Source organism: Nelumbo nucifera, chromosome 1, assembly GCF_055504915.1.
Source record: "Nelumbo nucifera cultivar China Antique chromosome 1, China Antique-T2T, whole genome shotgun sequence".
Classification (NCBI taxonomy): Eukaryota; Viridiplantae; Streptophyta; class Magnoliopsida; order Proteales; family Nelumbonaceae; genus Nelumbo; species Nelumbo nucifera.
The window spans coordinates 170,942,054-171,056,721 of NC_142649.1; the positions used below are offsets into that span (position 1 = coordinate 170,942,054).

At 39.6% G+C, this 114,668-nt stretch overlaps 1 protein-coding gene and 1 long non-coding RNA gene across 3 annotated transcripts; both read right to left on the minus strand.

The window, feature by feature from the left end:
- Positions 1-5,869: 5,869 nt before the first annotated feature.
- On the minus strand, positions 5,870-21,575 carry LOC148804152 (uncharacterized). Its single transcript, XR_016080635.1, has 3 exons — positions 21,454-21,575; positions 6,070-6,154; positions 5,870-5,987 (listed from the first exon to the last, which is right to left on the minus strand). It is a non-coding gene; the product is annotated as an uncharacterized LOC148804152 (long non-coding RNA).
- Positions 21,576-21,580: 5 nt separating this feature from the next.
- LOC104596495 (long chain acyl-CoA synthetase 6, peroxisomal-like) lies at positions 21,581-87,203 on the minus strand. 2 transcript variants are annotated; one of them, XR_016080634.1, is made up of 23 exons: positions 86,920-87,203; positions 77,533-77,593; positions 77,369-77,446; positions 77,194-77,265; positions 77,026-77,107; positions 76,737-76,842; positions 76,566-76,642; positions 67,005-67,049; positions 66,799-66,885; positions 51,363-51,452; positions 51,165-51,244; positions 50,995-51,088; positions 47,235-47,323; positions 47,044-47,132; positions 40,270-40,399; positions 40,047-40,165; positions 34,353-34,476; positions 34,176-34,262; positions 32,705-32,808; positions 32,531-32,616; positions 22,358-22,600; positions 22,154-22,240; positions 21,581-22,064 (listed from the first exon to the last, which is right to left on the minus strand). XR_016080634.1 is itself a non-coding variant. In XM_010257682.3 (23 exons), exons 1-23 carry the CDS (start codon positions 87,032-87,034, stop codon positions 21,966-21,968), a joined length of 2,088 nt encoding a protein of 695 aa, XP_010255984.1. In that variant the 5' UTR covers positions 87,035-87,203; the 3' UTR covers positions 21,581-21,965. The 2 variants fall into 2 exon arrangements, 1 of the variants encoding a protein (XP_010255984.1); XM_010257682.3 differs by having other exon boundaries at positions 22,358-22,444.
- Between the last annotated feature and the right edge of the window lie 27,465 nt (positions 87,204-114,668).

The following is a 114,668-nucleotide window of genomic DNA, read 5'->3' on the forward strand; positions in this document are numbered from 1 at the left end:
ACACAGGCAGCTGGCATCGCTTGTAGGGGGTTTGGGCGCGTGATGCCTCTGAAGCAACCGACCTTCTACTGTTTCATCCCTTTGTTTATGGTTCATAGCGTTCAGCTCTCGCAAGGCCTCTCCTTTGCTCTATCCACTATCAAATCCGTATAGACCAAGGGGTTTTCATTGTTGCCATTTCATCCCTTTGCTTTCTTTGCCATCAACTCGACGGCGCTCATTGCTGCCAATGTTATCAATTATCAAAGGAGTTTTTAGGTGTAAAAATGATAGGGATGGAAGTGTTGACATCGCCTACAGAACCACCGAATTCAGACCAAATTATGATCTTGAGGCCTAAGCTGATGGCACAGGTTTTGGGGTGTTGGTGGCACCACTCTCGGGGGAGGAGTGGAGAAACCGTCTCACCTGGGGGTTTGGGTGCGTGACATGGAATTCCGGTTGGGATGGGGATCTTAGTGACGACGATAGACACGGAACTGGGAAAGAGTTGCCAACGTTTGAGGAAAGATGGATGGGATTTAACGCGGTAAAATTGATATTTCATCATTTCCGTTAGAATTTAAAGATGATGACAATAATAAAAAATAGGAAGGGTGGTGCAAGATAATAGTTAAATATTAAGGGTATAGTTTATTAATTAACTAAACAATAGGGATAATTTAAGAAATTTGTCTTTTTTTTTTCTTTCCTGGAGGTAGTTGTTTAATGTTTATGCCTTGTGGTGTGCTTTACTCTATAATCAGGCAATCAGCTCAACTAGCCTTTGCTTTTTGGTAGGTAACTTTGGTTGATAAAGGGTGTACTTCTCTGTTTTCTCCCTTAATATTGTGCATAACTAAGCCCATTAATTCCTTACATACATTGGATGTCTTCTTGTTTGTCACTGTGTCTCGCATTGTGTCCTTATTTGGTTAATTTTTTTGGACCAAGGGTTAGCCCCTTATCCATTCTCTTGGTTGTCAAAATATTTGCTTAAGCTAGGACGAGGCTAGTACTTCCTATTTGGTGAGGTGAGGTTAGGGAGTTGGGACTTAGGAGGGTTCTGAGTACTGAGCATGGGCCGTGTGTGAGTCTATCAAATTTAGAGCAAGTTGGCATCTTTAGGCCAATTAGGCTACGACCCCTAAACCCCTCTTACTAGAGGAACAAAAGAAGCCCAATAGCTCTGGATTTTGGTGGCAAATTGAACTTGGGCATCAAATGGCAAATCTCTTGATGATGATAGTTCAATCAAAGTGGAGGAGGAGCAAGAGTGAATTGCATTCTATCCAGATTCTATACCTTCTGGTGGGTGATGGGTCATTAAAATATGATTAAAAGTAAATCAAAATGTGGACAATTATCTTCATTGGATCCTCTCCTGTGTCGTACGTATTCCCCACCAACAAACTAATATATAGCTTCAGCTTACGACAAACAAATGAAATCTTGTTCCTCATGTCATGTATGCACATCTTCATTAATTTGTTAATTTGGGCCCTTTTATTAATTATTTTTTTTATAACCTCTCCTGCTCAAGATCCATGAACAAAGGATCTTCAGCTACTTTAATTTCCAGTTGCTTCCCAAACACATGCAGACAGCTAGCTAGAAAGAGCTGATTTCAAGATCAAGGTGGCATTCATTCATAGAGCAGAACAACCCAAGAAACCTAAGTTTGGTTTTCTTCTGTAGTTCTGCTAGTCAATGCAGACATAATAACAACCTCTAACGCCATGAAAGGTGACCTCTCATAGTTCATTTCATACCTTTTATCAACCCAAAATATGCACAGTAGATAACAAATGAAGTTGCATCACCCACCCTGTATCAGCAAGGGAAAAAGGAAGGCGTCCGTTCAGACCAGACAGCAACAATTATAAAAGAACAACCGTCCTTATTAACTGTAATTTTCAATTTTTCATTTCAACAACAGACCGTGTGACCAGAAAACTGTCACAAGAGGTTGCTGTACAGGCTGAAACTTGTCTTTTAGGGTTGATATGGCAAACATGTGGAGCCCCTTTTTAAGGCCCCACCAAAGCCAAAACTTGGGGTAGAAACTAGAAAGTTTTCTAGGGAACAGGGTTACCACTTTGCATGGTTGCTTTCTATTTTTTAATATATTGTACTGCAGTAATATTGACTTATTTATTTTAAATAAGAATTAAGAAAGCTCTTAGCCTCTGGTTCGGAGTGTGTGGCTCTCCAATGGACCACGTTCTCTTCTGGGTTGATCTGGTTCGTCAGTCGGTGACCACCTGGGACCCAGACAAGAAGGAGAAGCGGTCAAATACCAGGATGAGCTACTGGTAAATACGGTTGAGTGGGACCTAACCAGAACCAAGCTTGTTTTATGTGCTGAGTACAACACAGAAAACAAAATACAGAAAGGAAGGAAGAAGAAAAATCACACACGGCTCACTGTGGTTTCTAAATTCTAATTAAAGGGATTAGAGATGAGCTTAAATCAGGGTTTTGCTTCTTTTCATGAATTATAAATGTAATTGTAACAAATAAATATTGACTGGTCCAGAGTAAAAGTACCAAAGTCCCAAGCCACTATGGTAAGAACCCTACAACCTACCCTAGAGAAATCCCTAATCTTTAGTTTGTTTATGTTAAAATTTGTAAAAGCCTAGAGTAGGATCTCCTTTTCTTTTGTAGGCTTTCTCCACTGTTTAGGGTCACTCTCAATTTTTTGTAGGACGGCTTTGTTTTCTTTCGCTAAAGCAGATTCAAAGCCATTGCTCCTACGCCAAGTTGAAAAAGTCAGAAGCTTTTCTAAGTGGGATTGAAATAATTTCAGAATAAAACTTGGTAATATGATGTCTAAGCAATTGATTGTGAAGTTATATATGAACAGAGAGAGAGAAAGAGAGAGATTGTGACTTGTTAGCTAGGGTAACAAATGAGAGAGAGTGTTGTGTTGGTGACGTGAACTGAAGGTGGGCCGGGAGCTAGGGGGATCAAGTGTTTGGTGGGCCATTCTAGAACCAATTTGATTAGTACCCACGAAATGGGTAGAACCCACTTGATTAATATTCACGTTATGTTCTAGTAAGTCTAAGAATCATCTCCATTTCTACCCAAGCATGGAGGTTCCTTTACCCTTTTATGATCATCAACACACAGTATTTGCACTATCAAGTTTGCTTAAGCTTTTGGGCATAGAAACAAGAAACTCAGAGGTTTAATTTAGGTAAAACGCGTGGAAATATCAAATCATTTCAGACGGAGGAGGCCCCATTAAATGTTGATCAATTAAGTTCATTACGTATAATCAGTATTTACTCTAACATTTCGTACCACCATTAGTTGCCCCGACATCTAATCACTCCAAGATCTCTCTTTATCTCTCTCCCCCTTGCACGTGCAGTATAGCATGTGCCATCCTTTACTGTTAGAAGAGACAAGAAGCCCTTGTCAATCTTAATAGCGAAAAGAACTTTGCCAAGTGAGGCAATACTGTGCAACTCAATGAAGCTTCCGAGCAGTTGCCAACTCCATTAATGGCCAAACTTGGCCTAGATACCTCAGTAACTATGCCAGGAAACCTGCAGGCCAGCTGCTACATACCACATATAAGAGAATCCAAGTACCCTTTTGTTATTAATAGAATATGTAATAAATAAACCCCAGATCGATCTCTCTCTCTCTCTCCTTCAGCATCTTTCCAGTCTTAATTTTTTTATTAGTCACTTTGACCCTCCTTAATTTTTGTTCACCTTCTCTTCCTTCACGGGAACACAGGAATGAAATTGTAGAGATGAATAATTGAAACTATATGAAATAATATCATCAATACAATTTCAATAACCATGTATGGTTGTAGCCCCTAAATTTGGAAACAGCAACTTCATCTCTCTCTAAATACCCTAATTAACAAAAATTAGGATGCATGAAGCAGTAACCTCCTTCCTGATTCACTGAGAATAATCTTGTTGGAATGGTGGACTTTGGCAAGTTTTCTTTTCTTGGAAAGATAAAACCTGGGAGACTAAGAAGGACTCTCACTTGGAGTCTAAAGATTGAGAATTGGATGTGGGGAGTCTTCTATATTATGGAGTCTCATTGTGAGAGATGTTCTATGGGCAACAGTTCTCATAGAGTTTGAGTTTGGGCATGAATAATTAATTCTGGTCACTTCTTTGGCTTTAGGATATGAAACCTTCTATGAAAAAAATCCTATCACAAGAGAGTTCTCAAAAAGCCAAAGAGAAGAAACAAGGCTTCTAATTCACAAAGAATGAAATCATTCATCCAACAGTGATCTGGGATTTATTTGCCCATCCCAATCCCATTCTCTTCTAAACATTTTGGTTACAGTTTTACCCACCAAGAAATACCAAGTTAACAGTGATAAGTTGTTAATATTGATTCTCAGTAGTACGATCTGACATCCAAATAAATACCATATTAAATTTTGGTATTTATTACATTCTTCTATGTGCCTTAACACGTATATCAACTTATCAAGCAATTAGAGCTTCAACTTTCTGATTCTGACCGATATGTTGTACCAAAATAAAACCTTTCTAATTATGTTTGTATGTATTTAGGTAGGTATTAATATTATGTAGTAGAAAAAGTTTAATTAATTGTTCATATATATAAATTGAATGTGTGAACAATGATTACTCCAATTAGCCCATGTTGTTTCCTTTTTTACTTTAAAGCTTATAACCTCTAAAAAGAAATGCTCTGATCTGATATACTTTGCCCAATTTCTTGTCAAAGTATAAAATCAAATGTGACAAAGACAATGGCAGTTTCCCATCCAATCATGCTTAATTGCAGAAGGTGTAACAGCTTATGAACCCACCACGTGTACAGACAGTGTGATACAGAAAAAAGTTAGCTAAGCAACCAAGCAATTAAGCAAACATTTCTGTGTTCCTTTCATTCAGGCCCCAGCACGTTGTGCTCATTAATGTATCAAGATAAAGCATAGTTTCTCTAATCTTGGGATTTGGTGGTGACTGGGTTTTTAGTTTCTTTCTCTTAAAGGGTCCCCAGCTCTAAAGACCAACTTCCTACTGCTTTCCTCTGTGGCTCGGTCCATGTTAAGCTTTGATTCTTGGAGTCAAAATATGTCTGAGTGATGTTTTATGACTAACCTCTTTTCTTCTCTGATCTTCTTCTCTTATATGTAGTTTATGATAAAAAAATTAATACTAACAAAATATGAATAAAAGATCTGACCCACTTAGACCTGGATGCAGCAAACACGACGCCAGATCATGCACACGTGTGGCTCTCTCTCTCTCTCTCTGGTGTTTGTGTTTGTTGTGTGTTTCTGTGAATAGATTATGGTGAGATCCTGTCGCCTTTACTTCTAGATTTAACTCCATCATTTCTCTCTTGTCTTCTTCCCAGTACACAATTACTACGAAGCTGTGTATGTCCACCACTACATTTATTTTATGGCCTCCTTCCTTGCAGGATCCCAACCTTTTTATACATACATGCCGCTATAGAAACCCCATTGTGCACTAAACCAATCATGATTCATGAGTCATGACCACCCAACTTTCTCTTTCTCTGTGACCCCAATGCCCAATGGCCCATACCCAAGCATTAATCTTGGTCTTATCATCAACAGAACAATACAATCTAAGGAATTCTTCACATTCTATCAACCTGGTTGGACTCAGGCAGAGCCTGTTTTGGAATTATATATATATCAGGAAAAAACTCGACCAGATGGTCCATTTATATTTATTTATATGTGTCTGTTCTGAAAATGTCAACCCAAAATTGATGAATAACAAGAATAAAGTTACCAGGTTCTTATATAGAGAGGTCCAGGTTTGGGCCAGCAACTGGGTGGGCCTGGTCTACATCAGCATCAGCAGCCCATCTATGACATATACATACCATACCAGGTACTTAAAAAAGCCTGAGCCAAACAACTTGTCCCCAAAAGATGGAAGATATGTAAGCATATATAATTTGCTGGAAGCCGGTGCTGGGAATATCTTGCTACATGTGAAGCCTTCAACCTTGTAGACAAAACATGAGATCATTATAGTCTATAAAGCAAGTGGGATTTGTATATAATTACAGTACTCTACAGAGTGAGACCTCTCTCTCTCCAAGGCTTCATTCACAGATCAGTATATTTTCCTTTCTGGACGCCGTGAACTATGTCCAAGTGGGTAGATAGATTCTACATGTTTGACCCATTTAGCATTTATTAGAGAGAGAAAATTGGGAGTCTAAACATTACTTTAAAAATATTAAATAGAAATCTATTTTAAGTATTGTCATAGAGAGACTGGGTTAAGAGGTCTAGGAGATTAATGAACATGGGATGATGTCTGGATGTCCATGGACCATCCTTTAATTTGCTTGCATGTTTGACCTTTTTAATGCCTTTGCAGTAGGAGAACTGCAACTTGCGGAGGGTTAGGCTGAATCCAACCCCCACCCCACCAAAAAAAAAGGGTTGGTTGAAGTTGGGGTTAAGGTTAGGATTGAGGTCGGAGCAACCCTATCCAATTTGAAGCATCTCCTCCCAACAAAAAACCATTCTTACATGATCTGTGTCCGAACATCTAACCATAAGATCGAGACCGGCCCTCTTATGAAATGTGTGGATAGATCACATTGGAATGTGTTGAAAGGATTTTTTTTTGTTGGGAGGAGATGAGGATACAATCCAATAAATTTTCATATATACGTATGGAAAAATCTTTGGTGCAGTAAAGTCATGATACCAAAATGCTTTGACCAATCAAAATTTCCTACGAATTTTGATAAATTTCACTTGATTGGTTACCACTTTTATGATACTTATATATGTAATAGACATACAATTATGCATCTAATGTATAGATACAAAAGCTTTATTCGTATCAACCAATTTTTATTTTGAAGGGCTTTACCAAAACAAAGAGTCGGTGGAAATTTTCTATGTATCATATGTAAAGTCCTCCCAAAGCATCACATCTGAAGCTAACCTACTCTGTTAATCTTATCTCTGAAAAATAGGAACATTTTTAACAAAAAAAAATATAAAAATTGGGTCAACCCAAATCAAACCCATGTTGGGAATTTAACAACTTGGGTTGAAATAAGATTGACCTCAACTCCACCTAACCTGGCCCAGCTTGAACCCCGAATCAATAGAGCCGTCAATGTAGTGATTCTACCCAATAGAATTAAACCGGCTAAACCAATTATACAGGTTTTGGTTCTGAGTTGTGTATATTGATTATAATAAAATTGGGATGGTTTTTGGCTTTTTTGCTCTTCCAAACCATTTGAGATCCAAACCAAATATGCGGTTAATAATATACAAAAGTCTCCTGCTTTTTTTTTTTAATTCTTTTAATATTTATGTTTAAAAGGATAAGTTTCATAAGCAGTATATAAGATAATTTTGACTCAAAACACAGAGTTTATCAAACAATTTACTGTTTCTGTCATCTTTATTAAGGCTGTATTATGAGAAATGAAATTTCAAGTTGTTGTATCACTATAGATGTCAAGTATAAATGGATCTAATGGGTATCCTCCTGATTAATAATTAGTTCGATTCTGGATATATTTTATACAACTGATTAATAAGATTGGCCTACCCTGTTCCAAATCAGGCCCGACCCATTGACAGTAGCCACCCGTGGCTGTGTTTAGCCCACTTAGCAAAAGTATTTCATTTGCATTGGTTGCAAGAGTATGAGAATACAAATGAGTTAGAGGGTGCCTACTGTGCAAATTGCAAAATATGACGAAATTTAGGATTCGCAGTACCCCTCCCAAGATCTTAGATTGCATGATTGCCCTTGTTTGCATTTGCATTGTAGATGAAGTAAAATAAAATCCAAAACATTTGTACTAGTGTAAATGAAATTTTGTTTGTCATTATTACAAATAGTGAACCAGATAATTTTTAGTGTCAAAATTCAATGGCCTGTATAGCCCTCTTCACGTGAGACGTTGGTTCATACATCCATACTTTCAGCACTGTTATTGTCCTATGCAGTATGGACTATGAATTTTATATATTCTCTTTAATTACCTAATTTTTATTCATAAAAAATCTCATTTTTATGTTACAAATATATTCAGGACCAACACGTGAACCAACCAATGTTTTAATCTTTGCCAGTGTTTTCGAACCGTCACGGTCAATGCCAGGTGACCATTTTGCCTGCTGGGTCATCAGTGAAGGCCACGTGCTATATTGGTAGAGTACGTGAAATAATCATGATTAAATTTTAGCACAAAAGAACTAGGATTTTGATTTTTTATGGGTACTCGGATGGTTTTTGATTTATTTGCTTACATCCTGATCTCACCCATCTTTAACCCCCAAAAGTCTCAGCTATCTATTTCTTTGAAGGTCACACGTAGGGGTGTCCATAAAAAACCGAAAAATTGAACCAAACTGAGAAAACCGAATCATAAAATGTGATTAATGGGATTTTTGAAAAACTGAAGGACCGGTTCGGTTTTCGATTAACTTACAAAAAACCGACAGTTAACCGAACCGACTGATATGTATATTTATATATATTTTTAATATATGTCACATATTTTTTATATATTATATATAAATATATATATTTATAATGATCTATTTATTAATATATTATATATTTATAATATATTATATATCATTTATTATTTATTATATAATATTATACATATATTTGTATAATATATATTATAAATATAAAAAAAACAAAAAACCAAGGAACCGAAATTGATGAACCGGTTAACTGGTGGTACCGGTTCGATTTCAGTTTAAAGAATTGAAAAAACCGATACTACCAGTTTGATTTACAAAAAAAATTGTCATGATTTGATTAACCGAACCATGGACACCCTCACACCTATCTAATTTTAATGTTTCACTTTTTTTCGCTAGAAAATATTAGATACAACATTGGACGAAGCAGAATTGCGGAACAAGATTAATGCCAGTGTAATTGAATGTATGTGAGCAGTGCAAATTGTTAAGACGACATATAAAAATTGTCAAAAAGTAATTGCAATTATTTGACGCATGCCAACAGTCAAATCTTTTGAGACAATCACGACCCCACCCCGTCATAAGTCCCTAGTGTCGATATTTGAAGCTTGATTATACCATTTACATGAACACTCCAAATCAATATTTTGGGTCTTGTCATCTTGATGCAATATGGAGAAAAATCATCACATGAAAATTAGGAAAATGGGAAAACTTGTCATCCTTGTCATAAACATTGCGTTTGAATGCGGTCTAAATTCCAGTTCAGTGTACTTTTACACTTCGGTCCAGTTTTGTGAACGTTTGGATAGGGTGTAAAAGTACACCAAAACTAAGATCAATGTAAATTCTATTATCAAAACCTTTTTACTTCGATTATCGATGTATAAAATACATCAATTTTTTCGATGTAAAACTCAATCGAAGCGACGACACTTTCTTCTTCTTCTTCTTCTCCTCTCTCTCTCTCTCTCTCTCACTATTGAGTTTCTTTCACCAGCACCCTTCACCATCGTCGAGCTTCTTTCTATCATTGTTTCCGACTCTATGCAACCCCCTTATCTCTCTCTCTCTTCCAATTGCGTTGGCGTTTCCAACCATGCGATCCCCCCTCTCTCTCTCCATTCTCTATTTTCTCTTCCGACTCCGTGCGACCCCATTCTCTTCTACTCTCTTTTTGCACTGACATGTCTGGCCGTTTTCCTTTTACATCAATGTACTTTTGTATTTTCACCACATCCAAACACAACCTTAGGAACAATTATATAAACATAAAAACTAAAAATGAAAACTACTTAATCATCATCTATTAGTATAGTGCATGGGTTGAACAGGACCAATATGTGTGCATAGGTAACTTTATATTTTCCGCTTACCATGAAAAGTCAGAACTTAGAAAATTTTAAACATTATAGTATAGCTAAAGAAGAAGGTTTTGGATAAAAAACCTTTCTTGTTCTTTTATCATTTCCTTTCAACAGCACGAGCCATGCAATGTGAGACGACGGTTGGACAGATTCTTTAAAAGAAAAAAGCATGCAAACATAGAGCTTGACATCCAACCGCACATCGAGAACCCTTTCACTTTCAAGAGATCCTGACTCTGGTAATGTAAGCCCGACCTAGGTGTTGGTTCGAGTGGTTAAGTGTTTGTGGGCCTAGTTTATTTTTTATGTTTAAGTTTCTTAGTTTATTATGGGCCTTTAGTTATTGGGCCTAATCCTGTTTTAACTTTCTTTATTATGCCTAGGTGTCCCATCACTAATTAAGGGCATTTTAGTCATTTTGTGTAATATATTATTGTGAATATATAAGTTAGCTTCTAGGACTGGCAGAGACTACTATTGCCGCCCATTCTAAGACCTGTTCTCCTCTCTTCTTCTTCCTCATCTACTGCTGTTCTTCAGTTAACATGGTATCAGAGCACCATTCGGCTTAACTGGTTACAACTTGCTTTCTTTCTCTTATTTTTTTCTTCTCCTATAATCTCTTATTTCTGCTATAATGAAGAAACCCTAGGACTGTCAGTAGACAACAACAAGGCCTGCATCTAGGGTTTCTCTTGGCTATAGGGCCTAAGGGGGGTTTTTTCTCAGAAGTTTATGCTTTATTAGTGGTTCTGCAACAGTGAGTAGCCATTCGGCTACTAGAGAGATCTGTGTAGAATAGATCTAGGTGGAAGGACCGAGTAGACAATCCTAGTTCGTGTTTGGGTGATTGCATAGACCGTAGGTGTGGTCACAATCCAAGTTCAGCCTCCAGAAGGGTTGCTGGTTTCAGTCCAGAAGGGGTGCTGGTTCAGTCCAGAAGGGGTGCTGGTTTCAGTACAGAGGTGGTGTTGTTCACAATCCAGAATTTTCTCAGCCACATGTGGTGTTGTCTTTTAGCCTAGAAGTGCTTTAGTGCAGTCATAGAGGGTGTTTCTTCAGCCTTGTAACAGTTCTTGTAAGTCTGAAATCTAGTTCCTTATGTTGAGATTTCAACTATGGTTTCTGTAAGAGAAGGAATATGACTTCCATATCAGGTGAAGTGTCTTCTAAAGACAATAGGACTGGTGGGAGGTCTTCAAACCTAGAAAACCCAAATCTGCATAGCTTGTAGATCACCAGTGTGTTGTTAGATGAATACAACTTCAGAGAATGGTCTGTTTCGGCCAAGCTTTTCATTACTTCCCAGGAATTTATGGGTTATTTAGATGGACAGAAAAAGGAACCTGAAGAGGATGTTATGGACACACCACCGGGCAGCGCACTACGGTGCAATCATAGGCAATAGCACGCACAGCGGGCCGCCCAGCAGCACGCACCACCCGGCAGCGCCGCACAGCAACTCGGCAGCGCGCCGCACGCACCGCCTGGCAGCGCAGCACGCATCGCTCGGCAGCGCGCACAGCAACATGCACCGCCGGCAGCGCGCCGCACGCACCGCACGGCAGCACGCACCGCCGGCAGAGCGCCGCACGCACCGCGCACACGCCCGGCACCATGAGCCGCGCGCACGCACTACTCGGCAGCGGCACCGCGCGCACGCACCACGCGGCGGCGGCACCATGAGCCGCGCGCACGCACTACTCGGCAGCGGCACCGCGCGCACGCACCACGCGGCGGCAGCACCATGAGCCGCGCGCAGGCACCTGGCAGTAGCAGCAGAGCAGGGCCCACACGACAGCTCATTGGGGTGGGCCCACCCTTATCTGGACACGTCAAGAGAACTCGCCGTTAGCCTTATCCCTTATCCTCATACCTTATCTTATCCTTGTCTTATCTTTATCTTTATCTTCAGTAAGAGTGAGTTACCATTAGGAGTAGGTAATTAGGAGTTTGAGTTCAAATTGGAGTTTGAGTTTAATTAGGAATTCACTTCTGTAATCTCCTATTTAAGGAGCTACGAATTGAAATAAAGGCATTCAGTTTTCATAGTCAAGAAAGAGAGTGAGGAGAGTTTGGGTGATCTCTTGGACAAATCACCCACGCGATTGCCACCATAGGGTTTGTACGCAAGGGCAAGGGCAAGGGAAGACAGGAGTCTCTCCCGGTGGACCGACCCGTGACGAGATCCTACGCACGGGACCATAACAATTTGGTATCAGAGCCAAACGTCATGGGCGATATGGAGCAGTTGTCTTCCAAGGTCCACGAACTGGAACACCAACTTGCAGAGACCAGCATGGAGGTACGGGAGGTCAAGGATGATGTTCGGGAGCTTCGACACTTGCTGGAGACATTCTTAGCCAATAGGGAAAGAAACTCAGAAGGAACCGCCACCAACAACAGCTGCAGACCGGATGGGGCAGAAACGCCTGGCGAACATCAGACGGCCACCCCGACTGTTGCTGTTATCCCCAAATACAGTCGGCTAGAATTTCCGTCCTACAACGGCGCGGGAGACCCACTGGGATGGTTGCACCGCTGCGAACAGTTCTTCCGCAACCAACGCATCGATGACAGAGACAAGGTCAGCCTGGCCGCGTTCCACCTGACCGAAGAAGCACAGCTCTGGTTCTACCGAGTGGAGCAGGAGGAACCAGGCCTTAGCTGGGGGCAGTTCAAGTCATACTGCCTCCTTTGGTTCGGACCCCCACTAACAAACAACCCCTTGAGGGAACTCATTAATCTCAAGCAGACCGGTACCGTAGCAGAGTATCAGCGGCAGTTCCAGACCCTTCTCGCCAGGGCCTCGTCAGTACACCCAGACCAGCAGGTGGATATGTTCACAGCTGGTCTAGCCGAATCCCTGAGAGTTGATGTAGAGATGCAGAGCCCGCCTAACCTGGTCACGGCAATGAATTTGGCTCGGGCCTTCGAGCGCAAACTACAGATTAGTCGAGGGCCATTCAGCATGGGATGCCTAGCAGCGGCTTGGACAAACCCAAAACCTACTGGAGGAGGGTCTTCACTGGCAGACAACAGGGAACCACTCGGAATGGCTCCATATCCAGCAGCCAACCCAGAACAGAAGCCACAGACGAGCACCGATTCCAGATCAGCATCCAGTGTGGGGAGTAGCGGCGGTACACCCCCTATTAAGCACTTGTCCAGGGTAGAGATGGCAGAACACAGAGCAAGGGGGAAATGTTTTAATTGCGATGAACTCTACTCAGCAGGGCACAGGTGCAAGAGACTTTTCTGCCTCCTAGTGAAACAAGAGGAAGATGAGGATGAACCCCCTCCATGGGAACCCGATCCAGGAGGGCAAAGCCATCCAGGATTCCTTTTAGGGTGTCTTCGACACCCAATTCGAGCTTGAGGACAAGCTCGTAGTCCGGGAGGGGTATGATGTTATGGACACACCACCGGGCAGCGCACTGCAGTGCAATCATAGGCAATAGCATGCATAGCGGGCCGCCCAGCAGCATGCACCGCCCGACAGTGCCACACAGCAACCCGGCAGCGCGTCGCACGCACCGCCTGGCAGCGCGCACAGCAGCACGCACCGCCGGCAGCGCACAGCAGCACGCACCGCCGGCAATGCGCCGCACGACAGCATGCACCGCCGGCAGCGCGCCGCATGGCAGCACGCACCGCGCACACGCCCGGCACCGCACGACAGCGGCACCCTGAGCCGTGCGCACGCATTACGCGGCAACGGCACAATGAGCCGCGCGCACGCACCCGACAGTAGCAACAGAGCGGGGCCCACACGACAGCTCATAGGGGTGGGTCCACCCTTATCTGGACACGTCAAGAGAACTCGCCGCCAGCCTTATCCCTTATCCTCATACCTTATCTTATCCTTGTCTTATCTTTATCTTTATCTTCAGTAAGAGTGAGTTACCATTAGGAGTAGGTAATTAGGAGTTTGAGTTCAAATTGGAGTTTGAGTTTAATTAGGAATTCCCTTCTGTAATCTCCTATTTAAGGAGCTACGAATTGAAATAAAGGCATTCAGTTTTCACAGTCAAGAAAGAGAGTGAGGAGAGTTCGGGTGATCTCTTGGACAAATCACCCATTAGGAGAGTTCGGGTGATCTCTTGGACAAATCACCCACGCGATTGCCTCCATAGGGTCTGTATGCAAGGGCAAGGGCAAGGGAAGACAGGAGTCTCTCCCTGTGGACCAACCCGTGACGAGATCCTACGCACGGGACCATAACAGAGGATGATGCTGAATACTCAATTTGGCATAAGGAAAATGCTACTATTATGTCCTGGCTACTTGCCTCAATGACTCAATGAGTGGCTAGGACTGTTCAGCACTTCCCTACTGCCTCTAAGATTTGAGAGAAGGTGTCTAAAACCTATGGACAAAGAAAGAACAATGCAAGAATTTTTAGGCTAACCCAAGATATTATTGCATTGAGACAAGGAGATATGTTTGTCGCAACCTACTTTGCAACTCTAGAAGGACTATGGGAAGAACTTGGCCATCATCTTATACTTGATTGGGAAATTACAAGAGATAAAGAGAGGCATGTGTCAGCACCCGATTTTTGCTCAGCCCGTTGCTTGAACCTCTAATTCACCCAAACACCCGATCAGACCCTTCCGACCTCTCCAAAACACCCAAAAACCCAGAAAACCCAAATTTCACCCCGAGAACCCTCAAATCCACCGTTAAATCTGCCCGATACCTATCCGATGGCCCCGATCGACCCTCACTTACACCTCAACCATTAGATCAGGCACAACCATTAGACCCAAAACATACCAAAACACCTACCCATGAAATTTGAACTCAAGATTCCTTCGTTTGCCTGTCCATCAAACAAAGATTCCATTTCGACCATTCATGTACCCACAACCCATATCCACTTGATCCAAACACATCTAAACCAATCAAGTCTTTCCAATCACACCAGAATACCAAAAAACCCTACCCGAAGAATTTTCACCCAAAACTGCCTTTATTTTCCCCTTCATCGAACATAGATTCCATTCCGAAACTCCAGATTAGTCGAATCAAGCCCTTTCTAGATCTGCCTGATCCGGGCCTATTCGGGCCAATCTGTCCCCGCCAATCAACCCAGAATGTCCAAAGTCCCCACCCTACAAAATTTCAGTAAAAAATTTTCTCGTTAACCCTTCAATCCAAAAAGATTCCATTTCGTCCAATCCTGTTAACCAACGTGTCAAAACCCTTCTCAACCATCAGACCCATCTCAGCCCTCCATTCTTGACCCAGAACCACCCATCATTGACCCAAGAGTCCAGTTCTATCTCTAGACCCGGTTCAACCCAACCTGTTGAAAATTACCAAAACCCCCTTTGTTTTCTTCAAAATTACGAAATGGCCCCTGTCCTAATATAAAAGCAAAATGACGCCTCATTTAACCTAGAGAGGAAACAAAGAGGTTAAGGAGGGAGAGACTATTCATCGTCTCCTCCACTCGAACTAGCGGCGAGAGCAGGCAAGAGAACCCTCTTTGTCGTGCGTTTTTGCTCGGCACCCTCCCTTCTTTCCTCTCATTTCTTCGTCTTCCCTCTCTTTCCTCTTTTCCCCTTCTTCTGCATCGACCATTAGACCCAACCATAGTACACTTGCGTTTGAACAAAGCACCTGCAACGTCAATCTCAACTTAGCCAGACAACCCAAGTTTCACTAAAATCTGGAAGTAGATCATTCTTCGCCCCATCGAGGTATCTAACTTCACCGACTAAGTTTTGGAAGCAAGCGCGAGTAGGTAATCTTCCCTCAACTTGTTCTCGCTACTCTCGTGCTTTCATTTTCATATTCTGGCTTCTTATCTATGCATGGTCGAAGAATGAGGGAAAGGAGAAGCCGATTCTCTGTTGGTTCTACTTTAGTTCAGTTCCTCTGTTAATTCCTTGCTCATGATAGTCTTTTTCTATTTCCAATAGTTTCTAATAGTCTTTTCTTTATTTTTGATAATTTCTTCTCTCATCTGTTTTGATAGTTTTTGTTAGCTATTCGCTCCTCTGTTAGTCTTCGTGTTATGTTGAATTACTTTGATGTTATATTAAGTTTAAATCTCAGTGTTAGATGGTTACTCCACTTTTGTGTTCATCTTTCCTTTTCCTTACTTTCTTTTTATTTTCTTTTGTTTTCTTTTATTTTTCTAGCACATTTATCGAATCTCTGTTATCTTCTTATCTTTACATTTTCGCCATTATTTTGCTGCGTGCTTAACCATTGCCTTTCTGATGCATTTTCCAGGTTGCATAGTAGCAGGTTTAATTGATCGGTTATTTGTTTCTTCTTTAGATAGTTTCTAGTTGTGCATTCTCTTCAGTGGCTTTCATATAATGCAAAAAAGATTATCAAGTAGCAAGTTATTCGCATGACTATTTTTAGTTTTCTCATCTTCATACCAATCATCTTTTCGTGTTCATTTCTTTCACGTTCTTCTTCTTATATTTCTGATTTTTATTTTGATGTTGTGTCGATTAGTTATCTTTTATATTATTTCAGTCCTGGTCGAAGGATTTTCTTCCAATTAATTTCGTTAGTTGGAATAATAGTTAATATGCAACTTCTCTAGAATTGATTAGCTGTGTTTTTCTGGTCTTTCGGTTTATTCTCTTTAATATGGTTTGTTCCTGACTGATTCAGATTAGTTAGATATTCTATCCCTGTTTTTTGCTTTCTTGTCATGGGACACCATGTGGGACCCACCTATTGGACTTGGGAGAGGGGTGCCTAACCCCTTCCATCTCCCATCCGAGCCTTACCTAGATTGGTTGGACCGGTGCCTTGGGCTTTGGAGTCACTATTAAAACAAAATGTTTTAGAAAATCATTTCCTCGGAGGTCCCATCACCTCCATCTCCTAACTTGATGGGTGGCGACTCCATATCTACCCAGGTAGCAAGTGAGCCCGGTTTTCCGATGCTCACAACATGATAAAAAAATTGAAGAAGGTATAGCTTTTAACTTTTCGGCTGGCCTATATCCGATGTATGAAAGCATAAGATCCCAAATTTTGGGAAGGGATGAAATTCCAGATTTACATCATGTTTACTACCTTGTAAGGAATGAAGAGGTTAGAAGGAAAGAAATGCAAGTTGACACCCAAGTACAACCTGTTGAGCATTCAGCCTTGATTTCTTCAACCCAAAAAGGGGGCAAACATTCAGACAAGAGACATCTTAAGTGCTCTCATTGTGGAGGTGATAGACATTTGAAAGAGACTTGCTGGATTCTTTATCCTCATCTGAAACCAACTGCTTTAAGGAAAGACAAGAAGCCTTAGAGGAGTCAAACAACAAGCGGGAACGTTGTCATAAGCAACAATAGTGAGACCCCAAAGAACACATCTACAGTTGCACCTCCTCCTATGGGACAGACTACTAATTCTCGCACATCTGGGTCATTTGATTTCACTACTGATGAGGTAAAAGTCCTTATCTGGGCCATGGCTCATCTAAGGAACAATTCCCTTGCTTCCACCTCTCTTGCCAGATCAGGTATTGTCTCTGCTCACAGTGTAACTTGTCCTATAGAGTCTAATTCGTAGATTATTGATTCCGGTGCTACTGACCACATGACACTAGACCTGGCAATTAGGTTGGGTGGGTCGAGTTCAGGTTGGGTCAAGGTACTTCGGGTTGATTTTGGGTTGGGTTGTCAAATGCTAGAACCTGACCCTAAATATTCGGGTTAGGGTTGACCCATGGTTCAATTCGGGTCATCCCCAAAAACAATTGAAATTTAAAAAATAAAGAGAAATTACATGAAAAATGTAAAAATTAAAAGAATTAACCTTAAAATTCCAAATATAAAATAAAAAACTTGAACATTTAACAATTTAAAGAGTAAACAATAAAAAATACAGACTAAATAGAAAAAATTAAAGAGTGGAAACTTCTAACAATGCATAAATAATCCCAATTAGACGTGACAATCGGGTCAGCAGGTTGACCCATGACCTAACCCAAATTTTTTCGGGTTGGGTCGAGTTGGGTCATTTTCACATATGGGTAGCTAAATATGAGACCCTAACCTTGTTTTTTCGGGTTGTGTTGGGTCAGGTTTGCGGGTTGGGTCAACTTTTTGCCAAGTCTACATGGCACACATGTCTTCTTTATTTTCTTCTTATCACTGATGTCTGGCCAACATAAGATGAGAGTTGCTGATGGTTCATTCTCCACCATCTCTGAGAAAGGGGAGGTTGACCTAAGCAAGGATCTCTCTCTTAAACCTGTTCTACATGTTCCCAATATTGCTTCCAACCTCTTACCTGTTTCTAAGCTTACCAAGAATTTAAAATGTAGCATAACTTTCTTTCCTACTTATTGTCTTTCAGGACAAATTGATGAAGAGAACGATTGGGAGCGGTCATGAGTCTGGAGGTCTCTACTATTTTGATGCAGACATTAGTTTAGCCTTACAATCATCTACTATCAGTGGTCGGGATAACGAGGAGTCAGTAACTAGGTTACATTTGTGGCATGCTAGACTAGGTCATTTACCTTTTTTTGTCAATGCAATGATTGTTTCCTGAGTTGTTCAAGTGTGTTTTGAGTCAGAGTTTGGTTTGCGAAGTGTGTCATTTTTCAAAACAAAAAACTCTTTATCCAATTTCTAGTAATGAAATTCAAGTTTCTTTTGATTTGGTTCATTCTGATATTTGGGGCCCTTCACCTATTATTTCTATAGATGGCTTATGTTACTTTATCAGTTGTATTGATCACTATTCACGATTCACCTGGATCGACTTGTTAAAAGGACGTAATAAAGTGCCACGGATAACTATGGCATTTTGTAAAATGATTGAAAAATCAATTTGGCAAGAAAATTAAGCAATTCCGTTCAGATAATGTTGCTGAATACTTTGAAAGCTCCTTGAATTTGTTCATGAGAATGCAAGCATGCTACATCAGTCATCTTGTGCTAGTACCCCCCAACAGAATGAGATTGCTGAGCTCAAGAACAGACATTTATTGGAGACAACTCGAGCCTTACTATTTCAACACAAGGTTCTCAAGCACTATTGGTCTCAAGTAGTCCTTACAACATCGTATCTAATAAATCGGATGCCATCTAGGGTGTTGGGTTTGAGAGCTCCTTTCTCTATTCTTTGTCCTAACCTTCTAGATTTTCCCCTTTCTCCTAGGGTCTTTGGCTGTGTGTGTTTCATCCATGTCAAAGATCCTAAGAAGATTAAGTTGGATCCAAGGGCTGCTAAAGGGGTCTTTCTAGGGTACTCTCTTACACAAAAAGGCTATAAGTGCTATGATTTAGTTACCAAGAAAAAATATGTCACCAAGGATGTGGTGTTTTTCGAGTCTTAGTCCTATTTTCAATCTTTTAGGAATCCTCTTCAAGGGGAGACTAGTGGGATGGAAGAGGATTCTTCTTCTCCATCTTTTTTTGTGCCTCTTTCAGCCTCGGGTCTTCCATCTTTTCCTCTTGATCCTCCTGTTTTTACCAGCTCAGCTGAATCTAGTAAGACTCCCATTGACCTTGTTACTGCTCCTGACCACCCAGTTGATTCCAGTAGGACTCCCACTAAACTAGCTACTACTCCTGATGTTGAGGGTGTGACTGATAACACTAACAGGCAGCAAAGAGATATAAGAATTTCCTACAGAAGAATAAAAAAAGATCCTCCAACTTATGGCAACAACCAATCGGACTCAGATTAATCTTTCAATGAATCCAGGTAATTCTATCACTCATACTTCTGATTTTGATCTTCCCATTGCTCTTTGTAAGCATACTCGTTCTTGTACTACCCGACACCCCATTGCTGAATATGTTTCTTATTCATGTCTATCTCATCGTTATTATTCCTTTGTGTATGCTCTTTCTTCTGTTCATGTCCCTACTAAGTACTCAGAGGCAATGTTTGACCCAAGATGGAGAGAGGCTATGAGTGAAGAAATGAAAGCCTTAATGAAGGCCAAGACATAGGAATTAGTGGATTTATAAGAAGGGAAGAGTATTGTGGAATGTAAGTGGGTGTTCACTTTGAAGCATAGGGAGGATGGGTCATTTGAAAGATATAAGGCCAGGTTAGTGGCGAAGGGGTTTTACTCAGAAGGAAGGGATTGGTTACAATGAGACCTTTGCCCCAGTTGCAAAGCTCAACACAATCCGGGTTTTATTGTCATTAGCTACAAACTTCTCATGGGAGCTACATCAACTGGACGTGAAGAACGCTTTCCTAAATGGTGATTTACATGATGAGGTATTCATGAAACCTCCACTCGATTATGATTTTGATGGAAAAGTATATAGACTAAGGAAAGCATTATATGGCCTCAAGCAATCCCCTCGAGCTTGGTTTGAAAGGCTCTGTGGAGCTATGATGAAAGTAGGATACGATCAGAGTAGTGTAGATCATACCTTGTTCATAAGGAAACAAGATAGCAAACTTACAACACTTATTGTTTATGTGGATGATATGGTGATTACCAGAAATGATCCAAGAGAGATAAAAAGATTGGAGGAATTCTTGGCATCTGAAATTTGAGGTCAAAGATTTAGGCCATCTAAGATACTTTCTTGGAATTGAGGTTGCAAGGTCATAAGAGGGCATTTATATATGACGAAGGAAGTATGTCCTTGATCTCCTAGAAGAGACAAGTTTGATAAGGTGTAGACGTGTAGATACTCCAATAGAGCAGAATTATTGTCTATAGGAATTGGTTGGAGAGGACTACCATGATAAAGAAAGATACCAAAAGCTGGTAGGAAAATTGATATATCTATCTCTTACTCGACCTGATATTGCTTATGCGGTGCATGTTGTCAGTCAATTCATGCACTCTCCTAAGTTTCCTCGTATGAAAGTAGTGGAAAGAATACTCAGGTATTTAAAGACATGCCCGGGAAAAGGAATTTTGTTCAAAAGGCACAATAAAATTGAAATTAAAGCGTATACCAATGCAGATTGGGTTGGTTCTATTGGAGATAGCAAGTTTACTTTTGGATATTGCACATTTGTTGGAGGGAATTTGGTTACATGATGAAGTAAAATGCAAAATGTGATTGCTAGATCAAGTGCAGAAGCTGAATATCGGGCTATGGCTCATGGTGTTGTCAAACTGTTGTGGCTTAGGACCCTTTTTGGTGAACTTGCGACAAAGGTTGAGTATCCTCTCAAGTTGTATTGTGAAAACAATGATGCTATCAACATTGCAAATAATCCAGTGCAACATGATAGGACTATGCATATTGGGATTGACTGACACTTTGTTAGAGAGAGAATTGTCTCGGATGAACTTTACATTCCTTATACTCCTGAGATGTAAGTTGCAGATGTTTTGACTAAAGGACTATCTTCAATAAAGTTCTTAGACTTACTTGGCAAGCTAAACATGACTAGTATCCATGCTTAGCTTGAGGGGGAGCGTTGGTTCGAGTGGTTAAGTGTTTGTGGGCCTAGTTTATCTTTTATGTTTAAGTTTCTTAGTTTATTATGGGCCTTTAGCTATTGGGCCTAATCCTGTTTTATCTTTATTTATTATGCCTAGGTGTCCCATCACTAATTAGGAGCATTCTAGTCCTTCTATGTAATCTATTATTGTGAATATATAAGTTAGCTTCTAGGGCTGGCAAAGACTACTATTGCCGCCCATTCTCAGACCTGTTCTCCCCTCTTCTTCTTCCACATCTACTGCTGTTTTCCAGTTAGCACTAGGGATGAACACCACACGATTGATCCACAATCACAGAAATAAGAGTGACATTTTCGAATTTTGATGGCTGGAGAGTAGAGATACAAACTAAGATTAAATTTATGGTAGATCATTATTTCAAATGGCAAACATATACAAGTGCACCTCCGCACTCTAATGGCATCATTCAATATCAAATTATGTTGGAATTAGATCATAAATACAATCCATTTGAATGCAACTAATAAATCAATCAAATTTAAGTTATGTCGAGAAAATTGATACATTTTAATTGTATCGTGTAACTTGCAACACCCTTGCTTACGGGGGTTTGATATCTTATTAAGAGCAGAAGGACACCTTGATGCACCTTTTTTCCCACCTCTTGCGGTTTTATTACTCAAGTGGAAGTGAACCAAAGTCCCTCTACTGAGAAGCACGACTCTTATTATTTGTTTCTACATTTCTTACACGCTTTAGTTCACAACATTTTCTGGGAATCTGGATCAGATGCAGAAAGTTGGGCATACATGTCTGATATCGCTGTTGCAAAGTAAGCCTTCGCTTGAGGTCTCTTAATCTGGAAGAGATAAATGAACAGAACACCATGAGACCATTTCATTCTAAATATATTTCATTTCTTTCACACTTGACTGAAGCTAGACTTGCCTTGAATGTTGGAGTGAGAAGGCCATTCTCCACAGTGAACGGTTCAACAACTAAAGTTACAGCTTTTGCAAATTCAAAACCCCTCAACTGCACAATGGAAGATGGTAAAGTGACAAACTTAGAGTCAAATAAATAAAATGCAATAAAATAATATAGGTGTCAATGCAACTTTAAAGTCTAAAAGGATATTTGTCAAAATGTCACCTGAGCTTCCCTTCCAACGGCATCCATGTCAGTCAGGACAGCTGCCTTTGTTCTTGGATCATTACAAAGTTGCCCTAGATCTTCATACTAACATGAACCCAGGATGGACTGTACAGTCAGATTTCCTTATTTGTCCAAAAAGCACTATTTTTCACTTAACAAACTGGTGCATATGTTTATAATAACACCTTGGAACATAATCAAACGAGCTGATTGTTTGGTCTTTTGTATCTTTTCATACAACTGTCCATAGAATAGATCTCACACAAAGCTATAATTGGCATTGGCAGTGGATACACAAATGTGGAGAACATATTAAATTGGCACTAATCAAGCTAAGACACTGAAGTTTAATTTCATTTTGTCAATGTGCACAACATTTGCTTAACAACTGGGCAACTGATGGCACAATTTTCAGAAATGAATTACACATGTAATATTTCCCTCTAACAGAATGTCAATACGAGGCAGTTTAATCCTAATGCGCTCGAAATCAAACATACGGCTCTTTAAAAATAAGCTTCAAATAAAACATCTTATATGACAAGAAATTCAAGAAACTACAAAGCTCAATAGAGCAGCAAATGAAGAATGAAAATAAGAAGCTGCAAGAAAAGTTTACCGGGAAGCACATCATGTTTAGAATAAGTTACAGAAAAAAGTTACAATCTCTAGGAGGCAATACAAGAAAAAAAAAACAAAGATGATGCCCTTCTACCTAGCATTTATGTTTTTTAGATCATCCTCACCTAAGCCTTGTTCAATCTATAATGGGTTTGGCTACATGAATCCTACTTTGCCATTCCATTCTGTTTGGTGCCATATCCCTTGTAAAATCATGGGTGCCTAAATCATCTCGTATTACTTCCACCCAAGTCCTTTTTTCCCCCTAGCTCTTCTAGCTCCTTCAAGTAACAGATCACTTTTTCTAACAGGTGCTATAGATAGTCTTCTGTGCATGTGGCCAAACCATCTCAACCTACTTTCACTTATTTTATCACCTATTGGAGCCACTCTTAGGATCCTTCATATGACTTCTATTCTAATCCTGTCCTCCTAGATTTACCACTCATCCATCTAAGCATTCACATTTCTGCCACTCATTTTTTGGACATATTGTTCCTTGACTGCCCAACACTCTGTTCCATACAATATAGCTGGCCTTACAACTTTCATTTATGCTTTTAGATAAATATTAAAAATGCAGCCTCTTTAATGGCAAGAAAAAAACACAAGCTAAAGGGAAACTTCTAAGGTCCACAACCTTTATTCAGTTCAAAGTCACCAATCACATTCCATGTGATGGGACACCCAAGACGCTATTAGGAGACACCAAAAAAGAAAAAAAAAAAATTCTTGTCCAGCAGTTCTCATATGGTATGACAATGGTTCAGTCACCTAGGAAATGACGTGGAAAAACAATTTTATATGTATAGATCTTATTTTTCATTTATTTATTGTATTTCTGAAGCAATGATATTTTGGTTTTTATGGATATGGCATTAAATAGAACGGAATGGTGAAAAAGGATTCATGTAGCCGACTCCATAGATGATGAATTCATGATTGCAAGTCATTAGAAATTTTAATGACTTGTTTGAGTTCACTTTTCTCAATGATTAATATGTTGATGTCATTACAAGTCATTAGAAATCTTAATGAGTGAAAAAAGTATTAGTCTTAATATGTTGTTTTGGGGCAAGAAAACTTGGCTGTATGGAAACAACAGCCTGGGCTGTTTTGAAGCTTCCCACACTTGACGCGTTACCCCACTTAGTTCTTTATTTGTCCTTTTAATTAAAAGAATATAGATTCCAATTATTGTATGGAATTATTATGTTAATATATTTCATAGGGAGAACAAATTCAATTTTCCAGACTGCAGACTGTTAAAAAACATTTTTTTTAATTGTTAGGAAAAATCTATGCTACCAGAAAGACATGATACCTGAAGGGGTTTGACCAGTCAAATCCCCACCCCCCAGAATTTGATAAAGAACCACCTGATTGGTTGCCACTTTTAGGGGTGCTCACGGTTCGGTTAACTGAACTGTGGCCTATTTTTTAAACCGAACCAGGGTTACCGGTTTTCCAAAAACCGGTAACCGAAACCGAACTGAAATCAATCAGTTAACCAGTTGACCGGTTGGATTAACCGTTGGTTTTTCGGCTTTTTATATTTACAATATATTAATAAAAATATATAAATATATATCATATATTACAAATATATATATTTATATATTTATATATAATGCATATTTATTAATTTATAATATATAGAAAATATATAATATGCATAAATATATAGAAATATATGTATACTGGTCGGTTAGTTAACCAATTTTCTATGTTGGTTAACCAAAACCGAACCGGTACCTTCTATTTTTTAAAAATACTGAACCACCCGGTTCAACTAACTGAATTTTTTATTTGGTTTTGGTCGAACTTTTGGTTTGGTTCAGTTTTTCGGTTTTTCTTGCTCACCCCTAGCCACTTTTATGATACCAGTTGATTGGTTACAACTTTTTCCAATATCATAGTTGAATCCTTTTTGTTACCTATATGATGGAATTGTGGGTCATACCAAGGTTTCAGACAAAAATGAAATAAGGTCATTTTCTAAAGCATCTATTAACCTTTTTTCTCTTTTAATAATTGTCACTTTTATCTATTAGTGTCGACTGTATAGGGGTAGTTTGGTCTTTTTATTTATGTTTGGTGTGAGGTGTAATATTTAAGTGATGTGTCCGATACTTAAGTAGGGGCATAACATACTTTTTGTTTTATATTAGAAAACTAAAAATATAACCTGGCTGACTAGAGAGAGAAGACTTTTCTCTCTTGTTCGAACCGCTTTCTTCTTCTCCTCTCCTCTCTTCTCTTCTTCTCTGTTCTATCTCCTATAACTTTCTTCTACTGCCATTTCTAACTGAATACTAATGCAGATCTGAACTTTATCATGGTATTAGAGCCACTGTGACAAATTCAGATCTGCCCAGAATTCTTTTCCAACATCATTCAGCCTAGGGTTTTTCAAGCTTTCTTCATCATCTGTTGGAGATAAGAAAGGGCTGAAAAGGAGTGGTCGCCCTTTCCTTTTGGAGGTTTTCATGCCTCCGGTCTGTGGTTTAGTGGGTGTTTGTGGTGGTTTGTAGGAAACCCTCTAATCGATGGACGGAGAGGGCTGTTTCAGGTGGTTCAATGGACAGTCGAGTGCAGGTTGTTTTTTGTTGATCAAATAGGTGGGCTGTATGGGTGTTTCAATGTGAATCGAGTGGTTGGTGAGTTTCAAATAGGTGGGCTGTATGGAGTGTATTCGGGTAGCTTTGTGGTACTGAGAGTGAGGAATATCAGTGACTGTTATTGCTGAAAACTGTGACAGTAGGTGTCTTCAGCAATAATCTATCACTAGTGTGCAGTGTGGTGAAAAGTGAATTAGGTGTGTGATATACAGGTGAGAAAAAAAAATTCAGATATGGGAGACAGTACTGAACACAAGTCTAGCATTATGGTTCCCTCCGATTACCTGAATGTTCAGATGACGTCTATCAATTTGAATGGGGAGAATTATGTGCCTTGGGCGGAATCTGTAGAGGTCTTGCTTAGGGCTAAGAAGAAAGTAAAGCATATAAGAGGAAAAAAACCTCCAGCTGATTCTCAGGAATATAGTGATTGGGAACAAGAAGATGCGCAGATTATGGCCTGGTTATGGAATAGTATGGAACCCAAGACCAGTGTTAATTTTATGTTCTTAGATACAGTTAAGGAGATTTGGAACCATGCCAAGAAGCTGTACTCTGGACAAGACAATACCACTTGTATCAGCTTTAACAAGAGTACTTTAATCTGCAATAGGGTAATCAAAGTCTTGAGGAATACTATGCTAGCATGAGGAATCTTTGTAATGAGTTGAATGTGTACCACCCCCTCACATCTGATGTTAAGATTCGGTGACAACAGAGAGAGAAACTCGATGTAACCAGATTTTTAGTAGTACTGAAATATGAATATGAGTCAGTGAGAGAATAGATACTAGGTGGGTCAGCTCTTCCTTCTCTAGAAGAGGTGTTTGCTGGACTTTGGAGGATTTTTAGTAGGTCTGCCTTTGCAATGACAAGAGGGGGGGGGGGGTCGTGGAGTTAGAGGTGGAGCTCGGGGAGCTTAGCCTGGTCGTAATGGTGGTGGTGGACCCATGTATGGTCGTATTGGTGGTAGTGGACCCATGTATAGTCGTGGTGCTGGATGTATTGGAGGTCGAGATTTAGGAAGAGCTCGTGGTAGAGGACGTAAGAATGGTCTGAAGTGTACACATTGTGGAATGGAAGGGCACACCAACTTTTGTTATGATCTACATGATCCACCTTCAACTTGGGAAAATCATGTAGTAGCCGGTGATAGTAGTTCAAGACAGGATATTTAACAAGATGATCAGATGCCTTCTACATATACGGATGTCTCAAGGAAGGAGATGATGAGTGTTCCATGTGATGAGTATGAGCGGTTTATCCAGGCCACGTCTCAACAGAATACAACTACCCACGCACATTCAGGTATGGCTTGTCTGGCATCCAAACCCTCCCATTGGATTATTGACTCTGGAGCTTTCGATCATATGACTGGGACTCCGGGTGTGTTCTCCTCCCTTTCTCAATGCTCCACATCACACTCTGTTACCCTTGCTAATGGTTCCACAACTTCTATTTGTGGTGTTGGTAATGTTGACATAGACCCATTATCCTTGTCCCCAGTTTTATATGTTTCCAAATTTCCTTTTAATCTTATGTCTGTTAGTAATCTAACCAAGTCTCTTAATTGCTCTATCACCTTTTCATTCTTCTTGTGCTTTTGAGGATCTCGAGACGAGGATGAAGATTGGTGGAGGGCATGAAGCTAGTGGACCGTATTATCTTGATGGTGGAGGTGGTTCGTCAACAGCTCTTCAAACATCTCTTTCTCCTCTTTAGTGGCACTACAGACTTGGTCATCCATCGCTTAAAGCACTTAAATCACTTGTTCCATTGTTGAGTCGTCTTTCTGTTTTGGATTGTGAGTCATGTCAGTTGGGGAAACATCACTATGTTCCCTTTAATCGTATGTTGAGTCCTTTTTCTTTAGTTCATTCAAATATTTGTGGTCCAAACAAAATAGTATCATACAATGGTTACAAATAATTTGTTATTTTTGTTGATGATTATTCAAAGATGACGTGGATTTATCTTATAAAAGAAAGGAGTAAATTGTGTTCCATTTTCCAAAAATTTTATGCTAAAATCCACAACCAATTCGATGTACACATTAAGATTCTTCATTCTGATACTGGCCAAGAATACATTTATACACCATTTTAGGAGTATTTAGAACAACATGGCATTATCCATTAGACCTCATATACCTACACCCCACAACAAAATGGGGTGGTTGAGAGAAATAACCATCATCTTTTGGAAACTGCTCAATCCCTTTTGCACCATATGAATGTACCTAAACGTTTTTGAGTGATGCTATGCTTACACCTTGCTTCCTCATTAAACGGATGCCTATGCCCATCCTTGAAGGCCATTCTCCTTTCACAACTTTGTTTCCTACCTTGTCTCCATTTCCTATTACACCCGGGGTTTTTGGATGTGTCTGTTTTGTCCATAATCTTGGACCTAGAATGGACAAATTAGATGCACGATCCACTAAATGTATCTTCCTTGGCTATTTGCGGACCCAAAAAGGGTATAAGTGCTATAACCCAAATTCTCGACATTCCTTTCTATGTCCCGGTGTTACTTTCTTTGAGTTTATTCTATTTTTTTTTGGGTCAAGTGATGTCTCTTCTTCTCCACCGCCTCTTCCAGTTTCCATTGAGGACCCCATTCCACTTGTTCCAGTTGTGACCAAGTCTTCGCCTCCAGTGCAACTTCCTGTTGGTCGGCCACCCATTCAACAAGTGTATATGCATTGACAACATGTACCAGTTCCTCCTCCAACTTCTTCACTGTAGACAGATCTGGCAGTTGTTCCCACACCAGCCCCACCCCTATTTCTGACCTTGATCTTCCTATTGCCTTGCGGAAAGGAAAACACAATTGCACACTTCATCCCATTTCAAATTTCTATATCTCACCTTTCTGCTTCCCATCCCTAGTTTGTTTCTATGTTATCTTCTATTTCTGTTCCTATGGATGTCCAAGAAGCCCTTGCCTCTCCAGGGTGGCTCCATGTAATGGAAGAAGAACTCTCAGCTTTGGCTCATAATCATACATGGGACCTCACCACGCTCCCCCTAGTAAGCATGTTGTAGGTTGTAAGTGGGTATACATTGTTAAGTATTTATCTGATGGTAGTGTAGAGTGGTTGAAAGCTCGACTAGTTGCCAAAGGATATTCCAAAATGTATGGTATTGACTACATCAAGACCTTCTCTCCATAGTTGTCAAGGCGACACCTAGGCAACTAGGCGCTTTTCAAGGAGTGCCTCACCCAAACGCCAAGAAAAAATGTATTAGGCACATGCTGTGGGGACTGAAACACATTTATAATATAAAATATTTATTAAATAAAAAAATATATAAAATATATAATATTTTATTGGTTGGTTTTAGTTTTTATAATAGGACATGTTGCATGTTATCATGTTTTTTTTATGAGGAAAGTATAAACAAAATAATCTCAAGGGTTTCACTTTGACAAAAGAATCGAATGACGAAGAGGAGAGAACAACAGCCCTCCATTGTTCTAACACAATCCTCTGAGTCAAGGTGAGTTAACCAGTTTCCTCCTTCGTTTTATTCTCTCTTTCCACTGGTTTAAAACAGTGGTTACGCCCTATTGTCCTCCTCTTCCATTTTGTGGACTAAAACCATTCTTCTTTCCTAGTTTAAAACAGGGGCTCCGCCCCCTTTTGTTCTTAAATTTCTTGTGTGTTTTCAACTCTTTTTCCCTCATTATTGGTGACTGAAATTCTTCGTATTCTTCTTTTATTTTAGTATTTTTTTTTCACTAGCTTTTATGGGTCTAGAATAGGGGCTCCACCCCCTTCTTTTGTTCTTAGCTTCTTGCATTTTTCAGCCCTTTTTTGTTCTCATCATTGGTGTCTGAAACAGAGGTAGAGCCCCTTCTTTTCTTCTTCATATTTTTTTCTTTTAATATTTTTTCACCTTCTTTTCTGGGTCTAGAATAGGGGCTCTGCCCCTTACTTTTATTCTTCATTTTCTTCTTTTATTTTAGTAATTGTTCTCATCAAGCAACATTGCAAGAAACACAAGCACAAAAGTAAGTGCAGAATACATAAAACCAAAAAAACTAGTTCAGAAGGGGTAGAAATTCATCACCTAGGTGAGGGCCAGGTGGCTGCCTAGGTGCCTGGGCACCCCATGGTCGCCTAGCCTTGCCTTGGTGCCTTGAAAACTATGCTTCTCTCCTGTTGCTAAAATTGGTTCAGTTCGTTTTTGATATCTCTAGCTGCTATGCATGATTGGCCTTGGTTTCAGCTTGATATCAAGAATGACTTTTTACATGGTGATCTCCTTGAGGAGATCTATATGGAGCAACCACTGAGGTTTATTGCTCAAGGGGAGGATGGTAGTAAGGTGTGTAGACTAAAGAAGTCCATTTATGGACTTAAACAGTCCCCCCCATACATGGTTTGGTAGATTTAGTAAAATGATAAAGAAGTTTGGTATGAAACAATGTCAGGTTGATCACTCAGTATTCAACTATGATTCACATGTTGGGACGATTTTATTAGTAGTATATGTAGATGACATTGTTATTACCGGTAGAGACAGGTTTGGAATTAAAAGGTTGAAGACCTTTCTGCAGGAGCACTTCCAAACAAAGGACCTTGGAAAATTAAAATATTTCTTGGGGATAGAAGTAGCAAGGTATTAACCTATGTCAGAGGAAGTATGTTCTTGATTTATTGGAGGAGACGAGATTATTAGGTGTCAAACCGGTTGAAACACCTCTGGAACCAAATACCAAGCTGAGTAGTGATGTGGGTAAGGAGTTCGAGCATCCTGGAAGGTACAGAAGGTTGGTGGGTAAGCTAAACTACCTAACTATTACTCGACCAGATATTTCATTTAAAGTTAGTGTGGCAAGTCAGTTTATGCAAAATCCTTGGATTCCACATTAGGGTGCAGTTCTAAGGATTGTATGATATTTGAAGGGAGCTCCTAGTCGTGGTTTGTAATACAAGAGTGGAGGAAATCTTGAAAGAGAGGGATACACTGATGCTGATTGGGCTGGTTTTGTATCTGAAAAGAGATACTCTACAGGTTATTGTACCTTTCTTGGGGGTAATTTGGTGAAATGGAACAGTATGAAGCAAACAGTGGTGGCAAGTAGTGTAGAAGCTGAACACAGAGCTATGGCACATACAACTTGTGAACTAGTGTGGTTGAGAAATCTTCTACAAGAGATGGGGTACTCGATTGACACTCCTATGAAGCTTTACTGTGACAACCAAACTGCAGTTCACATCTCTTCTAATCCAGTTTTTCATGAGAGAACAAAACATATAGAAGTTGATTATCACTTTGTGAGAGACAAGGTGCTTAGTGGAGTGATAGATATTGCATATGTTAACACAGGAAGTCAATGGGCAGACTTGTTCACCAAAGGGTTGAGTTGAGGAAGAGTGGACTGCATATGTAACAAGCTGGGACTATATAATATATACTCACCATCTTGAGGGGGAGTGTTAGTGTCAACTGTATAGGGTTAGTTTAGTCTTTTTATTTATGTTTGGTGTGAGGTGTAATGTTTAAGATAAGTGATGTGTCCCATACTTAAGTAGGGGCATAATAGAATTTTTGTTTTATATTAGAAAACTATAAACATGACCTGGCCGACTAGAGAGAGAAGACTTTTCTCTCTTGTTCGAACCAGTTTCTTCTTCACCTCTCCTCTCTTCTCTTCTCTCTTCTATCTTCTCTAACCTTCTTCTACTGCTATTTCTAACTGAATATTAGTGCAGATCTGAAGTTTATCATTATCTATATGATGGAATTGTGGGTCATACACTCATACCAAGGTTTTAGACAGAAATGAAATAAGATTATTTTCTAAAAAACATCTATTAATCTTTTTCTTCTTTTTTTAAATTAAATTTGTTTTAATAATTGAACACCATGATGGGGTTTGGAGATTTTCCTTCCAGCACTAATTATAGATTCTGAATAAATGAAATGTGGAGATTTTGGTGCTCATACATGTATGATACTCACAACATCTAGAAGTCGTGGTTCCAACAGAATCCCAAGTCATTTATGGTTTGGACCCTTAGGCTGTATTTGGTTGCAGTGCAAATTTGTTTGCACTAGTACAAATGCATGGGAGTACAAATCATTTGCACTGCCATGGTTTTGCATTAGTGCAAATTTATTTGCATTGCAACCAAACACAGCCTTGACATTTTGATCTTTGTTTTCTGATTGGCCTTGATTAAGATTGCTAGTGGAAGATAAATTTGGCATGAGGACTAACGCAAGTATGACACCAACTTTCTTAACCCTCCATTCTTATCTCTCTTCCACTCAAAGAAAACCCAGTCTAGTCAATTTTCCCCAATCTAGAAAACCCTAAAGTTCATGAAAGGAAGTCATAACTGTGTTCCACTAAACCTACCTAGCATCCTATTTTGGTTTTCAGTTTCCAATATAGCCTTAACTTCGGCTACCTAATTAAACTTGTTCCTGCATAATTACCAAAATTTTAAGCCTAAATATGACCTAATATCATTCTCAACTGCCACATATGTTTACACTCTATAAAAAGGTCATTACCAAATGTCGGTCCTATCTATCTGGGGTATTGGGAGGGATAGACTGGATATGGTCCTAACATTTCCACTCTATCTGAACCCTAAATTTCACCACTTTCCCCAACATCCCTCCTCAGCCATGTCACCATGTGCATAGAATCTCTAGATAGCTGAGGCACAATAAGATTCTAAAGCTCAATGGTAATGGTGCTATACTTATGGATCTCTCCATTTTCTTCTTGATGCTGCAAAGGATTATGCCAGACATACACAATTAGTTGTCATAAAACTTTTTCTGAGGCAACAAAGATAGCCCTTTTTCATCATTTGTACTGTGCAAATATATGATACAATTAAAAGATGTTCCATTTGAGCTGATTCTTGTTACCATTATTGCATTATTACTCTTCAACCCACCTTGATGCCTTCAGCTGCAGCCCAAACCTTCAATGTATCTTGGTCCACCGAGACAATTGCTACTAAGCAAGATTTCAAGCTGTCACCTATCGCAATGAAACCAATTAATTTAAACAGAAAAAACAAGACCAATTAGCAGTTGATGAAGAAAACATAGAATCTCAAATCCCTTACCATATACAAAACATTGGGAGACAAATTTGCATTTTGCATATACGTTCTCAACCTTCTCTGGTGATATATACTCCCCTTGTGCCAACTTAAATATGTTTTTTTTCCTACCAGAATTTCAAAGTTGATAAAAGTGGAGGATAGTAGGTATGAAACATAGTCAAGTGGAGTGATAATACTTACTTAAGAAAAGTTAGGAGGAAGGAAATAAATTATCTAATTGCTGATTTATCATGGAAAATCTGAAAATCAAGAAATGGTCAAATTTTTAACTGTGTTTTGTCTAATCCAACTAAAACCACTGATGATGCTTCCAAGGATTCTCAGAAGATGATGTTTATTCTGAAACAAGAATCACAGAACTCTGGCAAGGAGAATAAAAAGGTGCCTATTGAGCCTTATGGGAGTTAAAAATCAAGGTTAGCACCAATGATAGATACAGAGGAAAGGGGTTGGCAACTTTTGGGATAGTGGAAAGAGGGTGCAATGGAAACTTCCTTGTAAAAGTTGGTCATAGTCTAGGAAGCGTTTGTTTAGAAACATGGAAAGTGACAGTAGAATTGTAGTGCGTAGTCTTTCAAAATTTCCCTTTGATGGTAGAAAGGGAATCCCTTTCATTCTCGTAGGTATTCTGCACTTAGTTAAAGGTAACAGTGAGCTTTAACTATGTTGAAAGACAATCCAAATGCAACTGCTCATTTTTTCTTTGGGGTAGTTATCTTGGGGTTTGTGTCAGTGTTAAATGCGTTTCTGTGGTTTTGTTGCCTTCTGCTTTTTTCCTAATTAATGAATTTACTTTATCAAAAAATAAAAAAAAATAAAGATAGCATTAATGGTATGAAAAGCTTATCATCATCAGCTCTTAAATCATTTCTTCTAGCCCTTTCAACTTGCAACAGAACTCTTCTTATGGGTGCTATTGATGGTCGGTCTTCCATGCGTGCAACCAAACCATCTTAGTCTACTTTCTCTCATTTTATCACCTATTGGAGCTACTTCTAGGTTCCTTCAAATAACTTCATTTATGATCCTATCCTTTCTAGTTTTTCCACTCATCCATCTCAGTATACATATTTCTGCCACACTCATTTCTGGACATGATGTATCTTCACTGCCCAACATTTATGGTCATGGATCCTATAAATCCCATAGACACCACAATTTGTTATTTTGTTATCTAAATGTCCTTTAATATATTGATAAACTAAATAAAAAAAAATCAAATATCCTCTAATGAAGAGCAGATGCATAACACCGGTGTCAAGAAGACACCACCAAGAGTTGTGAAGATCTTTAGCTGGCAATTTTATTAGCAAATACCAGTCTCTCGATTATTAGATGTAAAACCATAATTGTATAGGAAGAGTTATATAAATGTTCCATTACATGTCAAATTCATAAACTCAAACCTAAAAATGATGGTATGTGGCATGCATTCCTTTGAGGACTAAAAGAAAAGAAACTTTGATCTCACCTATCAATGATCTTTAAGCGTCCTCCAGGCAACCACAACCCTATGTCTCCTGTATGCAGCCAGCCATCTTCATCAATTACCTCTCTCCTGCCCAATGGTAGTAAATTGTCAGGTAGATCTGGTTTTGAAAAATTTTATAGCACACTCAATAAACTGAAAACTCTATGGAGTAAATACGTTTGCACTTCATCTTTATAGTAGCCTTGGAATACAATGGGACCCCTGACACAGATTTCACCACGAGGATAGGGCTGATCCTCAGATGTGTAATTCATTTCAGGAACATCCATAAGCTTTATCTCTGAAACAGGGAAAAGGAAAAGAAGTCCAGCTCAGAGGAAGAGAAAGATATCATAGCAAATAACATTACAGTCAACAATAATCAACTGGGTCAATTTTTTTTGTTGATTAATAACAGATAAATTCATTCATTAAGGAGCTGAAAAACCCCAGAATACATTAGATAGGCCCCAAAGGAATATGGAACCAAGTACAAAGCTGAAGCTAAACAAAAATAAAAACTGACAGGTTATAGACTATAGCCCAGCCATGGACAACTCCACTCTAGATGAACCTTTGAAACCCCTGCTCTAGCCAATGTGTCAGCCAACGAATTGGCACTTCTAGGTATCCAGTTGAATGAGGAGTTCAAGGGGTCCCCTAGGGGAAGTGCTTGTCTTACTAAAGGCCTCATCCTCCAACGAATTTCTTCTCTAATCTTCAGCCAAGATATAACTATTTGGCAATCAACTGGGCCAAATCTTAGATCTCCAAGGAAACAAAGTTAATTTTTCCAGGATGACCGACATACTTTAATACAAATTGATTTGGTTTTCATATTACAATCACCTGTCCCACCAAGATACATCAGAATCATTTAAGGTACCAGGGTTGAGGTCTAAATCCAAACTATCACCAGGTTTGACTTTACCCATCTCCTTCAGTACAGAAGGACTAAATGAGTTTTTCTATTGTAACAGGGAAAAAAGCATTAAATAAAAGAGAAGGATTACAACCAATAAACAAAGAGCCAGAATATAAAACACCACACTTCAACAATCAAGAATACAACAAGACCAAGAACCCCATTCAGTCCCTAATTCCCTATAACTCAAACCCAGTGTAGACCACAAGCTTGATCCAAGTGCTTCCCTAATAGTGTCTTTAAATTCAGGATACGCAATTACCTATTCTGCAATCAAAAAACCAATTCTAGAAATCAATTTGTCTCTTGGCTCATAGCAGGTAAAAAATTTTGCCTTTTGGCTGAACTTTATCTTCTTTTTCTGAAGATAAATAAAAAAAGAAAATTTATTAAGAAAAGAGGAAGCAGGATATAAATGCAGGTGATGAACCAATCACCAAAGAAGCAAAAAATCACTCTGAACCTTCCAACCCTCCAACTCCCAAAAAACAAGAAAAAATCCTTCACAAGGGAGTCATCCAAACAAAAGAAGAGCAAGAAGAATAAAACAGCCCAGCGTCCCCAACCAAAATTTGTTTCCTCTGTTCTGAACAGGGCAATTTCCTCTTTCACTTCCCTGAAGACTCTTCCAGCAAACTCCTCACCTCCAATAAATGGAATGCCCAAAATTTTACTTACCTGAAGGTCCTGAACTCTGTTTCCACCACCTTATCTAAATCAGCCTTCCTCTGTACCTTGAATGTTCTGTCCACTTCCACCTCCTCAAAATCACTCTGTTCTCCCTCAGCACCCCCTTCTTCTTCTTCCAATTGTTCCATCAAGTTTCTCTTTTATCCCTCAACACCCTCTTTCTCTTCTTCCACCTATACTAACCTACTCTTCTTTTTTCTGTGGTACACTTGAGAATTCGATTCCACCCTCCCTCCTAACTCAATCTCTCTGCTTTCTCCACCCTCACAACCCTTGCTTTCCCCTCCTCCTCCGTTATTGCCTTGGTTTGCTTTCCCCCACCCACCTTTCATAATCCTTTCCTCCCACCCTCCCTACTAACTCAATCTCTCTACTACTCTTTTGCTTTTATTTTCTTTTCTCTCCCAACACCATTCTAAACTCCTTGCCAGCTAGCTCCTCTCCTCTCCCTCCCACAACCTTTGTCCCCTCTATTTCAACCAAATTAGTGCAAAGTATCTTTTTCACAGCAACTCTGACTTGCATCTTTGTCCCCCTCCTCACTTCTCCTCACACCTACATCTTTGTTGAGTCCCTCTACCATTTGAACAGAAACAATGAACTCCACGATTCTTCCTAGTAGGGCTGTTCACAAATAAATCCAAAGCAACCAACCTGGCCCGACCCAACCCGAGTCGGTCGGTTTTTCTTCACTACTGGTTGGTTTCGGGTTGCAAAGATGAGTAAACCGATAATTCGGTTCAGTTTCGGTTTTCATGTGTGAAAACCGAAATCGAACCGAGTTATTTGAAAAAATATATATTCTGAAAAAATATCTGTTAAATATAGATATTTTAGTTTTAAATAATAAATATATATCTGAAAAAAATATATTCTGAAATATATCAGATATATATATTTCCAGAAAATATATTCTGAAATACTATATAAAATATTAGCACTTTGACTTCATGTGCATTGTGCAAACTTGGAGTTGGTTGAAACCCAAACTGACTCAAAGCAACCAGGTCGGTTTTACTTAATAGAGGGTTGGTTTCGGTTTAATCTATAGGTAACCCGACCAGGTCGGGTCAGTTGAAAAAACACTAGTAAACCGATCCAACCCGACCCGTGAACAGCCCTACTTCCTAGCACCTCCTTCCCTTTCTTTACTCCCTATTTTGGTGCAGGATCTTTGTGATTCAGCACTATTCTTGCAACCAACTTAGATCCAGATGTGTAGCACAAACAAAGAACTAACAGAGAGAGAAGAGAAGAGATGGAAATAAGATTAGAACCCTAGGCAATAACACCAAATCTGTAGAGAAACTTTATTGTTCAGCAGAAAAACTGTTTTCAAATGAGCCATACAAGCTTAATAAAAAGAAGCTTTCAAAGGAAGAATACTTTCAAAAATAATACTGATGTAATAATTATTTAATAGAGCAATTTCATATCAAATTAGCAACTAAAGAAGGTCAAATTTTAAATAATAAAAGTTAAGATAGAGCAAGTAAAAAAGAAAATAATAAGGGTGGAGACATAGTTTTTCTTAATGTAAGAGAGAGATAATAGAAAAAAACTAAAAAAAGAAATTCTTTATATTTCTATCTATTCTCTCTCTCTCCCTTTTCAAAACCCTTGAATCTTTTAAATTTCAGTAGTAAAACGATTGAAAAAAGTATAAATGATATCTATAGGTATATAATAAAATGTATTAACACGCATATTAGTGAGATGTAGCAATATGAATGGTATTATAATAAAGTGCCCACCTTGTCATTTTTATCACCAAGGTAGTGTGCCTAGTTGCCCAAACGAGCACCTTGTTGCTATAAACAAGGAGTTCAGGAGAGGTGTCCAGCCAAGGACACCTAGGTGAAACCTTGACAACTTTGGTCTCAATAATATACAAAATAACAAGTATACCCCTTAGTAAATATATTAATTCATATCTAAGGTGACAAATGGAAGACAGACTTCTCTAGCATACATTCGAGGGGTTGCAAACTTGAAGGATTACAAACCGATTAGCCTAATCTCAAATAAGCTAATTTCTAAAGTGTTAGCTAATTGTCTGTGCAAGGCCCTTCAGCACACTATTTCTGTCACAAGGTGCATTCTTGGATGGATGCCAAATTCTATAGGGAGATTTGATTGCTAATGAATGTATGGACTCTCAGCTCCGAGAAGGGATCTTCTAGGACTGCTGTGCAAAGTGGACGTGGACAAAGTATACGACCATGTCCAGTAGGAGTTTGTTGATTATCTTCTATTTTGGATGTGTTTTGGTCATTTGATGCGAGATGGTGTAGTGGATGAAATCCTGTTTGTTTGACAGGGGCTGAGACAGGGTGATCCCGTCTCCTTTCCGTTTTATTATTGTGGTGGAAGCATTCAGTAGGTGGGTGATTGGGTTGCGGAGGATGGAAATCGGGTTGAGTGCTGATGGTCCTTGCATTCAAACCAACATCCCACCCATTAGTAGACAGCCCTCTACTCTCTTTTCCAAAATCTTATTATATATCCAGCCTTTCTCAGGTTGCATGCTTGGGCATCTTACCATGCTACATCATTATAGGTTGAAAGCATGGTTTCAAATGTCGCAACATTTCGCTAATGTCGCTCGACATATGTCGATGTCGAGGCTCACCAACATGAAAATGGATGGTAATATAAAAATTACATTATTTCGGTTGACATTTCCTATAATTCGAAAATGTTGACCAAATCGGTCCAAATAACCAAAAAAAAGACAGTTTTTCCTATTATGTCGACAGGATGCCAACTAATGTACATTAATAATATAACATATTAGTATATTATATTAATATAATATAGTATATTAATATAAATTATTCCATTAATAATCTCTAATTAATATTTCAAATGAAATATTTATAAAAAATAATTAACAAAAAACAAAAATAAAAGAATAAATTAATTACTTTATAATATAAAACATAAAATATTTTTCAGGTAATAAAATATTAACTAGTTAGTATTTTTAAAATATTTATTAAAATCAGAAAATATTTATTAAATTTTATAATAAACCATATTCTAAATTTAATATAAAAATCAGAATAAATTTATTAAATTTTATACTAAATCATAATTTATTATAAATTTAGTATTAAAATCATAATAAATTCATTAAGTTTTATAAGAAATCAGAATTTATCATAATATTAATACTACAAAAAGGAGAATCAGTTTATTAAATTTATAATAAAACATAATGTATTATAACTTTAATATTTAAAAAATCAGAATAAATGTATTTCTATTTACTAGTGTGAAATAAATATATTAGAATTTATAAGAAATCAAAATTAAAAATAAGAAAAGAAAATATTGGATAACCTTGTAAAAACATCAAAGTGCATAATAAATCAGTAAATCGTCATTTACTAATTTGTTATTGCTCTTAGTTTCTTAGCTTTATATAATGGTTGGGAATAAGATAATAGTCTAGAAATATGCATTAATGCTTCTTTTATCATTTTACAAAATAGCATTGAATATTTCCACATATTTCATAATATTTCCACAATGTCTCTAATTTTTACAATATTTCCCCTCGGCATTTCCGACATATGTCCTATATTTTGGTAAGTGACATTTCCATCGACATCGACATTTTAAACCTTGATTGAAAGGAATACATGTAACTTTTGAAAGCAAGGAACATCATAATATGCATCTCTTAATAGACCCCATCAATGTAAGAATTTCCAATTAGTATTGACAAATGGAGAATTTAAAAGGGTTACTATGGATGAAAGCAAGCAAGGGTGGTAAACTATTGAGGGTTACTCCCTAGTCCCTAAGAAGACAGCAAAGGACTGCTGCATGGATGGTGCCAAAGGCAGGTAAACGAAAGTCAAACTTAGATGAGTGCTATTTTGGAAACCAATAAGTGTCAAGTATTAAAGTTGTTAACAACCATGGCGGAAAAGTTCTGCTTAGCTTCTAAGAACTCCCTGGAGATGGAATTTCACTCAAAGAAGAAACTTAGACCCAATGAAGGTTAAAATTAGCCTTAAATTCAGACTGGGAAAACTTCATACAAGGGGATTGAAAAGTGATCGTGAACTGGATGTTATCAAGGGAAGCTTAGAGCATTAGCCAACAATCTGAACTGCTCGTTCAGGTAGGTTACCAAAGCAGCAAACAATCTTCCAACTACAGGGAAAAAAAACAGTAGTCTAGTAAAGTCCTTTGCATCATGCATATCACTAATTTCTATTAAAATCCAAAAGCCAATAACATACCACAGGCAGGATTAGGAGAACCAACATGACCTGACAAGTTGTCACCCACATCCATTGAGCTTATAACACATGAAGTTTCAGTCATTCCATATCCTTCCATTACTAGACAACCAAAGCATCTGTAAAATATGAACTTATGAAGTTATTTTAATGAAATAAAGAGTCAAAAAAAAAAAGATGAAAAACAGCTTTACCACATATGACTTGTGAAATAACAACTTACACCCTCAAGAAGTCCATGACATCCGGAGATAAAGGTGAGGCACCTGAACCCATAAACCGGACTCGCCCTCCAAGTTTTGCCTTTATTTTATTGAATACTAATCCGTCCCATATGGGTGATGTATTTCTACCTGAAATAATCAAATGCAAGTATTTAGAATTTTGGCAACATATATGAAAAATATGGAATACAAATTGGGTAAAATTACTAAACTATCCAAAGCCACTAACCAAGCAAACGCTTCCACCCTTGGTGGAATAGGGTTTCCCCAAATTCCATTCACCCCTGAGACAATAGTTTTCAAGGCGACACCTAGGCACCCGCCTAGGCGACAAGGCGCCTTTGGAGGCTCGCCTCGCCCAGTCGCCAAGCAGTTTTGTATACTATCTTATAAAATACTTTTATATTGTTACTTTTTTGAGATTATAATTATAAAATAGACATTATTAAACAAAAATAATCATTTTGCGTGTTTATAAACTAATTTCTTTTTATTATTTTCTTATTTGTCAGGGTTTAATCAACACAAGCGTCACTAACTTCTGTATTGAACCCTCAAAGACTTCAGAATCTAAACCAATAAGGGAAAAACATAAAATTTTGTCTAGTCGACACATTTCTTCCTCCACTTCTTCTTCTTCCTATAACAAAAATAAGGGTTCAGTCCCCATATTTTTTTTAATTTTCTTTTCTTTCTTTTTTTCTTCTCATAAATATGTTGATTTTCTAGACTTAAAACATGAAGTTCATAATTTTCTTATGAAAATTATGGATAGTTATTAAGGAAATATGGCTATGGAACCTAGGAAACTACCCTAGGATATGTATTTTTTACTTGAAAAAATCCATCGCCTAGGCAACTAGGCAACAAGGTGCCCCCCTGTCGCCTAGCCTCACCTCGGTGCCTTGAAAACTATGTCTAAGACATCTCCACTTGATCTTGAGAGGGACTGATAAAAGGATTTAACTGAAAATAAATCATTTCTTGATTCTTCCCACCATCTTGAATCTTCCCTTTCCACTTGAGGTTCCATTGATTGTAATTTTTAGAAGACCTACGCACTCATGAACTTCCCAATCAAATAGAGCTCTTCTAAATTTTGGACATCAAACTACTCTGCCTCGATTGATCCCAAATTTCTCTGCAACGGAGCTATTCTTCATACCCAAACTGTATAGCCGAGGGTAAAGATCACAGAGCTTCCCAATACCCAACCAATCATCTTCCCAGAACTTAATTGTCGATCCATCACCAACTCTGAAGGAAACAAGATTGAAAAAAGCTGCATAGAAACTCATAATCCCTTTCCACACAATTACCCCATAAGACGTCTTCACTTCCTTAAGGTCCCATCTGAAGCCAATAACCCCATATTTGCAGGCCAGCACCCTTCTCCAAAGAGCCTCCCTCTTCAAACCAAATCTCCATAACCACTTGCCTAATAGAGCTTTATTGAAAACCTTCAATTTCCTTATTCCCAAACCCCCCTCCCTTTTTTCCTTGCACACTTTGTCCCATTTGACTAAGTGAAATTTCTTCTCCAAACCTTTAACTCCCCATAAGAACTCCTACAGATTTTTAATTGAATTTATCACACTAGATGGAGCTTTTAAAAGCGAAAGGTAGTAGACCGGGAGGTTGGAAAGGACACTCTTAATAAGAGCAATCCTTCCACCAAGAGAAAGGTACCTCCACTTCCATCCTGCTAGCTTTTGATCAATCCTGTCAAGAACCGGTTGCCAAGTAGATGGTGCAGAAGCTTTTACCCCTATAGGAAGACCCAAGTAAAGGGGAACTCCCCCACCAAACAACCCAAAGCTGAAGCACAGCTCTCCAATAAATCATCCGATATATTACCCACCCCAATCATCACACTCTTCTTCAGATTGATCATTTGACCCGCCAACAATTCATAAAACTTGAGGCGAGTAATGTATCATCCGCAAACTAAAGGCGAGTAATGAGGATTGGGGACTCCATGTCTTGTTGCTGTGAACCCTTCCAACATCCCAGTTCCTACTCCTTTTATTAAATAAGAAGCTTAGAATTTCCGCAACTAAGACAAACAACAGTGGGGACAACGGATCTCCCTTCCTCAAACCCCTGTTAGCTTGGAAGAAAGGGGCAGATATTCCATTAACAAGAACTGAAAAAGAAACTGAAGAAAAGCATGCAAACATCCAACTCCACCTCCCCCCAAAACCCAATCTTGCCAATATATCTTCTAAAAAGCCCCAATCCACATGATCATAAGCCTTCTTAATATCAAGTTTGCAAAGCTCTTGAGCTTTGTAGAGGTGTTGGGGTGTGAGATTAGAAGTTGGCCCATTACCTACCTTGGCCTACCTTTGGGGGGGAACCCAAGGACAGAAGGATTCTGGAAGTCAGTGGTTGAAAGGTTTGCAATGAAGCTGGCTACTTGGAAGAGAACTTATTTATCTTTAGGGAGAAGGATTATATTGATTAGGGCCACTTTAGCAAATCTACCCATCTACTTTCTTTCTACCTTTCGTATCCTGGCAAGGATTGTGAAACATCTAGAAAAGTTCATGAGGGATTTGCTTTGGGAACCGGGGGAGGAAAAAAAGGATCACTTAGTCAAGTGGGAACAGGTTAGTAAGCCAAAAGAGCAAGGGGGTCTAGGGAAACATTGCCCTAAGGAACACCGCATTGTTGGGTAAATGGTTGTGGAGATTTCCCTTTGAAAGAGATAGTTTGTGGCACAAAGTAATTGCAATAATTCATGGTCTAGATTGCAATGGTTGGGATGCTAAATTGGCTCATCACTCCACTTCAGCCTCTCCTTGGAAAGCTATTCACGAAGTCTACCCTACATTCTCTAGTTCCATCTGTTTTGATGTGGGAAAGGGGAATAGAATCTGTTTCTGGGAAGACCTTAGGGTTGAGGAATCACCACTTAAAGAACAATTCCCTGACCTTTATACCATTTCCGACTTCAAGAATGAAACCATTTCTAATTTGGGTGTGGCTTCCCATTCAGGTATCATCTAGAACCTTGGTTTCAGAAGTGGCCTTAGGGATAGAGAGTGTATCTTCTTGACTGATCTCCTTGGAACCTTGCAATCAGCTAAGACCCCAATTTGGAGGATTCTAGATTCTGGGTAATCTCCCCAGATGGACTCTTCTCTTGCTCCTCTTTTTTCAGTCATCTTGCTTCTACTAGGCCCCAAGGGGTGACTCTCCCAATGAAAGAAATTTGGAGCAAACCTACCCCACCAAAAATCCAACCTTTCTGTTGGACCCTTTTACTTGGTAAGGTAAATACTTGCGACTTGTTGCAGAAAAGGAGGCCTTCGACTTGCCTCTCTCCTCATATGTGTTTTCTTTGTAGGAATGAATAGTGGAGAGTCCCTCTCCCACTTATTGATCTCCTGCCCATTTATACGTCGTGTTTAGGAATTTTTCTGTTCTCTCTTTGGTTGCAGATGGGGCCCTCCCCCAGAGGTGACAGACATTTTCGATCCTAATTTCTTGAGGCAACCTAAGAAGAGAGGGAGAATTATGTGGAAAGTAACCAAAGTGGCTATTTCTTGGGGAGTACGGGAGGAAAGAAATAACAGAACTTTTGCTGGAAAATCTAGAACCTTGGAAGAGGTCATTGACAGCATAAAACTGAGGGTTGCATTGTGGATAAAAACCTTGGACAGTTTTCAAGTTTTCTTTGTAATTGACATCCAAAGGGCATGGAAAGAGCACAGTCCTCTAGGGGTAAGGAAACTCTAAGAGTTGAGTGGAAACCACCAGAGATAAACAAAGTGAAATTGAATTTTGATGGAAGCTCTATGGGCAACCCGGGAGTGGAAAGAATAGGAGCAACCAGAAATGAAGAATGCAAGATATTGGCTCTATATTCAGGGTGCCAATTGGTATTACAAACTCAACTAAGGCTGAGTTATTAGCATTACTACAGGGCCTCCGATTGGCAAAGCAATTGGGTATTCATCAGGTGGAAGTGGAGGGGGACTCAAAAGTTGTAATCTCTTGGGCAAAATGTAATAGACATGTCCCATGGACCCTCAAGCATATCTTCAGAGAAGTGGAGAGGTTAGTAAAGGATATAAATGCTGATTTTAGGTGGATCAGGAGGAGTGCAAATAGGTTAGCAGATACCTTAGCCAAACAAGGGGCTACAAGGCAACAACTATATTGGGCCTCGTTGTAACCAGTGTTTTAAAAGGCGTGGGAGGCGTACGCCTGCCTCCAGGCGAGGCGCTCCCAAAACGCCCTGAGGCGTATGCCAGAGACACTGATACCTCTACGGCGTACGCCTCAGGTGCAAGCGCTTTTTTCATGAGGCGTGCTAGAGGTGTACGCCTCTTGCACCTCATGCACACCTGATATGAAAATACAGGAAAAAAAAGAGAAAAGAAAAAAAAAGGAAAGGAAAGGAGAAGAAAAGAAAGGGAAAGAAAAGGAAAGGAAAGAGACGAAGAAAGGGAAGGGAAGGGAAGAAAAGATAAGAGGAAAGAAAATGGTTTGCCCCCTACCCCTTTGGTTGGGGGGCTCCGCTTCCGCGAGCGAGCTTCACTTCGACAAGACCCCCCCTTGGAACTACTGTTATACATCTTTATCCTTCTTAATATAAAAGATTTTTATTAAAAAATAAAGAAAAAAATGAGATCCTCCCTTCCTCTTCATCCTCTTCCTAACCCCCCTCCTCTTAAGAAGGCTTACGCCTCCTTATGTTCGGGAGGCTTACGCCTCATGCCTCTGGGTAGTGGAACGCCTCGCGTCATGCCTTTGTGTTTTAAAACATTGGTTGTAGTAATCATTGGGGATGACTATTGGGTCATCAGTCTGTAATTAACTCCACATAGTTTAATTAATGAAACAATCTTTTTGCTGATCAAAAAAAAAATCATCACCCCATCAAGGATTTGCTTGCCTTCCACAAAATCCATTTGGGTTGGACCCACCACCCCATGCAAGACCAGTCTTGGCCTTCTAGATAGAACTTTAGAATAAAACCATCCATAGAATGGCCACTCCAGTGCATCTCGTAAGTACCTTTCCCCTTCATTTAGGGAAATCAGGAAAGGGCAAAAAAAAAGATGTGGCTCACATAATTGGATGAACCTACCTATAACCAAAGGAGCTAGAAACCAACCCTAAATACAAGAAGTGAAACTATAGGAGATTAGCAGATAGAAAGTAGTTTCCTCATTTGCATCACACATAAAACACATGCGCACCAATTAGGTGTCCTTTTCACAGATTCTCACAAGTATAGAATTTCGGGAAGACCTCTGAACAAAATTCCTCACCCAAGCCAAATATATCTAAATGTAAACGTGATAATAGAGGAAGAAGGTAAAACAAGAGCTTCCACAAAGGAGCCAGAGTCCAAATTCTGGAGCCAAATTTGGAAGGACCCAAGAAAACTCGTTCTAAAGACTATAAAAGCACAGCTACCTGTTCAAGTACAAAGTCCCTCACCCCTCTCCTCAACACAAGATCACAAGAGAAACCACCATTGGAAAATGAGACAAAACAGGAAATGGATTTGAAGAGGGAGTAAACCCAGGGGAACTGATCTCTAAGAGGCCTATCACCCCACTATTAATCCTCCCAAAATCTCTACTGCCATCTAATGCATCATCAACAACAAACTCATGAAATGAAGGCAGAACAAAGGAAATGGTTTTCCAAGGAAAAGCAAGTGTGGCTTTGTGAACCAATCTAGCATCCCATCCTTCAACCATCCCACCATGAATGTTGCCAATGTCCTTGTGCCACAAACTATTCCCCTCAAATGGATATCTCCATAACCGCTGTACAAGCAGAGTCAAGTTTTCTGGTACCATTCTCCCCAAAAAAAATCCCTTATTAACTTTTCATCCGTTTGCTATTGACCTCGGAATTCTAAAAACTGACAAAAAGTATATGCATTGGTAGGTCAAGGTTGATTCAGCTAGAGTAATTCTGCCTCCTAAAGAAATGAAGTTCCTTTTTAAAACAGACAATTTTTTTTGTTACCCTCTTCCACCACCGGATTACAAAAAATGTTGGCTCTAGGATTACTTCCCAAGGGAAGACCTAAGTATTTCAAGGAAAGAACCTCCTAACGTCCTCTTCTTCATCCTCCTCCATGTTAATGCTGGTCACACAACTCTTGTCAAAATTAATTTTTTTATTTGAAATCAACTCAAAGCACTTGAGCAAGAATTATAGGTTCCTAGCTCCACCCACCCCCATTGTCCTTACAAAACAGTACAATGTCATTAACAAGCATAAATGAGTCATATCTAAATTGGTGAATGCATAGAACCATGTAACCATAGAATTTAGAGACTACTTATTTTTGGCCTAGATGATCCATTATATAAAGCCCATCTATTGGTGAGCCAAAATGCTAAAAACATGGGACATTTAGCAAGAGAGGTCACACCCTAGTTAGAGTGTTGTATCTCCATGCCCAAGTCCCTTAATTAGTAAATCTGACAATTGGGGCCCACAGGATCCTCTTAGCAACCAAATAATCTCAGATAGTGTTACCTAGAAAGTCTTTTCTGGATTCAACTTTCTTGCATTTTCTTGGCAACCAAATGAAGCCCCAGTCTTCCTAATAGATGTGTTTCTTGCTTGACTCACTTATAATATTCCAAAATCCAAATGTACATATTTCTTGTTTAAAGAATGTAGGTGCTATAGGTTATACATTGTTCATAGTATTGACACCCAGGGACAAAAAAAAAGACAGTCAAAAGTTCCTTGCTTTCTTGTAAAATGCATCTAGTTGTCAATTCGTTTACCACTCATTATTGCTTGTTTCTTGGCATCATATGCAGCATTGAACAGCCTCTCCCTTAGAACACCAGATGTCTTTACAGCATTTATAATACTGCAGTTTTAAGATAGCAATTGCAGACTAAGTCAAAAATGAATGCCCTTACAAATTGTAGGCATAGAGAAAATTCAATTTAACTATTGAACATTAGTTTACCCAGCATAGATTCTATTATATAGTCGAGGGACACTGCAGAATATAGTTGGTCTTAAAGCAGCCATATCGTCCATCAATTTTAAATTGTCCTGCAAACAAAAGGCAACATTCAGCATACGAGTATTTAATGAAGAATTAGTAAGCTTTTCTTTGTCAATGTCTACAAAAATTTTGGACTTGGATCACATCATAGTACCTAGAGGCAGACCAAAAGGACATCGGTCAAAATAATAAGAAATGATTTACGTGCTCATAATTTAGTAATGGATATAGCATTAAACAGAACAGAATGGTGAAATGGGATTCATGTAGCCAACCCAATATAGTTGGGATAAGGATTAGATGATGATGATGATGATGATGATCACCTCATAGTAGCTGTACAGACAAATTATTAGATTAATCCAGAATCAATGGTAACTTATATTAAAGAATGAAAATATATGTTCAAGAATAACAATAAAAAACTATATGTTGAAGAATTTAAAAAAAAAAGTTAAAGGATCTATTTATCAAAAGAAGAATCTAGAATCGTTAGACTGGTTTAACAATTATAAGAGTCAATGCCCATAATGCTAAATTGCTATATATCTTAATTGTATAGAATAGAAGGAATCATACTTTCATATAATATCTTAATTGAATTATATATAATGATCAATAAATTCAGTTTAATTCTACATCTACACGTGGAAAATCCTAACAACAATTTAATTGATTCCATAGATATTTAGACTATAATTGATGAACAACCAAGACCAATATTAGTCTTTTATTAGTGCTGAATATAAATCGAATTGGGGCATGGCCAAGCAGTAATGCAACAGGTTTTGGTCCTGGTATATATATTTCCTTTTCTTAACACTACCAGTGTGAGTTTATCTTACACTGCTGGTCCTAAGCCCGGATAAAGGAGGGCTGTGTCAAGTTGGCAACTAACACTAAAACTTCTGCCAAACCCTCATGATTATGGATCCTGATTTGTCTTTTTGTGCTCATGCTAGGGCATTTTGCATAAATGGTGTGCTGCACCCTAACTCGAGTGTAGTGTCAAGTGCGCAAGTGTTTGCTAGGATGGTCCCCGTAAGTGACCCCCCATGGCAACGCCCGGATGTGGTGTCACATAGGCAAGGGTTACCACATCATTCTGGATGGGGGCGGGTAAATAAACTAGTCCAGAAAACACGACTTCGTTTAGCCACTTAGAATGTAGGAACATTAACAGGAAAAACTATGATATTAGTAGACACTATGAGGAGGAAAAGGGTTAATATTGCATGCCTACAAGAAACTAAATGGAAGGGTAAAAATCTAAAGAAATTGATGGCTACAAATTATGCTATATGGGAGAGATGAACAATGGAAATTATGTAGCGATAATAATAGACAAGAATTTAAAAAAATGAAATTGTAAATGTTAAAAGAATTGGGGATAGAAGAATTTTAATTGGACTTGTTTCAGAGGAGGAAGTCATTAACATAATTAGTGTCTATGCACCTCAAGTAGCTTTAGAAGAAAACATTGAAAGAAAATTTTGGGAAAACTCTAAAGGATTAGTCCAAGAAATTCCAAACAAAGAGAAGAATTTTATAGGAGACTTAAATGACATAGGGAAAAGAAGTGTAAGATATGGTATAGTACATGGAGGATTTGGATTTAGGGAGAGGAATGAATCAGGACATAGAATATTAGATTTTGCAATAGCTTATGACAGAGAAATTTTAAACAGTTTTTTCCGAAAGAAGGATAAACACTTAATAACATTTACAAGTGGATTAAACATATGTTAAATAATTTTTTCCTTATTAGGAGAACAGAACGAATGATGTGTAAAGATTACAAAGTTATTCCATGAAAAAACTTAATAACACAAAATTGATTAGTGGTGGTAGATATGTGCATTAGGAAATGGAAGAGAAATAGGGAAGAAAATAGGTGTAGGTGGAAAAACCTAAAAGAAGAAAACGCTAGCTCAATTTAGAAACAAGTTGATAATAAAAGGGAATTTAAATTTAGATGGAAAGATTAACGATATTTGGCTTGAAATGGCAAAAAACATCAAGAAAGTAGCAAAGGATAAAAATACTAAAAAACTTGGTGGTGCGATGAAGAGGTCAAAATATAATTAGATTAAAATGAACATGTTACAAAAAATGGCAAAAGGCTAAAAATGCAGAAAATTGGGGAAAATATAAAATCATAAGAAATGAAGTTTAAAAGAAAGTGAATGAAGCTAAATGTAGAGCTTATTATGAGCTTGACCATAAATAAAACACTAAAGAGGGAGAAAAAGGAATATATAAACTAGCAAAGCTGAGAAAAAGGAAAGGCAGAGATTTAAACCATGTTAGGTGCATTAAAGATGATCAAAGAGTGTTGGTAAAAGATGAGGAAATCAAACAAAGATGGAAAAGCATTTTAATAAAATAGTAAAAGAAAAGATGATGCATGAAGATTGGAGAAAGAATAGTATGGTGCCTATATTTAAGAATAAAGATGATATACAAAGTTGTAATAACCATCGAAGGATTAAACTCATTAGCCACACTATAGAACTTTGGGAGAGAATAATTGAACAAAGATTGTGACTTGGAACAAGTGTATCAGAAAACCAATTTGGCTTTATGCCAAGAAGATCAACCATGGAAGCCATATTTCTTTTGAGGCAATTGATGAGAAAGAAGAAGAAAGATCTTAATATGGTGTTCATTGATCCAAAAAAGGCTTATGATAGAGTTCCTAGAGAAATAATATGGTGGGTTTTGGAAAAGAAAGTGGTCCAAATTAGGTATACAGACCTAATTAAGGATATGTCTAAAGGGGCAACAACCAAGGTTTAGCATTTAGCCCTTATCTATTTGCACTGATCATAGATGAATTGACTATTCCATGATGCATGTTGTTTGCGGACCTCTATATATATGGATACACTAGGAACATTCCAGATACAAACCGACTAGAAATAATTCATTTCCAATTCCTAGACCAAGCGACATTCCCTCCTGACATAGTATTACTTAGAAAATCTCATTCTCTGCTTCCTATACTTAGAAACCTTTCTTTATGGTCAAGACATGTTTTTATGCTTCACATGAACCTAACATTTTCTAATCCCAATGATGCCAATACCAATAGTGAAAGTTCATTTTAAATTTTGAGTGCAAAGTGCATTGGACCTCCATGTTAATCAAGGGTATATTCTGATTAAGTTAAAGCTCTCGGCATCCAATCTGAATTGCTTGTTCAGGTGGATTTCAAGGTTGGAAAATAGCTTGGTTGACAGTTTTGCGAGGATGGATGTGAACAAAAATTCCTTAGAATGGGGAATGCCAGGCTCAATGATAACTTACAATTTTAGATATTCAGTTTTTATGCCTGTCATGTCAGGCAATGACTAACCCAAACTTCTCTCTACTTCTAAAAAGTCATTTGGAAAGTAGTGTTGTATTTCACACTTATTTATACTTAATAAAGTCGATTCTTGTTACTGATAAGAAAAAAACAATTATGTTCCTCAAGAACCATAAAAGAAGATAGATTTTCAGCATACCCAAGTATCAGATAGTCTAAACATCACTCTGGATGCTGAAAATGTGCATTAGCATAGAAGTTCTTAAAAACATTTTTTTTATTGTACTAAAAACATTTTCTATTGTTCTTAAATCAAACCATGTAACAAAAATAACCAATTATATGCAAAAATCATGTCAAAAAACTAACACAATTGCTGCTAGCGTGAAACTAAGTTGAGACACAAACCCCCTGGTAAAAACCAACTGCACCTCCATGGTATGCTACCATAACTTGGTTAGCCCGTTCATAAATGTGTGCCAAAGGAAGATAAGATATGTAACTGTCAAATGCAACAAATAACTTCAGTAAAAGGATGTGCACAGAATAAAAAATAAAAACAAAAAATAAAAACTCACACATCTGAGGAGTAGAATTTGATGGTATGGCAGGAACCAGCAATATTTGCAATCAAGTTTCCATGAGTTAATACAGCTCCCTTCTCATAGGAACAAAACCATAATCTGTAGTTAATATAAGGAACCAAAATATTACTGGATAAACACTTTAGGTTACAAGTTAAAGAACTCAGTCAACAGGAAACCAAAATATGATACCTTTGGTGTCCCAGTTGTACCACTAGTGTAGCAGATGGTTGCAATATCTTCAGGATTTGGAGGGCAAAAAGGATGAGGACTACTGCGGCCCTACATTACATCCATTTATATCATCCAAAAGCAATTAATCTTATAAGAGCTAAAAAAATTGTTTACAATGTACAAATCAAGATTGTAGACATACATTAGCTTTAAAACCATGATCAGAAGGAGATACAGTGAAATAGCTTTGTCCAATAAAACAAGTTGACCATATTCAATAAATCCAATAGAGATGAAAAACCCTTTCATTGAAGTAAAACAGATGAACACAAAATTTAACAAATTGTAATAAAAGATTTCTCCAAAAAAACATGCATAGAAGTTAAAGACCATTAGATCTACACAATTCACAAGCATTTAATTCAACAATGTGCAAGAGCAGCATCTGAAAGGGATCAACTTCTAAAATCCATTCATTGGAAATGAATGCAATTGTCCAAAAATAAAACCCTTTCCAGGGGCATATTTGTAATTTGGTATCTTATTTCCAGCAACCAGTATAAATAGTAATTGGAGCCATAACAGCCCCCACAATTTGGTGTTTTCTCCCACAATCCTCCTTTCTTCTTCCTTCATTCTCCTTCATAACTCTGCTACTTTTCTTTCTGTTTTACTACATTACAACACAAGTTTGTATGAGAGCAGAGTTACCTACTCGTTTCCCTATGTGGGATGCATGTACATTATTACGATCGGCAGTGTGCATAGAGAATTGAAGAGGCTGATCACTTCTAATGATGTAGCCTGCTTGTTATGAGGATTTTAGGAATTCAATTCTGTTTGATGCCTAGAAGTGATTCCTAGAGTGTGTTGCCCAAAAAACAAGAAAATCTGAGATTTCGGACCTTATTTTGATTGGATGCTAAAGAGTGGATGTGGAATTGGCAATGAGGTGTTAATCAACCAATTTTATATTCTACTTGAGATCGACAACCCTTTCAGAGGTTTCTGAGGTGTCAGGTGAGAGCACCCCTATTTCTCCCTGCCTATACTGGTGTCAGGGTTGGTTGAACCTAGGGGTGGCAATTTTTAAACCCAACCCACTAACCCGCCCAACCTACCCATCAATTCACAGGTTGGGTTGTATTTATTTAGTCCCAGGTCATTGACGTGTTGGTTAAGCAAATAAAGGGACAATTAATAGTTTGGGCGGGTTGGGTTATGGTTATCCAATGGGTAACTCGTTATTTCGAAGCCCCCCCCCCCGGTCTTTGGTTCATTGTCTTTTGTGGAATGAACTCCAGAAACCATTTGAATTAAGAAGGATTATTAATCTCTGCTATGATTTCAACTAAATCTCCAATTGTTTAAGCTTTCTTATCTCGTAGAAGTGAGAACAATTCAGATTTCAGAATCATTCCATATTTATCTTAACAACTAAAAAAATTCAAGAAACCACAGGTTCTGTGACTTGATCCCTCAATGCATCTCTGATTTGAAGGAGCAGAGCTTTCAGAAACAATAGCAAACCACACTTCCATTTCAATCTTGTCTTGACTTGAAAAGTTTTTATGTCCGGATTGAAATCTCATTTACAACTGTTTGATCTCGAGTTCTCGACAATAGAATCTCTGTTACAGTTTAGAACAAGTAGAGGTGTTGTATGCCAGATATACTAGAAGTCCTCTTTATGTGGATACAGTGGATTAATCATTTTCATTCCAGAACGAAAAGCAATGAAGATCTAAAATTTGTCCAAACAAATTGTAAAGATCCATGGAGAAATCATGGATTGGTTGTGGTGGCTGTTATTTTCTCTTGTTCTCTTCTTTCTTTGCTGAATTCTTCAGAGAGTTCAGATCTCAAATACAAGTCTTGCGAAATGAAGAAGGTACTTCTCTCTCTAATGAAAATTTTATTGTATTTTCTTTTTGAACAATTTGTTTTCATGATTATTCCATTTTTGTCTAGCTGTATCAGACTGGTTGAATTGCCAATTTTGTCTTCAATAGTTTCTGTAGATTAAGAAGCCTTTAATGGTGGCTATCATTTCCCTCAAAATAAGAGAAAACTCTTCACTTTCTGGTTAGAGATTCATGCTTGCTTGAATTGAAGGTCTGTTCTTTTAAAAATATCAGAACGCTCTTGATTCTGCAATTTATAAGATGACTAGATAGAGTAAAAAATCAAACTCAAATTTGTGTTATGTGATTTATGTACGTCTAGGATTAATGGGTCAGGTGGGTCAGGTTGGGTCAAGGTGGGTTTGGGTTGGACCAACCCATTTAATTTTGTCTAAATGGGTCATTAACCAGTTGACAGATTAGGCAGGTCGGGTTAAAGACCAACCCAAACCCAATACGACACTTATGGATCTACAAGTTCTCCCAGGGAGAACCCCAAAATACTAGTGACCACTGTATACAGAAGCAATTATTTGGAGTAGATGAAGGTCATTGGAACTGGGAAGCTGGGATACACTACATGAGATACTGCAGAATGAACTGCCACAAATCCACTTCATGCTAGGTAGGGACGAAAGAACTATGTGGTCATGGCCATGGGTGGTGATTTGATGTAGCCACTGATTAGCAGAAATTGTTTATGGACCAAGACATTAAAGGATATTTGAGATAGTGCTGCTAAGACGTATTCCAAGGCATTGAATGTGGCAAAAACCTACCAACTCAAGAGTGAGATCACCAATTTTGTGTTAGTTAATTGCAGAGAGGCTTGTGTTGGTTAATGGGGTGGTGAAGGATTTTTTTCAGGCAAGCAGAGGCCTGAGGCAAGGGGATCCCTTATCCCCTTTCCTCTTAGTGGTGGTGGATGTTTTTAGCATACTCATTTCCAAGGTGGATAAGGGGAGATTAGGGGTTGGAAGATTGGTGGCAATAATATTGTAGTCGCACACCTCTAGTGTGCGGATGATATCATAATCTTTTGTGAAGGGAGTGAACAAGGGTCAATAGGGCATTTGAAGAGTTTGGTAAAGAAATTTGAAGCTATCTCGAATCTCAAAGTTAATTTTGAAAACAGTTGCATTGCGAGGATGAATTTGGAGTTTAGAGAACTAGAGGCTATTGCAGAGAGGCTTGAGTGTTCCATATCTAGTTGGTCTTTGCCCTATTTGGGGCTTCCTTTAGGAGCCAATCCCAAAGAGAGTAGTTTTTGGACTCCAATGTTAGAAAGGTATGCAAAAAGAAAGCAATTTGGAAGAAGAATCACATATCTTTAGGTGGGAGAATTACTCTGATTAGATCAGCTCTAGCAAACTTGCCATTATACTATTTGTCATTGTTCAGGATTCCACAAGAGGCTAGGAAGATTGAGAAGGTAATGAGGGATTTCCTAATAGGAAACAGGGGAGGAGAAAAAAGATCACTTGTTGAGATGGGAAATAGAGACTAAAGATCTTAAAGGAGGGAGGCTTAGCTCTAGGTAATGTAAATAAAAAGAACTTGGGTCTGTTTGGTTCATGGACATGATTGAAATTGGAATTAGAATCAAAATCCCCAAGAATCGGAATCGGAATCACCTATTCCTGACACTTGTTTGGTTCAATTAGGAATAAAATCGGATTCCGATTGTTGTTGTTTGGTTCATTTGGAATTGGAAATGGAATCAAGTGAAAATTTTCAGTTTTATATTAGTTCATTCATTATTTTATTAATATTTATGAATATATAATTACTATTTTATTAGTACTTTATTATTATTATTTTATTAGTATTTAATAATTATCTTAGCATTTATCATTAATTTATGAATATTTTATTAATGCATTAGTATCTTATATATATATATATATTAAAAGGATGTGGGTGCTCTCTGCACTCAGGAAATGGAACCTACTCGTGCGAGTAGATCCCACGTGCGAGCACCCATTTCTAGTAATTAATTACTAATTAATTATTAATTAATAACAATAATTACTAATTACTTACTAACTAATAACAATAATTATCTTATCCTATATACATATATTAATACGAAAGGGGTGCTTTCCCCTTTCAACACGTTCCCTTTGTTTCAGACGTTTCCTTTAGTCCCTGGTTGCAACACATGTCCTTTGTTTCAGATTTCATCAAGACTGACACGTTCCCTTTGTTTCAGATTTCATTTTCTTTCATTTTCCTTTAGTCCCCAGTTGCAACACATGTCCTTTGTTTCAGATTTCATCAAAACCATCACTATATCCCTTCTCTTTCCCCCCCCCTATCCTCTCTCCCTCTCTTTCTCAAAACACTCCATCTCTCTCTCTCTGATAGGTGAGTTCCATTTCTGGTATGCCAGCGACCATCTCTCTCTCTCTCTCTCTCTCTCTTTTTGGTATGCATGGCAGCTGATCAGAAGATCAGAATGGTTTTTATTTTTTGTCATGGTTTGTATTTGAGTGTTGTTGGGTTTTGTTTTTGTTAATTTAGGGGTTTTGTATTTCCACTTTTATCCTAATCTGTTCAGCGGGAATAGCTTGACTGACTGGTTTTTCTTTGTTTTTTCTTGTTTTGTTTCTAAGATTAGGCATCAGTGGTAGTGGGAATAGCTTCGATAGAAGCCATTGGAAGGACGCCAGTGGTAGTGAGAATAGCTTCGATGGAAGCCAGTGGAACATCGAGACCATCACTATATCCCCTCTCTTTCCCCCCCTCTTTTCTCCCTATCCTCTCTCCCTCTCTTTCTCGAAACACTCCATCTCTCTCTCTCTCTCTCTCTGATAGGTGAGTTCCATTTCTGGTATGGCAGCGACCATCACTCTATCCCCTCTCTTCCCCCCCCCCTCTCTCTCTCTCTCTCTCTCATAGGTGAGTTCCATCTCTGGTATGGCAGCGACCATCACTCTATCCCCTATTCCCCTCTCTCTCTCTCTCTCTCTCTCTTAGAGGTGGGTTCCATTTTTGGTATGCATGGCAGCTGATCAGAATATCAAGATGGTTTTTATTTTTTGTCATGGTTTGTATTTGAGTGTTGTTGGGTTTTGTTTTTGTTAATTTAGGGGTTTTGTATTTCGTTTTTTTCCTAATTTGTTCAGTGGGAATAGCTTGATTGACTGATCTTTCTTTGTTTTTTCTTGTTTTGTTTTTAAGATTGGACGTCAACGGTAGTGGGAATAGCTTCGATAGAAGCCACTAGAAGGACGCCTGTGGTAGTGAGAATAGCTCCGATAGAAGCCACTGGAAGGACGCCAGTGGACACCTTTCATGTGCCTGCATTTATTCTTCTTAAGCACATTCCCAAGCCCTAATCCTCCTTCCTCTTTGCTTCTACCCACAACCTCTCAACTGATTAAGTGGTCTTTTTTACCTTCTCCCGGTTCCCAAAGAAAATCTCTCATTAATTTTTCCAGTTTCTTCACATCCCTAGATGGTATCCTAAAGACAGAGAGGTAGTAAGTAGGTAGGTTCACAAGGGTAGCTCTTATCAAGGTGATCCTCCCACCCAAAGATATGTAATTTTTCTTCCACACAGCTAATCTCTTTTCAAGCTTCTCTATAACTAGGGTCCAGAACCTACTCTCACTAGGGTTTGCCCCTAACGGCAGCCCTAAATAGGACAATGTCCAAGTAGAAATGGAGCATTGAAGACAATTTGCAATAGCCTCAACCTCCTCAAAGTCCAGATTGGCTCCATCAATGCAGCTCTTTTCTAAATTGATTTTCAAATTGGACACTCCTTCAAAGGCTTTAATCAATTCTTTCAAGTTTCCCACCTTCTCACTAAAACCACCACCACCACAGAAGATCATCAAGTCATCCACAAACTGCAAATGAGTTACTGGAATTTGGTTTGTGCCTATTCTCCATCCCTTTATCACATCTTCCCTATCAGCCATTGTGATAATTCGATTGAACACATCAGCTACCAAGGTAAAGAGAAAAGGTGAAAGTGGATCCCCTTGTCTAATACCCCTAATAGCTGGAAAAAAATCCCTTACCACCCCATTTACTAAGATGGAGTAGTAACAAGAGCTGACACAACCAAGCATCCAACCACACCATCTTTCCCTGAACCCACACTTCCTCAAAACCTCTACTAGGAACTGCCAATCCACCAAATCATAGGCTTTCTCAAGATCGAGCTTACATACAAAGCCTCTTTGCTTAGACCTCTTCATCTCCTCCACACCTTCATTGGCAACTATGATCTGATAAATTATCTGTCATCCTTGGATGAATGCCCCTTGGGCCTAACTAATAATGGAGGGAAGGATTTCTTTAATCCTCAAAGACAACACATTTGCTAAGATTTTATAGATACTCACCAAACTAATTGGATTGTTGTCTTTACGATAGATGGCATCAGATTTCTTTGGAATTAGAGCCAAGAAAGTAGCATTAATGCCTTGGCTGACTATATGCTTATCTGCAAACTCATTAAAAACCTCACAAAGATCATTTTTTATCACATCCCAACAATCTTGGTAAAAGGCCATTGTAAAACCATCTAGGCCTGGAGCTTTGGATCTATCCATTAAGAACACCGCCTTCCTAATCTCTTCTTCCTCAAAGATTCTTTCCAGCCACCTAACTTGATCTTCATCCAGACTTGGCCAATCTATCCCTTCCAATTCCAACCTTTCATCCAAGGGTCCTCTATTAATCGATTTAAAGTGATCCACAAACCTCCTAGCAATATCATCCTGATTAGTGAAAACCTCCCCCTACCTCCAGCTTAGACACAAAGTTCTTTCTCCTCCTCCCATTTGCCACATCATGAAAAAACTTTGTATTTCCATCACCTTCCTTGATCCACCTATGCCTCGATTTCTGCCTCCAACTTATTTCTTCTCTCAATAAGACCTCTTCCAAGTCCTTCTTCAATTATTTCCTCATGTCTCTATCACCTTCTCCAATCTAGCTTGAGCTTCTCTTTCATCCAGCTCTTCTATCCTAGAGATTAGATTCACTTTTTGCTCCTTAATTCTTCCAAAGTGATCCCTATTCCATTCTTTTTTTTTGGATCTCAGTCTCTGCAATTTCTTATGAAATCTTACCCCTTTCCATTTTATCCCCCTTAATTCCTCATTCCACCATAATTTAACTTTATTCACAAAGTTCGGGTGGGTTAGCCACATGTTCTCAAACCTAAACGGCCTAGGTCCATCTATAAGATCTTTGACACCTATTCTTATAGGACAGTGATCTGAGGTTACCCTAGGCAAAGCTCTAGACACCAAGTTTCCCCAATAGTTCTCCCAATCAACATTAAAAACAAAACCTGTCCAACTTCGACCACAAGGGAGTTTCCTGTAGGTTAGACCAAGTAAATCCATCTTGTAACAATGGAATCTCCTTTAACTCACAATCAGCATATGCTAGTTGTGATGGTTTGTTGGGAGTTATTAGTTTCTTCAAAAAAACGTATTACATTGAAGTTCCCTCCCAAACACCATGGACCTTTCCATAGACCCTAAATTGCATACAACTCCTTCCACATGTCATTCCTTTCTCTATAGTTATTAGGACGATAGATATTGGCTAACACCCAAGTGAAGTCATCCTCTACATTCTTGAATTTGATGGAAACTGAGAACCTCCCTATTAACTCCTCCACTGCTTCTACTACATCCTCCTTCCATAATGTGACAATCCCTCTCGAGGCTCTCCAAGAAGGGGCTGAGGTCCACCTTACTCCTGTTGACCTCCACACACTCCTCACCCATCTTCTGTCCAACTTCAACAACTTTGTTTCTTGTAACATAACAGTGGCAAACCTTTCTTTCTAATTAAATCCTTTATCACCCTCCTTTTCCTTGCACTCCCTAATCCCCTAACATTCCAGCTAACTATTCTCATAGGCACAAATCATGCAAACATCTTCAGTCATAAATAGGGGTGAGCACTACTCGGTTAAAACCGAAAAACTGAACTGAAAATTTCGGTTTCGGTTTTTCAGTTCAGTTTCTGGTTAAATTGGTTCGGTTAATTCGGTTTTAGAATTAGAATTTCGGTTAACCAAATTAACCAAACTTTTTATTATTATATGTAATATATAATAGATTATATATTTATGTATTAATATATAATATACTGAAATTTGATTTCATAATATACTTTATAATATATAATATATATATTATATGTTATAATATATATAATAGAGTATATATTGTTAAAATTTGGTTTTACTCAAAATAACCGAAAATTCTGGTTTCGGTTATTCTAAATTTCGGTTTCGGTGCGGCTTTTATTTTTTTAGTTCGGTTTTTTAAATTTCGGTTTATTCGATTCAGTTTTTAACTGAATAAACCAAATGCTCACCCCTAGTCATAAACCAGCACTCCTTACTTCATACCCTTTCTCCTATTACCTCTACCACTAAACTCTATCTTCCCTTCGATGTCACCAATTAATCTTTCCACTTCAAAACGTTTCTTCTTTTCCTTATTCCTTTTTGCCTCACTCTTTTTATTATAAGTTTTCACCTGTCCTTTCCTTTCAGCCCTCTCTTCGGCCTGACCTTCCTCACCAATAGCTTCCAAAACTGAAGTCTGAAGTCCTCCTTTATCATAATCAACCCTTTGCTTTCCCCTATCCATCACCATTTCACTGAACCCATCCACATATCCTTCCCTTTCTTTGACATTCTCAAACTCTGTACAAATCAGTCCCCAAATTTTTATCTACCTCCCCACTCTTCCCTTGCCCAACTCTTCCACCTCCAATCCTACCCTTGTTGTACCTTCTGGGTGGGATGCTAGTACCTTTGTTTCAGGCATAATACACTGGTTAGTAACCAAAAACAAATTGACATCCGTACCTAGTTGGATAGGGATAGCACAAGGAACTGGTGTCGTTTCCTTACAGGGAGACTTTTGTGGAGTAGACATGGTAGAGCAAGCACCACTGTCTAGCCTACCCTCTTGAAAACCCAATCCCAGCACTCCCCTTCCTAGTTCACCCTTATCCATACTCACAAGAGAGAACTATTCTCTTATAATTAATCCTGTACGCCCTGAGACTTTTTGTTGGCTCCTTCATTATGGGATAGTGGAATCTGTCCAGCAAACGCAGCACCTCCTACCCTTTGTTCTTCCTTGGGAAAAACTACAGTAGCCTCTTCTTCTTCTAAGTACAACACCTCCGTATTCAGGCTCCTTATTTCAATCGGATTTTGTTTAGCTTGCAAATCGAGGCTACCCAAACTCGAGGCTCCATCTGACTCATAGTCATCGTCACTACTGCTTTCATCTCCAAGCCAAACTGCAGAATCTAGCCGCCTCTCTTAGTTGGGATCCACTGAAAAGAGCTACTAGAATACACACTCTGCCCTGCTTTCTGAACTCGAGGAGGAAGATAGACGATTAGAATTGTCTATAAACTATTCCCTGCCAACTTCAGTCACGTGCTCTTAACCTTATCATTAATAGCTATGGGCTTAAAATTGGGCCCAAGAGAACTTAGATTTCCTCTCACCCTTGGCCCAGGAGAAATAACAATGTCCATGGGTTCAGTGCTCTTAACCAACCCCACAATACTACTTAGCCCACCAACTCGACCCACCTCAACTTCCGGTTCAACCACCCTGTTTCTTACTTCAACTTGCTTTTTAACACTTGTCACCTCTTTACTCCCCTCTTCAACATTAAAGTTTTTCGTGGCAGTGTTCCCAGCCACCTGTGCAAAAGTTCTGCTATGCGTTAGAGGGGTTTCTTGTGTTTTAAGCCTTTGACTTTCCATATGCCCCAAGTCTTTTTGGCTCCCCCAGGCCCATTTTAGTATAATTTCCAGTCTTTTTTGAACCCTCCAATCTACTTCTTCCATATACAGCTTCTTCCTCAAACTCCTCACCTCCCTCCATTCTAGCTTCCTTCCACAAGCCTGCTTCAATGGAGGAAGCCAGCCAGACTGAAACGAAAACACCCTCCACTCTTATTTCCACATTCCTTGGTATATCTTCAAGCCTCACTCCGCTCAGGAGAGTTGCCACAGAATGGAGGTCTCCCCAGTAAGCACCATCCAGTCTCCCTCCACACATCAGTGCAATGACATCTGCTACTTCTTGCTTCCAAAGATGGAAAGGCAATCCGATTATCCGTACCAGAACCCCATCTTCAATAAAGAAATTTTTGGCATTAAAGAGAGGATTCCATTTGAAGATTGTAATAGTTCCTAGATCAATCTGAAAATTAACTGCTGAGAAGTCTACTCTGTTCTCCCCAAAATCAACTAGAGGTTTACATTTATCAAAGGGAGTTACAATAAACTCATTCTCCAGCTTCATATTCAAGATCAAGTAATCTGCAACTCTCCTCCAGTCAACGGATTGCAACCCTACCCCTATTATAGGGATGGCAATTTTCCCCATCCTCGGCGGGGACCTGACTTCGCTGATCCAATGGAGGCGGAGCTGGGACAAGGACAGGGATTAATAAGAATCCCCGATCGGGGTCGGGGTCAAGGATGGGGATTGAGGTTCCCACCCCTCCCTGACCCCGATTATGTATATATATATTTATTATATTATTTATATTATATTATATATATATATTGTTATGTTATTTATATTATATATATCAAAACATATTTAAAATATTTATTTATTTTAAGTAAATTTATTTTTCAAAAAATACTGTTATATATAAAAAATTTCGGGGATAAAGGTCCCCGCGGGGAACCCATCCCCGTCTAGGATTGGGAATGGAGGACAAAATTTATCCTCGACGGGGATCGGGGACGGGGACAGGGGTTACTTTTATAATCGAGGACAGGGATGGGGGTTATGATCCCCGCCCTGTTGCCATTCCTACTCTATTATGAACTTACTAATCCATTTTTCCTTCTTTAAATGTTCCATCACCCTGCACTGTCCATTGGCTTTTGCTACAATCACTGGCTCTTGCTCCATGTTTCCAGACACATTGGCTTTTGATACACCCCTTCTTCCCTCCCTGGACTCCCCTTTGTTACTTTTACTCCATGGAGCAAAAATTCCTCAAGCACACTACTCACTTCCCTCCAACCTTGACTCTGTCTTCCTGCTGGGAAAAAACCAGCTGTTTCTTTCCTCCACCAAAAAACTCAGCCAGAGCTATGTAGCAACCCTTTGCATTCTTTCTGCTTTCAACTATATATTTCTTACCTTCATTAGCTGCAATCTCTTGCCTGTTGTTTTGCTTACCTTTCAATCTTGCCCCTTCCACAAACTTCTGCAGCCACTCCAATACTTCTATCCTAGTCAACAGAACCATAGCCCTCCTTGCTTCCCATATCTTCAGACTCAGCTTTCCTCTACCTTTCTCTTCCTCAAACAAGAACTCCTTAGCTTCAACTTTCAGATTTCTTCTCCACTGACCTGCCTCCACAAAGCTTTCCTCCATTTCTTTTCCTCAGCCTTTCCCTACTAAGGAAGTGGGTGTTGGCCTACTCCTACCAAAATTAGAGCCTTTTGTTAGGAAGTGTACCATTGGAAGATCAACACCATGGGCACGCTACAAAAAAGAAGACCCTTCTTTTTCTTTTCCCCAAATCGGTGCACCCTATGTAAATACAATGAAGAAAATTGTTACCACTTACTAATATCCAACCCCTTTGTTGCATATTTATGGGATTGGTTTTTCTCTTTTAATGGTTGCAGGTGGTCTTTGCCAACGAAGGTAGATAAGATTTTTGACCCTTCGACCTTTGTTTGGCCTAAAAGGAGGGAAAGGATTATGTGGAGAAGTGCTAGAGCAGTGATAATATGGACTCTCTGGGAAGAAAGAAATAACAGAATTTTCTAAGGAAAGGAGATCTGCATAGAAGCAGTAAGAGAATTGGTAAGGGTGATGCATTGGCTTAGGACCATTGATTCTTTTTCGTCTTGGTCCTTTGATGATATTTGGAGAAATTGGGGGTAGTGACTAGAAGTTCTTCCAAAAAAGAAAAAGGAAAAGAAAAGATTATGGAAACCCACAGTTGTAGACTTCGTGAAATTAAATTTTGATGGGAGCAGTCAAGGCAACCTGGGCCCTTCAGGTATAGGGGGTGTTAAGAAATAAAGAAGGGATTATCATTGCACTTTCTTCCGGTCCTGTGGGAGTGGGGGATTCCATCAAGGCGGAATTGCTTGAGGCTATGAGAGGACTACAAATTGGAAGTAAGATGGGCCTAACAAATGTAGAAATTGAATGGGACTCAAAACTGGTGATAGGATGGCTGAAGGATCCAGAGTCTATAATATGGTGTCTTAGGGACAAGATGAAAAGGTTTAAATGGATAACCAGAAACATGAACTTGAAAACTTCTTGGGTTAGGACTCATCAGAAAAAGAATATTTCTTGGATTAAGAGAACAGCTAATGCTATGGCAGATGGGTTAGCTAAACAAGGGGTTAATAGGAACAATTTGTATTGGGCCCAGTTGTAATTGTTTTGATACTTTTTTTTATAAAATTTGTGTGAGAGTTAACACCTCATGCCTCTCTATGGGATGCCTGTAATACTAATTCTCTTTGATTTTTAATAAATACTTGTTTACTTATCAACAAAAAAGAGTGAGGTCAACAATCTCACACAGGGGGAGAGATCATTCTCCTTGTATTTATCTACATTAAATCTCTTTGGCAATAGATTGATCACCCAGAGACTGTAGAATGGCAGAGTCCTAGGGATGCTATCACCTACAAGAAGCTGGTGAAGCAAAGCTGAGTATTTGAATTCTAGCTGGATTAAAACAAGAGTATGACATTACCATGCAACATATTCTTGATAGAGATGAAATCACTCTACCTCAGGCTTATTCCATCATGCATAGTGAAGAATACAGAAGTATGATGTTACAACTTACAAGTGTCATCTCCTAGTTATATGGCCCATGTTTCTATTAAGCCCAAGACTCCAATTATGCCAGTAAATCGTGGGGGTGAGGATACAAAGGAAGTTGTTTATGAGCATTGTAAGAAACCAAAACACACTAAAGAGACATGCTGGAAATTGTATCCTAATTTGAAGCCTTCGAGGCTCATAAATCCCAAGATTCCAATACGAACTTGGTAGCTACTAGAGATGAGTCAAGGACTTCATTTGCTCCCACATCGATATTAGGGTCATTGATGCTTCCTTCCCCAAAGATTACTGTTGTTGCCAAAGTAGAGTTTGAGAAGTACATGAGCTAGCTAAAGTGCTAAAGAGTGCAATGGGGAATATGGATCCAAGAACATGTCCATCAGTAATTGCTTACACAAGTAGACATGCAATTACAACATTGCTTCCATTTCAAGTAAGGATGGCATTCCATGGATTATAGATACTAGAGATTTTGATAATATGCCCAATGTGCCATTACTTTTTCACTCAGAAATTATGTTCTAGTAAAGACGAAGTGTCTAACAGTTCCCTTGCCACTATTTCTGGGAAAGGGAACATTAAAGTTGTTTTTTAACCCTTTCTTCAGTTCTTCTATGCAAGTTGAAATCAAATTTATTATCTGTTAATAGCCTCGCAAAAAATCTTAGTTGTTCTTTGTTCAATAACACTTTTCCCAATTACTGAGTTTTCCAGGATCTAGAATCTAAAAGGACAATTGGAAGTAACCATGAGGTGAACAAATGGGATATGATTTCTAGATATACCACCTAGAGATGGAGTCAGCCTAATCAGTTTTCTACTTTTGAGTCAATTTCTTTGGAGCATGGTTCAAAGTATCAATAGACCCTGATACACCAGAAGGGGTGTATCAACACTTTGAACCTTGCACTTCTTTTTTTTAGTTTTTTTTTTTAATTTCACAAGTCTTTTTTTATGTTATCAAATTATTTAAAAAAAATAGCCTTTAAAAATAACTTGAAATAAGTGCATCAGTACCCCAAAGATACAAGACGATATATGCCTGACATGGGGCATATCATATTGATACTTTGAACCTAGCTTGTTTTGGTAAAGCTGCATTCATTAAAACAGAAACAACAAGAGCAACAAACACCAATACAAACACAGAAAACCAAAGGAGGCTACAAAAAACTACAGCAAAGGAAAAACAAAGGAAAGAAACTAATCCTAAGAGGGGCCAGAAGCCCAATCATCCATTACAGTATCCGAAAACCACAAAGGGAAACAGTCATCCATTGCTAAAGCCAAGCTAAGACCACGCCTAGCCAACTTGTGAGCAGCAGTGTTAGCCTCATGAGGAGCCCAAGAGAAAATAATAGACCTACCTCTGCATAGAGCTTTAATGTCTTTCAACAAAAACAGAATATCTTGATGACACACATCCAGAGCTGAGTTTAGGCAGCTCACTAAATAAAGATTATCTAATTCAACCAAAACGATCACTGGGTTCTTAGACAACACCATTTTTAAAGCTTCAAAAAGGGTTGCGGATGCTTTGGCATGTTCAATTGGGAAATTTGTCTATTCATTTGTTGAGTCAACTATTTCCTAATTTATTCAGGTTATTGAAACTGTCTAGTCTACATTGTAATATATGAATAGTTATTCCCTAATTTATTCAGGTTGGTAAAACTGTATGCATTGTGACACGTGAATAGGTAGAACCTACTCCTTAGACCGGAGAAACCTTGGCTGTTTGGGAGCTTCCTGCACATGGCACATTACCCCACTCGGTTCCATGTCTTTTTGGCTAAAAGAATATTGGTTACCCCACACGAAGATCCAAAACAGCCCAGGCTGTTTTTTTCAAACAGCCAAAGCCCCCCCCCCCCCCCCCCACTAGAGCTGCTATGTTACCCTGCTATTACATTTTTTACTTTGAAAATCTTTTATACTGCCACAACATTTAACCATCACTTCATAAGTATATTGCCAAAATGATGTAGGAATAGCTCAATTCGAGTCCTTAGAGAATGTTGAATGGTCTTCTTTGATCAGAAATTTATGGTTGTTGATGGTTGTAATGGCTTCTTAAAGGAACAAGAAAGAAAATAGGGATAGAAAGAAGAAAGAAAATACACGGAATCACTCACGGGGTGCCTAGAATCACTCTAGGGTATGGGAATCACTCATCATAATTAGCATAAGCTGAACAAACTCAATAAGCTTCATTGCTCTTTGTATAAAACGCCCATACATATTTATAGACTCTAAACTCATAATAATCCTAGGAGTCAAACTGTTAGACTCGATAATCCTAGTAGGACTCAAACTAAGCTGGCATATCCTATTTCAATTCAAAGAAGACTCAATAACTCTAATCCTACTTAACTCTGAAATTTTAAACATAAACAAACTATAAATATCAAACCCTATTATTGGACCCTATTGAAAAATTGTAAAATGGCAAAAATATCCCTGGGGTCCAAAATTACAGAAATACATAGAATTTCACAAAATTCCAATTTTGACTCTTCAGCTCCTGCACCACAAAATTACAGAGAACATGGAATTACCTGAAAAAGTAAGCTTGAATATGATACAACTCTATACCCTGATATTACATTTTTTTACTTTGAAAATCTTTTATACTGCCACAACATTTAACATCACTTCATAAGTGTGTTGCCAAAATCATGCAATTACCTGAAAAAGTAAGTTTGAATATGATACAACTTTGACTCCTGTTTTTGATGGAAGTGATGGCATTTGTCCATCTAAACCCCCAACAATCTGTGACAAAGAGAAAGCATGTGAAAACCAACAAAACTGCAAAATCTGCATGAGGCTTTCTTTTAGCTTGTTCAAAATTCAATGAAATACAAGGGGAAATGATCAAGTGAACTCCATACCACCATTAAACGAACTGATGGGATCTCAGACAAGAAACTCAGCAACTGCAAGTTCCCAATCAGAACATAAGAAATGTTGCAGAAGCACAGTTTGAACAAATAATGCATGAATGTCAGACAAAAAAAAAGAAATGAGACATGGAAATAAGTAATTAGTAAAGCCGTATGAACTACTTTGGCGGGTTAGAGTTTCTGAAACAACAAAATACCAACATCAAAAATTAAAAAAAAAAGTCAAGATAATTCTAAATTCTAATCAAATTTTCTTCCCAGCATATGAGAATATTCACTTACTACCCCAAAGGAAATATTAAAAGACATCCCAACAACAGCAATCAAAAATGAAACAGAAATGGAGTATGAACAAAAAAGAGTATAATCCTGTTATTCTGTCTCACCCCAAAAACTACAAGGAGAAAAACATATAATGTAAATAGAAGACTTGGAATTTTCTTTGTAATCCCAACAACAGCAAGGAAAGAGTAGTTTGGGCATCAGCAGACTTGAAATTTTCTTTGTAATTCTGAGTTTCTGACTGTATTCTAATGTAAATAGAAGACCCTGATTGTACTCTTATCTTTGTAATTCTGAGTTTCTGACTGTATTCTAATGTAAATAGAAGACCCTGATTGTACTCTTATCTTTTCCTCTTGTTCAGATTTTAAGCAATAGGTCATCATCATCACGCATGCATGCATGCCTTGTCCCAACTATACGGGGACATAATCCTGTTTCGCAAATCAATTCTATTTAAAAACATATCCACTGTGAAATTATTATTGCTTAAATCATTTCTTACTACTTCTACCCATGTCCTTATTGGTCTACCCCTACTACTTCTACCCATCACTTTTTCCAACTGGAGCTATTACTGGTCTTTTATGCATGTGACCAAACCATCCTAACCTACTCTCTCTCATTTTATCACTTATAGGAGCTACTCCTAAGTTTCTACAAATGGATTCATTCTTGATCCTATCCTTTCTAGTTTTTCAACTCATCCATCTTAGCATTCGCATTTTGTTAGATAGTTGTATGCCCTTAGCTTCAATCAGAAATATATACATTATGAATTTATTGTAAATGAATAAAGTACACATTTGATTCATGTTCCTGTGGTGTGTTTCCATGTAATACCCTTAAACTGGACACTTAATGAGACTTGTGTTAGTTTAGAATGTTCATAGCCATTGGGTAAGTCTGGGGAGATTTATCCTGCCAAGGATGACACTGGTGTGCTGCCAACTGTTGGGGTGGCTTGTCTCAGCTACCAAGGTGAGACCCGAAGCACATGCAGTGTAGGATTAATAGAACCTTTGAACCAGACCAGATTTCCAGTATTGCCCTGGGCCTTGGAGATAGATGGGCAAAACTGGAAAGTTACACCTGACCCCTAGACTCGATTATGATACTACACTAGGTGTCGGATTGGGCTGTCTTTGATGTACCAATCAGTGAGATCCTTAGCGGGGGTCAAAACCTGGGTATGTTGGGACAGTTCGAGAATTCATCCGAGTGGGTGATCATAGTGACAGGATCAGCCCCTTTGTCGGACAAAGGTAATGATCGGGGATGCACTCTCTCTGATGGAAACTAAGACTGCCGGCAGCCGATTTCAATTGTTGAGATTTTGTTTTGCAAAATATATATAAAGATATATATATATATGTTATGGTTTCGAAATGATTTGCAAAATGTTTTAATTCCCGGGATCCATGTAAGCAGAGAGTGCAACACTGTTCCTTGCAGTCGAGGGAGAGGTCCTCCCTTGTCGGGCAGTGTTTGATCATTATGGGCTGAGAGGTTAAGTGTAAGACCATTAAGGATAATACCTGATGGGCTAATCTTGCATCTGCCCACAGTCCCTGGGTGTTACAAGGTGGCTTGGCCCAGGGACCACTTAGGGTAAGTGTTGGGCCCATAGAGCCCATAAGATGGGTTTCAGGGGGTGCACTGTCCATAAACAGTGTATTCGGCCAGACCTTGTAACTAAGGTTGGGCTGAACCCATGTGGCTGATGTGTAGATCAATGTTTGGGTCCCACGCCATACAAGGAAGCCCAACTGGGCAGCAATTTGGAAGGCTAAGTGAGTACATAACCTTAAATGGGCCTTTAGCCCATTTCGAACTGGGCTGATTTGATCAGTCAATTAAAGGGGGCGGATTCTGAGATGGATCAGCTGATAGGATTGGGCCTAGACCCTATCCACTTAGAGAGTCCAAGATCTAGATGAGGTTTAGATCTGGAAGCCTTCTAATTAGATTAGGAGATGGAAGATCTGATCTGCAGATAAGATAAGGGTTCTCCCTTATCACTTAAAGGGACTTCTAATCCAAATATAATTTGGATCAGCAGCTCCTAATAGGATTAGGAGCTGATCCCTTTAAATCTATAAAAGGAGGAGGGGGCGGCAGCCTTTAGACATGCAACCTAAGACTCTTGTCTTCAGAGCTGAAATCACAGAAGAGAGATTTCTGCAACCTCTGCAAAATCTCTCTTGCCGCCTCCTTCCTGCCGCCATTACCTTCAGTTCGATCTCCACTTCTTGGGAGAAATCAAGATCTGATCTTGATACCAATCTTTTAGGAAAAAATTGATTGGAGCTGTACTCACAAGCCATCCAGTTGATTCTTGCAAAGGGTCAAGTTCTTTTGGAAGAACATTGTTGATTCTGCTCCATCCTGCACTGCGCCATCTTCAGTGGGAGCAGTCTTTGGATCCTTCCTTGGGCGTGAACACCTCCATTGGGAGATACTAATTCTCTGTATCAGGTACATCCTCCCTCCTACTCCTTTTGGTTCAGATCTAGTTTGGTTCATGGTTCAAGATTGATCCTTAAAAAATATATTTTCTAAAATAGGGAATTCGATTCCCTGCAAAGATGGGAGAAATTTTTGAAATTCGCCCAGTCCTTTCCGCTAGACTTGGGCGTCCATGTGATGGATATCCCATCCCTTCACATTTCTGCCACACTCATTTTCTAAACATGTTGTTTCTTGACATTTTGGGCAATAGGTTGATGAATTGAAATTTACTACTGCTGCTTATCAACACAAGAAGAAGAAGAAGAAGAAGAAAAAGAAATCCCACACACAAATGAGGAAGGAAAACTAAATGGTCGTTTCCAAGTTGAAAAATAGGTCCCATTCAGAGTGATATAGATTGAATGCTGTTTTAGCAGGAAATTAGGTGGTTTGTTTCCAGGAAAGTAGCAGGTTCAAGTAGGAAGGTGGCCATTTCATGCTATAAGACATGGAAGTTAGGTTTTGTACCTAGTTCATCCCTCCCAAGTCCCAACAGATGCAACCGGAATTGGGTAATGGCTTTTTTTTTCATTTCAAGTGCCCATGAATGATCTAAACAATAGACCCTACATTCGGGAAAAAGATGAGGGAAGATTTTTTTTAGAAAGCCAGTGAGGGAAGATGATGAGGGAGATAAATTTATGTGAAGATTTTAGAAGGAATTTTCATACTCAGCAAATAACCTAGCAAGGATAGGATTAACAAGAACGAGTTGGAATGGGGAATGCTAGGGCTAGGTTTAAATCTGTTATTGTCTATATGCATATCTTACAGTATGATCGGTTCAGTCATTGGCTGCTTAGCTCTTCCTGCATTGCTTTTCCAAGATAAATGGAAAGTAGAGTTATTATTTTTTTTTGAACTTTTTAATCTATGAAATTCACTGTTACTGATAAAAAAATTATCACAAGGCAGCCATAAGGCCAATAATATTATGATTGTCTATGCATATCTTACAATATGATTGGTTCAGTCATTGGCTTCTTAGTTCTTCTTGCATTGCTTTTCCAAGATAAATGGAAAGTAGGGTAATTATTTTATTTGAACTTTTTAATCTATGAAATTCACTGTTACTGCTAAAAAAATAATCAAAAGGCAGACATAAGGCCAATAATACTATATGGCAAAGGCAGGCTGTCGGCCAGGAAAAAATTGCACTGTAGCTAGAATTTAGTTGTTTAGAGTGATGAAACCGAGAAAAAAACAGATAGAATCAGAATCAAGCACGTTATTGGATAGTAATGGTGTCTCTCCAATAAGTAACTAGATGAAGGAATGCATAAGAAACCCATTAGATAAAGCTTCAGTGGATTAAGAGAAGTGCAAATTCCTTTGTGGATGCACTTGCTAAACAAGGGGTGGGAGGAGCCAGTCTTTTTTGGGCAATTTTGTAATATGCATTTTGTTCTTGGGGAGGGTTAAGAGAATTTACCCCTCCCATTGCTCTTTTGTATCTGCTTGTTTTTTTAATAAAAGTTCAATTATTTATCAAAATAATATAGAACAAATGATATTGTATAAGTCAAATGTTAGGGATGATCATTGGCTGGGCCAGAATGAGTTTAGAACCTATACTAAGGGGCATATCCCAGGACCAGGCCAGCCCCTACCCCAGGGCTTAAAATATAAGCCCAGGTCTAGCGCCTGGGATAGGATTCCAGGCCTACAATTTTAAATATACTATGTTCGAAATATAATATATTAAAACATACCTTATGCTTCATTTATTACATGTCATCATCGTCATCATCATATAAGCCTTCTCCCAACTATATGAGCTCGTCTACATGAATCCTGTTTCACAATTCCATTCTGTTCAGTGTCTTATCCATTTTTAAATTATGGCCACTTAAATCATTTCTTATTACTTTCACCCGAGTTCATTTCAGTTTGCCCCTAGCTCTTCTAGCCTCTTCAGCTTGTAATAGATCACTTTCTGAACCAGTGCTGTAGATGGTCTTCTATGCATGTGACCAAACCATTTCAATCTACTTTTTCTCATTTTATCGCCTATTGGATCTACTCCTATATTCCTTCATATGACTTCCTTTCTAACCCTGCCCTTTCTAGCTTTACCACTCATCCAACTAAGCATTTGTATTTCTGCGACATTTGTTTTTGGACATGTTGTTTCTTGATTACCCAATACTTTGCTCCAAACAACATAGCAGGCCTTACAATTGTTTATAGAATTGTCTTTATAGCCAAAGTGACAGTCACCTTATTTTATCAGCAATAAAGGAATTCATTCATTAAATAATTAAAAGAGTTACAACAAGAGGTTGTGAAAACAACAAAAAGAGCATAGACACTACAATCTCACCCCACCACCCTTTTTACATTTGAACTCAAACATTTTTTTTCTAGTAACCCCTTGTTTATCCAACCAGTTTGCAGACCTTTGTACCCATCGATTTGTATCTGCAATTCTGCATGTCTTTTGAGAACCATTAAACTGTCTTAATTCATTCCTGTAATTCCACACCACATTCTTTTCATTCATTAACCAGCCAACTACCTTCAAATCACATTCAATCATCAACCTCTCTCAACTCCCATTTCTTTATCTCTCTGCACCCTAAATACTACAGCTAAAACTTCTGCCCTTACTGAATCACCTTCTCCTATTGGACTTAAATACATTACACATATGGTTCATTCTCATCCTTTACATCACTTCCCCAATTGCAGAAGGTCCAGGATTATCCATACTGCTGCCATCAAAGTTTAGCTTCAACTTCAAGCACACTCTGTTTGAAGGTGTCCAATCCTCTTTTATTTTTGGTTTTTTAGAAGAAGACCCTGCTACAGACCCCCCCCCCCCCAACTTTTAATAATGTCATCCATAGTGAAGTAAAAGAAAAGCTCCAATGTCTTCACCCATTATGTTACTCTTAAAGTGATGGTTTTGATTAATGCCTCCCTACTTCTCTCTTTCTCCTCAAAAACTCATGCATTCCTCTCTTCCCAAAGTGTCCAAATCACTGCTATCCTTGTGCATTTTCACATGATTCTATCACTTCTTTTTGAGTATCCCATCATAGACATGTCAAACAACATGTCCAAGCTAACAGAGGGTTCAACTTCAACCTGCACCCAAAAAGAGCAAAAAACCATTCCCAAATACAGCAAATAAATAGACAGGAAATTATGCGGGGGTAAGCAATTTCACCATTATACATTATACACCAGCTAGGGGACAAAAACCAATGTGGTCTTTTTCTTTGCAACATATTACAAGTATTGATGCTTCCATGGAAAACTTCCCAACAAAAAGCACCGACTTTTGGGGGAATAGGAACACACAACACTTCATAAAAAAAGGACAAAGGGAATGGCCACTAAAGAATTAAAGAAGGATTTACAAGAGAAACCACCATCAGGATTAGGAAACTAGGAAACCACAAATGGCCATCCCCAACAAAATCATCAAGGATGACCCCATCCAACAAGTTTAAAAGGTTAGACACAGGGAAATTTCAGAATCTATAAGATTCCTACTCATGCCCACGCTCCAATTCAACCCAGAGGATGAAGAAAACAAATCTTTCAATGAGACTCTCCAAACCAAATATCTTCCCAAAATTTAATATTATTACCAGAGGACAAGCCATACTTAATATGGTTGAGAAATGAAGGTAGAATACCATGTATGGCTTCCCAGGGTAAAGCAAGGGTAGTTTTGTGCAACAAACAAGCATCCCAACCATAGTTTTCAAGGCGCCAAGACGAGGCTGGGTGTTAGGGGGGCGCCTTGTCGCCTAGTTGCCTAGGCGAGCGCCTAGGCAATGGATTTTTTTACATAGAAAATATAGATCCCAGGGTAGTTCCCTAGGTACCATAGCCATATTTCCTTAATAATTAATCATAATTTTCATAAGAAAGTATAGAGTTCATGTTAAAGTATAGAAAATGTGTTGATTAGACAAAAGTTTAAGTTCTTCCTTACTTATTGGTTCAGGTTTTAAAGTCTTTGAGGGTTCAATACAGCATTTAGCAATGTTTGTATTGATTAAATCCTAACAAATAAGAAAATAATAAAAACAAATTACTATATGAACACACAAAATGAATATTTTAGTTTAATAGTGCCTATTTTATAATTATAAAGTCAAAAAATAAAGAATAAAAAAGTATTTTACAATACATAGTACAAAACTGCTTGGCGATTAGGCAAGGCGAGCCTCAAAGGGTGCCTTGTCGCCTAGGCGTCGCTTTGACAACTATGATCCCAACCATTCTCTAATAGCCCATGAATGCTAGTCACGAGTCATGACCTTGTCCCAAAGCTTTTCAACCACTTATCCAAAAGAGAGAGATTTTTCTTACTCACGTTACCTATTCCCAAGCCACCCTCCTTCCTTCTACTCACTTTTTACCATCTAATCAATTGGCCTTTCTTCCCCTCCCCCAGTTGGCCAGTTCCCAAAGAAAATTCCTCATTATCTTATCAATTCTTCTCACTATCACCTGATGATGTAGGACCAGCTCAGTTCTAGTCCTTAGAGAATGTCGAATGGTCTCTTGGATCAGAATTTTATGGCTGTTGATGGCTGTAATGGCTTCTTAAAGGAATAAGAGAGAAAATATGGAGAGAAATAAGAGAGAAAATACTTGGAATCACTCACAGGGTGCCTAGAATCACTCTAGGGCATGGGAATCACTCACCATAGCTAGCATAAGCTGAAGAAAACTCAATAAACTTCATTGCCTTTGTGTAAAACGTCCATACATATTTATAGACTTTAAACTCATAACAATCCTAGAAGTCAAACTGTTAGACTCAAAATAGTCTTAGGAGTCAAATTGTTAGACTCGATAATCCTAGTAGGACTCAAACTAAACTGTCATATCCTATTTCAATTCAAAGAAGACTCAATAACTCTAATCCTACTTATGCAATGACTGAAATTTTAAATATAAACAAACTATAACTAGACAAATTAAACCCTATCATTGGACCCTACTGAAAAATTATATAATAGCAAAAATACCCTTGGTGTTTAATAATAATTCAGTCCAAATCCCAAGTACAATCACTATGTCATATCAGGACCTGTCGTAAGGCCTTCTTCTTTCTAGAATAAGTCTTCAAGGGTGTCGATCGATTCCTATCACCTGAGGCATCCTAAACACAAGCATGCAATGCACAAGGAGACTTGCTAGGGTGGACTTAATCAAAGTTAACCTACCCCCAAGCGAAATGTAGTTTCTCTTCCATATAGTTAATTGTCTTTCTATCCTTTCTACCACTGGAGCCCAAAAGCTAGTAGTTTTCGGGTTGGTTGGCACCTAAAGGTAAGCCTAGATACTTCAATGGCCAGTCACCACACTCACAACCTAAAACCACCACCATAGACCCCAACTTTCTTCTTCAAAATGCATACCTACTATCATACTCTTACCCCAATTGGCCTTCAAGTTAGACATTCTTTAAAACAATCTCACCACTAACTTCAAATTCTCAATTCTCAAATCATTGTTTATACTCCCCATAACAAAAAACTATTATATCGTTTGCAAATGGTAAATGGGTTACTACACCCTATCTCTTCCCACATTCCACACCTTAATCAATTGCATTCTATCAGCTACTAAAATCAGTCTATTCAACACATTTGCAACCAAAGTAAAAAGAACAAGGGATAAAGGATTACCTTGCCCAAGTCCCCTCACTGCCCCAAAAAAGTCCCTTATGATTCCATAAACCATGGTTTAAAATGTCCCTAATTCCCCTAATATTTCCAAAACACATTTCCATTTCCATGGATAGCAACACAAAATTTTACCAGAATTGACATATTCCTCAATGACCTCCATGGTTGATCTCCCTAGCTTAAACCAAAATTGATTTTCTAAAACATTTGGTTGTTGTAACCTTTGCTCAATTGTTCTCTCCTAAAGTTTCATAGTATAGCTCATGAATTTAATTCCACGATAATTTATAATTATTACAACTTTGTGTATCACCCTTGTTTTTAAACATAGGTATCATAGTGCTCTTTTTATATAACATATATTACATGCATCATTTTATAATATTTATATATTATAAATACATAATACATGTATGTATATTAACATGTATATTCAAGGCAGGGCCCTAGGCCCAGCCCACAAATTCTTAGGCCCAATGTGGGCCCAATCCAGAAAATTTGTCAACCAAGCCATACCAAGCCAGAAAAGGCTCTAGAAGAGCAAAGGGATGCAATAAGACATGGATTGAAGTAATAAAAAGGACTTGACAGCTTGCAATTTGAAAAATATATAACACTTCATAGAGTAAGATGGCAGGATTAAGATGTAGTTAACAAACTGAAAGAACTTAGTTAACTTGAGAATAAATTTCAGCATAATTTAGATCTCTATAACCTAAAGAACCATACATAGATTGAAGTAAAGAAAAGGACTTGACAACTTGAAATTTGAATAATATATAACCCTTCATAGAGTAGGATGACAGAATCAAGATGTAGCTGACAAACTGATAGAGCTTAGTTGAGTTGAATAAGTTGTGGATAAAGTTCAGTAATTTCAGCATAATTCAGATATCTATAACCTAAAGAACCATACATAGATCTGAAAACCAAGTAAGGAAATAACTATATAATTAATTATTTAAATCTATCCACAATTGAATGCATTTGTAAATAAATTATATCAGGTTAAACATAGTTCTCTCCTGTGCAGCTGTGCTTATAAAACCTCCCCCTAGATAGTAAAGGACAATTTGAAAGAAGCCAGGAACAAACTCACAATGTTCAACGTCTGGGGGACACAAAATATCACTTGTACAGAAGAATGATTTACAATGTATTTGACAGCATCTGGACCTGTAGAGGGGAAAAACACACAAAAAAAATTACAAGCCCATGGGCAAAGTAGGAAGGGATCCATTTAAAGCTCATTCTGTTGTCAAGAACCAACCAAGAGTGTCATATAAAGGAACTGATATGTAAGAATATGCTGAACAAGCATGATCAACAATGAGCCACTCCGGTCTGTTGATAAAATATAGTCCAATGCAAGAACCCTGCACACAAAATCATAAAGTACAAAAGGGAAAATCAGGTTTTATAATGGAAATGTAGCCCCATGGATACTAGTTTTAGATATGCAACCAGGCATTCATAACATGGAAAAGATCAGGAAGAAACAAACAAATTCATAAAACAAAGTAAAAAATGCTCATAAGATCATCCAACCATAAACTCACTTTTGGTATTCCATGGTATATTAGGCCAGAACCTATTGCCGCTCGAGCAGTACCTGCCTCTCCATATGTCATCCATTTGTACCTTTGAGTGCAAAGGATACATCCAAATGAATAAAAGAACATCAATGAGAATTTGATTTGTAATTTTAATGTTATAAAACAACTTACTCTCCAACTGTTCCATCCACCCGAACTCGTGTACCCAAATATTTGTAATCTTGGAATGTCTCAACTGCATGCCTAATTTCAAATATTAGAGGAAACACATTTAAGTCTTTTAATTGAGAAAACCAAGAGTTCGGAGACTCCAATTTAATTGAGGAAGAACAGAAGTGATGCTCACACAAAGTTGTCGTGCAAAGTTCCAATTTCAGGATGATCTGGAAATCTACTAACAAGCTTCAAAGGAGATTGTGCAGATCTGCCATCCAAGACTGATATCATAAACAACTCTTGAGAAACTAATTAAAAGGCATTTGAAGGGGGAAAAAACAGAGGCCAACCTACCTGTACACATTCCACTTTCCTGTTTGCAATTTTTCTGGAAGTACAACACTATAGCCCTGCCCTGTTCAAGATTTTAAGCCAAAATGCACATAAACATAGAAACAGGGGATAGGAACAATAAAAATCATGAAGAATTGCAATCTCCTAGTAAGACTGAACCAAATTGGCCCGTCATTAAGGACAAGTGTTTCTCAAAAAGATAAGTGTTTCTTAATTAAGCAAAGATAAGTGTTTCTTAATTAAGCAAATAGGATCCCCTAGAACAACAATTCAAAGAAACCAAAAGGAATGCCAAAGAAGCAGAGTATGACAAATTCCATAGGTTATGTTGAGAATGGTTAGACGGGTGTTTTTGGTCTTTTTGGTCTTTTTCTCTTTTCTTATACTCTCTCAGTATTTGGGCACCCAGATAGGGGCCTTCTTGTAATTATAATTTTCTCACATTATAAAGTAATCTTTTGAGGGTGTGAACAGTGAATAACACACACCTCTTGACTTGCTTTCTTCTTCTCTTCTCTTCTCTTGAAACCCTAGTTTCTGCAACTTGGTATCAGAGCGGGTAGAAGCATTTGGGAGTTGTTCTCTGCTGATCTCCTACCCGAAGGCAAATTGCTGACGTCAAACCACCACCGGATGACGTCAACAGTCTGTACAAGTGCCGACAGCAGTCTATGAAACCAGCACAATTTGATGCGCCCTGATTTTAGAAAAATTTTGGTATGACTCTTGTCATCACATGAAGCTTTTATGATTTTTGGTGGTTTTTTCAAGGAAAAAATCGCAGAAATTCCAGATCTGATGTCGAGCCATGTACAACAGGTTTAATGATATTTTTCTGCTGTAAAACCATGGTTTTCAAAACCGGACCAGACCGGACGGTTGGACCGGAAAAACCGAAAACCGGTCAGCCCCCGAGTCCAGTTATACTATAAACCGTCAATTCCTTAAAAACCATTGAAAAGTCAGAAAACCGCTGACCCGGGCGATCGAACCGCTAAACCGTTTGACTCGGGCAGTGGTTCGCGGGTTATATTTTTTATTTTTGTTGATTTAAATAAAATAAAAATAATAAAAATAAAATGACTCCCATATCCCCGACCCCAAATATTACGAATGCTTAGGGTTAGAACGACCCCCTTTTTCATTCTAACCTTCCCTCCTCTCAGCCCTCACACCCAATCGACCACAACCTACGGCGTCCGATGGCAACACACGGCAACGATGGCAATTCACGGCGACCGGCGACGGCGGTCAGCTTCATCTATGGCGGCCAGCGTTGATTTTGCAGCAGGTCCAGCCGTCCAGTAGTAACAGTTACGGTAGTAACAGGTCCGGCAACCAACTTGTAGCGATGGCTGGCGGTTTTGCAGCAACAGGCAATTTTGCAACGACGGGCAGGGGTTTCTAGTGGCAATAACAATTGCAGGCTTGCAGCAGCACTTGCGACAGCAATCACCTGCATGCAACCAAGCCCAAGCCCACCGTCACACCACCATTATCGGCGGTGACCATCTTTGTTGCTGGTGCCATGGCGGGGGCAGTGATAGCCAAGCTTGAGCATGTCAAGGAATTCATAGCTCAAAAATGCAGAAAATTTGTAGCCCCAATTAGCCCAGAAGCTGTCGTAGTGCGAACCATCAGAAACTTGCGTAGTTTCCAGTATATTATTTCACTCAGCCCGCCTCTCCCATGACTTTCCAGACCAACCAACCCGGATTTGCCCCTTGCAAGTCTCTCAGCATTTTGGGAGCAGAGCATGCAAAATCCAGCAATGGATCTTAGAAGCTTTGAACAGCATGACTCTTTCTGCGTTGGCATTTGAGTTGTCTCCCCTCCTCTTTCAATCGGCACACTCAACGCAAATAGCTCCGGTGGCCCTAGCTTCTGCCTCTATCAGGCGGCAACAGCTCCTACCCTCCCCCCTACCATGCTTCCCCAAGAACCCATTTTTCAGGATTCAGCGGGGTTATCTTACGCTCTCATTGTCTGGGCCATGATCTTTCTGAGCCTCTTGCAAAGACCTTTGGTGTTTGGGACCTTATTGACAGTGGTGGCAATTTCAAAACTGGATATATTCTGGTTCCTCTGATGATACAAATTACAAGCTTGATTGATTTTCTGTTGCTTCCTGACTTCCTGTCACTGCCCCGTTGGTTGCCATCGCCAATTTAATTGAGCGCTTAGTCCTTGGCATTAGAATCTTGGTCATCGTGACCATTGTTGAGCTCATCCGCACACATGTTGTGATTCACCATCTTTTGTCACTTGGCATCGGATTACGTTAGTTCTTTTTCATGCAGTCTTTGGAGTCAGAGATGATGATGAGGATTTCCAGAGTAAAGCTAATTGAATTCAGTCTTAGATTCTCAATTTATGGATATAAGATGATCTAGTGTTCTATTAAGGCCCTCCAACAATGTCATAGTCATCTAATAATCTAATAATCTGTTTGTTTTAAATTTTATTCATGTTGGTTTCCTTTATTGTTAATTGTTTTGATAGTTTTATTTTTCTATATTTTTTTATTTTTTTTTTGTGTTTTTTCTGTATTTTTTAGAATTTTTTTGTATTTTATTTTTATATTTTTTATGTATTTTGTACTGTATTATTTTTGTATATAGATTGTTTTATTTTCTGAATTTTTTCTGTTTTTATTTAATTTTGGGAGAATGACCAATCAGACCATATCAGAATTTTATAGCCCCAAAGTACAGGGGGAATGCATCCTGACTGTGAATTGATGCCAAATTCACGGGCAGGATGTTGTTTATAGGGGGGAGAGGGCTAGAAGTAGGGGGGCTGGAATTCAGAATTCTACATCGTATGTATCCGTACTTCTCTGTTTAATTTTATGCTATTTTCTATTATTTATAAATATATTTTTATTTTTAATTTATTTATGATGTCACAAGTCGAACCGCTCGACCCGGACGATTGAACCGCTTAACCGGAAACGGGTCCTCTGACTGGTTCTGTTTCTAGTTCGTTTTTAAAAACCTTGTGTAAAACCTAGACCATTCAGGTCGTTTTTCAATTTGGGATTGACGAGAAGTGGTCCCGTAATTTTCTGAGCATTGTGCAATTTTTGGGAGACTTTTTTCTCCCTCTATTTTGCCACCAACCTAGTTTTTTGGGTCTTCCTTTGGTTCTTAACCATGTGGTAACCTAGTTTTTGGGTCTAGACCTCGGTTAAAGTGTTGGGGTCCTTTTTGGTTGGTGAAAAGGTATCTTGTTAGAATATGGAATCATCTAAGGATTTTCAGATGGTTCCCAGCGTGCTCCCAGGAACTACAAATATTTCCAGTGGTAGGATAACTACTATTAAACTAGATGGAACTAATTTTTTTAGAGTGGTCTCAATCTGCTAAACTTACCATTACTAGGAGGGGTAAACTAGAATTCATCACAGGAAGGGAAGGGAAGCCAAGTCCTGAAGACCCGAAATTTGCAAGGTGTGAACAAGACAATTCTCTTGTTATGTCATGGCTGATTTGCTCAACCTCATAATGCCCGAAATTACATTATTCTTCCATCTACCAAGGATATCTGGGAGAGGGTAGTTGCTACTTATTCCCAAGTTAACAATATTGCCAAAGCGTATCAGCTTCGGAGAGAAGCTTCCAGTATGCATCAAGGGGAGAGATCTATTGCTATGTATTTCTCTCCTCTACAGTCCATCTGGGAAGAAATGGATCACTTGAAAGTTCTAGTTTGGAAGGACCCTGAAGATGGTGAGCAATATCGGAAGTACATAGAGGAGAATAGAGTCTTTGATTTTTTGGCAGGCTTAAATCCAGAGTTTGATTTCACCAGGCAACACATTCTTAGTGCAAGCATTGTCTCTCTTGCTACTGCTTACTCTCTTATACAAGGAGAAAAAAGCCGAAGAACCGCCATGATGCAATCCTCTATGAGTGATCATTCTGCCTTTATGTCATATCGACCCAAGCAAAATACTAGCAAACATCCCATTGCAGAGAAGGTCGAGGATGTTATTTGTGAGTACTGCAAGAAGCCAAGACACACTAAAGAAAGGTGTTGAAAGCTCAATCCTCATCTAAAACTGGAGAAGTACAAAATCAGGAAGAAGGGCAATGCGCACTTCTCTACAATTGGTAATGATGCCCAGCCCTCAAATGTGTTTGACTCCTCTGATGTGATAGACAAACTCAAGAATATATTGTTGCAGCTAAAGAAGGGTGGTACATCATCCTCATCTGGTTCTAGACTTAATAATCTGTTTAGTTCATATGCCAAGACAGGTACAGCACTTGATTGTTCCACCTCCTTTAGCCCATGGATTGTAGACTCTGGGGCCAGTGCCCATATGACTGGTATGCCTTCACATTTTACCTCATGTAAGTTAACCCCGAGGAAGGGCAAGATTACTGTTGTTGATGGATCTCAGACCCCAATCTCAGGTTAGGGTGAAGTCAGAATCAGTAATAACCTTTCTCTTGACTCTATCTACATGTGCCCCAGCTACAAAAAGAATTTATTGTCTATTAGTTTTCTAACAAAATCCCACAATTGCTCAATGACCTTTTTTTTCCAACCACTGTGTTTTCAAGACCTGAGCATGAGGAAGACAACTGGAAGTGGGCATGAAGTTGATGGAGTCTACCTCCTGGATGGACCTTCAAAGAATGGATTGTCAAGCCAGACTGAGTCTTGTTCCAATGAGAAAATGAGTTTTGAAATTAGGGGTGGCAACGAACCGAACTTTTCACAAGTTGCTCGAGCTCAGCTTGTAAAAAGCTCGGCTCGGCTCAGCTTCATCCGAGCTCGAGCCCAATTCAGTGGCTCGATTATTAAACGAGCCGAGCTCGAGCCTACTAGAGCTCAGTTCGTGAGACTCGCGAGCTAGCTCAAATATATATATATATAATTTTTATTTTTATAAAATATTAAACAAGCTGAACCGAGCCTCTCGAGCTTATGAACTTTTGACTCGAGCCAAGCTCGAGCTCGAGGTCGAGCCTTGTAGAATAGTCTCGAGCCGAGCTCGAGCCTGGTACTATTCGGCTCGGCTCAAATCTACTCCTATTTGAAATTATGGCATTGTCGCCTTAGTCATATTATCAATTTTGTCAAGCTTTTGTTTCCAAACTTGTTTGATTATGTGTCCAAATTGAATTTTGAATGCAAAGTTTGTCATTATCCAAACAATGTAGAAACACATATTTTGCAAGCAGTAAAGGAATTAATGTTACTTTCCATTTGATCCATACTGATGTTTGGGGCCCATATGTTGTCCCCTGTATGGGGAGTACAAATATTTCATTCTCTTCGTTGATGACTATAGTCGGTATACATGGCTTTATTTGATGAAAAGTAGAGATGAAATTCCTATAATTGTTCAAAACTTCATGAATATGGTCAAAACACAATTTGATAAAAGAGTTAAGATAATAAGATCTGACAATGCCAAGGGATACTTTGAACATCACTTGCATAGATTTCTTGAAGACAGGGGCATTATTCACCAAAGTTCATGTAGTCATACTCCACAACAGAATGGGGTGGTTGAAAGAAAAAACAAGCATGTGGTTGAAGTTGCTCAAGGCTTATTGTTCCGCACTCATGTTCCAACTCATTTTTTGGGTGATGTTGTTGAGACAGTTGTATATCTCATTAATAGACTCCCATCAAGGGTCCTTAACCTTCATTCTCCTCATCAACTACTCTTCCCTAATGAACCTCCTCTTAATCTACCCCTTAAGATCTTTGGTTGTGTTTGTTTTGTTCATGATATGAGTCATTCTCAGCACAAGTTTGACCATAAATCAGCTGAGTGTGTATTCCCTGGTTACTCTCCAGTCCAAAAAGGCTATAGATGCTTTGATGCTCTCTCTGGCAAGATATATGTCTCTAAAGATGTTAGTTAAACTCTACTAAAGGAGAAGTTCTTCCAGACATGGGGTATATCAGAGATTGGTGGGACGTCTTCTGTATTTTTGTTTAACTAGACCTAACACTTCCTATGTTGTTGGAGTGGTTAGCCAATATATGCATGAACCCAGGACATCCCATATGCAAGCAGTTAATAGAATTTTAACCTACTTGAAAGGATGCCCTGGCAAAGGGATGTTGTATTCCAACCACAGCCATCTAAAGATTGAGGCTTACACAAATGCCGATTGGGTAGGGCCCATCGATGATAGAAGATCTACATCCGGTTATTGTGCCTCAATTGGAGGCAATGTTGTTTCCTGGAGAAATAAGAAATAATCTGTGGTTGCTCGTTTTAGTGTTGAGGCAGAGTACAGGGCAATGGCTCATGGAGTGTCTAAATTACTTTTGTTGATGAAGACCTTATTAACATGGGCATCCAAGCAGATGTTCCAATGAGACTATATTGTGACAATCAAGCAGCCATAAATATTGCTCACAATCCTATCAAACATGATCGTACAAAGCACATTGAGGTGGATAGACACTTTATTAGAGAAAGAATTGCTAGCAAAGAGATTTGCCTTCCTTTTGTAAGGTCAGAAGGCCATCTAGCTGATTGCCTCACTAAAGGTGTTCACCATCCAAAGTTTGCTAAGAACCTTGTCAAGCTGAGCATGATTGACATATATGTTCAGCTTGAGAGGGAATGTTGAGAATGGTTAGACAGGGGTGTTTTTGGTCTTTTCCTCCTTTCTTGTACTCTCCCAGTATTTCGGCACCTAGATATAGAGGTGTAAATTGGGTCGTGTCGCCCGCGGCCCGGCATGACGGTTTGTGGGCCGTGCCAGGCCCGGCACGACCATGCAGGCCGTGCTACCCGCGGGCTGGCCACAGCCTAATAAATATATTTATATATATTTTATATATATTATAATTATACAATAACATATAGTATATAATATATTAATAAAATAAATATTTTTTTAATTTTATTATACTAATTTATTTAATTACTGCATATATAAGCAATTTTATACACAAAATTCATATAAAATTAAAATTTTAAGTTTTTTTGTCAATTTTTTTAATAAATAGCTTTGGCCCGATACACGGCCCAACCCGGCCCATGGGCCAGCCCGGCCCGTGGCACGGCATGGGCCCACAAGGGCCTGGGCCATGGGTTGTGCCAGGCCGACCCCCAAATTTTTCGACAAGGAGGGCAGCACTGCCCGCGATGGCCCGCGGGCTAGCACTTTGTACAGGCCACCCATGGGTTTACACCTCTACTAGATAGGGGCCTTCTTGTAATTATTATTTTCTCAAATTATAAAGTAATCTTTTGAGGGTGTGAACAATGAATAACACACACCTCTCGACACTTGCTCTCTTCTTCCTCTTCTTCTTCTTCTTCTTCTTCTTCTCTTCTCTTCTTCCTCTCTCTTGAAACCCTAGTTTCTACAACTGGTTAATTTACTTAATGTATAGCTAGTGAATTGTGAATATAAAGTAAAATACAAGTTGATCTTGTAATAACTAAGCCATTTAAAAATTATTGTATTTTATGCCTTAGCAGGTTAAACTCAAATACACAAGCATGCACATATACACTGCAGGTAAAAAAAGTTGAAAATGTTGCAGCTTTTAAAATTTGGCACTCCCAAAATTCAGTTCCACTCCATGAACCCACCCGCTGCATGATCTGGTTACTAGAAGAACTAATTAGTTCCCTAAACTAATAAGTAAGTGGAAAATTGTGGTTTGAAACATCAAGTGCAAAAAGTATGGTGGAATTCTACTAAAATTAGTAAATAATAAACAAAAATAATAGAAGATGATGATGATACCATGAAGTACCATGGAAACCATTTTTGGTAATCCTTAACCTATTGTAGAACTTAAGCCTTAAAAAAGTGAAAATCATGCATCACCAAGTTTGTTTTCTAAAATTCTAAGGACTTATTTATCCCATTCTTTTGAGAGAGGAACTCAAAAACAACCCATGAATGGAAGAGACTTGATTAAATGAGTTAATAGGGTTGCTAAATCCATTTAACAAGTAAACATGTGGAGGCTTCAAAAACCACATGTCTTCTTGTTTTATCCCAATCTTGGTGCACTAGTAAAATCTCACGCAAGCATGAGAGAGAACTTAGGCTCTAGTCTGAGTCTCTAACAGAAACCACTTTGTGTAAAAATGGTATAGGTACTTAGGTTTGCATCCAATCCACTCCTCCCAAGAAGTGGAATAACACATCAACTGTAGGGTTTCAATTTGGGCAGGCTTGGTTGAGCTTTTGTTAGAATTTCAATGTGCCCAGGCCAATGCCATGTAAATTCTTCAAATAGGGTACAGACTTGGACCTCTAATCAACCGCGTACTATACTACATAGTTTCACGTATTTCATTTCTGAACCCATTTTGTCTTCAATTGTTTGTTGTTATTTTGGTGCAATATTGCCTCACCCTACTAATTATTTCATTCAAAAACATGGTTGTCTTATCTGTTACGCAAAACACATAAACACAGATTCAAATGGCATCCAAAAAGTGGAAGAAAAACAGAGATAAAGAGAAGTAAATAGAGAGAACACACAGATTTATGTGATTCGGCTTAAATCCTACACCCACGGACGAAGGAGGAGCAGAAATCAGATTTAAAATGAGTACAAAGCTGTTTACACACAACCTCAATCTCAGAAAACCGTAAACCCCAAACTCAAAAAACCCTAAACCCCAAATACACCAAAAAATCGCTCAATTTCTCTCACAAGCCAAATAGAAGTATAGAAGAGAAAAGCCCCGAGTACATAACTCTTCTTATTTGGATCAGACCCATAAACTGAACATAGATTGCATCCATAACACTTATACTTCTATCACAAATCACTATAAAATTTTGCCTTCGGGTTTTTTTCTCAACTTGATACGGAGCGGATTCATGAAGAGGGTCGCAACAAATAATCCAAATCACAAACATAACATTATCTTTTTCTGAGAACGGGGTGCTGTAAAGCCAATTTTATAGTCAAAGAATAAAGTGTCTAGTTCTGAAAACTCCGCTCCGATTCACAGATTAAGAAGTTCGATCAAAGATTCGAAAGTGCGTCAAAAATGCCCAACCATTAAATTCTCTCCTCGTAAAAAGCAGTGGGGATTAAAAAGAAAAAAAGCTTTTTCAACTCAGAATGAAAAGTAACTACGAGACTACGAGTCTACGACCACCAGAAAGCTCAAACGCTATCATTGCAATGTCATGGAGGGCCCAACCAAAACAAGCAGAAGAGCTACAAACCAATAGCAATAACAAAAAAGCGCATGATCATTAGACACGACTAATTTGACATGTTAACCCGTATTCTGCAGGAACCCTAGCTCTAGAATGGAAACAATAACTAGAAGGCCTCGCTTCAGTTGACCAATATCCCGGTTTCGAAGTCCGATTTGTTTACTCACGCATTATCATATAGACGCTAGCAGAAAGAAAAAGTTACCGCTAACGAACTCTCCAGCAGTCTCGTTCGTCCGAAGCTGCAACTGTGTGTCGCCGGCGGTGGAAACCAGATGGCCTTGAATTGCTTTCAGGCGACGGCAAGCGGGTGAATCCATCGAATAGTCGGGGACAAAAATCTGCGTCACTGATTTTCGGATTCGTACGCTCTGTCTTCAGCCCAGGTCAGAATTCTTTTACGGATGGTATCTGCTTTCTGTTTTGATTGGGATTCCCGTTTAGAATGACATCACGTCTCCGAGCGGAAATGACGTGCACGGCTTGGACAAGTGTCCAGAGCGGCTTCGGTTGGTGTAACCGTGTAAGCCCGTGCGAAATCCCGAACCCGGCCGGGCTCGGGCCGGGCTTTTTTGACAAATTCCGAGTCCGGCCCGAAACACAGTCGGGCTTACTGTGTTAGGCCCGAGGTCAGACCCGCAAGCCTAATTACATGATCAAGCCCGATTGGGGTGCGGGCCGGGCCATCGGGCTTCCCGGCCCATGAGCAGGTCTACACGCAATGAGTTACTAGTACGAATACATCATCTCTGGTCAAAATAGCCGAATTCGGAACCCAATCCCTAAGCATGATGGAAAGTGCGAAAAAGCCATCTTCGGGGAACATAACTAACAATTGCAATTCATCTTGTGAATTTGAGCTTCTTTTCAAGGAGAATTCGTCGAGGGAAACAGTGTCCGACACTTCTTCGTTTTCTTCCGTGGAGCTCGGGGAAGGGGAAGAAAATAAATCTGGGGAGATAGAGAGGGAGAGAGAGAGAGAGAAATGTGAAGGAATCTGAGGGGATTACCGCCTACTATTCGTGCATCGCAAGGTTAGGAACGATGAACAGTGCTTTTCTTCCGGTCGTTGGAATAATTATTATGAGGGTAATATGAGGATTAAAAAATATTGTAACGATGGATTTTAACGGAAAACTAACGGAAGGGGGTCTTTTTCTCATGGTCATAGTACAAGGGGGTCTTTGTCACTGACCCCATAGTACGGGGGGGTCTTTGTAATTTATTCTAAATAATATCCTTAAAAGGGAGGAGTTTTATTGGGCCCAAAAATCTAAAATTGATTGGATCAATCTAGGGGATAGGAGTTTTTTCATACAATGGCTACAATTAGGAGGGCGAGAAATAGGATTGTCTATATCAAAGATGAGGATGGAATTGTAATAAATGATCATAATGAAATTGCTGACTACTTTTGTAAGCAATTTGAAAAAAAAGATTACAGGCCCGGGAGAATAATAATATTAAATAAGTCAATAGGGGTATAATTCATTGTATTAGTGATGATCAAAACAATGATATTGGGAGGGATGTTATTGATGAAGAAATCCTCTATGCCCTCACTCTATGAAGGATCTTAAAGCATGGGGACTTGATGGTCTCAATGTTTTATTTTTTCAAAAAATATTGGAATATTGTTAAGGATTTAGCGTGCAAAGTAGTAAAAGCTTTCTTTCATTCAGGAAAGTTATGTAGGATTCTCAACAAAACCTAAATTTCACTCATTCCAAAAAAGAAAAATGCTTAATCAGTGGATTGCTTTAGACCTATTAGTCTTTGCAATGTTATTTATAAAATTATTTCAAAAATTTTAGTAAATAGAATCAAGCCTCTGCTGGATAAAATCATTCCCTTGTATCAGAGTGCATTTATTCCTAACAAACAAATCAATGATAACATTCTTCTTGCCCATGAGATGATGCATTCTATGAGAAATAAGAGGGGGAAAATGGGGGTAATGGCTTGCAAGATTGACATGGAGAAGTCTTATTACAGATTGGAATGGAATTTTATTGAGAAAGTCTTAAGGAAATTTGATTTCCATGAGAAATGGATAAATTGGGTTAAGGAATGTATCAAAACAGTTTGTTACCAAATTTTAATTAATGGGAAGCCTACTAGAGAATTTCACCCCATGAGAGGTTTAAGACAAGGAGACCCTCTTTCCCCTTATATATTTGTTCTCTGTGTTGAACTCTTAGTTAGATTGTTGGAGTAAGAGTATTTGAAAATGGTATACCCTTTTGGCTACAAAATTGCTAGTGGTGCTCCTACGATTCCCATCCTACAATTTGCTCATGATTGTCTTATTTTTTCTGAAGCTATGATCCTTGCGGGTCTTAAGGTCAGAGAAATACTTGATAACTATGCAAAGGCATTGGGTCAAAGCCTTAATCTTTCAAATTTATGAAGATTCCAATAGAAGCAAATTACAAATCCTATTTAGGTGCCCCCATTATTAGAGGAAGGTCACAAAAAACACTTTTCTTGATCTCCGTGAGAAAATTGTTAGTAAGTTGGCAAATTGGAAAAAAGAACTCTCTTTCTATAGTTGGTAGAATCACTCTTCTTAACTCCAATGTCAGTATGATTCCTCATTTTATGATGGGATCCTTTCAAATTCCAAAGAACATGATTGAGGAGATTGATTGAATTCAAAGGGGTTTTCTCTGGTCCAACTCTAATGGCAGGAAGCTGATTCACCTTATGAAGTGGGAAAGAGTTTGCACTCCTAAAGATAAGGGTGGTTTAGGCTTTAAGAACCTTGCCTGGGTTAATGAAGTCAACCTTGAAAAATTAGGTTGGAAAATCCTTACTGGTGAAAACAATTTGTTGGTCAGAGTAATTAAAAGTAAATATCTAAAAACAAGTAAGTTCTTGGATGTTAAAAGCAAGAAAGGTATCTTGTGGGCTTGGAGAGGAATCCTTTTGGCTAGAGAGCTTATGAAGGGTTTGTGTTGGAAAATTGGCAATGGTAATTCAGTGATTTTTTTGAGAGATAGATGGATTGGAAATAAAGCTATTGTGAATTTGGTTCCTCAAGATAACATTGGTAATGAGGAACTCTTAGTGAGTGATGTGATTGATTAAGAAAGAAAAATTTGGAATAGAAAGAAAATATGCAATTTTGTTCCTTATGATATTTGGATGAAGATCAAAACTATTTTCATCCCATCAGAGTCTAAAGTGGATGAATTGGTGTGGTGCTTTAATGTTAATGGCAAATTTTCTTCAAATTTTGCCTATAGATTGTAATGTGATAGTATTTCAAACCCAATAGATAGGTTTAATTGGAATAGAAACATTTGGAATCTTAAGTGCTTGCCTAAACTTCAAGTGTTTTTGTACCTATTGTGGAATTATCGGCTTCCCTCTAAGGCTCTCCTTAGACGAAAGGGTTTCAACATTAATGATGACTATGATGTTTGTGGTGAAGATGAGGATGTGGATCATATCTTTAGGAAATGCTCTATCGCTAGGAGTTGTTGGGGAATTATCCTCCCAACTATCCAAGGGCTTGATGATCAAGAGAGATCCTTAAAATATTGGTGGCAGAACCTTTCAAAGAGTTTGTTGCTTGAAGGGGATTGGCAAAAGGAAAAATGTGTTTTCATGTTATGGCATCTGTGGAAGAGTAGAAATTTGAGGGTTTTTAAGAATCTTTCGACTCCTCTTTTTAAGGTCATTGACAATGTCTTCCACTCGCTTATGGAATTTCAAGAGTGTTCAAATAAGTCTAATGGGGAAAGTTTAACCAAAGACCATAAATATATAAGGTGGAACCCCCCAGATTTTGGAGGACGATATGTGCACCATTACGGCTCTTGCTAGGAATCACTTGGGTGCAGTTTTGGATATTAAAGCTTATAAATTAGGTTTTACCTCCATAAATAGGGTGGAAGCTTGGGCTGCCTGGGAAGCCCAAAATTTGGCCTTGAATTTCACAAATTTTCCTCTCATAATTGAGGGTGATTCCAAGATTGTGATATCTTTTCTTAACAAGTCTTGTCCATGCACGTGGAACCTAAGGAGCATCATTCAAGATTGCTGGGAGCTCAAGGAGAGGTGCGGGAAGGGAATCATTTACAAGCATGTTTTTCGAGAAGCAAATCAAGCTATGGATTGGTTGGCTCACCATGCTCATGAAGCCTAGTTGCTAAGTGATAGTTGTGTCTCTCTGAACCTTTGTAAGTTGCTTTGGCCTTTTGCGTTTATTTGTTTTAATGATTTGTGGGGACGTGCTACCCCCTGTCTTGTGTAGCCCCTTACGTTTATTATAAAAAAAAAACAATCATAGAGGAAAGAGATGTATTGCCACACGATGGTGATGAACATTAGACAATGTTAATGAAGCTTAACATGGGTGAATGTATGTGAAGGTTTCCCTCAAGATAACTTTGGTTGTTGAGGGCTAACAGTTAGAGAGTTTAGGCTGGGCACGTTCACCTATTTGTCATGGGAGGGCTTGCCACTTAGCTTAATGGGAGGGTTAGGTAGGGGAAAGAAGGGAGAGAATTAATGAGAGAGGAAGAAGGGGGAAGGGAGGAAGGGGAGGGTGGGTGATGTGGCATTTTTGTGTGATGCTTGGGCTTTGTTAAGCAGAGTAGAAAATGTCACTTAAATTATAATCCATGTAAATTAATAATTTATATTAAAAATTTTTACCAAAATTAAGTAAGTTTCAATGAATTACCAAAATTATTAATTTAATTTAATTTTTTGGTAATTTAAATTATATTACCAAAATTACCCATGTTAGTTTTCGGTAAATTACCAAAGTTAATAATGTTCAATAGTATAACAAAATTAACCATAATTAATTTCCTGAAAATTAATTTTTGATAAATAAATTTACTAAAGTTAATTTTCAATTAACTATTATATCTTGGTAAGTAATTTTGAATGCAATGAAAATATAATTAGTCAATTCACTGAATAAAAAGTAATTATAGTTAAATCATAATAAATATAACTAGTCAATTAAAAGTAGTTTTATAAGATTAGTTTTCGGTTAATCAGTAATTTACTGTTCAATTTCAATAATTATTGTTAAACTAATGTTAAATTAATATAACCAGTCAATTCATTAAATTTCAAAAATTATTGAAAGTAAGTAATTATAGTTAAATCATAATGAATAAGACTAGTAGACCCGACCCAATCCACCAACCCAAATACAATAATCTCTTTGACCTGAAATACTGATAAAGACATATAGGTTTTGTTTGGTACCATTGTCACTTTTACTTGCAATGTTTTGTGTTGGTCAATACAAAATTTTGAAAAATTGTCTTGTTACATCATTGTCAAATAACCACTTCCGCACTAAATTTGATATTTTCTAAAGAAGCAATAACTAGTGTTGCATTGATAACTCATGCATTTGTGGTAGAAAAAAATACATATTCTCATAAAAATTGTATTGACCAACCTAAAACGTTGCAGGTAGAAGTGGCAATAATACCAAACACAAGAATAGTGCTTGCTTGACAAAGTGACCACAATAACCGCTTAAGGTCAATCGAATGGTTGGCTTTACTTGCTAAGGGTGCAACTTGGGCGGGCCTAGCTCGAGCCTGAAATTTTACATGAGCTGGGCTTGGATTTTCAGTCCTAGGCTGGGCTCAGGCCCAAGAAGTCGGGATTTTCTATTTTTCGGGCCGGGCTTGGGCCTAGCCCTTAGGTAGCCCAAACCCAGCCCGAGCTCGGCCCAATTATATACATTTATACATATATATGTGTATATATGTAAATGTTGCATATATATTTACATACATACTTAAATATATGTACACATATTTGCATAAATACATTTATATATGTATAATTTTAGAGTGGGTTCATTGACCAACCCGAGCCCAAGCCGAGCCCAAGCCTAACTTGAGTGCATCGAATTACAGGGCAGGCTGAACTCGAGTTGGGAAAATCAGGCTTGACCTCAGGCTCGGGCCTTAAGCTCAAATTTTAGGGCCAGGCCTGGACTGACCATAAACCTAACCCAACCCACCCGACTTGTACCCCTATTACTTGCTCTACAAAAAAGTTCTATTCAAGCCACGAGAAGCCAAAAAATAGAGCTTTTGGTTGTAAACAGGCATTTAAGACTGAAAAAATGAAAACTAAAAGCATGCCTAGATTCACAAAAAAAAATATTGACAAGAAGATAAGCGAATAGACTGTTGAGAAATACTTATGAACCTACAACCTCATCTGAAACAGACAACAAAACCAGCGAACCAAACAATCAATATCTTAAATAATTAATCCTATTAACACCACCCCACATTTTACTTACTCCCATAAAGGTCTTCCTCTGTTGAATCTTATTCCCAATTTCATTGCATATGTGGCAATATAGAAAATAAAGATGTGTAAAAAAAATAGCAGAGAAACTATTATACTAACAACGAAGTGGGGTACGGACGACCCCTCAGCATTTAGAAAACATAATCTAATGTTTAATAACCTTTGTTATTTACAATCCTACCATGCTTTTTTACTCTTTTATCCAATAATGTTGTTTATTTTACTTTATTCAACATCTAATACCCATCTCTCTCTCATTACCAAATATGTAAGATTATTTTGAATTTTCAACATTCGATTTACTTAATTGTTTTGATTTTTAACTCCTTTATTATTTGTACTTTTACTTTATTAGAAAATTTTATTTTTTATGTTTTTATTTTACTTTTTAGTGTTTAAACCTCTTGAAACCTCTCTCCTAAATCTCACAAATTTTCATTGTTTTCTATATTTTTAATATTCTTTCAAATTTTAGTTAATTGGTTAGAAATATTCTTTCTAATATTAGTAATAACCTAATTCTTATTTTTTAACTATTTTCTATATTTTTAATATTATAATAAGGAACTTCCTAGAAATATTTTTTATTTTTTGACATAGATTTTTATATGGTTTTTTGAAAAACTATTCAATTTGTTAATGCTATTTTTCTATTTTTGAAGAAAATTATAGTTTTTTCTATCGATATCTATTGTCTATTGTTTAAACTTTAATGCCCTTGCTTAGTGTAGGCACAAAAGCCCTATTTTGGTTGGATAACACGTGGATCAAAATGGAGGGGAGAGATAGAGAGGTGGGACCCAATTGTTAAACAGTTTTGTATGCCCTTAGCTTCAATCCGATTTGATGTACTTTTGACATCTAGTGTAAATAAATAAAGTGCATGTGTTGATTCATGTTGTTTGGTATAATTCTGTGTAAGACCCTAAAACTGGACATTTATAAAGACTCGTATTAGTTTTAAATGTTCACATCCATTGGATAAGTCTGGGGAGATTTATCCTGCCAAGGTTGATACTGGTGTGCCGCCAAGTGTTGGGATGGCCTGTCTCGGCCACCAGGGTAATACCCAAGGCACATGCAGTATGGGATTACTTGAATGCTTGAACCGGACTAAATTTCCAGTATTGCCCTGGACCTTAGAGACGGATGGGCAAAACTAGAAAGTTACACCTAACCCCTAAACTCGATTATGACACTTCACTAGGTGTCGGATCGGGTTGTCTTTGATATGCCAATCAGTGAGATCCTTAGCGGGGATCAAAACCTGGGTATGTTGGGACAGTCTGAGAATTCATCTGAGTGGGTGATCATAGTGACAGGATCAACCCCTTTGTCGGACAAAGGTAATGATCGGGAATGCACTCTCTCTAATGGAAACCAAACTGCCGGCAGTTGATTTCAATTGTTAGAATTTTGTTTTGCAAAATTAATATATATATATATATATATATATATATATATATATACGGTTTCAAAATGTTTGCAAATGGTTTTAATTCTCGGGATTCATGTGAGTGGAGAGTGCGGCACTGTTCCTTACAGCCGAGGGAGAGGTCCTCTCTTGTCGGGCAGTGCTTGATCATTAAGGGTTGAGAGGTTAAGTGTAAGACCATTTAAGAGAATACCTGATGGACTAATCTTGCACCTGTCCACAGTCCTTGGGTTTTTATAAGATGGCTTGGCCCAGGGACCACTTAATGTAAGGGGCCCATAGGGTCCATGTGATGGGCTCAGGGGTTTACTGAGTTTTTCAGTGAATTTGGTTGGGCCTTGTAATAAAGGTTGGGTCGAACCCATGTGGCTGGTGTGTAGATCAATGCTTGGGTCCCACGCCATACAAAGAAGCTCAACTAGGCAGCATACTGGAAACTAGTTAAGCACTGAACACTTAATGGGCTAAAAGCCCATTTCGAGCTGGGCTGATATGATCACCCATCTATGGGGCAGATTTGAGATTAATGTTAGTAAAAGGATAGGGCCTTTTAACCTTATCCATTATGGGAGACCAAATTCAAATTAGATTTGAATCTGGTAACCTCCTGATTAGAACAGGAGTAATCTAACTTAATCTGTAGATAGGATTAAGATCATCTTCTATCCAAATAATGATTTGGATTGGGATAACTCCTAATTAGGAGGTTTCTTAATCAAGAAGAAAAGAGGAGAAACCACAAGAGAAACATATCAGATTTCGAACAAGGGTTTTTGAGATAGCAAGAAGCTTCCTGCGAACTGAGATCAGATCTCATTCACACTCCATAGACAAGAGAAGCAATTTCAGCCATCTTTGTCCTTGGAATTCTCCTCCAGCCGCTGCCATTCCTTCTTGCAAGATTTGATCTTGGAAGAAGAAAGAAGTCAAGAAATCAGTTCTTGACATCAGTCTTGCAGAAAAGACTGAGAAAAATTCGATGTTCAGAGTTTCCAGAGGATTCTTGTGAAGGATCCAGTATGTAGGACGCACTCTACTGGTTTCTTTCCACCCACAATTGTGTCATCTTCAGCAGGAGTGGATCTTGGTGTCTTCTTTGGGCGTGAACACCAACTTTGGGAGATACTGTTTCTCCGGATCAGGTATATTCCTCCCTTTTCTTTTTGGTTCAGATCTGGTTCGATTATGGTTCAAGTAGGATCCTTGAATATTGTATTCTAAATTTAGGGAATATGATTCTCAGTTGGAAGAAGGTAGGAAATTTTTTTAAATTTGCCCACCCATTCCGCAACCTTTTTGGCGTCCATTAGATGGATCCTACCATTCTTTCACCAATATTATAATCAGAGGAGAGACCAAGTGTGTGTGGGGGGGGGGGGATTAGGGTTGTAATAGGATTAGACTTGGATCAAATGCAGCAAAATCTGCATCCGCTATGAAATCTAATCAGACTTAAAGACTCAAATTTAAATTCGAATCCTAAAGGACTCAAATCGTATTCAGATTTATAAATTTTATTTATAATATAATTGGATTTGGATTTTAAGTGGATCAAATGAGATCAAATTCGAACCCGATCTGATTATTAATTAGATGTAGATTATAACATCCAAATCCAATCCGATTACATAATTACATCATCTAAATCTGAGATAATCACAACGGATGTTAGATCGGACCTCAGATTTCGAGTATCACTGACAAGCCTATGTGGGATATGGTTAAGCTCAATGTCAATAGAAAGGGGATTGAATGTTGGATGCGGTGGGCCTACTATCAAGAGAGATATAGGGGGTTGTGTGGGACATGGCGAGGCCCAATATTAAGAGAGAAATAGAGGGTTGTGTGGGACCGGATGTCATAAATGGGTGGAAGAGAGATGGGAGAGAGAGAGAGTGGGGTTGTGTGGGACCCAATGGGCCTAATGTTAGGAGAGAGAGAGAGATTGTATGGGGCCTTGTGTCATAATGGGGTGAAAGATAGAAGAGGAGGGGGAGATAAAGGGTTATGTGGGACCCGATAAGGGTCTGTATTAGGAGAGAAAGAGATAGAGAGTTTTTTTATCACTAAAGAAACATAACTATTATAAAAATATATTTACATCCGTCTAGGAGTTCAGAAAAAGAAAGCTAAGCCCCCTTCCTCTGAAGGAAAAATCTTTAGCTGTTGGGGGCCAACAACCTTTGCTATTGAGAGAATTTCTGGAAATGCCACATTACCATGAAAATGGGTAAATTAGTAATTACATTTCATTTATTTTGACTAAAAACCAAAGCATGAGCATGAATTGATAAACTACCCAAAACGTGTCCAACCCATAAAATATCAGTTTCACAATATTTAGCCTCCCTAGAAACCACATGGACAAGCATATTAACAGTTGTATTTATATATTTACTATCAAGAAATAAGAAGGACCTGAATAGACCAATAACTTTATCCATCAAGGGTAGACAAGTCCACGGAATACTCCCAAAATCAGCAAAAGCTATATCATTCAGTAAGGTGGAACAATATGAAAGGATAATCACATCCAAAAAGTCATTTTCTCACGCAAATAACAGAGCCTTCCAGATAGCCCACAACTCTAGCTCTACTGGTCCTTGCATTACAACAAGCAAAATGTACCCATACTAGCATCAATAGTTCCTCCATCACAAAAAATACAGCAAGCAAGAAAACCACTAGCAGATTTATAACAAACAAAACCAAATGTACCCATACTAGCATCAATAGTTTCTCCATCACAAAAGATACAACAAGCAAGCAGAGGAAACAGAATGTAAAGATGACTACCAAAATGAGATCTTTGATTTCCAACCCACCGATGATACTCAATAGAGCTCAAGAAAGTTTTAAAAACCACAATTACATTATTCCTACAGATCCAAATGTAATAGCAAGCAAATGCCAATTAGGTTAGTGATGCCGCGCAATCCAGGCATTCCTAGCTGGTAGCTGACTGACTCCTAACTGGCGACGGACGGTACTCTGAGAAGAAGACGGTGAAGGATTCCTGGGGGGCTTGCCCGGTGGGAATACTTCGATGCTTAAGTTAGAACGGTAGAGAAAGCAGTAAAGAGTGCAAAGAAGGCTAAGATTGCAGGTCGCGCTAGATCATTGAATGTTCGAGATTAGCTCGAGATAAAGTTCATATATGTTCTAGATATTCAAGATGTTCAAGATACCTTTTCCCCTTTGACCATGGGGCTCTTAAATATGAGTGTTCTTGTCAAATCGGGTGTAACCGCCACTGGACCTCTATCGCATCCGTTATCTGCCAGGGCTGCGTAGGTAACCGTTGCAGAGTACTACCCAATCGGGTGAGTGACATGTCCCGAAAGAACAGATATGCCACCACCTGTCGAGAGACGTGGGTGCAGTCTGTCAGGCTGGCAAGGACTGCGCCGTCAGTCGGGAGACGTGGTGCAGTCTGATGGGTACGGTCTTGTCAGATAGGAGCTTCCTGAAAACATCGCGTCGCTTAGTAGAGAGCTGCCTTGTAGCGAGCTATCCTCTTGCGAGCTCCTAGGGATACTTCGAGGTGATTCCTCTTGAGGTTGCCTTTGGGGCGGTTTCTCTGCCTGAGTATCGGAGTGAGCTGGTCATCCTAGCTTGCAAACTGGGTTAGACTTGTCTTGGAGTATTCCCTTTCAGTACGTCGGGGGTCCTCGAGCTCGCGTTGTAGCAAGCTCACCCTGTGGCGAGCTGTGACGTAGCGAGCTGCCCTGCGGGCTCGTTACTTAGTCGCGGTCAAGCCATTGTGCTGAGCTGTTACTTGTGCTGAGTCATGTCCATGTGTCACCGTCTCAAGGGGTCAGGTCAAATCACCCTTCATCAATTGCCCCCCACTCCTCGGGCTAAGGGTGCTACCTTAGCGTGAGGAGTTCATGAAGTGTGACGGGTGGATTTGACCCGAAGTTCAAACTTGATTGACTGATCACATTAAATACGCGCGCAAAAGTCAGGGGGTCTCTGGACCTTTTGAATGCCAAAAGACATGCCGAAGCGGCTCTCAGTTCCGGAAGACGTGTAGCCGTCATTACCTTAATCATGAGAGATGTGCATCCAGTCACGTTTCAACTTCAGGAGGCGTGCAGTCAGCTTGACTGTGAACCGTCAGATCCGTCTTAATCTGAGTTGTCGATTTGAGGGCACAGTGGCTATAAATAGGAGGGCCCTAGGCCTCATTTCTTTTACGCTAACTTGCCTTGTTTTCGGATTCTGAGGTCACGTCTTCATCTAGCTGCCCGATCTCTTCTTCTGCTCACACCGTCTTTTCGGTTCATTTCTTCCCTGGTGAGTCTTATCATTTTGTCAGTATGTCTGGGTATCCGTACCACGTCTTTTCCTGGGGTGACAACCAAGATGACGCCCCCTCGAGCTCAGGGGGAGCTTGGGGGTAGGCCCCGGAAGCTCGGGAGGCTTCTGGCGAGACTGCTTCTACCTCTTGGGGCAGGGAGCCAGATAGCTTTGGTCTTTCCTCCATGTCGATTGAGAGACTTAGGACCTTGGTTCTCCAATTTAACCTCCCCAGAGACCTTGTCTATAGTCTCCCTTCCAGTGACTATCTCTGGGAGCACGGCCCTGATGAGATAGTGATCTTCCAAGAGCATCTCATCGCTGGCCTCCGTCTTCCTCTGCATCCTCTGATAGTGGAGGTTTTGAATCACTTCAACGTCACTGTTGACCAGCTTCATCCCAACTCCATCTGAAATGTAGTTGGGACAATCTCTTTGTTTTATGAGTATTGTCTTCCCCTTAACCTTGACATCCTCTCCACCATTCTTTGCATTAAGAATGCTTCCCCCGGAGCGCCTCCAGAAAGGCATTCCTACTATTTTTCTCCTCGCCGTGGCTTCAAGCTCTTATACGAGCTGTCGAACAGGAACCCGACCTTGAAGCGGGACTATTTTGTAATTCGCTACCCCAAGGGGTGGCCCTTCCCAACTCACTGGAGGGCCGCCATCCAGGATTTGGGGGTCGACTTTTTTTTTTTACCGGACTAATACCTTGTGATTTTTGGCAGCCATCAAGTCTGGTGTAGATGCACGCCGCCTTCTGTCCAGCAACCAGAAGCGCAAGCCAAAGAGGTCGCGTCCTGACCGAGCTTCCACTTCTAGGGGCGCTGAGTTCGAGTCTGCAGACCCGGCCTTCGCTTCTCCACCACCTGAGGATCCACCTGTCCCATTTGTGGGAGTTGCCATGGAAGGTGGCCTTGAAGAAGGCGAGCTCCCGAGGCAAGGGCAGTTCCCTCCGTCTAGGCCATCCCGCCCCTTCCCCTTTCCGTAGTTCCCTACCGGGAACTGGGAGGGTGTTAACGATTTCATCATGGCTGCGCGGAAGAGCCGAAGGGCGGTATGCCATGAGGAGGTCGCTCGCTGGGGAGAGATGGACCCCAAAGAGCTCGCCAAGCTAGCCTCCGCTCACTGCATGGTGGTAAGTGTCATTTCTCTTCCTTCTCTTTCTTTTCTCTCCTTTTCTCTTTTCTGACCTTAGTCTCTTGTTGGCAGGTGAACTCCACCATCCACGCCATGGCCCTCCAGACCAACATTCACTCCGGCGATGCTCGTGCTCAGAGGTCAATTATGCAAAAGCTCCAGGGTGAGCTCGACCGGGCCCGAGGTGAAGTCCTTCAGGCTCGAAAGGGGAGCGAAGCCCAGGAACTACTCGTTCGGGACTAGGAGGCACAGATCGCCCGGCTATCTGAGGAGAGTGCTCGCTACCGGGAGGAGTCGTCGAGGGTGGCAGCGGAGAGGGAGCCTCTTCGATAGCATGTTCGAGACTTGGAGTCCACGCTTCAGGACCGAACTCGGAACTTCGACACCATGGTGGAGGCTGAGAGTGCTAAGGCGGTGTGGGACTTCAAGGACTCCCAGGAGTACCACGACCTCCAGGTGGAGTATGGCTCGAGCTTCTATCGCTCTAGATTCAAACTCTGTCGCTGGCTGGTCCGAAAGAAGTTCTCCGGGCTCAGCCTCGACGGCATAACAATGAAGGGTCTAAATCTTGAGACGGCGGACCTAGCGGAGGAGGAGGAGCCTGACTCTCCAGAGGATGATGATGATGTGGAGGCGGTGGATCCCTGAGGCCGATTGCTCTTTTGTTTTCTTCTCTGAATGGATTCTGATGGTTCCCGGGTATTAGAACCCAGTTTAAAATATCTCTCTCTTGGGCGGTTAGGCCCTACTTTTTATTTGTTTTTTTCTAAACTCTTCCCGGGCTGTTAAGCCCAATTTTTTGTTTTATATAATGAAATGTTCTCTTTTTCTACTAAGTATGGTGTGCTCTTTACTTTCTGCTGAAGCGATTTTACCACTCGAGCTGCTAGAGCTACATACCCGAAGTAGGGTTTTCAGTAGTTGTTACTCCGAGCTGCTCCTTGGTGCTTGAGGTAGTGTACCGAGAGGAGCTGCGCTTCATAGGGTTCACACCCGAGCTGCCTGCGCCTCTGGTACTAACACTTGGCCTTTGCCGATGAAACAGATATACCTTATACAGTACTGAGGTCTTTGTTAGCTCGGCGTTCTAGCCCTTAGGCTAGGGGAATGACTCGTGGTCTACTCAGTAGCTCTCCCATGCCATAGAGGCGACTAGGTCTTATCGTGCCGAGGTCTACGTTAGCTCGACATTTTGGCCCTTAGGCTCTGAGAGTGACTCGCGGTCTACTCAGAAGCTCGCCCATGCCATAGAGGCGACTGCGTCTTATCGCGCTAAGGTCTATGTTAGCTCGGCATTTTGGCCCTTAGGCTCTGAGAGTGACTCGTGGTCTACTCAGAAGTTATCGGTAATATTGCCTTAAGTTGACAATATTCCATGCCCGAGGTATTTGTTTCCCTTCTAGGGTTTTGAGCTCATATGTTACTTCCCCGAGCACCCGTTTTACTCGATAGGGTCCTTCCCAATTAGGTCACCGACGCGGAGGTTCCGCTTCTTGACCCTGGCGTTATAGTACCGAGCTACTCTTTGCTGGTAGGCTGCGGTCCTGATATATGCGAGGTTCCTTACTTTGTCAAGCAGGTCGAGGTTGGTACGTAGCTCGTCTTCATTTGACTTATCGTCATACGCTTCTAGTCGTAGCGAAGGAACCTCGATCTCGGCTGGAATGACAACCTCAGTGCCGTAGGTGAGGTTGAAGGGGGTTTCTCCCATAGCGGTCTTTACTGTGGTTCGATAAGCCCATAGAGCACTGGGTAGCTCGTTTGCCCATAGTCCTTTAGCTCGGTCTAACTGTGCCTTCAATCCGCAGAGGATAGCTCTGTTTGTGACTTCCGCTTGACCATTTGCTTGAGGGTGTGCGACTGAAGTGAAGTTCTATCGAATTCCCATGTCTTGGCACTGGTTCTAGAATTTAATGTCTTCGAACTGCTTACCGTTATCAGAAATCAGTACTCGAGGTAACCCAAAATGGCACACTATATTTTTCCAAAAGAAGTTTTGTACGTTTCGAGCTGTAATTGTTACGAGAGGTTCAACTTCTACCCACTTGGTGAAATAATCAACTGCTACCACTAAGAACTTCCTCTGGCCTGTCGCTGGTGGAAACGGTCCGAGTATATCGATGTCCCATTGTGCGAAAGGCCACGGGCTTGTGAGATACTTAAGGTCGGCAGCGGGCTGATGGTGGATATTGGCATGCTTCTGGCACTTGTCACACTTTCAAACGAGCTCAATAGCATGTGTTTTTATTGCTGGCCCGTAGTAACCCTGTCGTAGCGCTTTTTGGGCGAGGGCCCTGCCCCCCAAGTGTCCGCTACACAGGCTCTCATGAGTGTCGCAGAGCATGAGCTCGGCTTCGGAAGGTCGCAAGCAGCACAGGTTGGGGAGCATGTAGGATCTTCGGTACAACCATTCATCTATCATGACGTATTTGGCCACCTGACGCTCTACCCTTCTGGCGGCATTGTGATCTGCAGGGAGGGTCCCGTGTAGCAGGAAGCTCGCAAGCGGATCAATCCAGATTGGCTATGCTTGAATGACAGGAGAGACCTCCTCTGCCCCCCCGAGAATGCTAGGCCGAGGCAGGTTCTCTATGTACATGGTTCTCATGGTATTATCACTGGTGTTGGCTAATTGGGACAGGGTGTCGGCCTCAGTGTTCTCCAACCTCGGGATTTGCTTGATGAAGTGTGACTGGAAGTTGAGCAGAGCCTCTCTTACTTTGGCTAAGTAGGCAATCGTAGTTGGTTCGCGAGCTTCGTATTTGCCCGTGACTTGATGGACCACGAGCTGGGAATCGCTGTCGATGACGATATGCTTGGCTTTCACTTCTTTGGCTAGAGCCAGCCCGACTGTTAACGCCTCGTACTCCGCTTCATTGTTGGACGCCGCGAACTCGAAGCGTAGTGCGTAATCTAGTTTTGTGCCACTTGGGCCATACAGAACGATTCCGGCTCCGCTGCCCTACTGGTTTGAGGAGCCATTTATGTGAAGGATCCAGGGCTCCTCATCCCAATTCACGCTTGGCCTAACTAGGAGAGATGCCGCACTGGTTGCTACCTCACGGTGCTCGGACTCAACCGGCCTGGAAGCTTTGAGCTCGCCCGAACTAGGGGCCTCGTGCTCAACCGGCCTAGGGACTTCGGAGCTGAAAGTGCATTCCGTGACGAAGTCTGCTAAGGCTTGGGCCTTAATAGCACTTCGCGGCTTGTATTGGAGGTCGTACTCGCTGAGCTCAACGGCCCATTTTGTCTGTCGGCCAGAGACCTCGGGCTTGAGTAGAACTTGCCTCAGAGGTTTGTTGGTGAGGACCACAACAGTATGAGCATGGAAGTACGAACGAAGATTTCAGACTGCAATAACTAGTGTGTAGGCCAGCTTTTCTATCTCTGGATATCTCGTCTCTATTCCCTGCAACACCTTACTAACGTAGTAGATAGGTTGTTGGACCCGATCTACTTCTTTTATTAGTACCGAGCTGACCAGTTCGTCACTTGCCGAGAGGTACAACTTTAAAACATTGCCCTCTTCGGGCCAGGTTAAGACCGGTATGCTAGCGAGGTACTTTCTTAGCTCGTCGAACGCGAGCTGGCAATCTTGGGTCCATTCAAACCCTTTGCTTTTAATTGCTTTAAAGAAAGGTAGGCAGTGGTCTTCGAACTTGGACATGAAGCGGCTCAGAGCAGCTATTCGGCCATTCAGCATCTAAACCTCCTTCACTTTTCGGGGTGGTCTCATGTCTAGGATAGCCTTTATTTTATCCGGGTTAGCCTCAATGCCACGCCGGTTAACGATGTATCCCAAGAACTTACCCGAGATGACACCAAAGGCACACTTATTCAGGTTCAATTTCATGTTAAATCTACGCAGGATTTCAAAAACTTAATGCAAGTCTTATTTTAAATCATGCAAAAATTGAGTATTGACGACCATGTCGTTTACATAGCACTCTATTTTTCGGCCAATCAATGGCTCGAACAACTTATTTACAAGTCGCTGAAAGGTTGCCCTGGCATTTTTCAACCCAAAGGACATGACCTTGTAACAGTACAGGTCGAGCTCGGTTATAAAGGCAGTCTTTTCCTCATCAATTGGGTCCATCCTGATTTGGTTGTAGCCTGAATAGGCGTCTAGAAAACTCAGCAACTCATGCCCTGAGGTCGCGTCCACCAGACGGTCGATCCTGGGGAGTGGGAAGCAGTCCTTTGGGCAAGCTCGGTTCAAGTCGGTGTAGTCGACGCACATGCGCCATTTACCGTTAGCCTTTTTCACCAGAACGGGGTTGGCCACACAGCTCGGGTAATGGGCTTTCCTGATAAAATCGGCTGCAAGGAGCTTCCCGACCTCCTCGTCGACTGCCCTCCATCGCTCTGGGGCTAGGTTGCATTTCTTCTATCTAACGGGCCTAACTACAGGATCAGTATTAAGCTTATGAGTTATAATGCTAGGGTCTATGCTGGGCATTTCTATCGCGGAACATGCAAAAACATCTAGGTTTTCAAGTAAGAAGCGTACCAGTTTAGATCGCAGAGGCTCCTCAATGGAAGCATCGTTTTGAAGTGTCCGGGTTGGGTCCTCCCTCGATGTTGGGATGGAGACGGTCTCTTCCGTGGGCGTAGCTCGCTCTTCGCACTGCTCCGTAGGTCGCTCCAGCTCGAGGTCATCGGCCACCTTGGCTTTCCCTTTGAGGGCGGCGACGTAGCATTTGCGAGACTCAAGCTGGTCACCTCGCACTACCCTGATTCCGAAGTCCGTGGGGAACTTCGTGGCCAAGTAGTAAGTGAAGACCACAGCTCCTAGGGCATGGGTGATCGGCCGACCTACTATGGCATTGTAAGGGGAGGGGGTTGCGACCACTAAGAAGTCGTGGTTGAGCCTCACTATGCTAGGCCAAGTGCTGACTTCCACAGGTACTGTAATCCTTCCCAGGGGCCTGACTTCCTCTCCGCTGAAGCCTACCAGGGGAGTGTTCGTGGGCTTCAGGTCGCTCTCTTGGAGCTGAAGTTGGTCGAAGGCTACTTTGAAGAGAATATCTGCTGAGCTGCCCGAGTCGACGAGGACACGCCTGACTTCAAAGCCGTTGATCTTTACCTTTATGACAAGCGCATCATCATGGGGGTAGTGGACCCCGCGCGTGTCATCCTCCGTGAAGAAGATCGGGTCTTCCATTCTTGGCCGCTTCGGGGGGTTTTGTTCTTCCCTGGCAGCCTCGCGAGCTGATGCCCGAGCTGCAGCTAAGGTGCAACCCGCCACAATCGAACCTCCAACAATCACGTGGATGGTCCCCTGAACTGGTCTCTCTTCGGGGGGCTGCTTCTGCGGTTATTCTACCTACCTGCTGGACTCGGGAGCATCTCTACTTTGCTCCCCCTGCCGAACTGCTTTATTATTATTATTATATACAAAATTTTTCAAGTACGTGCGATGGATGAGCTCTTCTATCTCGTCGTGGAGGTTTTTACAATTCTCGGTGTTGTGACCGTGGTCTTTATGAAAACTACAATACAAATTTTTGTTCCTTACATTAGGGTCTGCCTTCAGCCGAGGTGGACACTTCACATACGGGGCATCCTTGATCGCCACGAGGATCTCGGTCCGCTTCGCGTTGAGGGGCGTGTAGTCCCTTTCTGCTGCTGGAGCTCGGAAAGGCTAATTTGGCTTTGCCCCCCGAGTTTGGTCCTTTTTATTCTTGCTATCGCCTTGAGTTGGGGGCTCTGGTTACCTCTTCCTTTTCTCGAGGGCCTGCTCGCCCTTCTGGTTGATCTCATCCTCCGTCCCTATAAACCAATCCACGAGCTTGAGGAACTCGGTCACGGTCATGGGCTGATTGACAACCACGTGCCACTTGAATTCTTTATGAGTAATACCTCGCTTGGCCGCGGTGAGACGAACTGCAGGGTCCAGATCGGGTATTTGCAAACAAGCGTCGTTAAACCGCTTGATGTAACTTTGAATGGATTCCCCTTCCTTTTGTACTATGCCGAGGAGGCTCTTGGGCACCTCTTGCTGGTGACAAAGTGGGAGGTGAAGAATTGCACGAACTGTGCTCAGCTTCTTATCAATCCGGGCGCGAGATTTTGGTACCATGTGCGGGCTACCCCTTTAAAGGTGGTGGAGAAAGCCACACACATACAAGATTCACTAGCTCTTTCCAGGTGCATCTAGGACTGAAAGGCGTCAACACGATCATTCGGATCGAAGGATCCATCATACGTATCTAGGGGAGGGAGCTTAAAGTCCCTTGGCATGGGGACATCAAGAAGTTCTGGCGACAGCGGGAAAGGAACTGAAAGGAGAGGAATAGCTTTTACTTCATCTGAGCTTACCCCCTCCTTACCTCTGAGCTCGGGCAAAACGCGAGTAGCAGTTCGGCAAGCTCGTCGGCGTCTCCGCTGCTGTTTGGTCAGCTCAGCGTTGGTGCTGCTTGCTTCGGTATTACCGAGCTCGATGGGCTCGGACTACTGGTGGTAGCTCTGAACCGAGGGGCCCTACCTGTAGCCTATGACTAGGACCTCAAACGGGTTTTCTGCGAGCGGAAGCTCGAACTGAGAGTGCTGGGGCGATACGGGCTTGACCGGCTGGGAGGCCCCCGACCTGCCCATAGGCTGCGAGGCGGGGGTGGCTGGTCTCTCCTTTCTGCCTTGGGATGAGGCTTGGCTGGGAGGATCCTGGGCCTAAGAGGCTTCTCCCCAGCGAGGTCGTTCGCTCCAACGGGGAGGGCTTGACTTGCTTCGTGGTCGGGTGCCGAGGGGGAAGCGGCTGCTGGGCCTGAGGCAAGGAAGGCAACTACTGTTGATACTAGTACTGAGAGACCTGATGCAGCACTTGTTGTTGGTAGAGTTGGAACTGCTGGAACTGCAGCATTTGAGCTTTAATGGCTCGCATGCACTGCACTAGGTCTTCCAACTGGTTCTAGTTGGTCACTGAAGGCACAACCGAAGGTTCAACAAAGGTCGCTCCAACCGTGGAAGGGAGTGGAGCGTTCACGGGTGCCATTGTGAGAGGCACGTTCAAGCTGGGGATTTCGTCCACAGAGAGGGGAACGGTGAACTATCCAATACAGACGGTGGGGAGATGGGGTTGCTCCCCAGAAGCGTTCTGGTTGGCACCACGTCCAGCGCTGCTGGAGGAGGCCATGAATGCTAAGTTCTCAGAGGGAAGTTGTAGAAACTTAGAGGAAGGCGACGCCAAATGATGCCGCGCAATCCGGGCACTCCTGGTTGGAAGCTGACTGACTCCTAGCTGGCGACGGACGGTACTTGAGAAGAAGACGCTGAAGGATTCCCGGGGGGCTTGCCCGGTGGGAATACTCCGATGCTTAAGTTAGAACGCTGGAGAAAGCAGTAAAGAGTGCAGGTCGCGCTAGATCACTGAATGTTCGAGATTAGCTCGAGATAAAGTTCATATATGTTCAAGATATTCAAGATGTTCAAGATGTTCAAGATGTTCAAGATACCTTTTCTCCTTCGACCATGGTGCTCTTAAATATGAGCGTTCTTGTCAAATCAGGCGTAACCGCCACTGGACCTCTGTCGCAACCGTTATCTGCCAGGCTGCGCAGGTAACCATTGCAGAGTACTACCCAATCGGGTGAGTGACACGTCCCGGAAGGACAGACACACCACTACCTGTCGGGAGACGTGGGTGCAGTCTGTCGGGCTGGCAGGGACTGCACCGTCAGCCGGGAGATGTGGTGCAGTCTGACGGGTACGGTCTTGTCAGATAGAAGCTTCCTGAAAATATCGCGTCGCTTAGTAGCGAGCTGCCTTGTAGTGAGCTATCCTCTTGCGAGCTACCTTGTAGCGAGCTCCTATGGGTACTTCGAGGTGATTCCTCTTGAGGTTGCCTTTGGGGCGGTTTCTCTGCCTGAGTATCGGATCGAGCTGGTCATCCTAGCTCGTGAGCTGTGATAGACTCGCCTTGGAGTATTCCCTTTCAGTACGTCGGGGGTCCTCGAGCTCGCGCTGTAGCGAGCTCACCCTATGGCGAGCTGTGACGTAGCGAGCTGCCCTGTGGGCTCGTTACTTAGTTGCGGTCAGGCCGTTGTGCTGAGCTGTTACTTGTGTTGAGTCATGTCCACGTGTCACCGTCTCAAGGGATCGGGTCAGTTAGCACCTTAATTCTTTCCAAATCTTCCTAAAAAATATTCAAAATTTCAAGGATAATATTGACGAGCTCAGAGTGATTAAAGAAGTCCAATATAAAATTCCACAGAGAGGAAAACTACACAACTTTTGCCATGGAACACTTAAAAAACAAATGAAGCACACTCTCATATGACTGACCACAAAAAACACACAGATTAGAGCAATTAAATCCACGCTCCATAGCAAAAGAAGAAACTTGAACAAAGTTCCTAATAATTCTCCATAATTTACACCTGGGGGAAACTTTCAGTTTCCAAACTCTCTTAATTAGGCTTTCTTTATGAGAGGAAAGCCGAAGTTCCTCTTCTTCCAAATTGAAATATAGGCATTTTTAACAGAGGTAGAACCATTTTTTGCAAGGTTCAACTAAAATTGTCAAACTGAATATTCATGAAAATATGTACATTTAATACAAAAGGAACCCAATTCTCTCCCAAAGTATTTAACACAAGATGTAAATTTCAAGTTCCCTCAAAATCTATTAAATCATTAAACAAAATATTACCTTAAGGCACATTCCAAATATTAATAGAAGAATTCATAGGCACTTTAAAAGTAAGATTAGGTTTCAAAACAAGAATAAACCTATAAATATTTTTCCAAATCCTAGAACAATTAGATTTCAGCCTAGTAGGAAAAATACAATGAGGATGAACATATTTACTTCTCAAAAGCCTCACCCACAATCTATGATCTCGATTGAGAAAAATCCAAGCTAATTTTAACTAAGAAGCTCCACTCATTTCACCACCTTTTCTAATTCCCAGACTTCCATAAGATTTCGGGGAACAAATTTGGTTCCGATTAGTCCACTTGAAACCATTAGAATTCCTCCCAAAAAACCACTAGAACTTCCTCTAAATCTTATCAAGTTTCTCATTAAAACTGTTAGGAAGAGAAGCCACTGACGTAACATGATTAGGAATAGATTGCAAAGCTGACTTAAAGAACTAATTTTCCTGCCTGGGATATACATAAGAAGTCTTCCACCCATTTAGTTTAGAATGAAATTTATCCAACAAATACTTAAACAAATTACTCAGGTTTTTATTCCAGAAAACAGGAACACCAAGATATTTACAATGAAACTCCAAATTAACCATCCTTTGTTGCCTACCCAACAACTTCCTATATCTATGATGTAGATTTTTACTAAAATAAACTCTTGATTTATGGTAATTAATAACTTGACTTGAAAAAGTTTTGAAATTTATTTAACACTTGTAACAAATTATGAATTTCATCTCTAGAAGATTTGACAAACAAAAACACATCCTTAGTGATGAGGGACATTTTGGTCAATCCACTTGACGGTGGACATTTGGACACTATCAGGAATGCAACATCCAACTCAGCAAAACAACTCACCAGATCAGCACGTGGTAGCTTATAACAAGAGCGTGGCCGAGCTGAGGCAAGCTCGGCCCACCGACAACAACAGCTCACCCGAAACCGTCCCGCGTGCCATGTCTGATCTAGCACAGTTACCGAAACTACAAAAACAGCTCGCCGAACCATGCGCCACGAGACCCGCGGGCAACCTGTAATCGTCACGCGAATTTAGCGACTAATAGCCCAACATTCTCTCAAACTGCGGAAACAACTCTACAGAAAGCTCAAAGGCGTTGGTCAATGACACCTGAATGCCTAGTAACTATAAAAAGAACCTAGGGACACTTTGAAAGGTATGTGCATTAGAGCTCTTGAACTCCCTCAAAGATTCTCATCAAATCCCCTCTCTGACTTAAGCATCGGAGTGTTTTCCTGGGTAAAATATACCCAAACACTCTAACCTTTCTCTCTTCATAGAATTTCTCAGCTCAGACTCCCAGCTCGGCACCACAGCTTGCCGTTGTCAGACCTGGACTCAGTTTGAGCCACCTCATCAAACACGAGAGAGTGAGCGAATTGTGCATCATCAATTAGCAAACAAAAGGTTGGAAATTGGAGGAGCCTCCCTAGCTATTTTTAACCCATGAACCCTACGTGCCTCCTCTTCTTTTATTAACATATGAGAAATAACCTCTATATCCAAGATAAAAATATATGGGGACAAAGGATCCCCTTGTCTTAAACCTCTAGTAGGAAAAATAAAAATTTCCACATAACCATTAATCAAAATAGAATAAAAAATAGTTGAAATACAATAGCAAATATTATGACAAAAAACCTCAGAAAAGCTGAAAGCTCTTAAAACATTAATAAAAAAAATCCCAATCCACTTTGTCATAAGCCTTCATCATGTCAATATTGATTGCTACAACATAACCAGGACCCTTTTTTGTTTTTTTTTTCATATGATGGATCAATTCATGAGCAATAATTACATTATCCATTAAATTTCTTCGTGGAACAAAAGTATTTTGAAAAGGATAGATATATTTATCAATCAAACTCCTAAGTCCTTTAGCGAAAATTTTATAAACCACATTACACAAGCTAATTGGCTTAAAATCCTTAATTGAACTCCTTTTTAGGAACCCAAGTAATAAAAGTATGATAAAATCTTTTGACAATTTTTGTTTATTTACAAAGAAATCTCTAATATAATTAACAATATCATCTTTCATATCATCCCAAAAAGATTTATAAACAACTGCCAAAATACCATCAGGTCCCGGAGCCTTAAGATTACCAATTCTGCAAAGGGCTTCTTTTATATCCTACTCATATGGAATCCTAATCAAATCATTATTCTCCTCTTCAGAAATAACAAGAAATACAAGATCAGAAAGATTCTCCATTTGATGAATATTTGTTTGAGTAAAAGATCCTCTAAAAAATCAATAAATTCATTTGAAATCTTATCTGGATCATTAGTCCAACTTCCATCTTCCAATCTCTTCTATTCCTATGCTGTCTAATAGTTGCATCATGGTGGAAATAATGGTATTCCTAACACCTTCTTCCAACCAAAGCTGCCTGGAATTTTGACGCCAATAAGGTTCTAAATAGCTAAGTAAAGCATTCCTCTTATTTTCCAGGAGATCCAACTGCCCTCTAACATCCATAACCTTTACCTCCTCCTCAACTTGTAAAATGTGTTCTTCAACCAAATTCATTTGACTATGGATATCCCCAAATTAACTCCAATTCCAGTTTCTCAAATCTCTCTTTAATCTATCCAGTTTGATTCCAATTTTGTAGGCTGCATAACCATTAATATCAAAATTCCAAGCAAACTTGATCATTCCCATTAGCCCTTGACCATATATTATAAAATTGAAAGGGAAATAGAGAGGTTGTGTGGCTTTTATTAAAAAAAATTAATTTAATGAAAATAATTTATTTTTCTTTCTTTAAAAAATAGAACTTATTTTTCTTTGACAAATTATTTTTATTTTTTAATGATTTTCAATCTTGCAAACTCTTGAGTAAAATTATTTATTTGAAAACTATTTATCTTCTCATAGCCCCTGCAACGTAGGGGTCCCTCCACTAGTATAAAGAATTCTAATAAAACGTGAGGGTTTTCAAGGGACTCGTCAATCTAACAGTTTTTATCCTTAATTGCTTCTAATTTATGCTAATTTTCACGGGCTGCAACTAATAGTTACTGAGATAGTCCCGACTCCACCCTCTTTGTCATGGTCGTTTTAGAGAGGTTCTCGCTTACCCTATAAATCTTGTAGGGCTGCAAATAAGCCCGATCAGGCAGATTCGGATATTCCTCCTGTTTCTAATAAATTGGATTGGATCAGAAAAGCCAATCCGTTAAATTAACGGATTGAATTCAGATATTGGCCGATCCGATCTGCAATGACCCGATTCAATCCGTTAATTATGGAATATTATATATTATATATTATATATTATTTACATATTATATATGTATATTCTATATGTTTTATTTATATAATTATATATTATATATTTTAATATATTATTATATTATATAAATAATATAATATATTATTTTATAAATACAATTTTAATCAAATCGGATATCCAATAATATATTCAAATTTGGATCATACTTTTGAAAATCCGATGGATCCTTATCGAATTTGGATTAGTCAGATTTTCTTAATGGGTTGGATCGGATATACCCTTGTCGAATCCGATTCGATCCGATCTGTTTGAAGCCCTAAAATATTTGATATTTTAGAGTAGGAATGGAAACGGGGTGCCAAAATCCCCATCCCCAATCCCCATAATTTTTTATAATGCTAACCATTTTGTGTTTTATTTTTTATTTTATTTAAAAAAATAAAAATGAAATAATTAAAATTTGCAATCCTAAAGAAAAGATTCAAACGAGGTGGTACGATGTCCAGATATGGGTAAAGACTGCTGAAATTCTTGCTCATGATCATCTTTTGGGTCCATGTTCAGTCAAGCTCGTGCTGAGTAGATTGAAATTCACATTGATAGGTATTTACCATTATATAAATCGGTATATGTATTTATTTGTCCTAGCCGTACCCACATTGGTCACCTACTGTTAGACAGTGTATGCCCTTAGCTCCAATCAGAATGATGTACATTATGACATTTAATGTAAATAAATAAAGTACATATTTGATTCATGTTATTATGGTGTGTTTTTGTGTAATACCCTTAAACTAGACACATATGAGACTCGTGTTAGTTTAGAATCTTCACAGTCGTTGGATAGATATGGAGAGATTTATCTTGCCAAGGCTGATACTGATGTGCCGCCAAGTTGGTTGGGGTGGCTTGTCTCAGCTACCAGGGTGAGACCTGAGGCACATGTAATGTGGGTTTTCTTGAAACCCTGAACCGGACCAGAATTCCAGTATTGCCCTGGACCTTGGAGATAGATGGGCAAAACTGGAATGTTACACCTGACCCCTAGACTCGATTATGATACTGCACTAGGTGTTAGATTAGCCTGTCTTTGGTATGCCAATCAGTGAGATCCTTAGAGGGGGTCAAAACCTGGGTATGTTGGGACAGTCTGAGAATTCATCTGAGTAGGTGATCATAGTAATAGGATCAGCCCATTTGTCGGACAAAGTGAATGATCGGGGATGCACTCTCTCTGATGGAAACCAAAACTGCCAGCAATTGATTTCAATCGTTGAAATTTGTTTTTGCAATATATATATATATATATATATATGTTTGCAAAAGGTTTTAATTCCCATGATCCATGTGAGTATAGAGTGCAACACTATTCCTTGCAGTAGAGGGAGAGGTCCTCTTTTGTCGGGCAGTGTTTGATCATTATGGGCTGAGAGGTTAAGTGTAAGACCATTAAGGGTAATACCTGATGAGCTAATCTTGCATCTGCCCACAGTTCTTGGGTTTTTATAAGGTGGCTTGACCCACGGATCATTTAGTGTAAATGTTGGGCCCATTAAGAGCCCATGGTGATGGACTTAGGGGTTCATTGTCTCCTGTAGTGAATTCGACCAGGCATTGTAACAGAGGCTGAGCTGAACCCATGTGGCTGATGTATAAATCAATGTTTGGGTCCCACACCATACAAGGATACCCAACTGAGCAGCAGTTTGGAGGATAAGTGAGCACATGGACTTAATGGGCCTAAAACCCAATTCGATCTGGTTTAATGTGATTCATTAAAGAAGGGCGGTTCTGGGATTTAGATCAATAGATAGGATAAGGGATTATCCCTATCCACTCAGAGAGTCCAGATCCAAATAGAGATTTGGATCAAGAAACTCTTAATTAGATTAGGGGGACTGATCTTTATCTATAGATAAGATAAGGGTTTATCCTTATCTCTTAAAGAGAGTCCATATCCAAATAAGATTTAGATTAGGAAACTCCTAATAAGACTAGGAGGAGCTCTCTTTAAGGCTATAAATAGAGGAGGAGGGCGAACCCTAGTTCATCATTCAAGTTTATAGAGTCAAGAGAGAAGACAACTCCAGTCAGACTGACGCCATCTTCTGCTCTTGCCTCCCCCTATTGCTGCCACCATAGCTAGTTCATTCTCCACCTGTAGGAGCAATCAAGAAGCGTTCTTGATATCATTTTTTGGTGAAAAACTGATCTGAAGTCGTGTTCACTCACCCTCCATCGAATTCTTGTTGAAGAGTTCGGTTCTTGCTGAAGAACCACCTGTTGATTCTGCTCCACCCTACGCTGTGTCATGTTCAGTGGGAGCAGTCTTTGGCGTTTTCCTTGGGCGTGAACACTTTCGTTGGGAGTTACTGCTACTCCGTATCAGGTACATCCCTCTCCTGCATTTGGTTTCAGATCTGGTCCGGTTTAGGGTTCAAGATTGATCATTGAAAATGCAGCTTTTCTAAAACAGGGAATGCGATTCCCATATGGGAGAGAGAAATTTTTGAAATTTCGCCCTATCTTCCTGTAGGGTTCGGCTATCCATATGATTGATCTCTCATCCCTTCAACCTACATATATTATAAATTGAACACTTATTAATCAAAAATGTTTCAGATTTTAGAAAAATAAAGTCTCATCTATTAATTACAGAGGAGGGAAGAATAGGATTTTGCAAATTTTATGAGTTAAAAATCCATGAAGGGTATGTTTAAATCTAGTGGGTGAGTCCATAAGGTATATTTTAAAAAGTCGTGGTATGTTTAAGTCTTTTTTTTTGGTAAGCAATGGTACGTTTAAGTCAATTACTCAAAAATCAAGGTATGTTTAAATTGTTTAGCCTTAATAGAA

Excerpts from the sequence above, each read along its gene's own strand:
- LOC104596495 (XM_010257682.3), bottom strand. The coding sequence starts at position 87,034 with ATGGATTCACCCGCTTGCCGTCGCCTGAAAGCAATTCAAGGCCATCTG. Across the intron at positions 66,886-67,004 it reads CATCAGTTCGTTTAATGGTG|ATTGTTGGGGGTTTAGATGG; the intron begins GTATGGAGTTCA and ends TCTTTGTCACAG. Across the intron at positions 40,166-40,269 it reads GTCATGGACTTCTTGAGGGT|ATGCTTTGGTTGTCTAGTAA; the intron begins GTAAGTTGTTAT and ends CATATTTTACAG.